Below are 118,669 nucleotides of genomic sequence, written 5' to 3'. Positions count from 1 at the left end.
AAGGGGTACAAGTGTGGATGGGCTTTCCAACGTGGAGGGGACTGCACCCATTCAAGAACTGCTGTGCACATGGTGTGTACTGAGATCCCACCTGGGGAATCATGTGGGAGGGAGGAAGTCCCTTCCTCTAGGGACTCTAGGGCAGCTGGTTCCTGGCCTCTCAGATCCTGGCTCCTGTTTTCTATTCTCCCAGCCCCCTGTGGGTGAGTTTAAAGTCCCTGGCTCCTGAGATGGGTCCTCCACTCCTTTCTGAGGTGTGTCCCCCACCCCAATCCCTTCTCCTTTTCCCCCATCCCCAGCTGACCTCCCTAGAGAGAACACAGTCTCAGATGGGAGCTGCCTTCCACTGGGAGGGCCTTGGGGCAAAAATTGTAGCATCAGGTAGCGGTGAGGCTCCTGTCCCTATTCTAGAGACCCTTCCCCTCACCTCACTGTCCCCAAGGACGGAGAACACTGCTCCCTTTCTTTGTTCCAGGCGGGATGCTGGGGTTGATAACCAGGAAGCTCAGGCCTGAGCTGGGTATCAGGAGGGCAGAGAGGCCTGCGTTTTTGGGCGGGGCGTGGGGATGCAGAGGGAGAGAGATTAAGGCACGGAGCTAACTAGCTAGCTACGTGATCTACTATCATATTTCCCAAGGCCGTAGTTCCACTTGGGGTGCAGGGAGAGTGTACAAGTGTGTTTGTGAGTGCACACGTACATGTGTGTATATGCATCTTGGTGTGTACAAGAGTCAATCCTTGCATGCTTGTGTCTATCCCTGCACATGGGAGTGTCTATCTATAAATACGCAAAACTGTACGAGTCCGTGTGCCTCTGTGTGCTGAGCACACTTTAAATACCTCTGTAGGGGGTGCCTGGGTGGCTCAGTGGGTTAAAGCCTCTGCCTTCAGCTCAGGTCATGATCTCAGGGTCCTGGGATTGAGCCCTGCATTGGGGCTCTCTGCCTACTTGTGATCTCTGTCTGTCAAATGAATAAATAAAATCTTAAAAAAAAAAGTAGGGATTAAAAAAAAAACCAACCTCTGTATATTTATGGATACATAACATGTATCCATAAATATACTATTTATGGATACACCTGGGTGTTGTGTACGCCTGTATACCTTTGCCCCAACACTATTGGATCTGTGTGTGCCTGTATATGTGTGTACCAGTGGGTTTGTGAGTGTGCGTATGTGTGTGTGTGTGGAACACATGTGTACAGGTCTACATCTGTGTGTGCATGTGTGTATCGGTCCAGGCATGTGATGGTATGCAGAGTTTCAGGAACAAAAAGAACAATGTTCTCAGATGGACTTTGCTGCTAAAGGGGCCAGAGTCAATGGAACAGGATAGAAATGGGGCCCCCCAGGGGAAGAAGGTAGTAAAAAAGCAGGAGACGAGTCCCCTGAACATCCTGGCAGCAGAATGACAGGCGTGGGTACTGCAGTGACTGTCACCAGTGCCGGGCCCAAGGACTGCCTCTAGGTACAGAGGCCTCTCCTCAGGGGAGGGGTCTGTCCATCTGCCTTGGTTGGACACTGAGCCAGGAAGCCCCTCATCACAGCATGTTGGTCTTCCCAGGGACAAAGAAAGAGGGCTGACAAAAGTCAGACCCCCCACCCCATCCCTTCCTTGCATACTTTAGCAAGCTAATTCTTGATGTTCTGCTTCTAGAAGAACAGTGGAATGGGCTGTGGGTAGGGGGAGGAGGGTCGGTAAGGGAAGATCCAAAGAGGGAGCTCTGAGACCAGTATTTTGGCTTTTATCAGCTTCCCCTTCTCTCCTGGATGGGGAAGGAGCTGCAGCCGACACCAGTAGCCCATCTGGCTCTAGGCAGTATAGACAGTAGCCCAGTATCTAGCCAGCCAACACAGGAGATGGGGGGGGGGGGCTCGCTGGAGGCAAGGCGAGGGAGATAAGCTATCTCTCAAGTGTGCAGCACATCGGTGACTGCGCCTGAACTTCAACCATTAGGCATTTATATCTTTGGCTATTTAAGGCCTTTCAGTGTTGAATAGCCCTTGATTAAAAGGCGATCCTCTTGGGAGAAGAAACTCCTGAGGGTGTTATCTATTCAAACCTCTGGGAGGTTGATGGGTCGTTTGTGGAGAATAAGGATTTTGGAGAAGGAACACGCAAGGGAAGGGTGTGTGTAACTATCCGTGGCTGTGGGCTGGATGGGTTGTGGGCAAGGTGGGGATAATTGGGGCAGAGGGTGCTGTGTGTACCGTTTCCTCTTCCTGAGGACCCAGGAAGACTGTTTCCCAGTCTTCCTTGTGGCTGCAGCCTGGCCGGTGCGGTGGGGTTGGACAAGCCATAAGCTCTTCAGGGCCTGAACTTCCCGGGGTCTGCAAGCCTCACGTCCCCCTTTCCCTGCCCGTGACCTGGCCTCCATGTGTCTCGGATGGCATAGCCACCCGGTGGAGGGAGGGGGCTGTCTGACCCACTCTATGATATGAAACCTTGAGGTTCTGCAGATTTCTTGGTACTGCTGCCTAAACACTTGGTTTAGCTCAACACATACAGAAAAGAAGGGGCCCACGGGTGTCCTGCTTTTTCTCAGACAGCCGTGGCCTAGAAGTCAAGATAGTAGACTCTGGAGCCATAAAGCTTGGGGCTGGGGGCCCAGCTCTGCCGGCTCAGTCTCTTCCCCTTACCAAGCCACAGTCCCCTGCTGTTAAAAGAGGGTCCCAGTAGGTGACCCCTGTCGCGCACCCAGCCCAATGCTCAGCCGTGGTGAGTTATCTCTAAGTGTTAGCTTTTATGCTGAGTGATTACAGACACAATGACTGCTAGGAGTGAGTATGCGCTCAGGTTCAAACTTCCACGGATTCCAGATATCTTTTTCTATCCAGCAGGATTAGTGACAAGCCCCGGCAACCCCAGCAGGATTGGCATGTGGTTGCGTTGGGGACGGTGCCAAGTCCACCACGATGCAGCAGGGCCCAGACAATCTGGCCCCCGGAGGCTGTGGCTCGGGTTCCCGTGGCTCGCACGGCAGGCTCGCTGTCCGGAGTTCACACTCCTGCAGGGGGGGCCTGGCGGAGTGGCTGCCGCAGGTGCGGGAGGACCACACCCGTCTGGAGGAAGAGGACACGGTTGCCTCGGTCTCCTCTGCAGGGAACATCTCTGCGACTCCTGCTGGGATGCCTGTGGGTCTCCTGGGTGCAGAACAAGGCCTCTACGGACGTCTCTGCTGGTCAGATCTCCGGACATTGCCTGATGCCCGAGGCCACTCCTGGGGAAGTGCGATCCCACCAGCCTGAGGATGCGGTGGGGGTGAAGGCCGAGCAGGGAAGGGGTGACGGGCCTCCCGTGATGGGATCTGACCCCTTCTTCCCCAGAGGGGGGAATCACTGGGGTCAGCCCACTGCTCCCGACGTAGTCCCTTCCAAATGACTCCCAAAGCCGCCCCTGCCCCTCCCCGCCATCTCCCTGCACCTTCTGCAGAGGGAGCAGCCCTCCATCTCCTAGCACCTCCTTGCAGCTCAGGGCACATGGTCATGCCTGCACTCCAACTTTTCCAGAGGTGATGGACTGTGGGGCTAATGAAACTCGTCCTTCAGGGCCGCCCTCATGCCCGAGCCCCTTCTAATCCCTAATTTTGTATTATTTTGAGATGATGCCCCAGACTGTATATGCTTCAGGCTTCCGAAGACCTGGGTCTGCTCCAGCTCTGCCTCTCACAGGGGGAGAGCCCAGCAAGGGGAGGAGGCGCCGGGCTGACAGAGGTGTGAGTGGACTAGAGGATCCCCCAGTGGCCTCTCTGGCCCCTTGTTCTTGCCAAGACACCTGGGTTCTCATTTGGCCACTAACTGTGTGACCCGACATTTCCCCTCTCTGGCCTCAGTCTGCTTATCTGTAAACAGGGGAGGGGGACAAGAGAGGTTCTAGCCTTTGAAGGCTGACCGCCCATTAGGATCCAGTTAGGGGGGGCGGCCTCGCTGGCCGCTGCTCCCAGGGCCTCGGGCCTCCCTGGAGCCTGTTCACCAGCATCATAAAGGAGCATGGCCCGCTGAGACAAGGGACTGGGTCTGGGAATCATGCCCCACCCTGGGGGGTACCTAATTCCACTGCTGGCGGGGGGGAGTCCTGATGTGTGGGATTATGGGGGTCCCAGAGAGAGACCCCTGGCTGGGTACAGAGCGAAGTCGTGCCTCCTGTTTCCTTCTGAACTGGGGATCCACCCAAGCCAGGTCCACCCGCATCTCTGTCTAACTGGTCTTCCCTACACCGGGGCCTGAGTTCCTGCTGAAACATGGGGCTCACTCTTCATTAAGCAAAACCTAATCCTGATCACCATGGGGGAGGCTGAAGCAGCAGAGGCCGCCACCCCCTGGGAGTTCACCCTTCTCTTGTGGGGTGTGGGTGATGGAGTTCGATCTGGGTTCGACTCCCAATCCTCTTGCTTCTTGGCTCTGTGGCCTTGGGCAAATGACTCAGTCTCTCGGGGCCTCAGTGTACCTTCAAAACAGGGAAACTAATAACTACCTCATAGGATGACTCTAAGTGTTAAATGAGATAATGTGTGTGACCCTGCCCGGCATTTGGCAATGCCTTGTGGCCACTTGCTATTACTATTATGCTCTCTACTCTTCAGAAGGGGGACAACTCAGGGGCCGCTGCCCTGGGGGTTCTGGGAGGCGGACAGGGGCAAGGCAAGGGGTGAAGGGAGATGGAGGTCTTAGCAGGGGGTACTACCTGTCTGCCAGAACACTGGGAGGCCCAGACACCTGGGTCCAGCATGGCTTCCTGGGGTGAGCAGCAGAAATGAAAGCCCCTCCCCTTTCCGTCCCTCCTGGCCCAGGTGCGGTGCCCTATTGGCAGGCCTGGAGCCCATGGATGAGCTTGGGGCCCTGGGAGAGGCCTTAGTGGCCAATGGAGTAGGCCCCCGAATCTGTGGACTGCTTCTCCTCGGGGGTCTGGTCGCTGGAGCACTCTGGGTTGGCCGAGGCAGTGACCTTCAGTGTCGTCTCGTCCACCTGCAGGCGGAAGGGCTCGTGTTATCGTGCTCTAGCTGTGGGCAAGACCCCCCCTGCCATGGGACTCTGCTTGGCAGATGCAGCAGTGGAGGCTCGGGGCCCCGTTCTCAGGGAGCTCCAGCAAGACTGTGTGATCCCAACAGTCTGAACAACCACGAACCTCACAGGCCAACTGAAACCTGAGCTAACCCATGGCAGAATTTGTCCTGCCCCAGCAATGGAGAGGGGACAGTGAGTGGATCAGGCCGTCAGCAGTGATGACCCACAGACCGCCCTGCATTCTTGGCCAACACCCTCTCTTCGGGACCCCCAATTTGCGCTGAGGCCTCGTGAATCCCCTTAAGAAGCCCCCAGAAGGGGGAGCCACTGAGAGTCCCTGGGGTCTAGGGGTGCCCAGCTAGTCCCTGCCCTGTCTCTCTACCTCTCATGCCTCCCCACCTCTCCCCTCCAGCTCACCTCCTCAAACTTCTTGGCTTTGTACTGGTCGGCCCCCTTGAGGAAGTTGAGCAGGATGATGTCACAGAGGACAGTCCCCTGGAGGAGAGGCAGGGCGGGCTCAGTGTAGCAGGAAGCAGCAGGCTGGGCAGTGCGGAGGACCGCCCTCAGGCAGACGGCAGGCCAAGGGTTGGGCGAGTCCTCCAAAGACACCTGAGACTGATGTTTCCATTTGGAAAAACAGTCCCGGGGCTTTGCAGGATGCCTTCATCACCCACCTCTCAGCTCTTGGCAGTGACCACAGACCAAGATGCAGACAGAGGACTTGGTGGGAGAAGCAGAGGGTGAGGGGGTGGAAGTCCCCCGGAGCAGGGCTCGGTTCCTTTGGTCTGTGGAACCCTGGAGTCCTCTCCCTCACCTTCATGGTGGGGGAGCAGGAACTTGGTACCAGGTGGAAACTCCCGCCGCCGGGGAGGCTGCTGCGGGAGGTAGGGAGCTCTCTGTGACTGGAGGTGTTCCAGCAGGGAGGCGGTGAGGGAGACTGAGGCACCTGGCCAGAGGTTGGACTTTCCATTCTAGGCAGAAGCAGGGCATCATACCTGGGCCGCTCCCCCACCCCGACCCCCAGCTGGAGCCCCACCTTGACGGGCCTCCTGTCTGAGGCGGAAAGGGCTGAACTCACCACTCCCACGGAGGTGAAGGCGGCCACAGAGCTGATGATGGTGGGGATGATGTTAAACTTGCCAGCCTGCAAGCGAAAAGACCAAGGCGGGTGGGCAGAGAGCCCAGCACGAGGTCCTGAGGCTTGAGGCTGAAGGAGGACCCCCAGCCAGAGAGATGGTGGAGCGGAGGGCTCTGGGTCGACCAGGAGGCCCCAACCCTTGACCGTAGCAGTGAAGAAGACTACACATGTGACTCACGGAGGCTCTCAGAGCTGGTCAGTGGCAGGACCTTGCCCCCTCCCACCCCCCGGGAGGCTCTTGAGGGCCCAAGACTGGTCTAGGTTTCCTTCCCTGCCCTCCCCCCATCTGCCCGGCGCAAGGACTCACATTCCCGTACACCAGCACGTCAAAGCGGATGCCGAAAGCCTTGAGGAGTGTGCGGTACTCACTGCCATTCTCCATCTTGTAGTACTTGGCAAACCTGGAAACCAGAGGTAGAAAGTGGGTCCCACTGTGGGCTCCTCCCTGAAGTGTCGGGGTCCTCTGGAGCCTACAGCTCTCACTGACTGAGCATCTCACCACTGGTTTGCTGGACACCAGCCGCCGTCCTCCCTGTGTGGTTAGCTGACCCTCTGCGCAGTCATCCTGGGGCCTTGATACCAAGGCAGCTTCCCAGCCCCACCTGCATCTCTGCGCCTGGAGCCCAGGACTCTGCCTTTTAAGCAATTTCCCTAGATGATTCTAGTTGTACAAAAGTCTGAGTCTTGCTGGACTCCAGGCTTCTTTGGTTTTATTTGTTTGGGTATCCCTGGGCTTAAGTTCCTGCAGATGGTCCCCCCCCCCCCCCGCCACAGGCTTTTCAGCGTACTTGGGTTCAAAGCCTGGCTCTGCCACTTACCAGTTGTGCAACCTTGGGCCAGTAACTAAACCTCTCTGAGATTCAGTTTCCGCTTTTATGACTGGGAATAATATGGAAGTCCTGCTTCACAGGGGTGCTGTGAGAATTGAGGGAAAGCACACAACCCAGGGGTCTAGAACAGTGCCTGGAACACAGTAAGCACCCAGGGAAAGATTGCTGCTGTTGGCTGTTACTATTGTTGAAGAAATACATTTATAGAGCAGTTTTTAAAAGCCTTGCGGGATAGGGATGTGTTTGCTCTATTTTTCAAGCAAGGCTCTGAGGAGGTTAAGAGACTAGTCCAGGGTCACCAAGGGGCTGAGACTAATGCTAGAGTTGCCCGAGATTATATCCTCTACCCCTTCTCTGCCTGGGCTGCTGGGTGCCAGGAACCGTGTGGGGGACAGGTAAGAATGATCATCTTCAAAGTGGGGGCATGAGCACCTCACTGTGAAGATGTCTGGGGAAGGGGTGGGGAAGGGACTGCCTGTGGCTTCACAAGCACTAAGAGTGCAAATGGTGTCTGTCTGAAGCCAGTGCATGGCCCCTACTGCCCTGCCCATCATAGGCAAAACTCTAGACTAATCAGCGAAGTGTAATGTCTTGAGACCACATTGGACCTGCAGCGGTGACACGGGCTCCTGACGCCAGGATCCCAGAGCATGGCAAGGGTTAAGTGAGATGATGGGGTGAAAGGGCTCAGAAAGCCCCATAACTCTGTGGGGTTGACGTGGCTCTTATTTGGTGTCAGCTGTCTCCCCTTCAGTGTTTCCGATGCCCGGATTCCCAGGCCTCTCCCACAGAGAGAGGCATCTCCTTCCCCGCAGGTGTCCGTGACTGTGACAGCCCTCCCAGGGCTATTTGCATTCGGGCAGGGAGAGGGAAATGCTCGGCTCAAGGGCACAGACAGCAGAGGGGTCACAGGCATGGGAGCAAGGTCATTTTGGAGAAGAGTCATCGAAACTCATACAATGTCAGCCACTGTCTGCTCTTGCTGAGCAGAACTCTGCAGCCAGGAAGAAAGGAGTCTGAATCCTGGTTCTACCCTTTTCATGTGACTCAGAACAGCATCTCTGTTCATGTCTATGACATGGGGGTGCTCATGCACCCCTCCGTGGGTCTGTTAGTGAGAGGGGTAAACACCAAGACCCACCCTTTAAGACAGACACTGTCGCAATCCTAGTGTTCTGGCTGTTCCTCCACACCTATTCTCTGCAGGGCCTGGGAGCCTGGTCTGCAGACCCTGCCTCCATCAAGCTCCCTGCCCTCCGGTTCCCGGTGGGCTCCGCAGTGGGAGGCATCCACAGGCCATCGGAGGGTCGGAACAGAAGAAGAGTTTAACAGGGTCAGGAAGGAGTCCAGGCTGCATGTTTTCCTGCCTGCCTGTGCCTGGGCATGGCTGGAGCATGTGTGCCCACACGGTGCACCTGCTGTCCCAGGCTGAAGAGTAAGCCTGAAAGCTAGTCAGTGAGGGAAAGTGTCCCCCCAGGGAGCCTGACCTGGGAAGGTGCGTCTTACAGACTTTGCAGCCAAAGAGGGAGGCAGAGAAGGCAGGATGATCTTCTTGAGACTGAGTCCCAGAGTAAAAATGGGCCCCAGGAAGAAGACTGAAGGAAGCCCAGCTACTTAAGCCAAAGAACCGAAGAGCTGGAGGATAAGGGGAGAGGTGAGGGGCTGGGCCAACTTTAAAGCTGTGGTAGGTTATGGTCTGGGGGGCAGCAGCAGAGGGCTTCCCAGACCCAGCAGAATGGAGTGGGTTGGCCTGCACCAGCAGGGGACCCATTCTACAGGTGGGGAGAGGGAGGAGAAGGTAACTGGCCAGAGCTGGATTCCAGGCTCTGCTCTTAACCCTGAACTCGTTGCCTCTGAGCTCCGGGTGGCTGGAAAGGAGACAGATCTCCAAGTCCTTCTGTATTCTGCGTTCTGTTCACGTCACTGGAGAGCTCAGGTTCCCTGTCTGGGAGATGTGGTACCCTATGTCCTCGGGGACCGGGAGGGTCGGGGGGTGGTGGTGAGACTGTCACAGGTGTTTGGGGCAGGGTAGGGGCTAGGGCTGTGCTCCCAAAGTCTGCATTCCAGCCTGGGGCTGCAGCCATGAAGAATACTCTCACATCGACTCAGAGAACAAAAAGTCAGCACCCTGGGCACCGTGTTCAAAGCGAAGGCTGGCTAAATTTATCTTGGGGAAGAATGTGAAGGAACAGGGAGAAAAACCAAAGCGGACTTGGTTTTTCTCCAGCACCTGCCTTCCAAGAGGCAATAAGTATGATAAGATCATTATCTCACCAACCACCCACCCTCACAGGAGGGTTGGCAGGGACTGGTTCTCCTCCTGGGAGGGAGGGAGGAGGAAGAACAGTGCTCAGGGAGGGAAGGCACACACTGAGCACCTACTATGTGCTCAGCACTGTACCACGTGCTTTTTACACTTACCATCTCTTTTAAGACCCAGCTCCACGGAGTTGCTTTCTGTTGTTCTTCCCCTTCTACAGATGAGGAACCAGGATAACACAGCTTAAGCAATTTGTCTAAGGTCTGCAAACCCAACAGTCAGTTCCAAACTTGGGATTCAAATTCAGGGAGTCCAGTGCCAGAGTTCACACTGTGAGCCAGCATTCTAGACTGTTTTTTTGTTGCCTGATTTCTGTTAGGTCGTGGCTGATTCCTTTCAGTTCTCCAGCTGGGATCCCTTTTGGATTGGCAAGGCGGGTCTCGACACCTAGTGTCCTTGGCTCAGAGGAGAACATTAGAGCCATGGAGTGTGGGAAGGATCCCCCAGCCTCCTCCTCTGAAAAGGGCATGCGTGGAAGGACATCCTGGCCAGCCCTGACTTCTCCCAAATCCCCCGATTCCTACCTCTCCAGCTTTGGTTTTCTTGGCTGAGAAACGTGGTTGGTGAGAACACCACCACCGACACCCAGCCCGGCCCAGTCCCCCTTCCTTGCCTGTTGGCAAGAAGTGCCAGCCACACCACACCGCCTGCTTTCTCGGGTTTCCTGAACACACCCTGCAGACATGGACTTCTTGCCTGGGCCCATGCTGTTCCCTCTCTCCTTCCCTTCCTGCCTTGAAAACTCCTACTCATCCACCAGGGCCCAGCAGCTACTCAGAGCACACCTACCCTACGCCAGGCACTGTGCTAGGCCCCACTGACACCTTGGCAAGGTCTGCTCTCACCTGAGGGAGAGAAATATTAATAACAACACACCCCCATACTAGCTAAAGTCTGATGTCAGGGCGGGAGAGGACAGAGCACCGTTCGAAGAGCATAAGTACTGAAGACCGTCTGACCGAGGCTGTGAGCCAAGGAAGGCTTCCTGTAAAGCGCCTTTGGAACTGAGGCCTGAGGGATGGAGGGTTGAAAGGTGCGAAGGCCAGAGGTGGGGGCCGCTTTCCAGGCTGTGGGGCCCATGAGCCCTGTGCTGGGGAAGGACATGGTGTCCCTGAAGAAGCTGCAGGAGCTTGGTGGGCTGGAGGACAGGGACGGGTGGAGAAGGCTGGGTCCACTGCTCGGGGCAGGAGAGACGCTGCCTGCATTGCGTCCAAGCTCCACATTCTGCGACCTCACGCCTGTAGCTTGAAATTGACCTGGGGCTGTATTTACACCACAGAAATGGGCAAACATGGTGAATCAGGTGTTTCCTTTTTCTCCAGAGCCCTTTATCAGTGTGGGCGGAGGCTGTGGAATCCCGTGTTACCTTTCTGGCCCCTGCAGGACCCAGGCCTCTCGCCCGGTACCTGCAGCAGACCGCACTCTACAGTTTGCACCACTGACCGTGCTCCAGATCTCACTGCCTTTGCCCGAGGGCCTCCCTGGGGCAGTCACGGGCAGGGTAACTGCTTTCTGAAGGCAGCAGTGGATTCCTGACATCTCCCAGAATGAGTTTAGCACCAACATTGGCCTCTGGATTTCCTCCTTCTCTAAATTCTCCCATTCTTCAGGCGGAGCCAGTGTAAGGTGGAAGCATCAGGCGGAAAACATTCCAGGTGGCTGGGTGGGATCTGGGGAGGGGAATCGGGGCTCGCAGAGCAGAGAGAGAATCTGTGGGCCGCGCTTACCCCATGCTGAGCGCTAGGCTGGAGGCTCGAACACCTGTTCCTTCATTCAGGCCTCACATCGACCGCTCGTGGAGCTGCTGTTGGTGGAGGGGCTTTGGAATGAGACAGTCTAGGGCTTGAACCGTGGCTCCGAATGAGCTCATGTAAGCCGAGGGAAAGTCCTTCGTCTGCCTCGGTCTCCCCGGATGTGAAACGAGGGTACTAGCCAGAGTGGTGGGCTTGTGACGGAGGATTCCGTGAGCTGCTGGCTGTGAAGCTCAGAGTTTTCAGTGCACGTCGTATGGTGTTCCTCAGGCTGGAGAGAAGCCTGGCTGGTGGCTCTAAAAGCTCCTGGGCCTGCCAGGGGCCTAGCTGGGATCTGAACACCAATGCCCACCCCTGCCACTCCCCCCAGAGACGAGCCAGAAGCAGACTCAAGGGAGGCCTCGGTGAGCAGGCAAGAGCTGATGCCTGGGAAAACAGCTGAGCTGCCGCGGGCTTGGCTGACAGCAGCGGTGGAAGGAAGCCAGACAGTCCCTGGTGTGCCCACCACTCTCCACGGCTGACCTGCCTCCCTTCCTCTCTGGTTAATGGGGGGCCTTGGGGAATGGGGGCACTGGAGGAGCCCGAGGGCGGGAAGATGGTGGGTATGTGGCCCACTGTGTCTCCTGTCAGGGATCCCAGCTCTCGGCCGGGCTCCCGTTCCTCCTGCTGGGGCTGCAGGGCTGGGGGTGGCTTCCTGCTCCGTTAGGCTCTGAGTGTCTCAGCTCCCTTTTTGGGCGAGTTTCTTCAAAACCCCCGCGGAGAGAGGGGCGCGCCCATGGGGACCCTCCCAGAGATACCTGTGCGGAGACCAGACAGGACAAGCCCAGCACAGCCCAGAATCCAACAAGCGGAGACCTGACAAGGCTGAGACACTTGTGTGTGTGTGTTTGTGTGTGTGTGTGTCTGCGTGCACGTGCACGTGATCTCTTGGGCCCCGAGCAGCAAAAGATAAAGAATGGGGAAGTACAAACATCAATTACCGTAATAAATCACTTGTCAGGTGTGCTTGCGCCAGGCAGTGTGCAAGCTTTGTTCGGACGTGACGGGTCTGTAAATAAGAGCGCACACCTCAACGGCCCCTGCCAGCACCTTCCCCAGGCACCTGCCTGCACTCATTCAGACTTTCAGCGCTTGAAGCGAACTTAGCACCTCGAAACAGCCCATTTCACAGAGGAGGAAACTGAGGCCCACGGAGGGGCTGAGAGCTGCTGAAAATCACACTGAGCATGTGCGGCGAGGCCTGAGACACAGCTTCCTGCCCCGCACGCAGCCCGGGCTCTCTCCGCTTCACTTTTGCTTCATCTTAAGATGAATAATTATTTTTTCTCGGCTTGCTCCAGCACGAAATATTTTTCGCATAAATATTTTGTTCTTGGGTTCAGGTTTATCATTTCCACGTGATCACAGGAACTAGTCTCCCTCGTGTTTGTCTCAGCCACAAAGCCTGACGGAATCTGGCATCGGAAGGCGTCTTCAGAGCCCTCCCCTCGTTAGCCACAAGAGTTTCGCTGCCACTGCCTGGACCCCCCCAGAGAGAGGAAACTCGCTGCCTGTCGGAGCAGCCCAGTTTCAGCCTTGGGTGGCTCTGGCCCGCAGGAGCGCTTCCCCGTGCTGGGCTGACATTTGCAGGAGTCGGCAGTCGATAAACGTTTGCTGAAGGGAGAAGGTTTTTATCACGATGTACGAACCCCTTGGAAGCTCTCAGACATCTGTTTAGAAACGATCCCATAGAGTGATGGAAATTCCTTCCTAAAGCAAGGACACGTAACTGTTACAGGAAAAATAGCAACAAACTTGCAGGATCTGGGTCGGACTCGTGAGGGAAAACTTGGGCCTGGAATCTGAGTCGTCTGAGTGAAGGAAGTGGTGTTCTCTGCGAAGCTTTTGCCTGGTGAGAAGTGATTTTGCCAGCTGAAATAGACTTTTACAGTTGATTTTATACTGATAGGAAAATATCTCCTGGCAGACTCACTGTGTGGGGGTGGGGCAACATCCTTGGAGCAGGCTGGGACGCCTTCGCTTAGACAAGACCCCGAGCCATATTTACTTACGCACGTTCTGGGAACCTCTTCAGCTCCAGGGGCAGGCACTTAAGCAATGACTGGTGGTTGATCTTTTTATAAATATTGCTATTAGTTCATCTTGAATGAGGCAGGGAAGGATCAATGGACATGGAGCTGAAAGAGGTAGCTGAGCGCCAGAGGGCTAGCTGTTTGCTCCTGGGAGTAACCTTTTTGGCCTCAGTTTCCTTGTCTGTAAAATGGGGATAACACGACTGGTCCTACAGGATACCCGTGGTTACCAGCACATGCTTGGAGGTTGCGGGAATTGGAAATTCCAGGCCAGCACTATTTGCTATGTGGTCTTGGACAGATAATGAAACCTCTGAATGTTAGGTTTCCAGCTATAAAATTCTCTCTCTTTGGAGTCGATGAGATAATCTGCAAAGAGCACCTGCCTGGCTCACTGGGACGTGTTCATTGAGGGTTAGCTGCTGTTTCCTACCAACAGAATTGGTTGTCGTGGGGCCAGGCTAGACCTGAAAATTATAAAAGTCTGTATAAATTCGGGATCGCTCTGATGGCCTCTCCTCCCACTTGAACCTAAACAAAGAGGAAAACGGATCATGGCGAAGGCAGGCAAAATCTACCCCCATCACAGGGGCCTTCGAGTGTCTCTGTGGAGATGATGGAAAGTGGCTGCTTTTAAAAACACATATTCTATGGCTTTTGGAAGGAGAAAAACCCAGATTGCAGAAAGAATGCTCAAAGCCAAGGGCGCACTTTCGATTCCGTCTCATTCAATTGGCCTAAGATCTTGCTGATCTGCACGTTTCTGCATGGAAGCAGGGAAGACGCCAAATTTCCGAGCTCCAGGAAAGCTGCTGTGGGTACATTTCCAACACGAAATCGTCACTAGAAACACCTCCAGCATGAGGAACATCTAGCAGCTGAACGAGTGTTTTTTGTCCCAGACACCAAGACAGGAAATCCAAAGCTGCCTTGCCTTTTCGTAGCGAAGCTGCCTTGGGCTTGGTTCAGAGGGCTCGGAGGAGAAACACGGATCTGATGTCGCTAAATGCACCGGTTTTGCTTCTGCCCCGTCGTTCCCGCCATCACGGCTGGGCCTGTCTCTCCCGCTTGCTTGCAAACGATGTGGTTGCAAACGATGTGACGGTGGAAGGTATGCCGGAAGCAATGGCTACAGATGGATCGGGTCCCTGGGTTTGAGTCCCCGTGTCCCTCTTACTTAAGCTGTGTAATCCTGGGCACGTCTCTGTCTTCCCGAGCCTACTACGGGGGCGTGGGCGTGAGCTGTGAATCCTGTCAAAATAGGCGCGAAAGGCTTTGCAAACCTAACTCCATGGGCTCTCAACCTGAGGTCTGGGGATGGGCTTTTAAAGATCTTCAGAGCCCCGGAGTTTTATGCCTCATAAATGCAGAGAAAAAAAGCACTGGAGGGAAGCCCGCCACTGTCCAAGATGCTAACTTCCTGGAAGGGGAGAGAGACTGGAGGAAGGAGAGGGCGTCTCCACATCATCCCTCCTATGTTTCAGGATCGCTTGGATTTATTACTCGGAGGATGTTTTTATATCTTACTTGTAGAAATAAGTTGGCTTTTTTAAAGCAAAGAAAAATGCCTGCGAAACCGCTCATGTGGATGGATATCTGCACCTTAGTGGGCATTTGGTCCGTGAATTCACCCAGGGGATACAAGGGTTAGAGACCTCTGAGTGTTCATGGAGGAGATTCCTGGGTTCACGTGTCTGCCTTCCCCACCCTGCCCCAGGCTGCCTCCGCTGGTGGCTTGGCCGAGTCACAGCTCCTGTCCCCACAGCGTGTCTTTGGGTTCTAGGAATTGCTTCCTGACCTCTGCCCTTCAGACCTGGGCAGTCACCTGGGTCCCGTTGTGGTCCCGGGCCCTGCGCTATCCTTCATGGTTTCCTTACACCCTGCCCACACCTTTGAAACAGTCCCCTTATTAAACTCTCCTCACATTACCCATTCTGCATGTGCCATCTGTTTCCTGCTGGGACCCTGACTGCTACAGTATTTTTAATCTTTGTACCATCTCCCCCCATATACGCAAACGCTCTCAAATACATTCACCAACACCCTCACACACACACACACACACACACTCACACACTCCCCACTCAGGCACACGCCACACTTACACACTCTCCCACAGATTCACATTCTTCCCCTAACAAACACACCTGCTCGCTCAAAGACACAATACTTGTGTTCACAGGCACCACTGCCTGATCCCTGCGCCTTGGGGGAGGTCGGTCCCTGGTTAAAATCCTGCTCCAGCGAACGGAGGGCCTCCCTGTGAGGCGAGAACCTGGCCCTTGTCTACACCCCCTGCTCCTGGGGTCCTGCTGACTCTCGCCAGTTCTTATTTTAATCTGGACAGACCCACCCATACCACACTCTCAATGGGCTTGGAAGGAGGCCCACTGAGAAAAGTACCGGATTAAAGTGGCTCCTGGAGGGTTAGCCATACGGAATAGATAGAGGAGTAAAACCAAAACGTTTCCACCAAGTTTCAGGGAGGGACAGATGGCAGTTTCAGGAGATCACACAAATAAAGATTAATTTAGGTGGACGGCATTAGGTAATCTGGGTAAAAGTTGAAGGGACTCACATTCTGACTCAACACAAGGTCACCTTTCCAATCACTGGAGCTGTCAATGAGAGACCGACCATCTTGCGAAGGCGAGACTGATGTAGCTAGAGCTGTAGCTACATGTACAGGTAGCTGACCTTGAAGGCTCCTCATGATACCCTTGTAACCCTGGGCAAGTCACATCCCCTCTGAACTTTCTGCTTCCTCAGTGGTGAAACAGTCACCTCAGCCTAGGGGTACCCCAGGGGTCCTCAGTGGCTGCAAATTCTCTAAATCTCTGATCCTCCGGGCCAAGAGCTGTAAGAAGCAAGGGGAGGGGCATTTGGAAAGGAGCTGCAGAAGTAATTAGTGATGGAAATGAGAATCTCTACTGCCTCTTGCCTGAATGTGCAGATTAAAACAAGGCTGACTCTTGGCTGAATGACTGCATCTCCTCCAGAGCAAATGGCAACAGTAGGACATTTGAAAAACTCTGGCCTCTGTTAGAGAGGGAGCAGCAGACAATTTTGTTTGGGGGACAGAAAGCCAGACCCTGAGTTGTGCCTCCAGCTGCTGCTAGTCCTCTAACCTCTGTGGACCGCAGGTCCTTCGTTTTTAAGCAATGAAAGTGTCAACCAAATGGGCTTTTTTTTTTTTTTTTTTTTTTTCTTGAGGATTCATAAATGTGAATGTCCCTAGCCTTCCTGGCTGCATGGAAATCATCCAGGAAAATGTGTTTGTGTCCAGGCTCCCACGCCTACTGGCCGTGTGACTTGGGGAAACTTGTTTGATTCCGCCAAGTCTTTGTTCTCTCGTCTGTGAAATGGGGGGATTGTGGCATCTGCTTCACAGAGCGGGTAAGGAACAACACGCCAAAGCACACGAAACCCTCAGCGCCCAGGGTGATGAGTACGGTGCCCACAGATCAGGAGATTTGTAGGATCCGAAGTTCTACCGTTATCAGACAGAGCAGTGCCAAACCTGGTTGTGACCTTTATTCTCTGTGGCCTCCCCAACGTGGGCACTTAGCTCAGCCTCGGGGCTCCATGTGGTGCCAGTAGCTTGAAGGCAATTCGAGGGTGGTGGGTGGGCACCCAGGGGAGGGACCTGAGGGGCCTTGGGAGGAGCCCTCTTCTCGTCACGGCTGCCAGATAGTTCCCCATGCCAGCGCTCTGGAAATTCTTTTAAACTACGGGGGGTTCAAAACGAGCAGGTTTGCCCCTTCCTGCTCTGGCCTGGGAGTCTTTGGTGAAGGGGTTAGTTATCTGGGTCCACACCTCTCGGACAGCTTCCCATGAGCCCCTGGGGGTTAGGCTCAGGGATCCTCGGACCTGTCTGCCCAAATACAGCCTAAGCTAGTTTATGACCAAGTCCACCTCGCATTTTGCTGTGTGGGGTGGGGGAGGAGGGACTTCGGGAAGGGGAGTCGGGGTGGAGGGGCAGCTGAAGCCCAAGATTGGGAACTGGAGGTGGAGGACCCCACACCGTAGCTTCTTTAGATCAAAGAGCCTCTTCTAAATCTGTGTGGCACCCCTAGTTGGGGGCTTCTTCGTAGCTAACATTCTTCCTACGCTCTCCTGCCAAGTAAGTTATTTGGGAAATTGAAGAATTCCCACTGGCCACAGGGAAGTTAAGAAGATGAAAACTTTGCATTTGAGATCCTGAGAATTTTATTAATATGTTGCTATTTTAAGACACCATACAAATATCCTTTGTATTGATTTCTCTGTGATGTACCCACTGAGTAAATATGCCGATTTCTGCCAGGGAGCCGAACAGTATTTTTAACCTACTTTAAAATATGTGTTGTTTCCTATGGTTTTTTAAAGTTTGGAGTTGATTATGAAAGCACTTTCAAATTTTAAAAAATTCTCCTCTCCGGAGACTATACATATATATTTTAAACTATTAAATATAAAGTTTTAGATGTACTTTTCGAACTACAAAGAAAGGTAAGAAAAAGGTGAAATGATTATTTTTTTTTGCTTACGTCTGCCGTTCTGTTGGAAACCACCACCACCACCTAGAAAGTTTGAGTAACAATTCTTTGAATGTGTCACTGAAACATATTCTTACGTGTACTTTTTCCCTGATCCCTGCCTATTTACCCAACATCCCCTGTTTAGTGTATAGCACCGTTGTACGTCCTCAAAGCCCTCCCAGAAATCTCAGGGTCTTGGAAAATCGAGGGCAAAACAGAACAGAGGGCTGAAGCTTTTCACACCTTGGCCAATAGGATCCTCAAGATAACGGTCCTATTGCCATTTCCTAGACGGGGGACATTAGGATAGGAGAAGGTCAAGGGCTGGTCAGCTTTAACTGGTTCCAGACAGTTAACCCTGGGTTTTCTCTTCCTTTTCTTCAAAACAAGGGTGATGGGAGGGGCTGTCAGGGGAAAGTCCTTATGGCTCAAGGCCAGTGGGGATCGAAACTAGATGATATTGAAAAATCAGCTCGAGCTCCTGCTTGGGCCGGTGCGGAAGCACTCGTGACCATGGTAGTTGTGATTTGTGACCTAGATGGAACTTCCTGGTTATGAACAGAAAGACAAACTTTCCATCTGGTAAACTGATCCCACTATAGCCCTTGCTTTGTGGATCAAGAAACCTTAGATAATGCAGGTACCCGAGAAGCGCTGCCAGGGCGTTTCTTGGGCACATGACAGCTTTCGAGCCCGAGCTAAGAAAGGCTCAGAATCACAGCCCACGCTCTACTGGGAGACCTTGGTCACGTGCCCTGCCTGCGGACCTGGCCTATCCGTCTCCTGGTGGTGACAGAAAGCGCTTCCTGACTTTGAGCCAACACCTGATGGGGGTGCGTGGGGCCTTTTCTTCCCCATGTGCTTGGCTGCTGGAGGGGTGACTTTTCAGGACAGCTCCTGCCTCCTCCTCCCAAGGCCCCAGGAAACCGGGGATTACCTGAAGTTGTAGCCTGGGGAGACGCTGCTCTTCTCGGAAACGCCGTCCAGCCGGGTGAAGGAGTATTTGGGGATGCACTGGTCCCAGGCCCTGTCCAGGTCGCACACCCAGCCGATCTTAATGCCGAGGACTCCACCCTGTGGGAAGGGTCCAGCTATGAGGAGGGCTGTCTCCACCGCCTGCCAGGGGCGGGGCTGCGGGTCGTGACACACAGACGCGTGGTTCTTCCCACTCTCTAGGTGGAGGGGAAGCGATCTGGCAGACAGACATTCCTTAGTAAACAACATACGGCAGTCAGGGGTGTGGACCTTTGGGGCTCTAGATCCTGCTTTTGTCCTGCGTCCCTTAGCAGCAATCTAGGATCCACTTTCCCATTGTACGGGCTTTTTCAGCGCTCTAAGGTCAAGTGTGACGGTGGGAACGGGAGACCAGGCTTGGCGGGAAGGGTGAGGGAGGCAGGCCCTCCCGAGGAGGGGCAGGGGTGGAGGAGCCCACGGTGAGGCCCAGAGCCAGTTGCAGGTCTGGAGTGCTTCCACTAGGTGGCGCTGCTGCCCAGCCCGGCTCTGCCCTCCGGGTATTTCCACCCTCCACCTGCCCAAGGGGTCCCCCGTCCTTCGTTAGGTCCTCACCGTGCTGGCCAGTTTGGCAAAATCCTGCCCTGCAAACTTGACCACATCTCCCACCCGCAAGATGGGGCAGAAGGGGTCCTTGTCGGGGTGGAAGCGGCATGTCTTCATGTCTCTGGCTGTCAGGTTGGGAAGGAGGTTTCCCCTGCGGAGGAGAGAAGCAAGGCCAGGGCTGGCGGGAAGACAGGCCCCGCAGGGGTCTCTAGCCTTCCCGGCCCGGGCAGCGCGCTCTGGGACCCGACGTCTGGGACGCTCGCGGGCTCTGTCACCTCTGTTCTTGCATCTTCCCTGCGACTTCTATGCCGCTCTCTCCATATCAGGGTTGAGTGTGTTGGTATCTAATACCCCCAGCTCCTAGGCTGGGGGTCTCAGGGGGGAAGAGTCGCGCCCAAGTTCTCTCAGCACCTCCGTGGTGCCTGGCATTGTGCTTTGCTCATGCCTGATGCCCACCGAGGACTTGGCGTGTGAAGGAGTCAATGAACTCCTAACTAGTGGCAAAGGGACACCCCTGCTTGGGCTTGACGTGGGAGGTAAAAAGAACGCTCTTGGGCCTTGACCTTTGGAGGTATCAGGGTTCCAGGCCCAGGCTGAACTTGTGCCTCACCTGCCTCCAGCAGAACTCCCATCTGTGGGTTCTGAGCCCCAAGGCGGGAGGCTGGCTGAGAGGTTGGCCCCAGAGCCCACCCAATACTTGGTGGTCAAGGCCAGGTGGGAGATTGGGAATGGGAGCCCCAGGGAGATGGGCAGAGGGTGAGCAAGTGTGGGGAACCATGTGGACAGGATTCTCCACCCTCTGAAACTGAGCTGGCAGGGTAGGATGGGTGCCCCGCTTTCTTCTTTAGGGAGGGAGCTGGGACTCACTTCTCAAAGTTGAAGAGGGGGAAGCGAATGCTGTTCTTGATGAAAATAGTGAAGTTCTCGGCTTCCATCATGACAGGCCTGTGGAGGGAGAACAAGAAAGTCTTAGCTTTTGGGGACGAGGAATGGGAGACACATAGGGCTTTTGCCCCAGGGACCACCTTTTCTGGTGGATGTTTCCCACCAGGCAGCTGGTCACGGCCTCTCTGGGGCCTGAGGGCCAGGGGAGGAGAGTGGCCGGTGAGGTAGGGAAAGGTGCCATCCTGAGGCCACTTCCCAGGCCAGGAGTGGACACTACTAGGGGTACCTCTGAGACCCTCTGCAGGCTCAGAGATGCAGAGCTCTCCCTATTGGCAAAGGAGAGCTGGGGCAGGGTCCTCACATTTCCACTGTGTCCACCTCGGTGGGGCACCAGCCCTGGATCTCACAGGTCCGGAGCACAGAGCTGTAGTTCACACAGCGGCCCGTAAGGATACCTGAGACGGGGAGCCACATGTGTTGGGTGCCTGCCTGGACCTTGGCTTCTCCCTCATCCCCACCCCACGCCTCCTCAGAGACCACCCCCTGTTTAGGGATCCCGCAGGGGAGGGGACGAACAGGGAGGGCAGGGGAGGTGGACCCGCGGTACAGGAACCCTGCTGAGCTCTCGCCTTTTGCTCCTCCCAATCCCTAGACCAAGCCAAGGGGAGGTGACAGCCTCCAGGCCCAGCCACCCCAAAGGCCCTGTTCTTGTTCCCGGGGCACAGTGTACTCCTCCTGGTCTCCAAGTCTTTCCTGTAGCTATTCTTTCTGTCTAGAATGTCCTTTGAAAAGCCCTTCTATCCTGACAACTTCTTGTCATCCTTTAGGGCCCATCTAGAACATCGCTGACTCTAGGAAGCCATGTGGGGTCCCCTACCTAGAACCAATCCCTCTCCCTTCCCCAGTGCCCGTGGTTCCCCCATGACAGCACTTGCTCCCTCATGCACGCCTGTCTGTCACCACGTCCCTGGGCTGTGAGCTTCTCCAGGGGCAGCCCCCCGCCATGTCTGGCACACAGGGAGGGCCTTAAGTGCTGGAAGAATGACAAGGAACAGGCCAGCTCCCACTCTGTCCGCCATGGGGGCTGTGCTACCTTCCAGGGTCCCACTAACACCCTGGGGCTGTGAGGGGGTGGAGAAGGGCTGCACTCACCCCCGCCCGGGAACCGCTGAGGCCCACACTGGCTGTCTGATACACAGCGGTACTTCTCCTCGCTCTGTGGGGAGACAGGACTGCAGGTGGGTGTGGGACCCTGCGCTGGCCCTGGATGGGCCCTCTGGCTCCCAGTGCTTCCCCGTAACCAGGGGCCTTTGGAAGGCGGAGGTCTTGAGACACAGCTCCAAGGCTGGAGCTCCAGCCTCTGTGTGCACCCACGCCCCTCCCTACCATCGGTCCTCACCCCGAGTGGTTTCTTTTTGCCCTGCTTCATCCAGCCTCCCTCCCTCCCCTCACCTCTGGGCAGAATCCTTGCATCTGGTTTTCAGTGACTATCATCTTGGTGATGATGACAAAGACAGAGGTGCCCTTGGTAGGAGAAGGGAGAGAAAAAAATGCACCAGTACCAATCTGTGAGGTGGGCATTGCTATTATCCCCATTCTACAGGTGGGGAAACTAAGGTGGGGGGTAAGAGATCTGGCCAAGGTCACAGGGCTAATAAAGGGCAGAGGTGGGCTCAAGTCAAGTCCAACCACCCACGTAGCTTCTCCTGCTCCTCTGTGTGTTGTGTTGATCACAGGATGAGTGTGGCAGAGCCTGAGAAGGATCCTGATGCCTAGTGCTGCACTCTGGAGGGCAGCCCTCCTCCCGGCCGCTGGGGAGGGGTTTCACTGATCATTGATACCACTGGTTTGGGGATCCCATCAACACCCTCCTTGCATTGCCCCATCACTGGACATCCACACGTAGCCCTGGGATAGGGGGACCATACCTGGGGTGGGGTTACATAATCAGACACGTCCATGACTCTGTTGGCATAGCGTCCAAAGCCCTTCACCTTGGTGACGACTGAGGACTCAATGGCCGTGTCCCGCACTTGGTAAGCCTTCTCGTGCAAGAAAACCCACCTGGGCAGGAGAACAGGGGGAGAGCAAGAGAGGGGGTCTAGGCCCATCAGACAGAGGCTGGGAAAGTTTCCTTCCCCAACTCTAGACCGCATGGGGTGTCTGGCCTGGGGAAGGCCTGTGCTGGAGGTGAGAGGGCTTGCCCTGGGTTGGCTTAGAGTGGTATGTTCCCATCTTTCCCTTTTCCTGCTTCAGGACCATTTGTAGACTTTTTCCCCTACCTCCCCCCGCCCCCAACCTGAAATTTTAACACTATAGATATCAGCTTATGTACTGTATGTGTATTTATTTGTGTTTTACACATAAGAAGAGTACGATTTTTTTTCATCTCCCAAGAACAAATTTTCACCCCCTTGAGGGCGACATCACCCCTTTGCCAATGCATCATCATTCCCGCAGACTGGGAGGCCACCTCTTTGGCAGACAACTGGGAAGAGAAGGAGCAGAGGGTCTTAAACCTCTGACCCAGAGCATCCCAGGCTTTGCTCATGGGTATATCCTAAGTGCCGGCACATAGTAGGTGCTCAGTAAACAAGTCGGTGAAGGCATTTGGGAGCTGGGTGCTTGGAGAAGTCTCCCTCTGTGCAGGTGCCGGATGAGAAGGATGGAGGAGGAAGGGAGGGGCTGAGCCTTTCCCCGGCAGGTAGGAGGCAAAGGCTGAAAATCTTATTCCTTGGAGCGTGCTGCCACCCAGTGGACATTTACCTGTACTGCGGCCAGAATCTGGGAGGGCCTCTTTTCTTCCTTTCACCCCCACCTCCCTCCCTGGACTAGGGCAGCCTCCCGCAGCAGCAAGAAGAGCCTGCAGGCAACTCTTCCCTTTGCAGTTCTGTGAGGCGCCTGCCTTTCTCATCACAGTCCTCAAGGCTCCATCCACTCCCCGCCTCCATAGCAGGCTTCCAGCCTGTGACCAGCCCTATCCGTTCCAGACAGCACGCAGGTGGGCAGATGCTGTTGCTGTCCCCATCGTACAGACGAGAAAAGGTCATCAGATGAGTTCAGAACATGCTGCACACACTCTTAGTTTTGGAAAAACACTGGTGACCTCTTCTAGAATTGGGGAGTGTGCTTTTGGAAATGCTGGACAAGGGTCACTTTCTGCCTGCTAACCGGGAGGGCACAAGGTTGAGGATGAGTGGAAGGAAGGAACCGGAGACTGTGTAGTGCAGAGAACACAAAGCTGGGCACGTGCTGTGCAGGGAAGCTGACCTGAGGACTTTATAAGGAGGGAGTTGGGACTTCAGGCCCAGGAGTTTTCCAACCACAGAAGTTGTCCAAGAGCAGACTGCTGTGGGAGGTGGTGAGTTCCACATGCCTGGGAAGACTCAAGGAGATGCATTCAGTTGGGAGATGTTTGGATTGGATGACCTCTGAGGTCCCCATAGAGGGGAACAGCTCCTGGGTCATGTGTGACAGTCACACAGGTCACAGTGACCTATGGGATGGGGGCACATGCCCATCATGTTCACGTGCACACGGGCTGGTATTTGCAAGAGACTCTTTGTTCAGTTTTCAGTGAGAGGGCTGGGAGTTATCCCCATCGTGGGGCTGCCCTCCTGCGCTTGAATTCCAAAAGCTCCCTTGAGTAGGACTGAAAGGGTGGAGTCACAGCCGGTGGTGGCGGACAGACAGCTCCTAACCTGTCCCCTGTTTTATTGTTGCTGCCCTATAGCAGGCAGTGTCCTGAGGAATGCACCATTCGGAGTGGGGCACAGGCTTGTAGAAGGCTCTTAGGAACACCCTGCCTGTGGGGGATGCGTGGACGTTTGTGATCCTGTGTGCTTTCCTTTCCCAGCACTTTTCTTCTTTCTTTTTTAGAAGGGGAGAGGTTTCATCAAGTCTCCTAAGGAAGTTTGGGTCACATAGAAATCTCATCCACCACCTTATGTCCAAATGAGTATTTCCAGCTCACGGCCAGGGGCCCTGCACCGTGGAGGGAGTGAGGTTGAGGACCCAGATCTCCCTGCTCCCAGCTCAGTGCACCTCTGTCCAGAGTGGGAGTTGAAACATGCCCTCTGGAGCCTCAGGGTGCCTGGCCACAGAATGGACACATCTCTGAGTGGTGACTTAATGACACGGTTTCTTAAGGCCCCTTACCCTATCCTTAAAGTCCAGGAACATTTGCCGATGAGAAGCAGGGTTCAGATGATTATCATCTAACCCACACATCCCACTTGAGTGCTCTGTGTGGTAAGGGTTCATTGGGTCCTTATCCCGACCCAGTGAGACTCCTTTGTTGTTCTCCTTATATTACAGATAAGGAAACAGAGGTGCAGAGTGCTGTGCTAACTTGCCAAGCCGGTAGATGGGTTCCCACCCAGGCAGACTGCTCAGAACCACCTCACATCCTGAACGGAATCCTGGTCCCTGTGCGTCTGGCCCTGCCGGTCCCAAGGGGAACATCTGCAGCCTTGGGAAAGTCTTAGGAGGAAAGGCCCTAGGGCTCAAAGAACAATTAACCTATCTATTTCCTCCCATTTCTCCTCCTTCAAGGCTCTTTCTTACGCCAGGGGGTAGGAGAGGCCACATCAGAGTTCTCTCTCTGAGTTAAATAATAACTGGAAGAATTTCTGTGGCCCCCCTGGGGCCCAAGGACGTCATCAGTGCGGCTCAAAATAAGGGGATGCTTCATTTCCAGAACAGAGGGGCTGAGTCTGTCTCTAGAGGCCAGGGCTGAGGAGATGGGGCAGGACTAAGCCTTCAATTCTTGGCATTTTCTCGGCTGCTCTGACTTATTTTTTTTCTCATGTTCCTGGTTTATTATTTATAGAGCGGAAGGCGGGTGGCAGCTCCTTGGCAGGTGGGATGTGCAGGAAGGAGGCCAGAGCAGCGTCCTGCCACCCTTCTGTCCACCCCCATGGAGTCAGGGAGGAGCCCGGGGAGTGGGCGTGGGGAGTCTGTGCTGTGCGAGCCAGGAGGAGAGGGGTCTCTTGGGAAGGTGTGAGCTGGTTGGTGGGGAAGGGGGAGGTGTGCTGGGGAATCTAGGATATGGTAATAGTTGCCGTCTATTAGTGAGTCTCCCATTTCAGGCAAGGCACTTGACACCTTCTCCTTGCCGTAACTCCCTGGGGTAGGCATTCCTAAACTCATTTTCCAGATACTTAGAGATTAGAGATGAATGGTGACCTGTCCAAGCCCCACTCCTATTTGGGTCACAGCGAGGTTTCTAACCAGAGGGTCCTGTTCCACGGTCTCCCCATCATGGGGTTGCAGAGAGGCGTGGTGGGGGAGACAAGAGTGGCGCTCCTCTCTGCTCCTAGAAGACGGGGGTTCCAACAGGTCTTCCCGCCATCCTCTCGTCACCTGGTGTCCCGCGGGGTGCCTCAGGGTGCCACCCGGGGCTGAAACGATGGGGTGGTGGGCCAAGAAGGTGGAATTCCGGGCCCTTCTCTTTCAACTAGAGCAGCTCTCGTGTTTAAGCCAGTAGGTGTATTGTATTTGTTGAGCTTCTTCCTAAGAGTCAAAGTGAGGCTTGAGGCACTGAGGTGGCTCTGTCAGTTGGGCACCTGACTCTAGATTTCTGCTCAGGTTGTGCTCTCAGGGTCGGGGAACTGAGCCCCGGAGCAGGCTGCGCACTCAGCATGGAGTCTGCTTGTCCCTCTCCCTCTAGTCCTCTCCCTGACCCCCACTCTCAAATAAATAAATAAAACCTTACAAAAAAGAACCAAAAGGAGGCTGACTATTATGAACCACACGGGCCAGCTGTGCAGATAGTGAGTTTGTGGATCAGGCCTTGCAGGGGGAGGAAGGGATGGGGAGAGCAGGGCTGTGAGGGGTCTGAGGCACCATCAGCTGCCACCGGTGCTTCTGATGACGGAGCATCAGACCGGTGGGAATGCCCCTCTGCCGGTTCGCAGCGAGGTGGCTTCCTTCCAGGAGGCTCTGCAAACTAGCTCAGGCCGTGCAACAGCCAGCACTTCGGGGAGACGCAGTCCCCAGGATCTGTGTCCTCTGCAGCTCCCCATAGGACCCCCTAAAGAGACTGGCTCTTAGGAGGTTCCATCGCACAGAGGAGACTGGGGATTGCCACTGGGCCCTGGGAAAGCCACGGGAGAAACACCACTGGCCTCTCATTGCACCTGGGTGGGTAGGGGACACCAGGCATGAAGTGGTGTCAACTCCAGACAGGCAGCAGAGGCTGGCGCAGAGGTGAGAGCACATGTGGAGACAATGAGCGGCCGTGTTGCGGTAAACGCATGAGAGAAACAGTTGGTTCCTGTTACATGTGGCCTTCTAAGACTGCATCTGGTCTACCTCGCAGGGATACTACGGAAGAGATTCAACCATTCGTTAGTTGTTAATATCACAGCATTAAAAATCCTCCAAATTCTACTGAGTCCAGGCCACCATTGTCTCTCTCAACAGGACTGCACTGCGCCATTAACAGGTTACCCTCCTGCCTGCTCCGGTCCCTTGGTGAATTAGCCAGAGTGATTTTCCCAACTCAGATCTCATGGTCTGTCTCCCCCTGCCCCTGCCCCCAGACACACACACACACACACACACACTTCCCATCCATTGGCCCTGTGTGTAAAAACAAAAGCTCTGAGGGTGTCTGAGGTCTGGCTGGGTGTGACCGACCCCATTTTACAACCACTCTTGCCTTTGCTCCCTCTGCTCTAGCCATAGGGACCTTCTTTTCTTGTCCCCATTTGCCTGGCTCTTTCCCTTTGCAGAGCTGGCTTGAAGCCTCTTCCTTCCCTTTTTTCTCCTGGGTTGCCCTCACTCAACCTTCAGATCTTGGCTTGGGCATCTTATCTCCGGAAAACCTTCTCTTGGCTCCCGGACCAGGTCAGGAATCTCCATACTAGCCGCTCTCCCAGCACTGTGCACCTCTTCTTCAAGTCTTGAGCCTCAGTTGAAATTCTACATTTGTTTGTGGAGATTGATTAACGTCCGTCTCTTGCATCGTAAGCTCCATGAGGTTGAGGGCCCTCTCTGCTTTGCCCATGTTCTATGCCTGACATGAAGAAATGCTTTATAAATTTCTGCTAAATTAAAGACAATGGATTCATGGAGTCCTAATGGTGCATGGGCTCATGTGCTCACAGATGGGGCTCGGGCCGGGGGGCTGGGCCACAGACTGCATGGATGTAACTGGAAGCTGCTGCTCCGTGGGGAGCTGTCAGGCTGAGAGATGGATGGGGTTGGATATCAAGACGCCAAAGAGCCTCTCATGCTTGTTTCTGCAGGCCAGGCTCCAGCACTGGGGGTCAGAGCATCAGATCAAATCACGATGAGGGAGAGACAGGGGCAGTGGGAGAGTAGAGCAGGCTGGTCCAGGAGCTGTCTACCAGAAGGCTGCCTGGAGCCAGCAGAGGCAGGAATGTGCTGAGGCAGCTTTTGGACTCACCTGGACCACCATACTGTCTAGCGGCTATAAACAGCGACGGCATCGCATACACACGTGAACGTGGAATATTTAAAAACCAGCTTTGAGCCAGCCTCTGCCGATGCGGACGTGGAGCATGTGCAAACATCGTAGCTCACAAAACCTCGAAGAAGTTGGAAGGAAGCTTCAAGGCCGGTTTTCCTACCCCAAAGCGGGAATGCTTTCTCTAATATCCCTGAGAGGAGCCCTGGACGGATAGCCTTGCCGACAGCGGCCACAGAAATGAGTCCTTCTGGCTCCCACAAAGCACGCAAAGCAAAAAATCCCTTAATCCACACGCCTGCCCACTCTTCCGCACACTCCTCTGACCTTTCAGGCAAGGAGGCCTGCGCTCGTGCAGCTCCAGCCCACATGCACACCGGATGGCTTCTCTGACTGACTCAATTAACTCAGGACTGTTGTCAGTGGCTTGCTGTTTCTCGTACACAGAGCCATCGTCTCAGGCAAGACGGAGACTGCACACCGGGAAAGAAAACCTCTAGGGGTTGCTGCCTGTCCTTTCTGGTACCCACCGGTGTCTGTAAATGACCACAAGAAGGATGGAACCTGTGTTTTCTCCCCGGCCATTGTCTGTTCCCTGGCCCTTGGTGCATACACGTGTGTGTGCGTGTGTGTGTGTGGGGGGGGGTGGTGGTGGATGCCTCTAAAGGTGGGAGCTGAGAGGAGGTGTTCGGACCACTGGCTCTTAAGCAGCTCCCAGGATGGGTTATATGGTATAAAGTCGGGTAGCAGTAGAGAATTTATGCTTTCTGGCAAAGGGGAATGCTTCTGGATTCATGAAGAGGGACCCTGGGTCAAGTCAGAAAACCCACCTGCCCCTAAGCACCTCTTCCCTCGAGTTGTTTGTGCCCGTGTGTCTCCCCGCCCCCTCCCAAGGAGCAGACACCTTGCTTTGTCCTACCCTCCGAGAGCAAGGGCTTCTCCCCTCGCCCCATTCTCTCATCATCTCCGCAAGCCAGGAGGGGAATCCCTCGTTCCGAAGCAGTCCAGTTCTCTCCTTCCCACCCCGCCGTGCCCTGATCGACCCATGCTCTCTCCCTCAGGTTGGTGCCTTCCCTTCCCCTTTCCTGGGCTCCCTCATCTTTGTGAGACCCCAAAGCTTTGGCTGAGGAGACTGGGAAGATGTGAGGGTGGTTTGTTCTCTGGGGGAGCAGGACAGAAGGGAGAGGGGGGATGGTCACTTGGGACCTCTCCTGGTGGAGGCTGGCACCAGGGCAAGGATTCCAGTCCTTGGGGTGTGTGCCTAGAAACCACTCTCTGACTCCAGAGGATTTACTGGGGAAAGGAACTAATGTGGGGACCAGATCCCTGATGCGGGTGGCAGAATCCAGTCCTTGGACTCCAGGGTAGAGACTGTTTCTCCTCGAAGAGAGGAGAAGGTCAGGCAGTTGGACAGCAACCCTAACGGGACACCCCGCAGCCCTCCCCTGCTAGGACCCAAAGGGCCCCAGGACTCACCCCACGAAGTAGGAGATGATCAAAAGCTGGACTGCCCGGTTGATGACCCCAATGGTCCAGCTCTTCACAACCACTGACTTGGTGGTCTCGTAGGTGAAGAAATCTGACACGCAGTTCATGCTGAAAGAGCACTCAGGGGTCACTCAGAAGGGACCCAGTGGTGGCCTCAGGAGGGACAGGGAGACAGAGATCAAAGCCTGGAGGGGACAGCTTGGAGGAGGCTTGAGGAATGGGGAGCCTGTTCTTTTAAGTCAGGCAACCCTTGCTCAGTGCCCAGGCTCTCTCTACCCTTGGCACTCTGGGCTGTCAAGAGTCCAAGGCCAGGGGGGGGGACCCCCTTTTTGTTCGTCTCCACCCCACTTCCCTGTGATGTCACGGCAGGGGTGGGGTCTCCAATCCCCGGCTCCTGATTGCCTGGGATGCAACCGGCTGGGGCCCCCTGGGAGTCATGTTTTATCTGCACTCTGTCTACCCTTTCTGTTCCGTTCTCTGATGCTGCATCTCCATCCCGGCTCTCCAGCTGCTTTCATGCTCTCCTTCAAACCCCTTGCAGTGCCCCAGCTTTGTTTTCCTGGGAGTTTACTTCTCGGAATCTTTCGTTTGAGAACATGCTCCTGGAAGGCTGGGGCTGTTTCTGTCTTTCGTTTCCTCCAATCCTAGAATTGAGTGGGAGCTCAATCAATCCCTGGTTACTGAATCCGGGTGAATGCATGTTACCGGGCGGTGCTAGAATAGCCAGCTCCCAGAGGTTGAAGTGCTGAGGTCAGGGAGCAGCACAGCAATCCGGCCGGCCGCCTCTTATCCCAGGGCTCAGTTAGCAAGCGGGCATAACTAAGTCAGATGGTCAGGGAAGTCTTGAATTTAAATATTCTGTCCTAGGGGCGCCTGGGTGGCTCAGTCAGTTAAGAATCTGCCTTTGGCTGGGGTCGTGACCTGCAGAGTCCTGGGCTGGAGCCCCGCCTGGGGCTCTCCGCTCTGTGGGAAGCCTGCGTCTCCCCCTGCCTCTGCCTGCTGCTCCCCCTGCTTGGGCTCTCTGTCAAATAAAGAAATAAACTCTTAAAAAAAAAAAAAAAAGTTCGGTTCTAATGTCTTCACGCAGGACAGCTACCATCCATCGCTCTGGATGCGGACCGCCGTGGTTAGGACAGAGGAGAACTGGGGGAGGGCAGGCGGCAAGGAGACTTGGGGCCCTGGGCACATCCTCTCTGGGCCTCTGTTTTCCCATCTGCAAAGGCAGGTTGGGGCGGACACCCTCAAACACCTCTCCCGGGCGGGCCTCCAGGTTTCGAATCCGGGCGGGCTCGGAGGGCACCGCCTGGAGCGCGGGAACCTGACCCCGCCATCCGCCAGCTTCCTCCAGGCCTCCCCGACCCCGCGGTTGGTTTCCGAAGTGAAGGGTCTGGGCGCCGCGGCGACTAGGGCAGTCACCGGGACGCCGGCACCCCGCGTGCGGGCGGCTCGCGTCTCTCCGCAGCGCGCGATGTTGGTCTTCTCGCCCCACAGACTCCTTTCTACTAACCCCACAGGGGCCACCCCGGTGCAGGGCGGCCTGGGAGAGACACGCGCACGCGTCCGGGGGAAGCCCGACAAGAGAGAACTACAGCATTTCTCTCCAGAACCTAGTCCTCCACTGGAGAGGGGTAATTTTTGAAGCAGCCGTCCACCCTCCCATCTTCTCCTCAGGTGCCACGCGGTGCCAGTTGAATCACAGCTCGGCTTCCCTCAGGTCCTCCTGAGCGGTTGACGCTCTAGGAGGCCGCCTCGTAGGCGGGCCGGGCTCGTGTCTCTCTAGCCGGCTCACCGTCTCTGTGGTCCGTGCACGGCTTCCGGTGGCGGGACGCGGGGCCGCGCACGCGGGAAAAGCTTCCCCAGCGTCCCCCCCCATCCCCCTTGTCCCCGCCCCCCCTCCCGCGTCCCCCAGCGCGCCCACCGCCCGCACCTGGGCCGTCGCGAGGCTGCAGCTTGAGGAGGTGGGTGGTCGCCGGCCCTGTGCCCCGAGAGGGCGCGAGCCCTGCTCCCCCCGCGGGATCCTCAAGATGGACCGTTCCGCGTTCGAATCCACGGGCAGCGGGCGAACCCATTTTAGGGGGCGGGGGAGCCGCGGGTCCAGGGCCGCGGCGCGGTGGGAGTGCTGGGAGGGAAGGCTTGCACTCGGAGCTGGGTCGGGGCGCGGCTGAGGGTCAGGCCCCGGGGTTCTGCTGCCCGTTGCCATGGCGCCCGGTGGAGCGCCCCGAGCCGGTGTCGGGTCTCGCTGTAAGCGCTCCTCCAAGCCGGGTTCTCCAGCCCCTGCTGGGCCTGACTTCTTGAGGTCTGCGGGGCCCGCTGTAGGTTCCCAGGCAGAGGAGATTCTGAGACATCCCAGGCTCCGCCAGGGCTTGCCCCCTGGCTCCATCCGTGGGCCGAGTGAGATGTTCTCTCTGATGTTTGTCTAGCCCCCTCTTAAATTCAGATTCCCAACGTGCTGAGTGCCCGCACACCCACCCACCCAGGAGTTGGGGCCCTGCTCCCAATCGAGGTCAACAGGGGCAGATCAGTATGGCGGAAACACTGGAGTTCAACGACGTCTATCAGGAGGTGAAAGGCTCCATGGTAAGAAGGACCTGGGCTTTTAGTAAAGGCTGAGAGAGGGAAGGCGGAGCGGACCATTCGCCCATTAGGAAGAGCTTGCTTTGATGATGTTGCTATTTTAGAAAAGGAGCGGGAGGGTAATGTGTAGTTGGTGTTTCCCCCAACAAAGGGCAGTGCATACAGATCTTCCTGCCCCTCCAACGGGGTTACATCACCAAAACCTCATCGTGAATTGAAAATACTGTTTAAGTCGAAAACGTATTTTAAAACATCTAACCCGATGAGCATCGTAGGTTAGCTTAGCCTTAAACAGGTTCAGAATGTTTTCATCGGTGTACAGTTGGGCAACACCATCAAACACAAAGTCTACTTTATAACAAAGTTTGAACATCTCCTGTAATTTGTTAAATAGTGTCCTGAAACAGTGAAACAGAACGGGTAGAGAAGGGTGGTATGCGTATTGGTTGTTGACTCTGGTGATCAGCCCTGGTGATTGTGTGGCCGACTCGGAGCTTGTGGCTCTGTGCCACCGCCCAGCATCAGGGGACGATTGTACCACCTGTTGCTAGCTTGGGAAAAGATAACAGATTCAAAACTCAAATTATGGTTTCTGTTAAATGTGTATCATTTTCACACCTTCATAGAATTGAAAAATTCTAAGTTGAGCCATGGTAACTCAAAAAGCATCTGTATAGGCATTCTAGGATTGCAGTTTGAAAGGGACTTTTCGTGGGGCTCTGTCCCAAGGGCAGACTAGGACCTGCAGGGGTTTTGGATGCCCGGGGGTTTGGTTTTAGGATCCAGATTTCCTGGTAGCTTGTCTCTTCTTCCTAACCCTCCCCCCTGCATCTGTTGGTCCTGCATCAGGGTCTGGCCAGCCCAGTTGTAGGCGTTGTGCCCTGGACACAGTGTGTATTGTAACCTTGCATCTGGGCCTGTTTTCCCAACAGAACGATGGCCGGCTGAGGTTGAGCCGCCAGGGTATCATTTTCAAGAATAGTAAGACGGGCAAAGTGGACAATATCCAGGCCGGCGAGTTGACTGAAGGCATCTGGCGCCGTGTCGCCCTGGGCCACGGACTTAAACTGCTTACGAAGAATGGCCATGTCTACAAGTATGACGGCTTCCGAGAATCGGTGAGGTGTCCTGTGGCCATAAACCTCCTTTTACTGTGCCACCTGGTGTCGTATTCTAGAAAGAGTTGGGGCTTTTTTGATAAGCATGTAATGGCTAGTTTTGGCCCCTCAGAGCAGGGCCATTATGGCCATTGTAAGCAGTGTTCAGCCTTGGGTGTCTTGTGCTTTGACTCCAGAAGGTTTCCTACCATTGTGAATTTTGGGGTGGTTTCTGCTCATTGCCTTTGTCCAGATTCAGAATCTTAGTGCTTTAGTTTGAGGTTTGTTTTTCTGTTTTGAACTGTTTGAGTTAAATGCTTTACTGCATGTTACTTTCCCTTTCATTAAAGCGCTGGCTGTATAAAGTCAGAGAGCATGGGGAGACCCATGATCAGGAGATGACCATACTTTATGCCTCCCCTACTCTGAGATCCAGCCCCTGGCCATAGCTTCTTTCAACAGCTGGGTTTCTGATAGAAGGTAGATTGAGGGCAGTTTCTCAGAGAGAATCCCAGAATGTTTGTGTTAAGGCCACAAGGATTTGTAGGGACTTCTGTCTCCTCTCTGCCCACAGGAATTTGAGAAACTCTCGGATTTCTTCAAAACTCACTATCGCCTTGAGCTGATGGAGAAGGACCTCTGTGTGAAGGGCTGGAACTGGGGGACAGTGAAGTTTGGTGGTGAGTCTGGGGAAGACTGAGGTTTGGAGCAGAAGGTAGGATGCCGGGTTGCAGCCTTTACCTTGTTTTGCTCTTTTTCTGCTACTTTTTCTACTACCTATCAGTTTGTAATTCATCATAAATTTATTGAGGACCAATAGTGTAAGAGGCACTGTACCTGGTCTTGAGGGTATAGTGAGGCCAAAGAGTCCAGCGCTCTGTCCCTGGGATGGACAGTCTGGCAGGACTGTTGTTTATACAGACATAAATTATGAGGGGAGGAGCTTGTGGTTGATAAGCCCTTTCCTCTCAGGGCAGCTGCTTTCCTTTGACATTGGTGACCAGCCTGTCTTTGAGATACCCCTCAGCAATGTGTCCCAGTGTACCACCGGCAAGAACGAGGTGACACTGGAATTCCACCAGAACGATGACGCAGAGGTGTCCCTCATGGAGGTGCGCTTCTATGTGCCGCCCACTCAGGAGGATGGTGTGGACCCAGTTGAGGTGAGGCCTCCCCTGGTCTCCTTGAGAGCAGATGGTGCTGAGCAGGCCCTGGCTCGCCTGGAAGCAGGATCCCCTGCTACCTGATCACCAGCTTGTACTTTTGCAGGCCTTTGCCCAGAATGTGCTGTCTAAGGCGGATGTGATCCAGGCTACTGGAGACGCCATCTGCATCTTCCGGGAGCTGCAGTGTCTGACTCCCCGAGGCCGTTACGACATTCGGATCTACCCCACCTTTCTGCACCTTCACGGCAAGACCTTCGACTACAAGATCCCCTATACCACAGTGCTGCGTCTCTTTCTGCTGCCCCACAAAGACCAGCGCCAGATGTTCTTTGTGGTAAGCAGAAACCATGGGGGCTGGATCTTGTCCTGGTGTTTGCCCAATAGATCGGTCTTGCTGGTGTTTGGTTAATGAGCAATTCTTGTGGAACCCTGACCGCTGTGGAACCTTGTCGGCTCTTCCTTACCAGATCAGTCTAGATCCCCCCATCAAGCAGGGCCAAACCCGTTACCACTTCCTGATCCTCCTCTTCTCCAAGGATGAGGACATCTCGTTGACTCTCAACATGAATGAGTGAGTATGTCCTTGAGTTCATGTCCTCCCACTGTCCAGGCAGGAGACTGGTATGCCATTAGAAGGCAGCAGCACCGGTGACCTCACCTTCCTCTCTTTGTAGGGAAGAGGTAGAGAAGCGCTTTGAGGGCCGGCTCACTAAGAACATGTCAGGATCCCTGTACGAGATGGTCAGCCGGGTCATGAAAGCGCTGGTCAACCGCAAGATCACAGTGCCAGGCAACTTCCAAGGGTGAGAGTGCCGGCCTGGCGTTCTGGCCTGACCAGGGGGCGGGGTGGGGGGCGAGGCGGGCGCCATGCTGGGTCTTCTTGGTAAGCCCCTCCTGGGCCGGGAACACGATCTCCTCGGGGTCTGGTTGGGTCAGAGCATGACCGGTGTCCGTGGTCTCCATCAGAGCAGCGTAGTGGGTTTTACCCTCAGGGCCTGAGCACATGTGTGTCCCTGCTGGGAGATGTGCTGTTGGCTCCGTGCCTCCTGCTCCTGGGGAGACACTGACTGGGCTCCCCGCCGCCCCCACCAGGCACTCAGGAGCCCAGTGCATCACCTGCTCCTACAAGGCGAGCTCAGGACTGCTTTACCCCCTGGAGCGGGGCTTCATCTACGTCCACAAGCCACCTGTGCACATCCGCTTTGATGAGATCTCCTTTGTCAACTTTGCCCGTGGTACCACCACCACGCGTTCCTTTGACTTTGAAATTGAGACCAAGCAGGGCACCCAGTATACCTTCAGTAGCATTGAGAGGTGAGAGCTTCCGCCAGTCACTTCCTGGGAATCCTGGTCTGGACCGAGCCTCTATGGGGAAGCCGGGCATGGCATGGGGGCCTTTTTGAGCCTGTGACTCTTCCCCAGTTTTTCAGGCCTTGAGCAGAAGTTTTCTTTCTCTTCCCTGGGATTTGGTCCTTCTTGGAGTGGTCAGCCTTTGAAAGCCTCTCCCTGGCTTGCTTTCTGTATTTAAATTGTTTCCCATATAATGTGTTCAGTTAGCCCTTCTTCACTCCCCCCATGATGGAAATGCTATCTCTCCCTTTCCTGGAATGAGCTCTGTGCCTGAGAAAACAGCAGCTAATGTTTATTGAGTGCTCACTGTGGGCCAAAAGTCTTCAAACGTCTTCCCACTTCATCCTCACGACAACGCTGTGAAGTACAAAATTCAGACTAGCACAGAGGTGTAAATGTTCCCAGGGGAACATCTCCCCCCTGCTCTGGGCGTATCTGGTGGATGCATACACACCCTCCCCACCTTTTCTTTCCCAGACGCTTGAGACTCTGCATGTTCCTTTTGCGACTAGTGTCTGACCCTTCTTTACCACAGTCCTCCGGGGGCTCTCCGAGCTGTTAGCTTGGGTAACGTGGTCAGCACCTCCCGACCCCAAAACCTGTCCCGGCCTGTGGGTATTAGGATAGCGTGCAGCCCACCCTGGGCATGGGCCCCGCCTGTCTAGTAACCTGGTGCATCTCGCCTCACAGGGAGGAGTATGGGAAGCTGTTTGATTTTGTCAATGCCAAAAAACTCAACATCAAAAACCGAGGACTCAAAGAGGTACCTGTGTGTGAGGGAAGAATGAGCCTCCTCTGATCTGTCGGGGGTGTGGAGGGAGTGGGGATTCTTCTGCCTTCTTTTTCACTCTGTCTTTTCTTCTTACCCTTATAGAAAAAAGAGGTGCGTGTGACCCTCCCCCCTTCCCGGTGCAGGTTTCCTCAGCATGACCTTAGATCAGTCTCGCTGCCTCAGGAGCCCCCAGTGGGGCTGGGAGAGGGAGGGGCTTGGACTAACCCGGTTGGCAGGAGGTTCTCGGGCATAGGCCCTGCACGGCGCTGTGTGTGGACCATGCAGGGTCTTCTGGGAGCTGATCCTACTCACAGGCATGGGTTGGGGGGTGCTTTTGAGTGTGCAGGGTTCTGGCGCCAGGGTGACTTGGCCCTCACTCGCATCTCTTCCCTGGCTAGGGCATGAACCCAAGCTACGATGAGTACGCCGACTCTGATGAGGACCAGCACGATGCTTACTTGGAGCGGATGAAGGAAGAGGGCAAGATCCGGGAAGAGAATGCCAACGACAGCAGCGATGACTCAGGAGAAGAAACCGGTGGGCTCGCCTCAGCAGTGCTGGGGCACGAGGGCGGTTAAGCTCTTGCCTGGGGCCAGAGCTGGGCATCTGGGGAGGGGGGCAGGGTCTCTGGGGCAAAGCTGATGCATCCTGTTCTTTTTCAGATGAGTCATTCAATCCAGGTGAAGAGGAGGAAGACGTGGCAGAGGAGTGAGTTTTGGTTCCACTCACAGGGGTGAGGTGGAGGCCTATAAGCTTAAGGGGCCAGAAGACGTCTGAACATTTCTCATGTCTTAATGTTAGCTAGTGACCCAGGGTGGAAGAGCGACCTCTTCTGAGGTATTACTGGAAATACTTCGGAAGTTGTCAAGGGCTTTGCAAGTGTAAGGCACATAGTAAAACCAAAAAAACAAGTGGGGAGACAATAGGAATAAGAGCTAGCACCTGCCCACTTCCTTGCTGTGATTTTTGGGGTGAGTTGTTGAGTCTCTGTGTCCTCACCTAGGACCTCAGGTGGTCCCCCCCCTGCTGTATTGATCAAGGTTCCTAATGGCCAAGTCAGAAATGTGACTCAAACTGACTTTAGCATAAAAGGGAGTTTTGTAAGTTCACCTAACTGGAGAGTCCAGGGATGTAGTGGGCTTCGGGTACCTGGATCCAGATGCTCAAAAGTTGTGGGGATTCTGTTTTACTTCCTCTGATTTTTTTATTTTTAGGTAAGTTTGGCCCATGCAGTGTCACATGACCCTCAGAAGCTCTGGGCAGGCTTAATGCTATTGGTTTAACACCCAGAAGTGCCTCTTCTCTCAGGGCAGCAGTGAACAGCATGGTCACTGCCCCTTCCTGAGTTACCAGGATGTGTGCTGATGTGCTAGAACTAGGCATGTACCCACCCTTAAATTCTGGGGGTGGACTGAGCCCCTGCTGAGTGGGGGCAAGGTGGTTCCCACAGAAAATTAGGAAGAATTTCTTTCTTTATCCAGAAGAATTGGAAATGAATGTTGGGCAGCCAAAAAACCCAACTTACCTCCCTCAAACCCAAATAGATATGTAGAGCTATATATGTAGATACATGGTATATATACGTACATATACATATATATATAGGTTTAGCATATGTATAGAGGAGTTTGCTAGTTCTGGTTGCCACATATTTATGAAGGTCAGTGAGCAGATGTTTGCAAAAATCCGTTAAAAATCATCCAGCACCATACAGGTGTAATGTAGGTCTGTCTGTCTTCTGAGGAGTTCCATGCCTATCCGATAGAACTTAATTATATGGGTATGGACGGACTTGGACTGAGGTCGGTTTCCCGTTTTATATGTATTTATATATATATATGTGTATATATATATATTTTAAAGTAATATCTATACCCAAGGGGTCTTGAACTCACAATCCTGAGGTCAAGAGCTGAATGATCTTCCAATTGCTAGTTAGGTGCCCCTAGATTTTATTATATTATTTATCTTTAAAACGTCTCCTCCTTCCTTTTTTTGATGATTTTATTTATTTATTTGACAGATAGCTCACAATAGGCAGAGAGGCAGGCAGAGAGAGGGGGGGGAATCAGGCACCCTGCCAAGCAGAAAGCCCAATGCGGGGCTTGATCTCAGTACCCTGGGATCATGACCTGAGCTGAAGGCAGAGGCTTACCCCACTGAGCCACCCAGGCCACCCTTCCCTTTTCTTTTTTCTTTCTTTTTTTTTTTTTTTCCACCCTTCCCTTTTCTATAGTAATTATCTCTTTATCAAAAAAGACTCTGGGGTGGATTAAGACAGCTAACTCAAAGGAAGTGGTGAAGAGAACTTGGGTCGTGTTCTAGGCAAGATAAGACCCAAGTGCCTGTCCCCAAGAGTATGGGGATGGTGTGGGTCAGCCCATGAGCAAAGAGAGCAGCTGAAGCCCACTCGTTATTTTGTCTTCTATTGGCTGACTGATGCCACAGCTGGGTGTGGAGAAGGGGCTAGGTGTGGGGAGGGGACAGCTGAAGCCACTTTAGCTGTGAGGAGGAAGCAGGATGGGGACCAGTGGCCAGGAGGCTGTCCTGTGGTCCCACCTCCCCTTTTTTGGGCAGGTAGCTTTAGACTTGTTTCCCTCCTGCCCTGTGGCCATGGGTGCTCTCCTTCCTGGGTCTAAGCCCCCTCTCCTTGGCAGGTTTGACAGCAACGCCTCAGCTAGCTCCTCTAGTAATGAGGGTGACAGTGACCGGGATGAAAAGAAACGGAAGCAGCTTAAAAAGGCCAAGATGGCCAAGGACCGAAAAAGCCGCAAGAAGCCTGTGGAGGTGCACACTCAGAATGGAAGGGTGGTGGGGAACCATTCCCTTTACCTTTTCCTGTCTACCACCAGTAGGGCCTGTCAGGTGGTCCTTCTGGGGCTGCTTTGTGTAGCCAGTGAATATGACCTTGAGGAGTATCTTGGAAATTTTTCTCTCTGGCCTTTGGACTAATTAGCTTCTGGGAGATCTGAATTAGGAGACCAGCTTCTGTCCCAGGAGCCTGAGGCAAGGGGTCCCTAGTGAGTGAGGCAGTGGGTGCCGGGGGAGGAGACAGGGTTCCTGGCCTTGGGAGCTCTCAGTCTAGCTTTATGCCTCTTCAGTCCTCTCATTTTTTTTTCTTTTTCCCCTCAGCAGGTGATCTAAATAATTTGTTTTGGAGAGGGTGGATGTCTGAGAAATAGATGGCTCAAGGCATTTGGATTTTTATGTAGGTGAAGAAGGGCAAAGACCCCAATGCCCCTAAGAGGCCGATGTCTGCCTACATGCTGTGGCTCAATGCCAGCCGAGAGAAGATCAAGTCAGACCATCCTGGCATCAGTATCACGGATCTTTCCAAGAAGGCAGGCGAGATCTGGAAGGGAATGTCTAAAGAGAAGAAAGAGGTGAATGGCAGCAGAGATGAGGGGTGGCAACTGAGTAACCGATGGGGGGGGGCAGGGACGGGCCATCGGTACACCTTCTCTGTCTAGGTGTTGCCTGCATCAGGAAGAGGGCTCATTCTTCTCTTTTTTTCGTGGATATGTGTGTGTGTGTGTGACAGGAGTGGGATCGGAAGGCTGAGGATGCCAGGAGGGAATATGAAAAAGCCATGAAAGAATATGAAGGGGGCCGGGGTGAGTCTTCTAAGAGGTGAGTGTTGGGAACAAAATAGCCCAGTAAGTGCTTTTCGGCATCAATTTATGTGGGTCGAGAATTGACGTGTTAAAGATAATGCCTCTGACTGCTGTCGGGCAGTGCTTCTCAAGTCTGGGTAGGCAGTTGCCCAAGTATGGGTAATGTGCTAGAGAATTCCTGAGGTCACTGGATAAATGGGGCCCTTTTCCTGGAGAGTTAGTTTTATTTGAAGGTGTGGAGGAATTAACAAAAAATTATGATGGAATTAACAAAAAATTAACAAAAAATTCATAATTCACATGAAACTTTAGAGATGAAGCAAGGGGTGGATTGATTTTGGTGGTGAACTTGAAGGTCCAGGCTCTTTTCCCTCTTGCTGCTTTAGGGACAAGTCAAAGAAGAAGAAGAAGGTAAAGGTGAAGGTGGAAAAGAAATCAACACCCTCAAGGGGCTCATCATCCAAGTCCTCATCAAGGCAGCTAAGTGAGAGCTTCAAGAGCAAGGAGTTTGTGTCCAGTGATGAGAGCTCTTCCGGAGAGAACAAGAGCAAAAAGAAGAGAAGGCGGAGTGAGGTGTGGCAGGTTTGGGGCTGAGGGGTACCTGAGGCAGAGGGGTGCATATCTAGGGTCGGGTTGTGGTTGGTAGGTCTGTAAGAGTAACAAGGTGGAATAGAAGGGTGCACATGGGAGGTGCTGAAGGCCAGTGCTGCATTTGGGGTGGGTGGGTATGGGATTAGGGGTCCTTCACCACTGAAAAGTGGTTCCCTGGGAGGGCCCTTAAGAGACCTTTGATTTTCAGGACTCTGAAGAAGAGGAGCTGGCCAGTACCCCCCCCAGCTCAGAAGACTCGGCATCAGGATCTGATGAGTAGAGAGGAGGAAAATTCTTTCTCCTTGGGCTTGCTCTGTGACACCTGCGGTCTCCCCACCCATATTTGGTACCAGTTTCTCCTATGAAATGTAGTCCTTGGGTTTTGTGCCATCTTGACAGGCTCTCCTGGTGGAATGCACTTCGCTGAGGCAGCAGGGGAGATGTCCTCCTCTGCTTCCCAAGGGTGGCTCTTTATCATTCGGGCAGAGATTGGGTGGGGCAGTGCGGTTCAGGGTGGAATCCTGGGCCTGTTCTCTCTCCACCTTAGGGCTGCTGCTTCTCCTGTTCAAGTTGCTGCAGCAGGGGTCATGTGAGGTCAGGCCTATAGCTCCTAACGGGGGCCTATTTCTACTTTTATTTTGTATTTCTGGTCTGTGAAAAATCAACATTTAATAAAGGGAACTGACTTTGGAAACCATGTCCTAATGCCTTCTCTCTAGCCCTGTTGTATCACCCCATTTTCGGGGGGTGGTGCGTACCATACTGCTGTGACGGGGCAGGGCCCTGCCGGCCAGCCGGGAAGCCAGCCTCCAGGTACATCCTGTTCTGTTCCCGGTTGGATGGGCATTGGTTTTCACAGTTCTCTGCCGGGATGGGCCACCTGAGAGGCTAGAAATGAGAGCTGATCTGATTAGGAAGTCACTCTCACAATTCCACTCCATTAGCCAAGCTGAGGGGAGGCCGCTTCTGGCCCAGCCCTTAATCACCTGTGAGTCCAGGGTCTCGCATGAATTGAGATAATGGAATCAGGATTGACCAGCCTCCTTGCGGCGTGGGGCAATGGAAACCCGAGCCTGGAGAGGGGGGCCGGATGGGGGTGCAGGAAAGGTGTGGAGTGTGGACGAAGCTTTTGTTGTGGGGGATTGGGAGGAATTTACGTCCAGGAAGGGGACATAACAAATAAGTGAGGACCAGCTAGCGAAGCAGAGCTTCCAGTCGCCCTCACGGTGGCTCCACGTCGGAACTCATACACGTGGAGCGGCCACGTCGCGTGCGTTCTCAGGTGTTTGCCACAGGAAACCTTCCAGTCCGCCCACGGTGACCTTCTTTCTCTCCGTGACTCTATGGTGCTGCAATCAGTGCCGGCCGCCGAGCCCGAGCGGGCTGGCCTCAGGCAGCCTCTCTAGGCAGTCGTCTCGGTGGCCATCTTGCCCGAGCGTTCTGAGCCGCGGAGTTGCGTCAGTTTCGCCTGGGTCCGAGCCCGGGACAGGCCCTTATTTGCAAGACTCATAAATAATTGAGTACCGGGGCTGCGCCTATTTGCATACGACTCAGCTTCTTCTGCCTGGACTTCCCACTCCCGTTTTCCACCGGCTCATGGATATTCATAAGGAGCTCTGGGGGCGTGGTCATGGGCGGAGTCATGGGCGGGGCCCCGCCGGGACTCGCAGTGGCTTGGTCCCGCGGTGACGGCGGCGGCGGCAGCGGCTGTAGCGGCAGCGGCGGGGACTGGCGTCGGGGCGCAGAGCCCGAGCCGAGCGGAGCCGGATCCCGGGGGAGCGCGTGAGTGCGCGGGGGCGGACAGGAGGGCGAAGGAGGGGGCGGGGTCCGGGATGGGGGCGGGGGAGAGGCATGGAAGGAGTGGGAGCTATCCTGCCCGGACCTCGGGTTGAGGTGGAGGTGGGGGTCACCAGGAAAGTTTGCAGGGGCCGGGGGCGCGGAGGGAGCTGGGGTCGCGGGGGAGCTGGCGCGTGTGCGCGGGGGCGGAGGGTGCACGGTCTGGAGCTCGTGCTGGCCGAGCTAGAAGAAAGGGGGGAGGGGGCGAGGGCTTGAGGCGGGGCCGGGGGCGGGCGGAGCTGCTGGAGGGACCCCCGCCTCCCCCTCCCCGGGCCCGCGCTTGCCCCCTCCCCCGGGTCCCTCGGCACGCCCCCAACCACCCCAGTCCGCCCCCACCGGGTCCGCGTCCCCAGTCCCTCGTCGGCTCGCCGGCTGCTTCACAGCCACCGCACAGGTCCTCCGCTTCTGCCGCCGCCGCCCCCTCCTCCTCCTCTTCCACCCTTTTCTCCTCCTCTTCGGCTGCCGGCGTCCCCTCTGTGTCCAGAGCTCCCCACTGGGCCCCTCCAGACGGCCCCTAGCCTCGGGCTGTTCCGTCTTCCCGTTGGCTCTCCCTCCTCTAGCAGTTTACGTGCTGCCCCCGCCGACCTCTCTGGCCCCGATACGGCCGGAGATCTAAGGGTCCATAGGGGCGACTCCGTTTGCGCCGATGGCGCTCAGAGCCCCTGCCCCCCCCACCCCTGCTTGCTGCTGCCCAGCCTCTCCCCAGCTCCTCTGGCCGCCTTTGCTCCCGGGGGGTCAGCTAGTCTCCCCCTGACTGTTCGGGGTCAGGAGTGCTCAGTGCTGCTGCGATTTTACAGCTTTTGGCTACCGCCTTGGTCACCTGGGTTTCCCGGCTGGGGCTTCTGAGCTTCTGCAGCCCCTCTCACCTGGAGAAACTGAGCCCCCCACTTCATTGCTGCAGCCCCTCATACTGCAGAGGTGCCCAGCAGGCCTCCAGGTGAAAGGGTTTTCCGGTTCTGGACCAATTTGTCCCCATTTCTAACCACCCACACCATGTCCCTTGAAATAATGTTCAAGGACAAGGAAACAATCTTGTGTTTTTTTAAATTTTTTTTTTCCCCTGGCGTGTGCCCCTCCCCCATGCACGCTCGGACTGGCTCTGCACAGTTATCACCCACCCACAGCCAGCAGTGCTCCCTTGTAGTTGGCTGACCAAGGAATTGACGGTCCTGGGTTTCTCTTTATCCTCTTCCCGGTTTCTCTTGTCTGAGAAGCAAGCTGGGGCAGGGTCAAACGTGAGGGGTGGGTGGGTTTTCCAGGGCTGGGCCCCAGGGGTCCTGTCTCAGGATTTGGCACAGTCTCCCCAGGCCAGCAGGAGTGGGTGCTGAGGAAGGCACACTTCCCTTGCAGGTGGAGAGGCTTGGGTTGTCCTTAGGGCTGTGTACATACCAGGTGATGGGAAACCTCCTCCTGGCTTTGGAATGAGAGGGGCAGGTCTCTGGAGCCTGGGGGTTGGGGGGGGGGTCTTGTGGGTGGGATGGAGCCAGAATGGGAACTGAGGAGGTGGTGGAGTATCTGAGGAGCAGGTGACCAGACTGGGGCCCGCAGGAGTGAAGGAATGGTGTGGAATGCTGGCAGCCTGTGGCCTGGGGAGAGGAGGAGGTAGGTAGTTACCAAGGATCTTAGCTCATTGGTGACACTGAATGGAATCATGCTAACACTGGCCAGCATTTGCTGGCTACTTTTTACGGGTTAGGCGCGTTGTGCTGTTTGTATGCACTGTCTCACAGAGGCCTCCCACTAGCCTCAGGGACACCGTTTCTCACGTAAGGAAACTGAGGCTTAGAGAAGTAAGCAGTGTGCCTAAGGTCACCAGGTGGAAAGTGGTAGGGCCACTCAGCATTTGAATCCTGGTGTATGAGACCACAGAGCCCCTGCTACATACAGATTTAGAGAAGGGGCACCGTCGGGTCCCTGCCATAGGGCTGTGTTGCTTGGTTTAAAATTTCTTTTTCTGTCCCCCTTCAAATCCCTCAGGCCAACCCTGAGCTGGCAAGTGATGCCCAGTATCCCCATTTTGTAGGCTGTGGCTATCCCACCCCGGCTGCCTAGAAGGGGGAACCCCAGGGAGCTTTCCCCCCAAGCCACCCCACCCCCCGGATGTTCTCAAGTCCTGTCCCATTCTCCCAGCCCAGGCCTGGGCCGGCTCCTCCTTCCTCTTGGCGAGGCTCTGGAAATCCAGTGGGAGGCCATTGCTATGGCAACAGGACTAGGCCCTGGCTTTACCTCATCAAATTCCAAGCTGAAGCCAAAGCGATTGAGAAATTAAAGAAAAAAAAAATGTATTCCAGATGTTTACTTTTTATTCCTTATTTTTCCGTGTTTGGATGAGACAGCTTGGAGGGAAGGCGGGAGTGGGGCAGGGATGTGGAAGGAGGAGGGGAAAGAGGGGGAGAGGGAACCACTCCCAGCTGCAGGAGGGGGGAGGAGGGTGAGCGGGGAATGGGGAGGCAGGCGGTGGGGCGGAGCCCCAGGTTGGGGAGGAGCGGGTTTTTCCCGTCTCCCATGAGGTGATTCACGGAGAGACCTCAGACTTCATGGCCCTCTTGCTCTGCCCCTGAGTAGATACCTCAGGCAGGGCTGCCGGCTCCTTGGGTAAGTGGGGTGCCTTAGCTTGCCAGAGGGAGCAGCAGGCGGGTCCCTGGAGCTCCAGGACTTTGGGGTTAGGAGCCTGGAGTTTAGAGAGGAGTCTGGGAAGAGTGGAGGATACAGCTGCTGGGGACCTCCCTTGACCTTCCCCAACCCCCTCTGAAGTTCCCGCTTCCTGTCCCACACTCTGTCTCTGCTAGAAGTCAGAGACTTCTCTCAGCTAAGCCGACTGCCAGTGCCCAGCCCAGTCTCTCTTTGCCTTCTCAGTCTCTCTCTCTCCTCCTGGGTCTCCAGCCACCCTGCTCACAACCTCTCTGCTCCCCAATTCTCATGCAGGTTCTGCCGCATGTGATGAAAGTGTCCGCTCTCAGGGAAGGCACAGCCATGGCTTCCCCACCGGCCCGGGAGATGGAGGAGGAGCTGGTATCTGCTGGCTCGGAGCCAGGTGCCTATGGGTGCAGGGTGGAGCGGGGTGGCTGGGCGGAGTGTGGGAGGGGCAGCAGCTGAACCCCAGCTCTGTCTTGGAGGGGGTGGGGGAGTGAGGGCAGGAGGCACGCTGAGGATATGCAGGATGAGTTATGAAGGTTGTCCGCTCCTCATGAGACCTTTCGGAAGTGTTTGCGACCCTAGGTCCCCAGCAGAGGAGAGCAGACTGACCTTTGAGGTCAGGTGGGTTAAACCATGTATTTAGCGGGGGAGGACAGTGAGGTCTTGGGGAGAAATGGCCTGCATCTAGGGGAGGGTTTGAACCCAGGCCTCCTGGCTCTGTCTAGACTCCTTGGGCTGAACCCAGTGAGTGGGTGATACAGGATTCTATGAGAAAGGCCGTGGACATGAGTAATTCCATGTCTTTTACTTGGCATTGAAATGCCTTATGTAGAAGGTAGGTCTCTGGTCTTGTTTTTTTTCCTGTAGCAGATTTACTTCTGTTTGGCTTAGGTCAATAGTAAGTTTGCATTCCTGATCACACACCAGATGACAGCAGGGAGGTGGCCTGGGTGTGCACTCTGGTGAGGGGGGTGGTGGGGAGACAGAGTGGGGAAGCTGAGTGTCGTTTACTATGGGTGGTGGCAGAGTAGAGTATTTGTCAGAGGAGAGCACTGGACTGGGGACATGGTGGCCTGGCTGCTTGATGTGGGCAGGCTGGCATCTGTTTATTGGCTCTTGTTCATTCATTTGTTTATTTGAGAACACGTGCGAGGGTGCAAAATGGGGAACAAGGAGAAAAAACATGCCAGCTGGGCCCTTAGGTAGCTGTAGCTTGTAAGGGAATTGACTAACATTTTTGAAATTTGGAGTCGGGAGTAAATGCTTCTGAGATGTGTATGGAAAATCAGGGAAGGCTTCCTGGAGTAAGTGACATTTGACTTACACCTAGAAGGTTGTGAACTTTCTGAGTTCTTAGGGTGGGAGATGAAGTTCTGCTTCCTGGTTCTTCTAACAGCTCCCCAACCAACCCTTTCCTTTTGGTAGGTGATCCTCGGGCTAAACCTCCTGTCAAGCCCAAACCCCGGGCCCTGCCTGCTAAGCCAGCCCTGCCTGCCAAGCCTAGCCTGCTGGTTCCTGTTGGGCCTCGGCCTCCCCGGGGTCCGCTGGCTGAGCTGCCATCTGCCCGGAAGATGAACATGCTGGCAGGACCCCAGCCCTATGGTGGCAGCAAGCGTCCCCTTCCCTTTGCACCAAGGCCTACAACCGAGGCCTCCACTGGAGGAGAAGCCACTCGGGAGACCGGAAAAGAGGAGGCTGCGAAAGAAGAGGTGCCCCCTTTGACACCCCCAGCCCGATGTGCTGCCCCAGGAGGTGTGCGGAAGGCCCCTGCCCCCTTCCGTCCAGCCTCGGAGCGCTTTGCAGCCACCACAGTGGAAGAGATCCTGGCCAAGATGGAACAGCCTCGGAAGGAGGTCCCTGCCAGTCCTGATCGCCTTTGGGGCTCCCGCCTCACCTTTAACCATGATGGCAGCTCGAGATACGGCTCCAGGACCTATAGTGTGGCCACAGGTCCCAGGGATGAGGACGGTGGGACCCTCTCCAGGGGATGGTCCCAGGAGGGGCCAGCAAAGTCTCCCAGCGAGTGCCAGGAAGAGCACCACAAGACCCCTGAGGAGAGGTAAGGGGTGGGAGGCAGCCTGGAGGGACACGAGGGACACGTGGGTAGCCTTATCTGGGGCTGTGACCTTCACGTGTAGGTTAGGTTAGTGTTCTATGAGCACAGACGGGACCCTGGTCTCAGTCACAAAACATTCCCCCTGTAGATGGCCTCATCGTTAAAGATGTTCCTTTTATGACTTTAATGCTTTTTACAGAGTGGATGAATGTTCACGGCGGAGTTCAAGTGTAGTACAGGGCAGTTTATTTTGGGTCTTTTTATACTGAGAGTTGAACTTTGCCTCATTTCATCGCCAGCCACGCTAGTTAGCAAAGAGAACATTAGACCTGTTTTAGAGATGTGGAAACTGAGTCTCTAAAGTGACTTTTCAGGGTTCCTCAGCACGTACAAGACAGAACTGGATTTGAATTTAGGTCTCTTTGAGACCACAGCGTGTTGTCTTAAGTGTGGCTCCCGCCGTGGGTGGAATGGCATGCAGGTGCTGGTGTGTGTGTTGTGGGGGAAGCAGGGGCCAGTCTGCCCGCGAGCAGGAGTCAGACGGAACAGATAAGACGTGAGCACACCGTGATGCCTGGCCAGCGAGCGGCAAGGCGCAGAGGTCACGGCCGGGTTATAGACTGTTGTGTAGGCTTCCCTTTTCTGGAGTTGGTGCCAGTGTAAAGGGAAGGCTGGCCGGGAGGTGCCCCTTGGGGTGGTGGGCACTGGGCATTGGAGGAAGAGGCTCCCCTCCGCCTCTTGCTGCTCTGAAGGGCAGGGCTGCTGTGTTGTGGGCTGAGCCCCAAGCTGAAGGCCTCTGGCCCTACCCTGCCCCCCAGCCTTGCCCTTCTCTCACCAGAGCCTGCCTGGACGGTCGGGGCCCCAATTCCCCCTTCTTTGTTCCAGGCTTCTGGGAGGTCACACCCCTGTCCCCGGTCTGCTCTCTGGCTTTCTCCCCTTCCTTGCTTTAAGCAGAACTTAAGAGGAACAACTTCAGCTTTGGAAAATCACCCCCCCACTCCCCGGCCTCCCCCTGCAATCCTTCAAGAAGTATTGGCAGGGTGGCTGGGACCAGCTGCACTCTCCCTGGCTGGAGGAGGGCGTTAACCCCTTAGGGGCTAGGGGCAGGAGGAGTTATCTTTCGGGGAACCAGTGAGGCTTCTGGGTATGCAGGGTGCTTCTCCTGAAGGAGCGGGTTGTGGGGGTCATTTAACCCTTGACGTGCGGGAAGGGAATGGGGACTGTCTCTCTGGGCACTTTCTCTGGGGAAACTGCACAGCATTTCAGTCTTCAATGATTCCAGGTAGGGCTCACTAATAAACGGCCTGGGGCAGGGGGCTAACTTTGGGTGGTGGTAAAGTCATTTACGCAGATTCTCGATCCACGCTCCCCTTGTCCTCAGTGAGGGGCTGCTCCATTCTGTGCCTTCACTTCCTGTCTTGTTCCCTCACAGGAATGCCCCTTTGGATGTGGCCTTCAACGGTGACGTAGTTCAGCCAGCCAGCTCGGACCCACCTGCTGATGTGAGTTAGCCTCCTGTTACCAATCAGAATCTTAGTATTGTTTTGTGTTTTTTAAAGATTTTATTTATTTATCTGACGGAGAGAGACAGCTAGAAAGGGAATACAAGAAGGGGAAGGAAAGCGAGAGGGAGAAGCAGGCTCTCAGGGGGCTGATGCAGGATTCGATCCCAGGACCCTGGAATCGTGACCTGAGCTGAAGGCAGAGGCTTGATGACTGAGCCACCCAGGTGCCCCAGAATCCTAGTATTTTAGAGCTAGAAGCGTCACCTGAGATCATTTGTGTAAGCTCATTGTAGTTTAGATGGGGACACTGAGGCCTATGGAGGAGGTGGCTTGCCCCAGGTCTGGCCCTGGGACTCCGATTTCTTGACTCCCAGGCCAGCGTTCTCGATTACTGCAGTGGTTAAGTATGGTTCAGGCCGTAAGACAGGTTGTTACGAACAGTTACAGTATCCATAAGTAATGAGCTGTCTACCCGGATGTGTCGCGGGATCGGTGACTTAGTTGTTGTGATGACTCCGGCTAGTGGGCGCTCCTGGTCCCGTGTGAGGTGTGCCAATGCCACAGCTCACCAAGGTTAGGTGCCCGTGGGCTGAAGCAGCCTCTGAGGTCCCTGATTCCACTGTTCTCCCTGGCTGGGCTGCCTTCTTGGGGTTTAGAAGAGGAGGGTTTCTTGTTTCATCCCCGCTGTTCCCCACAGCGTGCTGAGAGGGTGGTTGGGTTCACCCTACTTTACTTTTTTTTTTTCCTTTAAAAGATTTGATTTGTTTATTTGAGAGAGAGGAGGAGGGAGAGAGCAAGCATGAGAAGGGCAGAGGGAGAGAGAGAAATAGACTGACTCTTCACTGAACAGGGAGCCAGATGCAGGGCTTGATCCCTGGACCCCAGGGTCATGACCTGAGCCAAAGGCAGATGCTTAACTGACTGAGCCACCCAGATGCCCCACAGCCTGGTTTCCTAAGTAACTGATATCTCTTCTTGCTCACAGAGCCCTTGCTTGTCAAAGGCTGTTTCGTCTCCCCCACAATGGAAACCTGACCACATTCCCTTGTCCATCCAACAAATGTTTGCTGAGCACCTGCCATGAGCTGGGTGCCCGGCACATAGCAGAGAACAAGGATCACACTGTCCTGCTCTCAGGGAGCTCACCTTGTAGTGCAGGGAAGCAGACATGAGCACAGGCCTTCCTGGGAACCTGCAGATGTTGTGTGTCAGACAAGTGTGGGAGACCTGTAGAGGCAGAGAGCTCTGGGCTGAGGGTAACCGGGGAGGCCTTGCCGCGAAGGTAAGGGAGTGAGCTGCCTGGGTGCTTGGGCAGAGGGAACTGCAGGTTCAAGGGACTTGGCACCTTCCTGGCTGGGAAGCCAGGACTCCTGGATCATAGTCAGAGAGGAAGCGGTGGTGTGCTAGCCAGGTGTGACAGGTGATAGGTTAGATGGATTGGAACCTCACAAGACACTGGAAGGGCGTGGGCTCTGGGGAGAGGAAGAAGCCATTGAGGGCTGTGGAGGAGAGCAGTGACGTGCTGCTGGCTTGGTTGTAAAGAGTCGCGTTGGTAGTAGGGAGTTAAGAGCAACAGCAAGGGCCAGTTGGGGCATAATCCAGGTGGGAGATGATGTGGCTGGACCCTGGGGGCCGACTCTGGTGGGGTTGGGAGGTGTGATGTGGACGGGGTTTCAGGTGGCTTGCTAGGAGAGCGAGCTGGCGTGGGGTCCCAGATGACGGCAGGGCGTTTGCCCTGTGCAGTGGAAGGGTCGGGTTACCATTCCCTGAGACGGGGACTGGGAAGGGTGAAGCAGGATGGGGGGACATGAGGAGTTGGCTTCTGGATTTGCTGATTTGAGATCCCTCTAGACATCCAAATGGAAATGTGGAGGCGGGGACAGCTGGGTAGTTGTTGGCATACCGGTGGCAGTTAAGATGCCTAAGGTCACCAGGAAGGTTAAGGTCACCAGGGGCGCAGGAGAGGTAGAGAGGGCAGAGGGCCCTGGTCCCTGGCGTAGCAAGGGAGACCTGGAGGGGATCGGGGATGGTGGAGCCCTAGAGGTCACATGGAGCCAGCACCCAGCTTTGGGGCTGGACAAGGGTGTGATCCACTTTTGGATGCTGCTGCCAGGTCAAGGCAGGTGAGCCCCAGGAATGGGATTTAGCTACAGGGAGGTCACTGGTGACCTTGATAAGAGCGTGAGCGGGCATGGTGAAGGGAAAAGGCTGTTGGGAGTGGGTTCCAGAGAGAATGGGACGAGAGGAGCTCTCTGGATAGATTAATGCATGTAGGCAGCACATTCAGGAAACTGGGTGGTAGCTTCACAGAGAGGTAAAGTCAAGACTGTTTGTGTTTTTTAAGACAGAAGAAATGAGAGCAGCTTGTGTGCTGATGGAAATGAGTCGGTAGAGAAGGAAAGATCTGTGACGCAGGAGGGAGAGCTCTGAGCAGGGACAGCTCACGAGCATAGACAGGGACCAAAGTGCTTGTGCTCACGTGCAGGTGGTGAGGTGTGGGGGCTGCCAGCTGAGGGGGGACGGCAGAAGCATTGCTTGGGAGTGTGGGCAGGGGAGGGGAAGTGTTGGGGGACCGCTGGGCATTCGAGACCCATCTGAGGTCCTGGAGGTTCGAGTGAGGGTCAGGCTGTGGTGAGACCCAGCCTTCTGCTTGCTCAGCCTCCTCCAGGCCCGTCCAGCCCCAGGTGTGGCTGCAGGGCTGGGAGGTGGAGATCTCGGATGGCTGGGTCACAAAGTCAAGAAGAGATCTAGGAACAGAGAGCCCGGATGCCGAAGGGTTGCCTGGGTGGCCATTCAAGCCACTCGGGATTATGATGGGTGGCTAGTGCGGGGGAGGGGGGCTGTGATCTGGGACCGAGGGCTCTGCAAGAGGCACTGCGCAGGGGAGTGTGGGTGGTAGGGTTTAGGAGCACGCGGTTGAACACTGGAGGTGTTTTTTTGTTGTCTTGTTTTACTTTAAGATCTTTTTATTTTAGAGAAGGGAGAGAGCATGGCGGGGAGGGGCAGAAGGAGAGGGAGAGAGAGAACCCCAAGCGGACTCCCCACTGAACGCACTGAATGTGCCAGGCTCATTCCCAGGACCCTGAGATCGTGACCTGAGCCGATATCAACAGTCGGACACTCAATCTGCTGAGCCACCAGATAGATGTCTCCCTATCCAGAGTTTTGTAGAGAGGAGAGGGGGGAGGGACTGGAAGGGGCCTTGAGAAGAAAGCAGGACCTTCCCCTGCCCAGGCGGAGTCAGGGATGTGAGAGGAAACAGTGCATTGGAGAGTGTGGAAGGAGAAGTGTGAGCCCCGGGGAGAGCCAAGGTCAAAAGCAGCACAGCTTCCTTCCTTGTCTAGGGACAGGCCAGGTGGAGTGCTGGGATGCAGGAATGCCAGGTGCTTGGGGCTCCCTCTGCCTCTTCCTCCTCTTCCGACCTCTGTCCTGTAGCTTCTGTTATTTCTGTAACTTTTATCCCAAGAGGCCATGTGTACAGATCTTATTTAATTCTGACCTAATTCTTTGAGATGGATGTTGTAGCCCCAACGTACAGAGGGCAGAGCTGAGGCTCTGAGATCCCAGTGACCACCGTGGGCAGGGCGTACGGCTTAGGAGATGCAGTGCCCGCGACTCCAAGGCCTGTGCTTTCATGTCCCTTGGTGCCTTTTCCTGAATCCCGAGTGAAGGCCTGCCTGCCCCCTGGGGTAGTGGATACTTCTGGGACCTGTGGACACGCCTCCCTGTAGCTGCTCCCCCTGCTGGTGGTCTAGCCTTGCCCTGGGCTGGCAGACCTGCTCGAGCAAACCCCCGCCCGCCCAGATGGCAGATTCCCCATTTTCCCTCTCCCTTTGTCAGGCCAGGGGACCACAGACCTTGGACCCGTGGACCACAGACCTTTGATCCTGAGATGAGCTCTCGGGTGGGTTGGGAGGAAAGATAGGAACCACTTGGAATATGGTAGGAGTGAGGCTATGCATGTTTTCTGGCGAGAGGGCCTGGGGTAGGTTTGTGAATCTTAGAAGCACAAGATACTGTAAATCATTTTTGGCATCTTGCCTAGCTGTCCTGAGAAGCCCGCCTTCCTTCTCTGGTCTGTGGAGTGAGAGTGCGAGAAAGCAGCTGACCTGGGGTCTTTGTGGGGCTGGCAGGGGCCTCCTCCCCAGCTGGGCAGTGAGTAATGGCTCTTGACCTTTCTCTTGCAGATCTCCAAGTCCTGGGATCCCTCGAGTCCAGGTCCTGCCTCAGAGAAAGGAGGTTCCACCAGCTCAGGCCTCCCCGCTGAAGTCTCAGGCCTAGCCCCTGGGTCTCCCCAACCTCGCTCACCTGATGAGGGGTCTCCCCGACCTCACTCACCCAAGGAGGGGTCTCCCCAACTTCACTCACCCAAGGAGGGGTCTCCCCGACTTCACTCACCCCAGGAGGGGTCTCCCCAACTTCACTCACCTGATGAGAGCTTGCCCTGCCACTCTCAGCTTCCAGAAGCCCAGAGACCTGTGGTTTCTGGGCCCTCCCCCTGCCTCCCTGTGACCCCAGCATCCCCAACTGTAACCCTGTCCGATGAGGGTCAGAGCTCCTGCTGCCCCCCAAGCTCAGGGCTCCCTGTAGTGAAAGCCCCAGAGGCCCCCACACCTGGCAGTCCAGCCTTTGAGAAGGTCTCGGGCCCGGAGCAGCCCCCAGCTACCTCTGCCCAGCCCCTGATGGAGGGGGGTGAGTTGCTAGATCTTCCTCGGACGTTTCCATCTGGGGATGTGGTGGCCCAGGGTGACCTAGACCGTCCCATCGGCCTGGCCCAGCGCCGATTTTCTGAAGGCGTGCTCCGGCCTCCCGGCCCAGATCAGGAGAAGCTGGGGGGCTCACTGGCTGCCCTGCCCCAATCCCAGGGGAGCCAGTCTGCCCTGGATCGTCCCTTTGGGAGTGGGACAGAGTCCAACTGGAGCTTGTCACAGTCCTTTGAATGGACCTTCCCTACGCGGCCTTCAGGGCTAGGGGTGTGGCGTCTGGACTCCCCACCTCCCTCCCCCATCACTGAAGCCACTGAGGCCGCCGAGGCTGCCGAGGCTGGTGACTGGGCTGCATCCAGCAGAGAGGAAGGGGTGTCCCAGCAGGGGCGAGGGGCCCAGTCAGCTCCAGAGGGGCCAGGAAGGCCTGGTTCCTGGGTGCAGCTGGATGATCCGGGCATCTCCCCAACCCAGAAGGCGGATGGGGAGAGTCAGCCACAGTCCCCAGTTCCCCTCAAGCCCTTGCCAACACCAGGGGGCACACCTGGAGTGGCCTTGTTGCAGGCAGAGGAAAGGTATGAGGAGCGGGAGCCCCTGGCTGGACAGGAGTCTGTGCTCCCTCTGGCCACCAGGGGGGCCGCTCTGCCCGTCCTGGAGCCGGTCCTGGGGCAACAGCAGCCAGCACCCCCCGACCAGCCCTGTGTCCTCTTTGTTGACACCCCGGACCCCCAGCAGGCATTGCCTGCTGAGGAGGAGGCCATGACCTTGGTCCAGGCTGAAGCCACCCAATCTAGGACAGAAGGTCGAGACCCCTGTAGTGTGTCCCCCGAGCCTGCAGGCCCTGACAGCAGCTCCCGCTGGCTGGATGAGCTCCTGGCCTCGCCACCACCTAGTGCGGGCAGCGCAAGGCGGGGAGCTGGATCTGAGACCCCGGCAACCTGCGCCGAGGTGAGGACGGGGGCACAGGGAGGGCGGGGGGCCTTGGGGTGGAAGCCAGGGCTTGGGTGGGCTTTCTTCCAGTGTGTGGATTTTGTGAGTCAAGAGCTGGGATATGACCATGAGGCAGGCCCCTAGGGCTGTGTCCCTCCCAGCCTCACTGGCGGAGCCGGGGGGACCAGAGGCTGTGGGCCCGTGGGAGCTGTCCTGCTAACGTGCCTTAACCTCTGAGCTTCAGAGACCTTTTATGATAAGAGCATTTGCTTTTTAGGATTGGACCACAGGTAGAACAAGATGTGGAAAGCGCCCAGTGCTTGACCCACACTGAGTGTTCAGTCTGGCTTTACCGATGGGACTGTGGAAGGCAACCTAGCACAGACCTTTAGTGCGCGGGCTCTGGAACCAGACTGCCTGGGTTCCCTGCTCTTTGCCCACATGTGACCTTGAATGAGTTACTTTTCTGTGCTTTGGTTTCTGTGTCCGTAAAATGGGGGTGATGACGATGAACTCTCCCTCACGTGGCAAAGACTAGAGAAGCCGTAAACTCTAAGGACGGCACAGAGTCATGAGTGTCTAGGAAGTGTTGGCTTTAAGAATGCCCCTATCCTTGAGCTCAAGACTGGCCTAATAGGCAGGAAGTGCAGGCCCAGAGGAGGCGGAACCTCGTGCGGGATTACCCAGTGAGTTGGTGGCTGGGCGGCGGTTAGAGGGCCAGTTCCCTGGCCACTGCCCTTTCCCCTGCCAGGCTGCTGTGAATTCAAGGGCTAGGGTCCAGGTGGTTTTTTGAAATGTCTTTTTCAAGGCCAGCCAGGGCCAGTAGGGGCGGGGCTGGAAGCAAGGCGGAGCCAGGCTGCCTCTAGGGGTAGGGGCGGAGAGGTGGAGGAGGAGGAGGAGCAGGAAGGAGTTAAGACCCGGCTGGCTCCCGGGAGGTGTGTCCGTCCCGGGCTCTGGGTGACTCAACTAGCTTTTGGGCGGGGCTGCCAGAGCAGCAGCTGCCGTGGAGGGAGCGGGGCCCGCGCCAGCGGGAGCCAGAGTCGTTGGACAGGTCCGGGCGAGGGGAGCGGCCCAGCCCTGTCCCTGCACCCAGCCGCACCCAGCAGCCCGGGGCGGGCTGGGGGTAGGGGCCATGGCCGGGATTGGGGAGCGGGAGCCCAGCATGTCTGTGTTGGAGAGGCTGTTAGCCAATGCGGCGCTGAGGGATGAGGCTGGCCGGCTCCGTGGTCCGGAGCCCAGGGCTCCCCCACCTGAAGGAGTGAGTCGGGGTAGGGGGTGCGGGGGCGTGCAGGGAGCCCTGGGCTGGCTCTTCTCCCATGGCAGAGGCTGTCCCTCCTGTCTTCTCCAGGGATGAGGCAAAGGTTAGGAGGTCTTTCTGGGAAGGGCTAGGCAGAAGGGCGCTTTTCATAGGGAGGAAGGGGTGAGTAGGGCCAGGGGCGGAGTCAGACTGTTCCATGGAAAGGAGGTTGTGGAGGGCCTTTGAGTCTTGATTGCTTCTAATAGAAAGCGACGCCTTTCACAGCCCCGTGAAGACCACTCTAAGCTGCCTTTCTCTTGGCAGTTAGCTGAGTGTTGCCCAAGGGCTGTAAACATGACCATGGGATCATTGATTGTTCTTATTGGGTGCCCCTTTCAAGCCTGGCACTATGCAGAGGTTTGATTGAAACCATCTTGTTTAATTCTCCCAAACCACTCCATGCAGTAGGAATTCTTCCCATTCAAGGGTGAGGACCCTGAGGCCCAGAGTGGTGAAGTGTTTTGCCCAAGGTCACACAGCTGGGATCAAACCCAGGCTTTCTGTTGCCAGAGTGGGGCTTTCAGACACTGGGCAGTGAGGAGTCTCATTCTGGACTCCCACTATGATGGACTCTAAGCATCGTTTTGTGTCTTTTTTTCCCCCTGATTCCTAGGGACTTCTTGGCTGGGCCCAGAAGGATCTGCAGAGTGAATTTGGGATTGCGGCAGACCCACCTCCGAGCAGTTTTAGTCCTTCCAGCTGGTCCCAGGACACTTCTCAGAACTACGGCCTTGGGAGTTCAAGCCCTCGAGGGGACCCAGGCCTTGGAGAGGGAGACTGGACTAGCAAGGGTGGGCAAGCAGCAGGGGAAGGGAGTGCCAGGGAGTGGGCCAACAGGTGTGGCCTTGGCCAGGAGGACGTTGAGGTTGCCAGCCAGGATGGGAGTGGAGTGTCTGCCCCGGGGGGCCTTTCCGTCCAGGACCGGGTGATCGGAACACCAGCCCAGCTTGGTACTCAGCAGAGTCAGGAGGCAGACGTTCAGGACTGGGAGTTCAGAAAGCGGGATTCCCAGGGCACTTACTCCAGCCGGGATGCGGAGCTCCAAGACCAGGAATTTGGGAAGAGAGACTCACTGGGTGCTTACAGCAGTCGGGATGGATGCCTTCAGGACTGGGAATTTGGGAAGAGAGACTCTCTGGGTGCTTATGGCAGCCAGGATGTAGATGAGCAGAGCCAGAAGTTGGGGAAGAAGGACCTTGTCGGCAGGTACGGCAGCCAGGATGCAGACGGGCAGGACCACGTTGGCAGGTACAGCAGCCGGGATGCAGACGGGCAGGACCAGGAGTTTGGGAAGAGAAATTCTTCACTCGGCACCTTTAGCAGCCGGGGTGCAGAGCAGCCGGATCAGGATTTCGGGAAGAGCGCCTGGATGAGGGACTATAGCAGCGGCAGCGCCCAGGACCGAGACTTCGGGATGAGAGCCCTGAGTGCCGGCTTCAGCCCCGAAGAAGCCCAGCAGCAGGACGAGGAGTTTGAGAAGAAGGTCCCGAGTGGTGGAGACGGTCCGGGCGAGAGCAGCAGGGAGGCAAGCCAGCCTGAAGAGAGAGAGTCAGGGAGCCTCTTTGGCCCCAGCACCTCCCAGTCCCAGGACGGGGCACGGGGACAGAGAGACCAGAGCAGCTGGCATGGTGGCGGTGCCGGCCAGGAGGCAGGGGGCCAGAGGCCGGCCGATGCCGGCCAGGAAGACAGGGAGGTGGGCCAGCGAGGCTGGGCAGACAACTTCAGCTGTGGCGTGGTCCCCCAGCCGGAGGCCACCTTCAGCCCGGGGCAGCGCGATTGGAGCGGCGACTTCTGCGTGGAGGCCTCTGAGAGAGGCCTCCAGTTCGGCATCATCGGTGATGACCGGGCGGGCGGTGCTGTCCTCAGCCCTTCTGGCCAGATTGCAGGTGGCCCCTTTGTACCTCCGGAGAAGACCCCGGCCGGGCCTGTGGACTGGACCGACCAGCTGGGCCTCAGGAACTTGGAAGTGTCCAGCTGCGTGGCCTCTGGGGGCTCGAGTGAGGTCAGGGAGGAAGCTGTGGGACACATGGGCTGGTCAGACAAGCTGGGCCTGAGAGATGTGGACCTGGCTGGCCATTTGGAGTCTGGAGGGTCTGAGGAGCCCAGAGTGATTGGGGTCGGGGAGAAGAAGGACTGGACCTCCAATGTCGGGGGGAGGGGCAGAGATCTGGCTGGTGTCGGGGAGGTAGGGAGCCCCAGCCAGGCCAGAGAGAGCGGCGTGGGACAGACCGACTGGTCGGGCGTGGAGGCTGAAGAGTTCCTTAAATCAAGGGAGCGTGGAGTGGGACAGGCAGACTGGACACCAGACCTCAGCCTGAGGAGCATGGCCCCGGGGGCAGGCTGTAGCCCCAGAGAGCTTGGGGCAGGCCAGGTGGACTGGGGCAGCAGTCTGGGCCTAAGGAATTTGGAGGTGCCATGTGACCTAGAGTCTGGAGGTTCTCGGGACCTGCGGGGATGTGGCGTGGGCCAGAGGGACTGGACCCAGGACTTGGGTCTCCGGGACGTGGAGCTTTCGGGGGCCCCAAGTGAAGCCAGGGAGCATGGGGTAGGAGAGGTCAGCCAGTGCCCAGAGCCAGGGCTCAGGGACCACAGCACCTTGTCCCCGGGCCTGGAGGCCAGAGAGCTGGGGCCTGCAGGAATAAGTGGGCCAGAGACCCAGGGTGAAGGCCGCTCCACTCCTTCCCTGGAGACCTGCCCTGAAGATCCTGGGATGGAGACGGGAGAAGCCCCTGGCTTTGGAACCAGGTAAGGGAGCCCCATCCCTGGGGTGGGGGGTGGGGGGAGGTGTGGCGGCTCTCTGAAACAGTGCAGCCTTTTTCAGGAGGGAAGAAACTGCTTTCCCCCAAGGACTTGTAGGGCTTGGAAAATTAAGATGGGTTGGACTGTGGATTACTAATTGTATGTTTTTTAAGCGGAGTGTGATACACATACAGGTGGATTCTTGTTTTGAAGGTGGTGATGTTTGAGGTGTTGTTTGTTGCCCGTGCTTTAGGCTTTCTTGGTGGCTGTGTATCACGACTGTGCTGGAAGGGTGTGGGTCCCATCTTCGGGGTCGATCACTGTGCACAGCATCTGTCCTGCAGGTCTCTTGGCCCAAAGCCGAGGGGTTTCCTGGGCCAGGAACATGGATGCTTTCACAGGCGTCGGCAGGAGGACTGGGCTCTGTCCACTTGGCCTGGGCCGCTCCAGGTTAGGAGTGGAGGACAGTGGCGCTTGTTGTTTCTTGCAGAGATTAGGAACTTAGTGCTTCTTGCCTGCCCTGTCTTCAGGCCCAGAAGAGCAACAGTTTAAAAACCTGAAGGTCATAGGGCTCCCCACCCCGTGATCTTGGCCTCCGTGCACAGAGTGACTGAAAGGGAACTTTCCAGAGGAACAGACTAGTGGTTTTATGAGCCAACCATGGCCTGTCTCAGGGATTTTTATGTTCTGGAACCAGCTGAGGTGATCTCACACCTGGAAAGGGGGCTAGAAAGACGTTGCGTCTGTTCTGTTAATATTTCCTGTTGGTTGAGATTTGGTGTTATTCTCCTGACTGGGTAGAAAGTTAAAACTTTCAGAAGAAGCTAGAGCGGGTGCCTGGGTGGCTCAGTGTGTTAAAGCCTCTGCCTTCAGCTCAGGTCATGATCTCAGGGTCCTGGGATTGAGCCCCACATCGGGGCGCTCTGCTCAGCAGGGAGCCTGCTTCCCCCACTCTCTCTCTGCCTGCCTTTCTGACTACTTGTGATCTCTGTTTGTCAAATAAATAAAATTAAAAAAAAGAAGAAAAAGAAGAAGAAACAGCTAGAGCTTCTCACTGGGCAGTTGAGGGAGAGGGGAAAGGGAGGCGTTGAGTGGGGCCGTGTGGTGAGTGGAAGGAGCTGATGGTAGTGGCAGGGGGGTGGAAGGGACCCGGAAGGGTCTAGAGGGAATGGTGGGGGGTGTCAGCCAATGGGTTGGGAGAGGCTTTGGGCGAGGAGAAGGAGCGAGAGAGAGGAAGGCGGGCAGAGTGCAGGGACATGCCGAAGGCTGCGGGTTCACAGGATGGGGAGCCCGGAGGCTCCTGGGATCTTGGACGAGTTCCTGGACGTCTCTGAGCCTCACTTTGTGACGTTAGCCTCAGGAAGCTTTCCCAATCCTAGCGCCCGGGACCCTGCTCTGCTGGGCCCACTGCTCTGCTGCCTCCCTTACCTCGTTGGCCTTCTTAGCTGCCCTGTGCTGTGGAAAGGGATTTTTACCATCTCCAGTCTGCACTTAGACAAGGGGTGTGACCTGCTTAAGGTCACAGAGCCTGCTTTCTGGCTGCAGCGTCCTAAACGCTGTCCGGTGTGGTCACAGTGCTCGAGAGTCTTAGACTGCCAAGGAGTGGGACCCCTTGGTCTGCCTTTTCCCTCTGCTTGGGTGGCCCTTGAGAACAAGAGAGCAGGAGTATCTTTCCCTTTGTTCAGGACCGGGGTGGGGGCTTCCAGGAGGCCGCTGGACCAGCTTGGGGAAGAGCAAGAAGTTAGGAGTGGAGAAGGAGTCCTCAGCGCTCAGCCTACAGAGCTTGTCTCCAGCCTGCCTTTAAGACGCTCTTGGTTTCTGTGTGGTCAGTCTGGGGAAGGCTCCGGACTCTGGCCACGTAGGAGACCTCGAGTGTTTGTGCATGAGCACGTGCTGGCAGGTGAAAGCACAGGACTAAGGAAACCTGTTGACCTTTCTCTAGGGCAAGGTTTACCAGATTTATTTGACTAATATCCAAGGAGCTGGTGTTCTGGGCATCTGACTTAGGGAAATTCTACACCCTGGAAAATTGCTCTTGATAGGAAATTTTGGAGGTTCCCCTGGGGAGGTCCTTGAGGATAGCTCAGAGTAGTCTGGGTTTAGGTCCATCTGCCAGGTTTGGGTCCTGATTCAGCCACCACTTCTGTGACCTTGCGCAAGTTCCTTCTCTTTCTCAGGGACTCCTATTTCTTGTCTGTATCTCGGGAGTAATTTACTACCCCTACTCACAGGGTTAAGAGTTGCAGACACACATAAAGCATTAGAAACCTGCCTGGCATGTGGTGATCGCCCAAAAGAAAAAAAATCCTTGCTACTTGTAATTGTATATGTTTGGCCAATTTGCATGGATCCGAGCTGTCCATAAAGTGAAGCCCATGGGGACATTTTGGTCACATCTCTGTAGGACAAAGGTATCCCTGATGGCAGGCGGTCCTTGGCTGGAATGCTGTCCAGCATAGTTGTGATAAGGACAGCATAGGGGTGGGTGGGTCCTGGGGAGAGCTCAGGCTCCTTCTTTGTGTCTAGGGCCACCTTTTCCTCGTGGGAGTTGCTCTCTTCGTTCACCCGAGAGCTCATGGACTGACCTCTCCTCTCTGTGGCCTCCTGGTCATCTTCTACCCCCTCCTCTGGGCCCGCGTGATGTGGGGACCTCTCAGTCATTTTGGGGTCTTTGTGGAATTTCCACAGAGGTTGAGGCCAGCCCCCTTATTTCATGGGTGGGGAAACTGAGGCTCAGGGAGGCAGTGTGTCTTGCACAAGGTCCGCAGCTGGGGATTACAGGCTCCTTCATGTTCCCTCGGGCCTCAGCTTTGCTGTCATCTCTCCGGGCACATTTCCTGTGTCTCTTGGTCCAGGCCAGCTGCTGCCCCTTCAGGCACATCATTCCAGCCGTAGGCCTAAGCCTCCCTCATTTTGGGTCTTGGAGCCTTGAGTATCGGCAAGCTGATTGTGTGCACATCTGCTTCACACCCTTCCCCAGCTCTGTCCCTGGAATGGCAGTGGGGTGGGGTGGGCTTGGCTCCAGTCCTGACCCTCAGGAGACCCTAAGTCCAGATGGGTGAGGGGTGTAGATGGTGCAAGACAGGGCAAGTCCCCAGGCCAGGAACCTGTGGTGGGGATGATGATGATGATGATGATGATTTTTAAGGTTTTTATTTATTTACTTGACAGACAGAGATCACAAGTAGGCAGAGAGAGCGGGGAGGCAGGCTCCCTGCCCAGCATAGAGCCCGATGCGGGGCTCAATCCCAGGACCCTGGGATCACGACCTGAGCTGAAGGCAGAGGCTTAACCCACTGAGCCACCCAGGCGCCCAATGACTATTTTTTTAAAAACAGATTAGAGCGAGGAAAAAAAAGATTTACTTATTTAGAGAAAGAGTGTATGTGGGCACGAGTGGGGGAGGGGCAGAGGGAGAGAGAAAATCCTCAAGCACACTCCCTGCTGAGTGTGGAACTGGACGTGGGGCTCCATCCTAGGACCCCCAAGATCCTGACCTGAGCCAAAATTAAGAGTCGGACTCCACTGACTGAGCCACCCAGGTGCCCCGATTATCCTGAAAACTTACGAAAAATGTAGCACGGTGCTAATGGGTGTGCTGGGCACACATTTCCAGCTTGTTGCCAACAGACTCAGTGAAGAATGAGTCTTTTGTGGTCCCCGTTTTGCCAGGGAAGTTGCTGAGGCTCGGAGTGGACAAGTACACGGAGCCCACATCGGTGCCCGTGGCCGCACCCAGCACAGGTTCCTGACGGTGCTGCTCTCCTGCCTCCCTGCCGGGGAGGAGTTCAGCTTATAGGTGTTCTGGGAGCTCAGAGGCCGGCAAGCTCTCCCGAGCTGGGGTTGAGCCCCACCAGCAGGGGCGATGCACGCCACATTCGCCAGTGCTCTTCCCACCCTCCCCCCTTCATTGTGGCCACCCCCCGGGGCCCACTGAGCTCATCGGTTGCCCTCTGCCCACGTGGCTGGGAGCCCAGCTTGCTCCGGGTGTGGATCTTTCCATCCACCCATCCGCCGTTTCACATCCCCTTAAACTCTGCAGGCCAGCCCTCGGCATTGTGTCTGCCCCACCCCAGGGAGAGGCCGTGGGCTGGGTGGGGGTGCCGCCCCTGCCCCCTCCCTCCGGTCTCCCTGATTTTAAGCTGCAGGGTGAGCTGGCGTTGGCCCCTGTCCAGGGCTGCTCCGTACGGCTGCCTTGCTGCCACCTCCGCCTCCTCCCTCCCTCCCTACCCAGAGCGCTTTCATTTCCATCTGTCAGCAGCTTGTGGAAGGACAGACTGACACATGTTCTCTCCTGCCCTCCCCCCCTTCCGCCCGCTACTGACTCACCTGCCCGACTCCCCTCCCCTTCCAGTCCCTTTGGCAACTCTCGAAGGCCTGGCTTCCGGGCCCTGGCCCTGCCAGCCTTTCCCACGCCCGCCCACCCGCTGCCCTGCGCGGCATCAGTGTGTGGCGGGGTGGGGTGGGGGTGGGGGGGCTCTGCTCTGCTGTGGGAGCAGGGTCCTACTGGGTCCGTGAGGGAGGTGTATGGTGAGTGTGTGCAGGGTGTGTCCCTACTTCAGGGGTGGTGGCCCGCCAGCGCACCAGCTCGCGGTGTGAGGCGTGCGAGTAGTGTGTGTGCTGTGCCGTGTGTGTTCGTGTCGTGTTTGAGGGACCAGCGGGCAGGAGATGCACAGGCTGTGTTGAGGTGCATGGTGGCCCAGCCTCTCAGTGTGCAAACATTTGCTTAGTCTCGCTCCTCCTGGCCAGGCCCCGGGTGCAGGTGCTGGGGGCACAAAGGCAGAAGGGGCCTGTCTTTGCCCTTGAGCTACTCACAGACAGGCTCTGAGGAAGGGGCTGGTCCAGGTGGGAGCGGAGGGCATGCAGGGCTGCAGAGGGGAGTGGGCCAGAGGGGGGCGGGCCAGCTTCCGAAGAGGAACTGAGCTGCAGGGAGAGTGAGTGGAGGGGCAGTGTGGGAGCTTGCCAGGCGCAGGAACAGTTTGTCCACACACACGGCGGTCTGTGAAGGCCCGGCGTGTCTCTTTCATGAGCTTGGGGCATGGGGAGGGCTGCTGTGGGGGCCGAAGGCCCAAGAGCTTGCGTGGCCAGATGGGCCAATATCTGGCTCATCCCGGGGAGGGTGAGCACCCGGGGAAGGTGCCCCTAGAAGGGGACCATCGATGGCAGCCCCCAGCAGCCCCGTAACAGTGTAGCAGTGGTAACAGTTGCTGTCAGTGATGGGTACGCGCTGCGGGGCTGGACACTGGGCTTAGCGCTTTGGTTCCCATTCCATTTCCCAGCGACTCTAGAGTTAGAGGACCCCAAGGCTTTGGTAGGTGAAGGGACTCATCCAAAGCCTCAGTAAGTGGCGGACCTGGGATTTCAACCTGCCAGGCTGCCTACCTTGTTCCCTCCGTGCTGTGCTGTACTGGGCCCTGACTATGTCCTTCAGGAAGGAGTTTGGGAAAGCCTGGAAATGCGGGAGAGGGAAAGTGTGGGGAAAGCGGTGGGTGGGGGGGGAGCACGGATATGGTGGAGTGGACTTTGCGGGAGAGAGATGGGGCTTCACGGGTGACCTTGTGCTCTGGTCGGTCTCCTTTGCAGTCCTGGCGGGTGCCCGGCCCGCTCCCCACCCTCTGGCTCCCAGGGCCTGCTGGAAGAGATGCTGGCTGCCAGCAGCTCCAGGGCAGCAGCCCGTAGGGAGTCAGCAGCCTCGGGCCTCAGGGGCCTGTTGGAAGAAGAAGGAGCCACAGCAGGTGCTGACCAAGGGGAGCCCCCGGAGCCTAGTGGGGACCCACTGCCTTCCTGGAGGCCGCAGCCGGATGGTGAAGCCAGCCAGACAGAAGAGGTGGATGGCACCTGGAGTCCTTCAGGGGTCGGGCAGGGCGAGCAGGGTCCGACACGGCCCCCTCGGCGGCCCCCCCAAGGCCCTCCTCCTCGCTCTCCGAGTCAGGACTTCTCCTTCATTGAGGTCAGTGCAGGGAGAGCCCAGGCCAGTCGTTGGGCTGTTGGGGCTCCTGTGGGTGATGTAGCGGGAGCCTCGGCCCTTGGCCCTGCCGTGTCCATCGGGGGGCAGGAAGTAAGTCCTGTGAACAGGGCGCTCCAGGCAGCCTGCTGCTGTTGAGGGCTCCTGCGGGATGGGGCAGGGCCACAAGACGGCAATGGCGGTGATGTTGCTGTTGTCCCGAGCAGGACACCGAGATCCTTGACAGTGCCATGTACCGGAGCCGCGCCAACCTGGGGCGCAAGCGAGGACACCGGGCCCCGGCCATCCGGCCCGGGGGCACCCTGGGCCTGTCCGAGGCAGCAGACTCAGATGCACGCCTGTTCCAGGACTCTACGGGTAGGGCCCCTGTGCTGTTGGGTGATGTCCATGGTGCTGTCTGGGGGCCGTGCAGGGGAGGGCTGGTAGGGCTTGCTTTCTGTGCTGAGCCTCCTCTCTGGGCCCTTGCAGAGCCACGAGCTACCCGGGTGCCGTCTTCAGACGAGGAGGTGGTGGAGGAGCCTCAGAACCGCCGGACGCGGATGTCCTTGGGCACCAAGGGGCTGAAAGTCAACCTCTTCCCTGGCCTGAGTCCATCAGCCCTAAAGGTAGCATCTGGTCCTTCAGCCACCACATCAGCCGCCAGCCACCTTGCGTCCAGCATTTTTTTCTGTCTGTCCATTTCTCCACCCATCCCTCCATCGCGTGGGCCCCTCTTCCCATTCCTCCTGTCATTTTGCTCTCACTGAGGGGCCTGCTGGCCTGTGCTGTGTGCTTAGTGGGATGGAAGGAGTAACAAAGCCTTGTGTCTTAGAGCTTCATGTGGGGCGGAGGGCAGCCGGGGGTGGGGAAGCCATGTCTCTGATTAGCTGGGGTGGGGGTGGGGGAGGTGCTTAGGTATCACTGGGGAGGTACAGATAAGGGCCAGGCCTGTTGGCGGAGAAGGGGAGATTATTTCCTAATGGTCCTATGGCGTGGGAGGGGAGGGTATATTGGGGAAGGCCTCATGGAACTATTGGATCTTGGCTTTGAGGCATATGTAGGAGTTGGCTGTGGATGGCGGGGTGATGACAGGGAGGTGTTTCCGGCAGAGGGAACAGAGTGAACAGACACAGGGCTGGGAATTCACCACTGGCTTTGTCCAGCTTAGGTAGTCTTAATTCAGTGTAGCAGAATCAACCTGAGCACCTGCTCTGTGCCGAGTGTGGCTCAACTCTTGGAGGCTTATTTTCAAGTGACTTCCCATCCATCTGGGTAAAAGGACTCCAGAGGGGTCTCTGCTGGATTCTGGGGATGGTGTGCTCTTGGGAGAAGGCCTTGCCCTCTGGGAATCTTCCTGCTTGTTCCTCTGATGTCTCTCTGTGCTTGGGTTCGTCTCCCAGGCTAAGCTGCGCCCCCGGAACCGCTCGGCTGAGGAGGGGGAGCCTGCAGAGAGCAAGCCGAGCCAGAAGGAGCCCGCGGTGCAGCGTTCCAAGTCCTGCAAGGTCCCTGGGCTGGGGAAGCCCCTTGCGTTACCTCCTAAGCCAGAGAAATCCTCAGGGTAGGTGACCTCGACTGGCCTCTGTGGGTGGGCCTCAGTTAACTGTGTGAAGTTGGCGCTTCTTCCGGTTGGAGGGCGGGTTTCCCTCCCCACCACTTCCCCACTTTGTTCACCTTTCCTGAGGTTTGCCTTGTGACCTTTGCTCTTTGTCATCTAGGTCAGAAGGATCATCACCCAACTGGCTACAAGCCCTGAAGCTGAAGAAGAAGAAGGTCTGAGAAGTCCTCCAGGTAAGAGCGGGTTCCTGGGCTGGGGCTCTGTGTGGGGCTCACAGGAGAGCAGGGCCTGACCTGGAAGGTTCAGGAGACCCCGTACCACCTTCTAGGCCTTTTCTGTTCCCCTTTCTCTCTGAGGCGGGCCAGTAGAGCTAAGCGCTAGGAACTGGTGGGTCCCTTGGCTCCCCTTAGGTTTTGTCCACAGAACAAGGTGTTGTCTGGGCTGGGCTGGGCGAGGGGGAGGGGGGGCTTCCATCTTGCCTTCCTCCCTGGGCTCAAGGACGGTCCCCATGTGCTCTTGGCTTCATGGCTGGCCCGAGTGGGGTCAGCCATCCTTCTGGTCTGGGACCCCTTGAGGTACTAACCAGGCTCAAGGGCCCCACGCGGGACCCTCCTACCCCTCAGCTCAGCTGGGGGAGCCGGCCTGGGAAGCCGAAGCTGAGGCGGGTCCTCTGTGCGCCATGGTGTCCCCTCCTGACCTCTCCCCCCCCCCCCCTTGCAGGTCCTTCCCATCTGGCAGTCTCAGGCAGTGCCCATTCCTGTGGGGTCCCCGGCGAGGAGATGGCTGGAGCCCCACCAGGCCCCAGGCTGCAGCCTCTGTCCCCTTCCGCGTCTGAGGAGCGTCTGGGGAGGCACATTTATGCACTTTGTACCCCCCCCCTTCCCAACGTTCCCCCCGCCCCCACCCCCTTCCCTCCTGACCAGATTCAGGCATTCGTGGTTGAAGGTTTTGGTCCCTCCTGCCTCGCTCTCTTCCCACCTCCCTCTCTGCTTCCTCCTCCAGCCTCCCTCGGGTTTTCTTTTGATACCAATTTATAGCATTTTTTATAAAAGCCTTTGATTTTTGTAATGGGCGGAGCCCAGCCCCAGCCCCAGCCCCAGCCCAGGCCTCCCTCCGTCTTGCCAGGTGCCCCACAGAGACCAATTACATTTTGTCACTTGAATCAATAAAGTTTTTTGGGAATTGGTGCTGCCCAGGCTGTGGTGTGTGGTTCTGGCGCCCCGTCCCCCGTGCAAGGCCATCGGCGGGGGGAAGTGCTGGTGTCAGCGCTGGCCCAGCAGGAGCGCACTCTGACGCCGAACACTTGCCTCCTTTGCACCGGGGGCTGATTCAGACCAGCCCCAGATCCCACTAACTGAACACACAAAGGGTTATTTTCCATTCACAGTGCGGTCCGGGGCGGGTGGCTGGTGGGCCCGCTCCATGCCTCGCAGTCCTCGGAACCCAGCTTCTTCCCTGCGGAGGCTCGGCTCTCTGCAAGGGCCTTAGAGTCCTCCGAGGACCCATGGGACACCCTTCCCACAGGGACCGCGGGACGGGAGACTCTTCCTGGGCCAGGGTTCAACAGCCCCCGCCAACTGCAGGGGGGATGCATTGGGAAGTGCTGTTTAACTGTGTGGCCCAGGAGTCCCAGGTGCTGGTGGAGAGTCAGCTCTTCCTGCCGGGGAGTTGGGCTTCTGTGATCTCTAAGGGTCCTTTCCTCATGAATTCTGGAATGTCCACTGGGCCCTGACATCCTCCCCGGCCTTCTCTGTCATCCTTGGTTTCCCAGGCCCACCAACCTCTTTCCCTGATGCTGAGAAGAGAGGCCCCTGCGGGCCTGTCCTTGGTGGGGCCTGAGCCGAGTCACAGATGAGAGCTACACCTGAATTGGGAAATCATCCCATCCCCTAGCGTTTCTTAGCTTGCTAAGTTATGTTACATTATGTTATATTATTTTAGGGGGCATTTATTGACCTAATTTGAACATTTGACCAAAGCTGTGGACTCCCTAGAAAAATGCATATATACACAGCAGCCTGAAATTTCCCATCACAGACTCCCTAGAGCAGTGGTTCTTAACTCTCACCAGGCATCACAGTCTCCTGGGGTGCTTACTGAAATGCACATTCCTGGGCCTACCCCCAGGCCTTCAATCCAGTGGTTGTGCCCAGGAATCTGCATTTTGAGAAGCTCTCTGAAGTAGAGGGGGCAGAAAGGTGGAGGGGCCCCAAGTCAGCGCCCGGGTGCACCCCTGGTGGGATGGTGCCGGGCAACCCCTGTGCCAGCCCTCCCGGGGCGCAGCAGAGCCAAGCTGGTGTGAGCTTTTTCCTGTTCTCTCCCGTTCTCTTTCCCTTGTAGCAGCAGGACTGGCAGGAGCCCAAGCCAAACACTTAAGACTCATTAGTGGCACAAATGGAGCCTGAGGCTGTCCCAGTGCCCGGGCTCTGCTGGGAGGGAGACGAGATGGGCCCGCTCCCAGGGAAGGCAGAGGCAGATCTGCTGTGTGGGTCGGGGTGTTCCACACTCCCCTGCTGCCTGAGGAATGGTTCAGGGCCTTTGTCGGGAGCTCCGGAGAGAGGACAACCCACTCCAGCTTTGAGTGTGAAGGCAGGTGTGTGACAAATACCACTACGGACATTGTAACATTCTCGTGGCGGTGCCATTTCTCAGGTCGTGCCTGGGGTTCTCGGGAGTGGCCTCGGAAGGGCAGGTGGTGGTGGTCTTTTGCCTGGATTTGGATTTTGGAAACAGCTGAAAGTCACTTGAATGCTTGCATTGGGGAATACTTTGGGCAATCAAGGAAGCTGATCAATTTTGGTCAAAGGTGGCCCTGAAGGCATTTTCTGAAGAGTTGAATGAGCTCTGGAAGAGTAACCAGAATAAATGTGCAGCCTTGTGGGCCGAAGGCAATAGCTCAGTGTGTTTATAAAGGAGTCAAGCCTCTTTCTCAACCCTTTTCCTACATGTTAGGAAAGCTGAGCTGTCCCTTCTCAGAGAACCTTGTCCCTCTCTCATCACCATTAGAAATGTCTCAACACCATCCCTCCCCTATTCCGTGCTCCTGAGGCTGTCACCAAGAGCCTGGCCGTGTATGAACTGGATACCAGAGTACGGAGGAAGCCTTTGGGAACCGAACAGGAGTGGATCCGAGGGAGTGGCCCCATATTTCCTGTGATCCAGGAGCTGGAATTGGTGTTTGGGGATTGGGCTGAGCCTGAGAACAAGCTGGCCTTTGCCCATGGTGCCCTTGGGGTCTGGGTGGTATGGCCCGTGTTGGGGGGAGTCTTCTGAAGGGTTGCTGCCCACTTAGCAATTCCTCCTTCCAGTGTCCTGTCCTCAAATGGGGTCCAGCCATCTACCATGGTCACTGCCTGTCTTGAGGGGACTGGAGGGAAACAGGCCAGTCTGATGGAGCAGTCATTCCTTGGCCGATGGCCGAGAGCAGGCCGAAGCTGCTCTACCTCTAGCGTCTCACTGAGCCAGAAGCTTCAGCTCACCTGGGACGAGACCTTTGACCTTTGCACCAGCTGCCTGGCCCCTTCTCTTCCTCTGCCAGTAAGCGCTGATTGATCACAGACAGAAAAGTGCTGGCAGGGCTCAGAGGAACCCACCCTGCCCTGCAGAGGGCACTGGGCCAGGCCCTCGTGGCTAGAGCCTCCTGGGCACAGAATGATAAAGTGGGTTTTAATCGCTGCCGGAGAAACGACTCTAATTATACTTTTATTTATGTAGCACTCTGTCTCCAAAGGGCCAAACACCCGTTCATTCATTTTTTTGAAACAAAGGTTACTGAATTTTCTTCTGATGGCAAAAGCAGAATGTTCCTGGTGGGCCACCGAGAAAACATGGAGAAGTAAGACTCAGAAATCTGCCTGTAACATCGCCGCCCAGATGTAGCACTAACATTTTTTTCAAAAGAGTTCTTTTTATTTTAGGACAGATTCTGATTTACAGACATGTTGCTGAAATAGTACAGAGCGTTGCTCTAAGCCCACACCCAGTTTGCCCTAATTTTAATAGTTTACATCCGTGTGTACATTTGCTACAACTAACGAAGCAATATTGATGCATTCTTATTTATTCAAGTCCACACTTCATTCACAGTCCTTAGCTTTTACCAAGCATCCCCTTTTCTGTTCCAGGATCCCACCCCAGACACCCCATTAACATGTAGCTGTCACGTCTCCGGAGGCTCCCCTAGCCTTGGCACTGTTTCTCAGACCTTCCTTATATTTGATGACCTTGACGGTGTAGTTTGGTGACCTGGACCTGGTCTGGTATCATTTGTAGCATGTCCTTCAATGGGAGAGTATCTGATGTTTTTCTGTGATTAGAAAGGGATTTTAGGTTTTCGGGCTGGAGAAGTCAAGGGCCATTCCCATTCTATCGAAGGTGTGTGCTCTCAGTATGACCTATTATTTGGTCATTTTTAAAAAAAGATTTTATATTAGAGTGAGAGCAGGGGAGGAGTAGACACAGGGGAGAGAGTGAGAGGGAAGCAGTCTCCCTGCTGGGCGTGGAGCCCCATGAGGGGCCTGATCCCACAGTCTGAGCAGAAATCAAGAGTAGGACCCTCCGACTGAGCTGCCAGCCAGGTGCCCCTATCATTTGTTCATTTTAGCCATGCCCCGCTGGCCGAGGCAGTGTCTGTCAGCGTTCTCTGCTATCAAGTTGTTCTGTTTCCCCTTCCATACTGTGCTCTTTGGAAGGAAGACCGTAGCTCTGGCATGTTCGCAGACGTGCTTGCCGTCTCAACCTTTCCCCTCGCCCCCAAAACAAAAGCACAGTCCCAATGGGCACTTAGTTTCTCCATGAGGACTGAGCTGTTGAGCACTTACTGTGCACCAGTCCCTGTGCTAAGTGCATTCCATGCCTTGTGAGTCCACAGATGACCCAGTGATGGAGATGATGTAACTGTCTTTATGTTATGGATGAGAAAAATGTTTGTGGAAGTGAGTTGCCCAGAGTCATGCAGGTTTGCAAGGGGCAGAGCTGGAATTGAGACCTTGGTCTCTGACTCCAGAGCTCAGCCCTAAACCGTGATTATCTGGCCTGGTAGTCACAGAGCCGGGAGGTTCAGAGTGTGGACTCGCGGTTTCAACTCTGGCTCTTCCATTTGCTAACGGAGTGGCCTTGGGTAAGTCACATCTTTATGCCTCAGTTTTCTTATCTGTGCACTGGGGACATAACATCTTCCAGATAGGGCTGTTATGAGGCTTAGTTTTTTTTTAAAGATTTATTTATTTTGGGAGAGAGAGAGAGAGAGAATGTGAGCCATGGGGAGTGGCAGAAGTAGAGGGAGAGAGAGAATCGTAAGCAGGTTCCCCACCCAGTGTGGAACCCAATGTGGAGATTGATCTCATGTCCCTGACATCATGACTTGAGGCAAAATCAAGTCTTCTGATCAGCTGAGTCACCCAGGCGCCCCGAGGCTTAAATTACTTTAAAAATGTGCTTGGGGGCACCTGGTTGGCTCAGTGGGTTGAAGCCTCTGCCTTTGGCTCCGGTCATGATCCCAGGGTCCTGGGATTGAGCTCCGCCTCCGGCTCTCTGCTCAGTGGGGAGCCTGCTTCCTTTCCTCTCTCTGCCTACTTGTGATTTCTGTCTGTCAAATAAATAAATTAAAATAAATAAATAAAAATGTGCTTGGCTCAGGGTGGGCAGGCAGTGAGGGTTATTACTATTGTTATTACAATGATATTTTTATCATTTGTCCATCCACACATCCATCCATCCATCCATCCATCCAGGAAAGCACTGCCTGCTCTGGGCCCCGGTTCCCATCTATGGTGGGTATGGAATAAAAGTAGGAGTTCTTAGCCCTTTTTGTGCCATGGACCCTTCTGGTGGGCCGGTAAAATAAAATACACAAGATCCCAAAGGAAACTAATGATACTGAAATAAAGCTATCAAAATATTAAAAAACAAATTTGTGGTATCTATATTCATTTAGTAACACAAAACAAGACCTGGTGGGAGATCCAATCGCTACTACAATTTTGAGGTGGTAATATTAACAACGTTTTAAGAATACTGCCATGACTAATGAGCTATGAAAAAAAAACCTGTCATTATTCTTAGTGACAAAGCCCTAGGTACTCCAGATTCTACTGTGGTTTGATGCTTGGGTTCACAATAGGAAAAAAATGCTAATTTTCGGTTATAGGCGTGTGACCATTTTTCCCCTCAGTCCAAGTTCACAGATGGCTGAATTGTGAACCAGGGACCCCAGATTAAGAACTGAGGTGGAGGACGCCTGGGGTTTCTTCCATTCTGATCCCGGGGGTCCTCTGGGTGGGGAGAGGGAGCCCGGGGCTCTGAGGATGTTGGCCTCGGGACAGACAGACCACAGGGCCTCTCCAGCCTCAGCCTGGATTTCCCGAATTGCTCTGTTCTAGGCGATTCAGAGATACTGGCTGGCAGCTGTATGCCCCTGGAGCCTTTGCCCTCATCGATCAAAGACTGCAACTGCAGGTCTATTGACCCAGGCTTTTGTTTTCAAGAAGCAACCTGCCCTTTTTTGTTAACCCCTGACAGTCTGGCCCCAAACGGGATCCTTCTGTGTTCTGGGCTCAGCACCGGGTCCAGCCAGACGTCCGCTTGGCTGGCTCACTGAATCAGCAAAGACGTCCAGCCCCAGGCCTGTCTGAGCTTCAGATGCTCTTTTCTCCAGTGTAGCAGAAGCCTCTATCCCTGCTTCCCCATGCACTGGAGTTTGGGGTCCTTTTCACCGCAGGATCCACACAGAACCTTCCCCAACCCCCCAACCCCCCCCCCCCTCCACCATCTCTCTTTCTCTCTCACACACACACCCCTTCAGATTTACATATAGGTTAGGGTTGGTCTGACTCAGGAAGGAACAACAGACTCAAGTTTTGGGGTACTTGGAAAGTGGGAAGGGTCTTCCCTCCTCTCAAGTCTGCAGTGGGCAGCCCCTGGTAGCCTGTGCTGTCCTCACTAATGACCCGTATCTGGGGGTTACACTGCAGCTCCCACCCCCACCCTGTCCCACCCTGCCCCCAGATCTCTTGTTTTAGCATGCACATCTCTAAGGTGGTGCTAATTCCTACTGACCTTAGAGGCCTCCTTTGAGTTTGTGCAGCAGTGAGCAGGGCAGAGGGGGCCTGCAGCAGAGACCCCGTCAGAGCTGTGCTACGGCCCTCAGTAAATTCCTCCATTCAGTTTAGTCCAACAGACATTTTATCAGGCCATCTGTTCATGCTGGGCATGTGGCGAAAAGGCAGGTACAGCCCCGGTCGCGGGGTAAAAGTCTGGCAATAACTCCCAGGATGGTGTCATCGAGTTTATAATGGCGACATGTGGACAGAGCTGGACTGGGCAGAGCAGTTTGCTGACTCAGGGGGATCTTGAAGGGAGATGCACTGAGCAGGTAGCCAGACCCAGAAACTGTGGTTGGTCAGAGCCTGGGAGGAAGAGAGAAGGGACCGCACCCCGGCGGCGGCGGTGGGGAGGTCAGCCTGGGCAAAGGCCGTCAGCGAGCATGTGATACTCACGACGGTGAGCGTGGACTTGGTCTGCTTGGGCGCCATGACAAGATACGACTTGTCTTAAACTACAACGTTGGCTACAATGTTAAACTACAGCGGTGGCTTAAACTGCAATGTCTCGCCATTCTGGAGGCTGGAAGTCTGAGATCAAGGAGCTGGCGGGTCGGTTTCCCTTCCGGCCTCTGTCCTTGGCTTGCAGACAGTCGCGCCCTCTCCCTGTGTCTTCACGTGGTCTTTCCTCTGTGAGAGTCTGTGTCCTAAACTCTTTGTATAATGACATTGGTCTTATTGGATCAGGGCCCACCCATAGGACCTTGTTTTTTCAACTTAGTTACCTCTTTAAAGACCCTATCTCCAAACATAGGTATCTGTATGTGCAGTACAGAGATGAGGACGTCAACGTATGAATTTTGGCAGGGAACACAGTTTAGCCGGTAACAGGAGTTGACTGTGGAACACGCGGAAATGGGCCTGGGTGGGTAGACGGGCTGGGGAAGGGCTGAGTCAGCTCAGGAAAGGCCTTGACTGTCCGGGTTGAGGCTTGCATTTCAGTCCTTAAAGATGCCGGCACCTGCTCTGGCCTCCGCAGTCCTGGTGGAAAGCAAAAGCATCTCCTCTTCTTGTTCCCAAAGCCCTAGAAATTCTGGGAGTGGTGAGCTGAGGGCCTGGTCATCCGGGAGAACCCCCGAGGAGGGGCCAGTGGGGCTGTCTGCCCTACCCCGTTGGAGCCCTGCCCAGCTGGGTGTGTCCCAGCATCATATCTAGTAATAAACCTTCCTGCTTTCCAGAAACTCCCATCTAGGGGGGCGGGCAGGGCTGTACAAAGACCTCACTAATCTGCAGCTGGCTGACGGGTCACAGAGAGCTCAGCTTCCCAGGGAGGGGAGGGAGCGGGGTTCTGTGTCTGGGGTGGTGAGACGCCCTGGGCTGGGAGTTATGGGAGGTCTGTCCTCCTAGGCTGCCCGCCTCTGTCAGTGCACATGCCAAGCCTGGCCACCCTCCTGCCTCCTGCTTTCCTCTTCCATAAAAGGAGGGCAAATAAACTCCCTAAGGTCCTGGCCCTTCCAGCACTGACTTTGGGGTCCTGAAACTGGGAAGGAAGTAGGGGCAGATGGGTGAGAGCAGGGGCTGGAACCGACTGGCCCCTGGGGAGAGCCTCCCCGACTCCACCCCCCAGATGGAAGGGGAGGCCTGGGAAATGGTCTTTCTTTCTTTCTTCCTTTCTCTCTCTCTCTCTCCCTCCCTCCCTCCATTCCTTCCTTCCTTCCTTTCTTTTTAAAGATTTTATTTATTGATTTGACAGAGAGAGAGAGAGAGAGAGAGAGAGATACAAGTAGGCAAAGAGGCAGGCAGAGAGAGAGGGGGAAGCAGGCACCCGCCGAGCAGAGAGCCCGATGCGGGGCTCGATCCGCATGATCCTGAGATCATGACCTGAGCCAAAGGCAGAGGCCTAACCCACTGAGCCACCCAGGCGCCCCAGAAACTGCTTATCTACAACACTTAAAGCTGGCGGGGACAGGGATGGAGGGCAGGTGCTCCTGCCTCATAATTCTTTTCAAGATTTTTTATTGACCTAGTGTGTCGGGTGCACGAGTTTTAAGTGTAGAGCTTGATGGTTTTTTAGGTATGAACACATTTGTGTAACCACCACTCAGATCAAGATAGAGAACATACCAGCGTTCAGAAGGCTTCCTTCCTTGGACCCCTTTGCACCCCACCCCCAGACAACCACTGTTCTGACCATCAGTTAGTTTTGTCCTTGAGTGTCGCATACATAGAATCATACAGGATGCACCTTCTTAAAAAGATGTTAAATTTAAGTATGACCTACTAGTTTCAGGGGTATAGTATCATGATTCAACAATTATATACATGGTGAAATGTTCACCACGATAAGTGAGTCACCATCTGCCCCCCCACAATGGTATTACAGTATTACGGACTATATTTCTTATGCTATGTTTTTCATCCTCGTGACTTCTTTATTTTATAATTGGAAGGTACAATTATTTTATAATTGTACCTCTTAGTTCTCTCCCCCTTCACCAATTTCAGCCACCTTCCCTCCCCTCTGGTAACCACCAATTTGTTCTCCATATGTATGAGTCTGTTTCTATTTAAAAAAAAAAAAAATATATATATATATATATATATATACTTTATTTGACAGACAGAGATCACAAGTAGGCAGAGAGGCAGGCAGAGAGAGAGGGAGAGACAAGCAGGCTCCCTGCTGAGCTGAGAGCCTGACTCAGGACTCCATCCCAAGACCCTGAGATCATGATCCGAGCCAAAGGCAGTGGCTTAACCCACTGCGCCACCCAGGCGCTCCCGAGTCTGTTTCTATTTTGGTGTTGTTGTTTTGTTTATTTGATTTTTCAGATTCCATGTAGAGGTGAAATCATATGGTATTTGTCTTTCTCTGTCTGACTTATGTCACTTAGCGTAACACCCACTAGGTCCATTTATGTTGTTGTAAATGGCAAGATTTGATTCTTTTTTGTGACCGAGTTGTATTCCATTGTGGAATACAACATCTTTTTCCTTCCTTCCTTCCTTCCTTTTTTTTTTTTTTTTTAAAGTAAGCTTTATGCCCAGTGTGGGACTTGAACTCATGACCTTGAGATCAAGAGTGGAATGCTCTACTGAGTGAGCCAGCCAGACGCCCCTAGACCACGTCTTCTTTATCCATTCATCTATAGATGGACACTTGAGTTGCTCCCATATTTTTGGCTATTATGACGAATGCTGCTATAAACATAGGCATGCATATATGTTTTCAGATTACTGTTTTTGTTTTCTTCAGGTAAATACCCAGGAGTGGAATTACTGGATTATATGGCAATTCTATTTTCTTTTTTGAAGATTTTGTTTATTTATTTAGGGAGAGAGTGCATGAGCAGGGGGAGGGGCAGAGGGAGAGGGAGAGAAAGGGAGAATCTCAAGCAGACTCCAAGCTGAGTGTGGAGCCCGATGCGGGGCTTGATCTCATGACCCTGAGATTGTGACCTGAGCTGAAATCAAGAGTCAGACGTTTAACCAACTGAACCACCCAGGTGTCCTGGTCTTTCTGGTTGCATTCCCACCAACAGCACAAGAGCGTTCCTCTTTTCTTACATCCTTATCAACACATGTTGTTTCCTGTGTTTTTTTATTTGACAGGTGTGAGGTGATATATCATTGTAGTTTTGATTTGTGTTTCCCTGATGATGAGTTGAGCATCTTTTCATAGGTCTGCTGGCCATCTGGATGTTGTCTTTGGAGAAATGTCTATTCAGGTCCTGGAATGCACTCTTTTGTGTCTGGCTTCTTTTGTTCGGTATTATACCTGAGAGGTTCTCTCCCTGGATTCTTCTGGAAACAGGAAAGATCCTCTGCAAAGAGTCTGTTAATGTATACTTCTGAGCTCGCCTTCTCCTTGACACAAGCCTCCAAATTTCTTGACTTTTCTCCTGCCGGGACATCTGTGCCCATTAATCTGGGTGGGCTTGTGACCATCTTTATCAGTAGAGCAGGTGGGGAGGTTGCTTTGGACTTCCCAGGCTGAGGCATAAATGGTGAGGCAGCTTCTGCCTGATGTGTGAGAGCACTGATGCTTGAAGCACTGGGCCTCCTCAGAAGACTGCTTCCTACCCTGAGGCCGTGTTCCAAGGAAACCAAGATGCATGGGGAGGCCAACACGTAGGCACTCTGTTGTCAGTCCATCTTGAGTCTATCCAGGCAAGGCATTTGACATGCAAGGGAATGGACGCTAGAAGATTCCAGCCTCCAGCTGTCAAATCTGCCCTGCGTCTCTACCTCGACCCAGTTGAGGCCTCAGGCATCATGGAATAGAAACGAGTCATCCCTCAGGTCACCTGTTTACCCTGTGCCCTGTCCAAATCCCCGATCCATAGAATTCAGGTGCCTAATAAAATGGCTGTTGCAAACTGCTAAGTTTGGGGATAATTTGTTCCCCCAATAATAACTAAAACATGGGGTGAGAAGCAGCTGGACCTGGGAAGGTAGAGTTAAGCCTTCTCACTGGTTGGGAACTGGCAAGAGAATCTGCTTTCCTGAGCCTACCATGCTCCCCAGCCCTGCCATGACCTCATCCTTGCTCTTTTCTTCAGACCTGGCCTGATCTGTTTTAGGCTGGTTGTCAACTAATTCTCTGCCTCTTCTATCCCCCAAATGAAAAAGGCATCTTCTGTAAGGGTATGATTCCTCCCACACACATTTGCCTCCCTATCAGAGCCTCCTGAAGCAGGGAGCATAAGAATATCTGTGAGTATGGTCTCTGGATGTGCGAGGGAAGGGTGTAATCCAGCCCCCAGCACATTCAAGAGATGTTCGTAGGAAAAGCACTTCCATTCTCAGTCTCTTCAAAAAACGGTGCTGGGAAAACTGGACAGCTGCATCAAAAAAATAAAACTGGACCACTTTCTTACATTGAGCACAAAAATGATTAAAGACCTACATGTGAGACCTAAAACCATAAAGATCTTAGAAGAGAACACAGGCAGTAATTTCTCTGACATCAGCCATAGCAACATTTTTCTAGATAGGTCTCCTGAGGCAAGGGAAACAAAAGCAAAACCAAACTATTCGGACATCAAAATGAAGAGCTTCTGCACGGCGAAGGAAACGGTCAACACATCTAAAAGGCAACCTACTGAATCGTAGAAGGTATTTGCAAATGACATATTCAATAAAAGGTTAGTATCCATAATATATAAAGAACTGACACAACTCAACATCCCCAAACCAAATAATCCAATGAAAAAATGGGCAGAAGACATGAACAGACATTTCCTCAAAGAAGACATTCAGTTGGCCAGCTGACATAAGAAAAGATGCTCAACAACACTCATCATCAGGGAAATGAAAATCAAAACTACAATGAGGTATCACCTCACACCTGTCAGAACGGCCAGGATGAAAAAGACAAGAGATAACAGTGTTATGAGGCTGTGGAGAAAGGGGAATGCTCTTGCGCCATTGGTGGGAATGCAAACTGGTGCAGCCACTCTTGGAGAATGGTACCAGGAGTCCTTAAGAAGTTAAAAATAGAACTACCTTATGACCTAGTAATCACACTATTGAGTATTTACCCAAAGGATACAAACACTAATTCGAAGGGATACATGTTCCCTGATGTTTATTGCATTATTTACAATAGTCAAACTGTGGAAGCAGCCCAACTGTCCATGGAAAGATGAATGGATAAAGATGTGGTATAGATGTGGTGTACACACACACACACACACACACACACACACACACACAGGAATATAACTCAGCTATATAAAAGTGGGAAATCTTGCCATTTTCAACAATAGGGTTGGAGCTAGAAAGTAGAATGCTAAGTCAGCCAGGGAAAGACAAATACCATGTGATCTCACGCATGTGGAATTTAAGAAAGGAAGCAAATGAGAAAAGGAAAAAAGAAAGAAAGAAGGACAAACAAGGTACTAGCTTCTTCCACTTAGCGTAATGTCTTCAAGATTCATTCGTGTAATAGCATATATCAATCCCCCATTCCTTTTTAGTGTCAAGTAACACTCGTGTATGGCGATACCACATTATTTTTGATAGGCACCGGGACTGCCTTCACTTTTTGGTTGTTACCAGGAATGCTCATGAACATATGCGTGTATGCTTTTCTGTGGACATAGGGTTCATTTCTGCTGGGTCTCTGTCAAGGAGTGGAATTGCTGGGTCATAGGTGAACTCGATATTTAACCTTTTGGGAAACTTCCAGATTGTTTCCTGGGCGATTGCATCATGTTTCAGTGTTGTGAGGGTTTTGGTTTCTCTGCATCCTCGCCTACACCTGTCTTCTTGATTCTAGCTGTCCTAGTGGGTCCGAAGTGGTGTGTCTTTGTGGTTTTGCTTGGCATTTCCCTGATGGCTGATGATGTTGAACATCCTTTTTTTTTTAATAAAGATTTTATTTATTTGACAGATAGAGATCACAAGTAGGCAGAGAGGCAGGCAGAGAGAGAGGAGGAAGCAGGCTCCCTGCTGAGCAGAGAGCCCGATGTGGGGCTCAATCCAAGGACCCTGCGATCATGACCTGAGCCGAAGGCAGAGGCTTAACCCATTGAGCCACCGTTGAGCATCTTTTTATTTGCACATTGGCCTTCTCCAACTTCTTTGGAGAAATGTCTGCTCAGACCCTTTTCTGATTTGTCTTTTATTACTGCATTTTCAGAGTTCTTTATATATATTTGATACAAGTCCCTCCTCATGGTTTTCTGTATGAATTTTTAGGCAAGGCCATTTCTTAACTTCCCTGTTCCTGGCTTTACTGGCTGGAGAATTGTGTCAGAAACAAAACATTGGCTCATCCACAAGGCGGAGCAGAAACCCTTTGGAAGGAACAGCTCACATGCATTCTTGGTGCTGGTGAAAACAGGATTGTCCTAGTTCCCGCCCCCCACCCCCACCCTGCCGCCTTTCTTGTTTCTGGAGCTTTGCCTCAGTCCCTGGGTCCCTGACAGCACAGGGTGGAGGCACACATGTCAGAATCACCTGTGGGACTTTTGCAACTCATAGTCTCCTGGCTCCCCGACCATATCCTTAGATACCCTTTCCTCTTCCCTCCACGCCCACTTTCTTTTCAAGAACCACTGTCCTAAAAGGGATTCTTGGAGACAACCCTGCATGGCGTGAAATGACCCCTGGGTGGCAGCAAAACTGAGATGAAGGGCCAGGGGTTGGCATCAGTGGCCAGGGCAGATCCCCAAAGAAAACGGTATGAGGTTCCTCAAAAAGTTAGAAAGAGTGAAAAAGAGAACTATTATAGGATTCTGCAATCCCACTTCTGGGTATGCAGCTAAAGGAACTGAAATCAGAATCTCAGAGAGTTCTGTGAACCTCTATGTTCCCAGCAGCCTTATTCGCAATAGCCAAGACACCGAAACAACTGAAATTTCCATTGATGGACGAATGGATAAAGAAAATATGATATATGGGTCACCTGGATGGCCTAGACTGTTAAGCGTCTGACTCTTGATTTTGTGTTTTTGTTTTGCTGTTTTTCTGTTTCTGTTTTTTTGTTTTTCTGACTCTTGATTTTTGGCTCGGGGTGTGGTCTCAGGGTGGTGAGATCGAGCCCTGTGTTGGGCTTGGTGCTCAGAGGGGAGTCTGCTTAAGATGCTTTCCCTCTTCCTCTTCCTCTGCCTCTCCCCTCACTCTCTCTCTCAAATAAATAAATAAATAAATAAATCTGTAAAAACACAGAAAATTTGGCATATATGTACAATGGAATATTATTCAGCCTTGAAAAAGAAGGAGATCCTGCCGTTTGCATCAACATGGAGGAACCTGGAGGACGTTATACTAGGTGAGTACGTTAGACATGGAAGGTCAATACTACATGGTATCCCTTACATGAGGAATCTCAAGTAGTCAGACTCAGAGAAGAAGAGAGGCAAATGGTGTGTACCAGCGGCTAAGGGGCTGGAGGGAAGGATAAATGGGGAAGTGTTAATTAAGGGGTACAGAGTTTAGATTAATACCAGATTAGTAAGTCCTAGCCATCTACTGTATGGCGTGATGCTTATAACTAGTAACACTCTGCTATATACTTAAAAATTTGCTAAGAGATCTAGTGTTAAGTGTTCTCATCTCTCTCTCTCTTTCTCCCCCCCCCCCACACACACGTGCACGTACACGCACACACACATACACACACCACACACACACACACACACTGAGGGCAGGAGGATGCTTTTGGAGGAGATGAAGGTATTTATGGCTTATGTAGGTTGTGGTGATGGTCTCATGGGTGTATACTTATTTCCAGACTCATCAAGTTGTATAGTCTGAAACAGGTATGGCATTTTGTATGCCAATCATACCTAAATAAAGTGGTTTTTAAAAAAGAATTATTTCTTTATTTTAGGGGGGATGGAGGAAGGGACAGAGAGAGGGAGGGAGAGAATCACAAGCAGATTCTCTGCTGAGCATGGAAACCCATACATGGCTCGACCTTACCACCCTGAGATCAGGACCTGAGCGGAAATCAAGAGTCCAAGGCTTAACCGACTGATCCCCTGTTTGTTTGTTTGTTTGTTTTTGAAGAATGTTCTCTTCTCTCTTTTTTTTTTTTAATATTTTGTTTATTTATTTGACAGAGAGAAATCATAAGTAGATGGAGAGGCAGGCAAAGAGAGAGAGAGGGAAGCAGGCTCCCTGCTGAGCAGAGAGCCCGATGCGGGACTCGATCCCAGGACCCTGAGATCATGACCTGAGCCGAAGGCAGCGGCTTAACCCACTGAGCCACCCAGGCGCCCCCAAGAATGTTCTCTTCTTACAGGAAGCGCACGTGCAGCTCGGTTATGGGGCTCTCTGGCAGAAGCCAAGTGTAACATAGTGACACGTGATCGTGCCCCAGGGAGGAAGGAAGGGGTACTGACATCGTTTACTCTCTAAGAAGGATCGTCAGCATCATTCAGCTTTTATTCAGTGTTTCTGAAGTTCTGACGATGAGCAAGGCATTGTGCTAAGCATTCGACATTCCTTATTTTGTTAACTCTCCACCATAACCTTAAGGGTTAGGTACTGTTCCTCTTTGTTTTCCAGGGGAGGACAGTGAACCCCGAGGAATCGACGTGCCACCTCTCACCCAGCTAGCAGGTGGCAGAGCTGGGATCCGTGCCAGGCTGTCTGCCTCCAACACCTGCACTTCCTCATGGTGCCCAGAGCACCCACGCTCTTGAGTCCAAACCCCGTTGATGTTCATTTTCATGGGGTCAATTTCCATTGAAATTTGCATGGGAGGCAGTGGAGCTGCGGAAGAGCCCTAAGCATGGACCCAGAAAGCTGGCACGGAGGACTCTAGCACGCACGGGCTTTGTGCCACTTGGGTCTGTTACCTCTTTTCTCTCTGTGTTTCCTTACCAGACAATGCAGATAACACACCCACGTCACAAGGTTATTGTGAAGGTCAAATGAGATTTTGGCTGTGAGTCTGACTTGTAAACTCTAAAGTCTGGAAGGTCAGGAATTGTTATTCTTACTACATTGTTCCCTTGGCTCAGGTCAAATCCTGTCATTAGCAGTTCCAGACCCAGAGAGGAGTCTCAGCCAAGCTCAGTGGTGGCTGACTTCTCAGCACGAGTAAGCTGACTTCTGAGCAGGATGGTAGAAATGTCGCACCACCTGGAGCTGGGGGTCTGGACTGGGTGATACATGCTTAGTCCCCAGATCCTACTCACCTTTCCCCACTTCCTCACCACCAACCTGGACCCAGGCCCTTTGGCCTTCACTCCTGTTCCCGTCTGCACTGTCTTTACCCTTTGCTTGCCCCCTGGCAGGAGCTGTGTGGTAAATTTGTGCCAAAGACAGGATGTGTTCACAAAACGTCCACAGGCTCTTGGTTGGGGTCAGGGCAATGTTGGCGGAAATGATATGTATCTCTTCTGGCAGAGGCAGTTAAGAGCTAGTGCTCCCCTTCTGTGTCTCCTGTCCCACTGGAGGCCATCTAGAAGGTCGAGGTAGGCCACCTGACCCACAGCAGTGTGTGGCATGAACGAGAAATGGATCTTTGTTGGAATAAAGCCCCTGAGATTTGGGGGGTAATTGGTGAAGCAATGTAGCCTAGCAGTGCCCCCACCAATATATTTCCTGCCTTTGGTCTACACAGAGGGGAGGAGGGAGGACCCTATTCCAGGCAGAGCAACATGAGTAAAGATGGGTCACGCTATGGGAGAAGGAGAACATAGGTGTGGATGGGGCTGAGGGTGCTTGCCCATAGGACCCTATCACATAGCGGTTAGAGTCACACCCTTGGAGCTCCGACTCTAATATGGATGGGCTGTGTGGTTTGGGCACATGACTACCAAGACTTGGTGTGCTTAACTAAAGTTGCTGGTGATCATAGTGCCCAGACTAGCCCATGGGGTCGAGTGAGTGCTTAGCTCAGTGCCTGAGTTAGGGTAAGTGTCTGATAAAATGTAGCTATGTTCAATCTCAGTTGTTGTTGTGCTAAGGGAGGACTGGGTGGCCGATTTCAAGGTAACGAGAAGTGCTTCCCATTCTCACAATCATCTGGAGCCCAAGATGGTAAAATGTAGGAGACAAGGACACAGGGAGTCCTGAGGGCACGTAGGATGGATTCCTCCACTCATCCAACAAACTAAAAAAAAAAAAAAAAAAAAAATCATTCTTTGAATGTGAGGGAGTCTATAACCAACAGAGCAAGAGAGCCTGAAAGGCTTGGGCTATTGGAGAAGGCCTTCCCAGCCTTGCTGCCTCCTTCATAGGAGCTAGAAAAAAAATAGCAAATTCAGGAAGGGAGCCAAGGCCAGTGACGTCTTGGTAGGAAGGGCAGCAACAGGAAACCACATCAAGGCTAAGTGCCTCTCCTTGGGGCCCTGTTCTCCCCTGTGTGAGGAGCTTGGTGGGGAGGGGTGGTGGGCTCTTTATCCCAGGCACTGTGGTCTGGTGGGGAGGGAGTGGACTCTGGCTTGTAGTCCACCAGGTCTGGGGGGCCGAGCAGTGATTTACTGAAATCTCAGAGCCACAGGCCCAGAAGCAGCATCGAAGAGTCTGTAGCAACATTTCCGGAAGCCTCCTGGGCTCATAGGTGAATGGTGTCGGAAAGCCTGGTCAGAGGGAACGTGTTGGGTCTTGTCTATCCAGCTTCCTTTTCCCTGTCTCCTGGTTACTGGGCTAGCTCTAAATCTGTCCATTCAGCAGGGGTGACTCCATGTCCGGCTCTGCGGCCTGACCACTTACAATATCAATTCTTCCAGGCTGCTGTGACTGGTTCAGGCGTAGGTCCAGTGGGATTCCATTTGTGAACCTTTATTTGAACCTTTGTGTTAAGATCCGCTCTTTTCACAGGACTCACAGCGAGGAGGATATGGGTCTGGATCTTCTGGAAGCTAGTGAGTCCAAGGAGAAAATCTGCCCAAGACTAATATAGCAAAACACAGTACTGATAGAACAGAGGCTGCAGCCTGATGCCATTGTGTGTGGGCCCCTGGATCCGACCATGCCTGAAGGCCGCCTGAACGGTTCAATTATTTGAGAGTCCTGATTGTTATACCAGTTCTCCAAAAAGCATCTTTGGTTGTCTGAACACTGTTGGATGGTGGGGGATCTCACTGCCAGGAGGCATTTCCATTCTCAGTTCACAGTGGGTTGCTTACTCTGTACCAGCTTATGAGCTGGGCTCCTGGGATGGAAACATGAATAGGACTCTAGCCTTAGCTCCAAAGACTCGTAGTCAAGAGAGGGAGACCGATATAACTGGAACGTTCAGTGTAAGACGTGCTGAGATGAAATGAAAACTGTCATGGGAACTAAGAGGAGAAAGGAAGCCTGGATCTCAGCGGGAAAGGCGTGTTAAGTAAGGCCGTTGAGAGGAGATAATATTCATTCCTTTCAACAGGTATTTACGGGGCTCTATGCCATATACTTTGCTGGGCACTGGGGTTGTAAGGACATGGGACCTGACCTCAAGGTGCTGGCTCTCTGATGGGAGCAGGTGACCCAACTTCTCAGAATAACCTGTGGGTCCCGGGCAGGATCAGGGTGCTGTTAGAAGAAATAACCAAGGAACTAACCAAGGAATAACCAAGGAATTGGCTTTGGAATGTAGGAGGGGTTTCTCCGAAGAGGAAGGAGGAGCAGGAATTAAGCAGGATGAGTGGGGATGGGGAGGCATCCTCGGCAGAAGGGAACAGCATCTACGACCGTTCTGTGGTGGGAAGGGGCAAGACAACCAAACGCACGTAACAGATTATTGGGCTGTTTAATTGAGGAGGGAAAACCCATGATCCTTAACTCCAAAGGCTTTCTCACACCAGGTGGGGTTTTTTTTTTTTTTTAAAGATTTTATTTATTTCACAGGGTGGGGGAGAGAGATGGGGGTAGGGGGAGAGAGAGGGAGCACACGCAGGGGGAGCAGCAGAGAGAGAAGCTGGCTCCGCTGAGCAGGGAGCCCGATATGGGGCTTGATCCCCGGACCGCGGGATCATGACCTGAGCAGAGGGCAGACATTTCACCAACTGAGCCACCCAGCTCAGTGGTTTTTAAACCCAGCAGAGTATCACTTTTCCCACCTGTGAAATGGGGTAACAACACCCACTTTGCAGGCTTGTCGAGGGGTTCACTGAGGCGAAGTGTGGAAGGGCCTGGCAGAGAGAAGGCAGTCAGCGAACGGGGATGATAACCAACGTCCTCCTCCTGCTCAGGTCCGACCCCAATCACCCCTGGTGCTTTCAGTTATCATTTGGTTCCCAGACTTTTCTCTTTCCTTCTGGGAACCTTCTCCCCACTCACCTGCTCCCTGCAGCTCTGCCCCCAGAACCTGCTCCCATGGGCTCAGCTCTGCCCCCAGAACCTGCTCCCATGGGCTCCTCCAGGGGGCGAGAACCTTTGGGGTTGGTTCGGGCAGCATGGAGCAAGACAGGGTGTGTCATGGGCTGAATTGTGTCCCCCCACCCCCGCCACCCCCAAATCCACGCTGAAGCCCTGATGGCCTGGATCTCAGAATGTGGGGAGATGGGGGTCTTGAAAGGGGTTACTAAGTTAAAACGAGGTCATTGGGGGTGGGAGGTCTCTAACCCGATATGACTCTCCTTACGAGCAGAAGACGTTTGGACACAGACAGGCACAGAGGGAAGATGCAGGGTGACAGTCACCTGCAAACCAAGGACAGGAGCCTCAGAAAGAGCCGAGCCTGCTGACCCCTCGGCTTCCACCGACTTCTAGCCTTTCAAGCTGAGAAAATAAACGTCTGTTGTTTGAGTCCCCCAGTCCATGGTATTTGTCCCGGCCGCCTGAGCAGATTGAGACAAGGGCACAGTGAGAGTCACAGAAAGAAAGTCAGAAAGAAAGGCACCTGGGCTCACGCATCACAGCCATATACCTCGAGGCAGGCTCCTGTATTCTCCACCTCCCGTCTCCCACCCGCGGCCCCTGAGGCTTCGAGAGCAGCTTGCATTCTTCTCCCCTGGGACACAGGTGATAGAGCTGGAGAGGGACACAGGCTTTGGGAACAAAGGGGCTTTGTCCTCTACCCACTTCCTTCACCTGTGCTGGGATGTGGGTGAGTGAAGTGGGACCTCTCTCCACTTAGGCTGGAGTCAGACTTTCTGGGTTCTCATGTCCTGACTCCACCACTTGCTGGCTGTGTGACTTTGGGAAAGTTGCCGACCCTCTCTGTTCTTCACCTTTCTCATCACCGAAATGGGACTAATAAGCATAACTCCTCCATTGGGTTGTTGTGGAGATTAAATGAATGTTTAGAGCAGAGCCTCTTACTCATGAGAGGTTCTAAGGAAAGTTCTAAGGAATGTTCCTGGCCTGATGAGATGAGGCTAAGGCTGAAACAGGACGTGGCAAGATGTTTCAGGATATTGGACATGAAAGAATCCACACTTGTTTGCTTTTGAGTTATTCACTTAGGTTAAGTCCTGGTTCTGGCATCTGTTGGAGAAGTCATGTCACCTCTGTGTCTGTTGGCCTTTGTAAAACGGCTCCGCTGACTCCTCATCTCCCTGACTGCCTCCGACTCATCGTAAAATTCTAGTAAAGTAGCATTTGTGAAATCACTTTGTAAGACCGAAGCCTTGTATCAGTGTAATAAGAGCCAACAATGGGGTTTTTACCATTATTTGGCATTCTTCTCTGTGTCTCCTATATATTTCTCATCTACTCTTTACAACAGCTCTGTGAGCTTGACCCTGTAATTCCCCATCTTATAGATGGGAAAACTAAGGATAAGGAGATTAAGCAATTTGCCCAAGACTCCCAGTAAGCTGTGGTGCTGAGGTTTGCTTCCGTGCGTCAAACATGGGCACTCACACCCTTCTCACCAGGCAGGGCTGTCCAGTAGAACTTTCTGTGGTGACGGAGGTGTTCTACAGGTGCCTATATGATACAGTACCCCGAAAGCTCTCGTATGTGGCCAGTGTGACAGAGGAACTGAATTTGTAATGTAATTACATTTTACCTAATTGAAATTAAAATCTAGATAGGGCCACATGGCTCCTGGCTACCATATTAGACGAGCACAGCACTAGGCTACCGTCTCCTGCTTGAGATGCTTGGGAGACATATCACATGGCATCAAGTGAGTGAAGAGGGGATTCTCCAACCCCCCATAGCTACTAAGCCAGACTGCAATGCATTGCTCCTGGCCTTAAACCCAGGCTTCAAGCCAGTCCAGGCTCTTCCCTGCTGGACCTGGAGAGAACAGGCTGCCCACTCCTGAGAAAAGGGCATTTTTCTGCGGTGGACACCAGACCTCCTGCTCCCCCGGATGGGTGGTGGCAGGGCAGGTTGAGCGCCCTCCCTTGTTCCCCTGACCCCGTACCGGGCAGCCCCTGAGCTCTCCTGCCCCAGCAAGAGAGAGAGAAAAGCTGGAGGGGAAGCCGACCACAAGCTTCTGCACTTCCTCTCTGAGCTGGAAGCTGAGCTGGCCAGCATTCAAGGCTTAATTAGCTGAAATAACTGAATAATAATCTTTAAAATGATAGTGGTAAAGCGGAGGCCATGCCGTTTCGGATAATTCAGCTGTGCGACGCGCGCATCACATTGCCAGCTCGGCTGTGCCAAGTTGGCCAGGCTGAGCGGGATGACTCCAGGGTGCCCTGTTGGAGTGATTCTCTTGCTTGTTGGGAGAAGTGAAGTTCAACGTCTTTGGGGGCCTGGCTCGGCATCTGCGGGACGGAGACCGTACCCACTGAGCGGGACGGCTGTGAGCAGTCAGTGAGAGGCCTTGCAGAGCAGAAAGTGCTCCCAAAGAACTACAGTTGGGCAGGCCACATGGATGTCCCAGACAAAGGGATACTGGTGCTTGCTGCTGAGTGACCTTGGGCATGGCACTTCATGTCTTGCAAGCTGGCTTCCTTCTCTAGAAAACGGAGGACACCCAACCTCTGAAGGCTGTCGGGAGGATCGAGTGAGCATGTGTACAAGCTACTCTTGGCCCAAGTGCCCAGCACACAGAGGACGCTCCCCAAATACCCCTTTTTGGGTTTCTCTTGTTTTTCTGCTGGATCACTGGAGACATTCCTAGTTTGGGATGAGAGGGAAAGGCTTTGTTGGAAGGTTGGAAGGTGCTGATGTTCCAGAACAGTTCTCTCCCCTAATACCTACCAACACTCTTCTGTGTGATGTAGACATTCAGGGTGCTGGGGCCTTTGAGGTTTAGGACAAGAGCAGAAGAGGTAGGGAGCAGTCCCTTTTCCAGAACCCATTGCGTGCATTCTTCCCTGGAACCCAAGCAAGAGAAAGGCTTCCAAAGCCAACAAGGTTACTTTCCATAGAACTGTTAGGTTGGAGGATGCCATTTTTCTAGGTCAAAAGTTGGCCAAATATAAGCAAGACATGTGAAATAAATAAGGCCACTTGACTCGACTTTAATTAATTAAGTCTGCATTAAGCAATGTGCTGCTTCTATGCATCTATTTAAGGACGTGAGAAAAGAAAAGTATAAATGTTTTAATAATGAGATTTAAATAGCCCTTCAAAGAACAAGAAAAGAGAGGCCATTAGGCAGGATCTAACTGATTGCCAAGTAATTTATAAGAAAATGATGAGTGCAGGATTTGAGAAGAGGGAGAGGCTGTTCCTGAGTAAAGGGGGTGATGGGTAGGCTAGCAGATGGAGGTGGGGTTTCCATTTGTGTCTGGAAGGAGGGTCTGCAGCTTCAAAAGGCAGAGAGAGGGGTCAGAATGATGCTTCTGGCAGAGAGAATCAGCATGGCCAAGGTCTGGGGACTCAATCCCCGGTGCAGGGAGACCCCGTCTGGTAAACATTTTTGCATCTAACACAGTCCCTGTGACAAAGTGGGTAACAGTATACATTGGAGAAAAGAATGAACGAATGAGCAGATGGAAAGGTGTGTGAGCAGATCCGTCGTTGTGGGGGGGTGTCTGTGGGTTGGAGGGGATGGTTCGTGGGAGATGAAGATGTTCAGCTTGGTTCTGGGGAGTTCTGAACACAAAGGAGTTTGGATAGCACTCAGAGACAGGAGTTTCTCAGTGTGAATGCAACAAATATATACAATGTGTCACGTTCTAGAGGTGAAAGCAAGCTCTGGAGCATCTCCTAATATGCTGCTTTTGAGCTGACGTGGTCCTGAAAAACAGAGGCCACTCTGAATGGTCTAGATAAGCCGGGTGACATTGCAATCACAAATAACTCTAGAATCCCAAGGGCTTAAGGCAATGGAGATCTATCTCTTGCATACGCTGTAGTTCTAGCTCAGTTGGAACATTGCCCCATGGTATCTTCATCCCAGGATCTGGCCGACAGGGCAGTCCATTATCTGGGGCATTTCTGCTTTAATAACAGGAAAATAAGCCCTGGTAAGCCATGTGCTGGGTCTCAGCTTCTGCTTAGAAGTGACACATTTCCTGGCTGAAGTAAGTCATGTGGCCAAGCCAGACGTCAGTGGGGTGGGGAAGCCTCATTCCTCCTTCCCAGGAAATTGATTTGAACAGTAAAACAACCTCAGTTTCTCACTGAAATTCTGCATAAAGTAAGAGCAAGCAGGCCAGGGAGATAGATAGTAGTAGGGAGAGAGATGATCTGGGGATTCATTCTGAGTCTGAGCTTTGTAATTTCCCCTCTGACTCAGCTGAATAGAAGCCACTTTTACGCATGTAGCCATTCTGGACTGGGTTCTGGGTAGTTCTTTATAGGGTGGGACATGTTACCTGATTTGTGGGACAAGTGCCCCGTGAAAACATGGAGCCCCTTGTTCAAAAATCACGAAGAATTTCAAGACACTGACAGCAAAGCAGAAAACCACACACGGAGCATTTTTAAGTGCAGGGACTGTGCAGTTGTACAGGTTGCGCACCTGTGAAGCCGGGCTTGCTTATAGGTAACCTTTCCATGGCAACTGTTCAGAGATACCACATGTCAAACCTCCATTCCCTTCAAACCTCTGACCTGCTTCCCTTCAGTCTTCCTGTTTATCCATCAGATAGGAGACATATTCTCAAACCCAGGTCTTCAGACCTCCCAACAGCGGCACTGCTCCCAAACCCCAGGGAGGGGGGCTGCTGTCCTGCTGCTAAAAGTGAATCCTTCCAACTCTGCCTTGCTTGCTCCCTCACCTAGACTGTCCTTTAGCCCTTTCTGCCTTCATCTGGTTCACTCCTTTCATTTGACTTTTATTTTTTAAATAACTGCTTTCTGTTTTCTGTTGACTTTTATTTTTTAAATAACTGCTCTATTGAGATGCACTTCTCATGCCATACATATAATCTGCCTATGTAAGTGTAACAATGTAATGGTTCTTAATGTACTCAGAGTTATGCAGTCATCACTACAATCAATTTTGGAACATATTTATAACTCCTCCCTGCCCCCCTTTAGCAATTATTCCCTTTCCCACCTCCTCTCCCCACCCAGCCCTAGACAGCCACTAATACACTTTCTGTCTCTGTAGATTTGCCTATTCTAGATGCTTTACAATAAATGGAGTCATACAATGTATGATTCTTTGTTACTGACTTTTTTCACTTAACATAATGCTTTCAAGAATTATCCAGATTGTAGCATATATCAGTACTTTTTTTTTTTTTAAACTGTCAAATAATATACCATGTGTGGCTGTACTACATTTTATTCGATGGGCATTTGGGTTTGTTTCCACTTTTTGGCTATTAGGAATAATGTTTGTATGAATGTTTGTATGTTTTCACATGGGCACGTTTTCATTTCTGTTGGGTATATACCTAGGAGTAGGATTGCTGGGTTAGACGGTAAGTCTATTTTAAAACTTTTGAGGAACCACCAGACTGTTTTCCAAAGTGGCTGCACCGTTTTCCATTCCTACAAGCAGTGTGTGAGAGTTCCAATTTCTCCACATCCTTGCCAACAATTGTTATGTCTTTTTTTTTTTTTTAAGATTTTATTTATTTGACAGAGAGCGAGAAAGGGAGAGAGAGAGAGCGACCATAAGCAGAGAGAGCAACAGGCAGAGGGAGAAGCAGGCTCCCAGCTGAGCAAGAAGCCTGATGCGGGACTCGGTTCCAGGACCCCTGGATCATGACCTGAGCTGAAGGCAGATGCTTAATGACTGAGCCACCCAGGTGCCCCTCTTGTCTGTGTTTTTATTTCAGCCCTCCCTGTGGTTGTGAAATGGCATCCCACTGTGATTTTGCTTTGCATTTCCCTGTAGCTAATGATGTTAATCATCTTTTTACATGCTTATTAGCTATTTGTATATCTTCTTTGGAAAAATGTCCATTAAAATCCTTGGCCAATTTTTTTTTAAAAGATTTTATTTTTAAGTAATCTCTACACCCAACATGGGACTTAAACTCATAGCCCTGAGATCAAGAGTTGAACCAACTGAGCCAGCCAGGCACCCCTTCCTTTGCCAATTTTTAAGTGGGTTATTTGTCTTTTTATTATTGAGTCATAATAATTATTTATATATTGTAGACACCGTAAGTTCCTTATCAGGTATATGGTTGCAAACATTTTCTCCTATTCTGTGGGTTGTCTTCTCACTTTCTTGATTGTCTTCTTTGGAGCACAGTTTTCAATTTCAATAAAGTCCAATATATCTGTTTTTTGTCGTTGCTGCTTGTGATTTTTGGTGTTGTATTTAAGAAATTGTTGCTTAGTCCAAGGTCATGAAGACTTATGGCTATGTTTTCTTTGGAGGTTTCATAGTTTTAGTTCTGACATTTAAGTCTTGGTCCGCTGTGAGTTAATTTTTCTCTGTGGTGTGAGATAGGGATTCAACATACTTTCTTTGCGTGTGGATATTCAGTTGTCCTCACATTTGTTGAAAAGATTTTTCTTTTCCCATTGAACTGTCTTGGCACTCTTGCCAAAAGTTTTCAGCCATTATTTCTTTGCATCATTTTCCCCTTCTCCTTTATCTCCCTTTCTAGTAATCCCATTTTGTCTATTTTAGCGTGCCTAATGGTGTCCCACATTTCTCTGAGGTTCTGTTCATTTACTTCATTGTTTTTTCTCTCTGTTCTTTGGATTATATAGTTTCTATCAACATATCTTCAAATTTATGGATTCTTTCTTCTGTCAGTTCAGATCTATTGTTGGATCCCTCTAGTGCATTTTTTCATATCAGCTATTACACCTTTCAACCTCAGATTTTCCATTTGGTTCTTTTAAAACAATATGTATAATCTCTATCACTTTATTGATAATCTTTTGATGGAACGCTGTATCACCATCTTTTACTTCTTTAAGCATGATTCCCTTTACTTCTCTGAACATACTTATAAGGGCTGTTTTGAAGTCTGTTACATCTGACATCTGGGCTATCTCACAGATGGCTTCTGCTGCTGCTTTCCCTCCCCCCGACCCAACCCCTTTGCATGGGCTATACTTTTTAGTTTCTTTGCCTGTCTTGTAATTTTTTTCTTGAAATCTGGACATTTTAGGTGATGATATATTGTAGAAATTCTGGAGACGGATATTCTCTTCCTCCTTGATTTGTTTCTGTTGTTGCACATGTGTTTGTTTAGTGACTCGGCTGAACTATTTTAGCAAATTATATTTCCACCTTAATATGAAGCCTCTGATGTTACTTCTCCCAGAGTGATACATGCACACAGTCACCCTAGGATGGTGGGTCTTAGCAGGGCTCTCTTTGATGGTCTCTTTCTCCAAAATCTCGATTAACCTCCTTGCCTATGCTATTATCACATATAGCCCTTAGACTCCACTCGTTTTCTTCTGATTGCTCTATTATTGTTGTCAATATTCTGGGGCTGTACACTGTTCTGCATTCCGACCCAATTAGATTTGGGCACCTTTGCAGAAGGAGCTTTAAAGGCAAGTCTTTGAGGTGTGTTCTGACCCAGGATGGCTTTTCTTTGCTGTCTCTTAACTGGATTCTTTCTGGTAAGCTAGCTGGACTGGGATTTAGCTTGCTGCTCTAATGGATCTACTCACTTCCTCTTCATTGCTTACCAACGAAATCTTCATTGCTTTTGTGAGCACTCTTAGGCTTGAAATTCCCCACACTGCATTTCAAATAAATTCAGCCCCTCTGGCAAGAGCTTTGGAGCTCTCCAGTTGTATTAACTGCCTCTTTTCCTAGGTGAAGATTTCTGAACCATTTCTTCAGAGGTGAAGCCTGGGACAGTCACTGCTCTTGGATTGACCACCCTGATTTAGGAGCAGGGCACTGAGTGACGATGGCAGTCTCTAGTCTTCTCGGCTTGCTTCTCCTGGTGTAGAACCTCCATTCTACACCTGAGCTGGGGTGAGGGCAATTAGGACCCCCATATTCTTATCTTGCTGTGCCTGCAGTTATATCTCTGATCTGTGAGTGAGCACCAAGTGGAGGGAATGAGCCACTGATAGTTTGGCCACCTCTGCCAGGAGGTTAGCTTTTGCAACTTGGAGTTTGGGTAAACGAGTAATGCTAGTAGCCTGCCTTTTCCTGTGAACAACTCTAGCCTTTGACAGGGAACATAGAGAAGAGGGAGGCCCACTTTATTCACACAACCCACTCTGATTAGAGCTTCCATTGTCTTGTTGAGATGAACGGGGGAAGGAAGCTCAAATTACATCGAGTCTCCCTATACTTACTGAGATTTAGTTCTTAAATAAACGTTTCTTTGTGTGCTAGCCTTTCTTATGACAATTTCCAGAGACTTCTAGCGGTTGGGTATAATGATTTTCCCCAGTGATGGTTCTTTCCTGAGGAGCGGGTTCCTGGCTCTCCAAACCCTGCCATCCCGGAAGCCCTCCTTGGCTCTTCGGCAAGCTCACGTCTTGGCCATGAAAAAAATTCCGTCCTCCTCTATTTTTGCTTTCTCTTTCAAAGTTCGAGGAAAAGTTCTGTAGTTCCTCTTTACCAGCTTTCTCCTCAATCATTCGGAACAGATTTTCCAGGCCCACTGGTCCTGACGGAGCAGCTTGGATCCTGAGGTCACCGGTGCCTCCTCATCTTGATGTTCGTCCAGTATTTGTCTCTCGTCTAACTTCCTCTCCCAGCAGCATCTCAAACTGCTGACTCTTCCCTCCTGTCTTCTCCTGGGTTCTGTGACTCGGCTCCCACTTGGATTGCCGTCTATGCCCATGGCTTCCTGTATTGGCTTGTTCTTCACTCCCAGCCATTAAAGGGGGTAAAGATCCTCAAGATTCCGGCATCGGCTCTGTCTTAGTTACTGATTGCTGGGAAACAGATCACCCCCAAATCTGGTAGCTTAGAAAACAAACATTTATTATCCCATGGTTTCTCTGGGTCAGGAATCTGGCTGCGGCTTTCCTAGATGTCTCTGGAGTAAAGTCTCCCCAAGGCTGCAGTTAAGGTGTTGGCCAGAGCTGAAGAGCATTCTGAAAGCTTGACCAGGACTGTAGAATCTGCTTTCAATCTCCCTCATGTGCTTATTGGCAGGATTCATTTTTTTCACAGGTTGGATGTTGGATTAAGGGTCTTAGCCCCTCCCCAGCTATTGGCCAGAGGCCTCCTTCAGGTCTTTGCCATGTGGATCTATACATAAGTGTCGCTCTCGACCCGCAAGAACGACCCGCAGACGAGGTGGGTGGCAAACTTCTTTATTCAATCTTCAGTCCCGGGACCCCGAACACCGATTACAGCCCCAAGTTATAGGATACAGTGGATAGAAAGTAACCAATCACCACATAACACAACTACTATAACATCCAATCAGAAGGGATACAGATGACTTCAATCCAGATCATGCGGGGAGCTCATGCCTACTGACGTGAGCCCCCGAAACTTATTGTTCACTCTGTTTTTGTGCCGTTCCCATGGTCCCTGGTTAATCTTATACTAGTCCCGATACTTCAGTACAGGTTGTGCGTTGCCTGGAGCGCTCCCACATAAACATTCACCTGCCCTTCTCCTCAAGCCTCGCCTAGTACGTGACTCCCAGCTTCTGCTGCATGGCTCTCCACACATAAGGAAGCTTACAACATGGTGGTTGACTTCCCTCGGAGCAAGTGATTGAGAGGACATCCAAGATGGAAACAGTCTTTTGATGACCTGATTTGGAAGTGACATCCCATCCCTTTCCCCATATTCTATTTTTTAGAAGCAATTCACTAGGTCTAGCTCACGTTCAAGGGGAGTTGCACAAGGGCATAGATCCAGGAGGTGGGGATGACTGGGCCCCCTAAGAAGATCCCTCCCTCAGGCTTCATTCTCTTCTCACTCTCTCCCCCTTTTATAGACCACTTCAGACACAATGAGACTTTCATTACCAACCACAAAGAAGAGGGAGATGATTTTCAGTCCACGCCTTCCCTCTGACTTCCAGGCTCATGTCTCGTTTTCCATTTCACTCAGATCTCTGAAAGGCTGCTCAAAAACAAAATGTCCAACACCGGACTCAAGGGTTTCCCCCAACCTGGTCTTCCTATATGTCAGTTATGGCACAGTGAGGCTGTGAGACGAGAGGGTGTGTGGCTCAGCTCTCGTCCACGAGGTGGCCAGCTCTTCTGCCATTCCGCCACATCCTGTCTTCATGCACATATTCAGTGCTGGCTCACTAGCCCCCTGCTCCTGTTCCGGGAAGTGAAGCGTAAGCAATGTCCCCTTTGAAGGCTGTGACCCAGGGAAAGTACACATCACTTCTACCCATACCCTGTGGACAGTTAGAGAGTCAACTGGAGAGAGGGAGGCTGGACATGCCAGTCTCTGGTCATGCATCTGTGACCCCAGTTAATACATGGGGGGTGTGTGTCATATTACTGCCTAGATTGGGTTCTCCTCGGGGTGACATCTGAGGCAGGGGGGTTTCTATGCTCTTATTTTATTAGGGAACCAATTCCCAGGGGAGTAAGTTGCAAGGGGAGTGGCATAGGAAGGAGGGAGAGATAAGATAAGTTTGCATATTATGGACTGGCCAATGGATAGGATGACTGCAGTAAATTGTATAAACGGCCCCTGAGGGTCAGCCGTCTGGGAGAGAATGCAGGATGGATTTCTCCACTGGCTTGTTTTCCATTGGTCAGTAGTTCATCCCCTGGGGTGCTAACGCTCTTGTTTTTCTGAGCTGGCATGTCTGCAAGGACATGGGCACCAGAAGCTCCAGAGGGGGGGTGGTCAGTAGGCACAGCATGGGCCAGAGACGAGGATCCACCAGATTACCTGCTTCAGGTTCCTCAGTGCCTTTGCAGATCGGGGACAAGGACAGAGGAGCCTGAGAGGATCTGACCCTGACAGGACTCTCGTGCCATCTCTAAATAGAGAAGGAGAAAATAGATATCAGGGTTCACTTACCACTTCCTACCACACCCTATTTCTATGAGTGGCGCCCTATTCATTTAGTTCCAGCAAGCGAGAAACCCAAGACACACCCTGACATCTCCTTTCTCCTTATACCTAGATCCAATCCAAAATATCTCTGAAATCTGGTCACTTCTCTCCATTTTGACTACCACATCTTAATCAAAGCTTCTATCATCTCTTGAGGGAACAAATGTCTTCTAACTAAACGCTTATCCTTCTTCATATCCATTCTCCACACACAGCCAGAATAGCTTTTCTGTAACACCAACTGGATATTGTCACCATGGCCTACTAATTAAAATCTTTCACTGCTCTCCATTTCTTGAAGGATAAAGGCAAAACTCCTCAAGGTGGCCCACAAAGCCTCATGTGGCCTGGCCCTTTGCCTCCTCTTGCAACAGAGACTCCATTGTCCTCACCCACCTACTTTTGGCCTTAGCTTTCCCAAGCTCTAGCTGCCTCAGGACCTTTGTACATGCTCTGCCCAAGGTTTGCTGTAATTGTTCATCATCCTTTTCTCCTACCTGCCTTCTCATCTTGAAGCTCTCAGGGCAGTGATCATTTCTTCAAGGGGAGTATTTCTTGATTTTCCTAACTAGGTCAAAACCTTGTGTACATGTCCACGTCTGGATTCTTCAATAGGCAGACTAGGTATGTATTTTGTATTTCAGGCACTAATGAAACACTGTTACTCCCAATTTTTCTCAACATGTTATTTGACTTTTCACAAATAAAATAACATCAAGGAAGTCTTCGTGGGCAAGACAAGACTTTTTGGGGATTTCATTATACTTGTCTTTTTGTTGTTTGTTTTAATTTTAAATTGGTTGTGGGGGAGGTCATAGTCTTTTTAATACTTGGAGCCTCTAAGCGTCAGACCCTAAAGCTCTGGCTGTGGATATGACTTTCTTTCATTGCTTTCTACTGCTAACGCTTAACTTTTCATCATGTCAGTTAGCAGATGCTGGTCTTCCCCATTACTTTTTGTTTTTCAAAGGTAGAGGGCTAGGTAGGGTTTGGGCTCACCACTGAGCTTAGCACGGGGTCCCTACCCAGGAAAAATCACTCTTGAAGTGAGTGAGTCTCAGGAGCCTGGAGCTCTCATGCTGGTGTGGCCACTGAATGGCTCTGTCCCCTCCTCTCTGTGTCCAAGTTCATCTGTCTTATCACAGCAGCTCCTGCCTGAGATATAGGAAAATCTTTCCCAGAAAGAGAAAGAGGAAAAGAGAAAAAGCACACATACACATTAAAAAAAAATTATATTCAGTTAAATTCCTATGAAGCCCCCAGGGTCCCAGGGCTAAGATTGCCAAGATAGCTTGGCAGGGTTCTGAATGAGGAGTATTTGTGTATTCACACTTCTTGCTCAAGCCCTCAATTTGTGTGTCTATCTTTCGTCCATGCTAAAATCGGTGGGGGTAGCGGGACACATTTCAGTGCAAAGTCCATTGAGTTAAAGGCTCAGACAAGAAATTCTCAACCAGTCTTAAGCGGACGGCTAAGTGAGCGAAGTGGAGGTTGCGGTTGTTGTCATGCAAGTGACCACAAGGTGGCGCTGGGTGCTCAGCAATGAGAGTCCTGTCTCCAGGGACTTCAGGACCAACTTTTCCCCTATCAGTTGTCAGTTTATTTTAAAAAAGTTTCCTTAGTCTTTTTCTAGTCCATAATTTTCTTTAATAAAAGAGTTACACTTTCCCCTTTTATGTGTCTTTGCACAGTGACGTGCTTGAGGAAGTCATGAATAACCCTGAGGATGATTCAGTGTGTCTGGTTTTCACCCAAAGTGGAAATGACAAGAACATCTCTTTTCCTACGTGAGGGTCATAATGTGATATGGGGTGATTACAGCTCAGTGTAACTACACTTCAGGAAATAACATGTAGCTCAAAACACTGTGGTGGGTGTAAAGATCTAGTGCTTGATTCTCCAGGACACTGGGCTCCTGAGCTAGCTGGGTGCTAGGATCCGCTCAGCCTCAGAATCACCAGCTGGTTGGACTGTGGGTAAGTCCCCTGTGCTAAAGATTCTTAGCACAGCCCCACAGCTGGAAGAATCTGGGGTTGGCAATTCCAGATGCCATGGGAACCCAGGAGAAGGAGAGGTCTGGCTACCTTAGCCACCCGGGGGACTCTGCTCACGGGGTCTTTGCCCCCAAGGGAGGGCCCAGAAGCCAGTGCTGAGAATCAGGCTCAGGGGAGGTCAAGACCGAGTACCAGCTCGTCCCCACCAGATGTCAGCATCTCCCAGGTCAGAAGCACACAGCGGATCCCAGCCTGGCCAGGGTGTAGCTTGGGAGGCAGCTCTGTGCTCTGGTCTGGTAGTGACACTGATGTCCAGTGCTTATTTCCATCTCCCCGACCACTCCTAGTCCCTGAGCAGTCCTAGGGGCAAGAGATGCTGTAGTAACTGCCTCATGTCTCCTTGGCAAAGGCCCATGGCCATCGGACACCTGTGGTACTCGGGGCGTCCTCGGGGTCCTGGGTAACCCCTCCACTGAGCTCCGCGGCACACAGCGGCAGCCTCTCCGCACTCACACCAAGCTGGGGACTGTCCCACTGGCTGCAATCAAAATGTTAGGCAGGCAGAGCAGACAATGTTCATACCTCAAGAAACTAAAATAGAACGTTTTAAAGAACAAGAAAAAAATATGACTTCACAGATTGTTCAGGATGATGAACTATATACCAGGGGAGCCAGCCATCCTGGGTTTGAAGTCTCCTTCCAAGACTTAGAAATCAGGGGACTTGGCCAAGATTCTCCATATCTTTGTGCCTCAATTTCTGCATTTGTAAGCTGGGAATACTATCGTTCCTATTTATTTTCATGGACCCTTCCAGTCCCGTCAGGTGATTGCGAGAATAAGATCACTGTAATCAGCAATGTTTGCTGAGCAATTCTCTCTGCCAGGCATGGACCTGGTCTTTTTCTCTAGTATCTCATAGTTCTGACCACTGCAAGTGTGTTGTTACCCCACTGTATAGTTAATGAAACCAAGGCTCAGAGAGCTAGAGTAGCAGAATGAGGATTTGAAAGCAGGCACTTTGCCCTCAGGGTTAACTCATGTAATCAGCGCAAAGCACGTTTGCAGGTCTTGCAAATTATTTTGTTGCTGTCATGACCTTGTGGACTCCCATGAGCCCTGATGGCAGCCCTCTGTCTCCTCTCTGTTGCTTGTAAGCCAAATGCTCCTGAGCTAGTGAGGTAAGTTTCCGAACCTTGATTTACTGACCTGTAAAATGGAAATCGTGATAGAAGTTACCTGATGAATTTTTAATGAAATTAAAAAATTTTTCTTAATGAAAATCACATTGAGGAAAGTGTTTAGAAGCGGTTCTGTGGTGCCTGACAACGTCACCCATCAGGATGTGAAAAGAGTTCACCTAGTCCTAGAAGTCATGTTAGCTTGGCATCCTAGCTCAGGAAGAAGAGAAATCACATCCCTCTTGGATGGTGCCATTTGACGAAAAAAAAAAAAAAAAATCCCAGCCTTCCCCTTAATACAGAACTTCAGTCTGGACAACGGCATTTACTTCCCCTTCCTAAACCACCCCCGAGGTGCCTCTGGAGTGGGCGTCTTAAAGGGTAGAGCTGGTCCTTTAGCGCTGTCCAACAGGAACATAATCCCAATAGCCACATTAATAAAGCAAAAGAAACAGGTAAAATTCATTTGAGTCATGTATTTCATTTACCCCAATGTATTCAAAACATTATCATTTGGACGGGTAATCAATATAAAGAATTACGAATGAGATGTCTTCCGTCTTCTGTCTGTGTGGAGTCTTTGCAGCCGGCATGTTATTTTATACCCGGAGCTCTTCTTCTCTGGCCCTGACCACGTTTCAAGGGCTCGGGGGCACCTTTGCTGAGTGGCCAATACACGGGACAGTGCAGGTCGAGCTTCTCTGTGTCACTTTATTTATTTATTTTAAAGATTTAATTAATTAATGTGTCAGAGAGAGAGCACACAAGCAGCAGGAGCAGCAGAGGGAGAGGGAGAAGCAGGCTCCCCGCTGAACAGGGAGCCTGATGTGGGATTTGATCCCAGGACCCTGGGATCATGACCTGAGCCAAAGGCAGATGCTTAACTGACTGAGGCCCCCAGGTGTCCCTCTGTGTCACTTTAACGGCAACAAGATGGAGCTTGGCTTTTCTGGCTCTATCTAACTGTAGCCCCCAGAGGTTTTGCAGAGACGCAAAATGAAAGGAAACAAACAAACCAAAACAACTTTGTTTTGCCTCTGCATCTTTGCTGCGTCTTTCTGCCTGCGTGGCAACCCCCTACCCCTACCACTTTACCTCGTGTTGAAGCCTCACAGCAACCCCATAAGGTAGATACTATAACAACGTCCATTTTATAGATGAGAAAAGCGAGGCTTGAAATGGCTCCTTTACCCATGGCAACGTGACTGGTAGGCAGCAGTACTGTGGTCTGAACACCTGTGCTCTGTTGGCACATGGCGCTGTTGGAATGAGCAGTGTTGTACCCATGTGGAGCGGGCATGGGCTCCCCAGGGCAGGAGTGAGTGTCTGGTCAGCAGAGGTGTTCAAGAAGCCGTGGTGGACCCTTAGACTGGGGTGTAATCGAGGAGATTCCCGGGCTGGATTGGAGCCGGGAGGCAGGTGGGTTGCTCTTTGCAGTCCTGGGGGTCCAGGAGGTCTTCCTTTTCCCCGGGAGGCTGTGTTCTGGGCAGCCAGGATGGGGAGCCATTGTCTGCAGTGCCCACTCTGGCCCCAGGGCGGAGGGCTTGACTTCCTCCTCCAGTGCAGTCGGGGTGGGTCGCGGGGGGCCTTCCCCAAGCTCCAGAGCCCTGGTGCAGCCGATGGGCTGTTTGGCGTTGGTCTTCTCCCCTGGAGGGCCTGGCTCCACATCCTCCCATTGTCCGTCCTGATACAGGACCTCATTAATTTAGACTCACTGTAAATATTTTTGGAAACACCCTGTTGCTCTCCTGAAGACTGGAGAGGCCTTGGTGTGAGCGGGGGCCCGGGGCCTGTCCACCTCTTCCTGAACTCCTTCCGGCCTCCACTCTGTTTCCTGTCCTAGCTGCCTCCTGCCCAGGCCCTCCTGTCAGGCTAACAAAGGCGAGTGAGTTCCAAGGAGACAGGCGTCCTTGGGTCTTGATCTTTAGGGATGGGAGGGGAAGACTGAGTGGCACGGGGGACCGTGGGTCTGACCCAGTGGGGACACCTGGAGGAGCTCCCTTGTCACCCTCAGGCCTCCCTTTGCTCATCAGCAAAGCCGAGTGTATGGGACGGAGGACTGGCCGCACAGCAGAGCCCACTGGCCAAGCTCTCCCTTCTCCCTGAGCAGTGCGTGGTCATTTTGGAAGGATTCTGTTTATCTAGTCCTCCCTGTGAAATAATCATTAATTCATATTCTCAGTTCTTATTCATCAAAGACCTCCTGAGTACCAGGGAGGAGGAACCAGAGCCACCAAAGTGGGTGGTGAAAATCCAAGCTCGGGGGAGCCTTGACATTTAAGGAGGGTTGTTTGATAACGGGCCACGGGGGGGGGGGTGCGCCATTTCCAAAAGGTTTCATGAAATGCTGAGGCTGCCCCCATGAGACCCCCTTGCCCCCCACCCCACTACTGTCTTCTAGGGCTTCAGCTTGGGTGAGGCGGGTCAATGGCTTGAGAAAGGGTCCCCACACATTTACTAGAGGCCCAACTTTGTGTTAAATAATGGGGGGGGGTAATGTCAGGTGGAGGGTGAGGGGGTGGCTGAGGGGAATCACAGCCTAATAAATGACCCATTTATTTATGGGGGGGGGGACTTGGTGCCACAGCCGGGAGAACGGATTCTGATCTCATTTCGCCTCCCTGTTCTGACCCTGTTAGCAAGAAATCCACTTTTCCAACCACCTCTGGGAGCCACGGCCACAGGTCCCAGAATCTCCAGGTGGACCCGTGCCCTCCTGTACGGACAGGGACCCTGAGGCTCAGAGAGGGCAGAGCCTGGTGCTGGGTCACAGGCAAGGTGGTCATTCAGATTTTAGCTAGAAGGTCAGCCGCACCAAGAAGGCCCTCTTCTGGAGGCTCACCCTGCCGGTCACTCTCCACTCCATGCAGCTCTCCTCATTATTGGAGTTCCTCAAGTCTGTTTTGCAATCGGCTCTTTGGGCTCTTCTCCGCCTCTAGAAGGCCTGTGCTGGAGATCAGGGATGTGGTCTGAGCTGCCCGCACAATTCAGCGTGCGCCACGTGCCTCGGCGGGAGTCTGGCTGATACTAGCTGCTCATTAAATATTTGCTGAGTGAATGAATTAGTAGCCAAGATGGGACTGGAACTTATATGGTCTGGTGCTTGGGCCAGCAGGCTTTCCTGCATTTGCTGTCCCCGGAGCCCCGGGTGTCCTCTGTGTTTGGAGAGCGCCTGGGAGTTTGAAGTGGCACCAAATGGCCAGGGGAAAAGGAAGGGGCTGCTGAGGGGCTGAGGGGTGGGGGGTCTGCTTTAATTGTCAGAGGCAGCTGGCCATTTGGTTTTGCTCAGATAAACTGCTAAGATAGGGCTTGTGAGTGAGTGTGTGTGTGTGTGTGTGTGTGTGAGTGTGTGTGTGTGAGTGTGCACAGGGCTGGGATGGGGAAGGGGTTGTTGTGTGGCTGAAGAAAGGGGAGAGGAATCCCTGAGTGGGCTGAGCAGCTCAGCTTCATCCCCATCCCGGGCCTCCCCCTCCTTCCCCACAGATAACACCACCAGCTGTTCAGGACACAGCTGTGCTTTCTCTGGGGAAGGGGAGAAAAGGGCCCCGTGGCCCTGGGTGAGTTCAAAGCAGAGCTGTGAAGTGAGGGGGCTGGAGGGGGTGCTGGAGGAGGAGGTGAGAAGTCAGCAAGAGGCAGAGAAAGACAGCTTGCGCTTTGATGTCCCCCACCCAGAGCCTGGGGCAAGGTCCGGGCAGGTCTCGGCAGACTTTGGGCTTTCTCCCTCACCCCAAGCCCTTCGAGAGATCCAATTAACCCCTCTTGCCTGTCCCTCCAAGGAGGAGGCCCATCCAGTCCCTGAGCCCAGCACACAGCAGCTCGCGGAAGCACACTCGCACCCCACAGCCTACGCTAGCCTGGCCGTGAGCTCACACAGCCACACACACAGCCCCGGGCCTCGCTTTCTAGGCCAGGAGCCAGCCCAGGGCTGGGGTGGGTGACGGCGACTGATTCACTGGCTGCAGAGGTCCCCATCAGTCTGGGCTGTCCCCAGAGGGACCCGCAGCTGGTCTGGGGCGCTGATCTGACAGGAGCTGTTCACGCCAGACTCCTCACAATATCCTGAAGAAATGACTGGGGAGAGCGCGGAGTCCCTGGGGCAACTGGGTTGGCCTCTCCAGGGCAGGCCAGCCTGGGGGACACTGGCCAACAGCCCTGCCCCAGCTGCCGGCTTGCCAGATGGCTCAGGGCCGATTATCCTGGATCAATGCAGCAAAGGAGCGCAGAAGGAGTGGCCCTGGAGTGAAGACCCGGCCTTTCCCGTCTTCTCCTGAGTGTGTTTCCTACAGTTTTAATTCAACAGGCCTTTGCCAGGCTCCGGCTTGAGTGGGGGAGGGGTGGTGCCCAAATGAAAACAGGTGTCTGCCCTGGTGTGCTCTGTCTGGTGAGGAATTCCTTCAGAGCCCTGGAGGCACATAACATCAGGCTTTAGCTATGGCTCCTCTTGACTAAGCTTATCTTCTGTGTGGGATGGACAGGGGTCTTGGGTGCCAGGCCAGGAGGCGAGGCTGGCTGATTCTGTGATTTCTGGCTACCACGGGGCAGGAGGTCAGATCTTATCTGCGCTTCACCCAGTCCAGCCCTAACCAGTAGCCCTCTCCGAGGCTTGGCCCCCAGTTCCCTTCCATTTCAACAAGTCTGGTTCCCCTGGTGAGATGAACCACTTCTTACCCCCTCAGAGACAGAGAGCCTAGTGGCCAGAGGACTAAAGAGATGGGCCCATAAAGGGACTCTCTACATGGCTCAGGATCCAAGTGGGAATGGCTATGGGGGGGGGGGTGCGGGGGAGACCTGATTTTGGGAATGCTCCAAGCTCACTGGCTTCCCTTCTATGTTTCTAGCTGCAAAGGGCCCTGTTTCCTGCATCTTTCTGGGAGAATGAGAGAAGATCTGGATTACCCGGGTGTCTGGCACTTGGCCTTTATCCTGCAATGTTTCAAGCAAGCAATTTAATACATAATAGCTACCATCAATTATGACCTGACCGAGACGAACTCGTTCCTACACACCTCTCAGGTCCCTTTTGATAGGTCAAGGTTGAGGTAATCCGACAAGGGTAATCACTTTCACCCAAGTTTACGGACGGATTAATGAAAGGCATTCTGCCACCTGCCTAGACTTCTATTAGACAAACATGCCGGAGCAAGCATGTCCCAGACTGTCTACTGGGTCCTGTTAGCTTTCTGGAATCCTCTTTGGGAATGGCTGGCCACAGGGCAGTTTCTGGATCGAGTTATGGTGCCAACCCTAAGGGCACAGACATTCCTAGCCAGAGTTCTCATAACCTGTTCCATCAGGGACAGGGGTGGGGTGGGGTAGGGAGGATCTATAAAATATTTTAGTCCATCTTTTATAAAAATTTCGCTCAAGAGAGCTTATTTTAGAATAAATTACAGGTATCTTAGTGCTATCCTACATTTCTGTAACACTCAGAAGGTGAAAAACCCTCAACCTAAAAAAGGTTGGGGGAGAGGAGAAGTTTGAGGGTGAGCTCATGTGCTCAAATTCTGGCTCTGACAATGACTGGCTGAGTGACCTTGGCCAAGTTATTTCACTTCCCCGTGTCTTCATTTCCTTATCCGTAAGTGGAGATTAGTAAGAGTGCAAGTCATTGTGCCAACTGAAAGGGATAGTAAGGATATACGGAATGTAGAACACTCTCAACCAGGTCCTTGTGGGTATTTGAGTCTGGGGCCCTGGCTTAAAAACCCCTGCAGAAGGTTTTCTGAACAACCCTCCTTGGAGACCAGGAATTCTGATTTTAGAAGCCCTTTGCTTTGGATGGGGCCATGATTTATCTGCTGATTTTGTCCCGTCGTATCCCTGCTCAACTTTAGACGGACTTCTCCACTCTTGGGGGTTATATTTAAAAATCATGTCTTGTGTACCTTCCCTCTTTCCTGCCCAGAGCTCCTGGAAAAGTGCAAAGTGAGTGTGTGGGCGACTGTACCCACAGCAGTCCCTCAGTGACCACCCCTTTCTCTGCCCCCTCCCCTGGCTGCATGGTCTCCTAGAGACGTGGTCCCCAAAGACTGAAATGCACCTAGGTCCTTAGCGCATATGACCCCTTCTTTTCAGTCACCCCCCAGTTCACCCATCTATTTTACTCACTCAATCATTTAGTGATCACCTATCATCCGGCAAGCCCTGTTAGGTGCTTGGAGAAGAAGAAAAACAAACAAGAGAATTGTAACGAGATCCATCCTGTGACTTTAAGCAGGACATTTACCTCCTTAGGCCTCAGTTTCCCCACAGACTTAATGACTTTTGTCTGGGCTTTCTTTCTCCTGGGACTCTGTCCTCAACCCTCTAAAACTTCGTAGGCTGTCTGCAAACCGCAGTCGGCCAACAGCTTATGAATTGTAGAGAAATCCCCTTAACTGTGTCTGTAAACCATAAATGTTCCCAAAGGGGGGGGGTCAAAGTGGAGGAGTCAAGGATGATGACTGTGAGGGGAAGAGTGAAGTCTGGTCTGGGTGGGGGGGGACTGGGAGGGCAGGAGGAGGGGGGTGGGGGCCAGACGTGAGGGGCCAGACCTGCTGGCCAGGAGGGCTTGCCAGGTGCTGGGAGCATCCTGCGAAATCTCACACCCTCCCTGCCCCCCCCAACCGTCCTGGCTCCAGCTCAGGCTGGATTCCAATCTGCATAATTTGCCCCATTTAGAGTGGATGGGAGGGGGTGAGAGTGGGAGGGTAGGGAGGATTGGGGAGGGGGTGCTCCAGAGGCCAGAGGAAGCCAGGCCTAGAGGCTGGGGAATGGGTGGGTGGTAGCCAGAGGGTGAAGGCGGGGCCAGGAGGAGAGCAGGCTGCTGCGAACCCCAGATAATCTTCTGCCCAGCACGGCAGGGCTCAGTGTGGTCCACTTGCCCAGGGAGAAGAAGGAGGGAAAAAAAAAAAAAAGTGGGCTGTAACTTAAAGATCTTAAGACTTCCAAGTGAGGGGTTGGTCTGGAGGTGGGAGGGGGGAGTGACCAGACAAGGAGGAGACAGAGACTCAGGAGGGTGCAAGGAAGTGTCCTAGCTGAGGCCAGGACAAGGCAGGAGAGGGTGGAGGGAAGTCTGCGGGAGCAGGCATCCTCCAGAATCCGGTCGCAGCTCCTGCCGCTCGCTGGCCGGGAAGGGCGCTGGACACCCTCAGCCCTTCTCGCCTGCCCTCGGAGGCTCAGGCCAGGCCAGCCGCTCGGGGCCCTTGCTGAGTTGGTGCCACAGCCACGGAGCTGGGACCCCAAGGACCCCCTGCCCGTCTTCTCTCCAATGCCCAGCATGGAGGAGGCTGGCGATTTCGACAACTACTACGGGGCAGACAACCAGTCTGAGTGCGAGTACTCGGACTGGAAGTCCTCGGGGGCCCTCATCCCCGCCATCTACTTGCTGGTCTTCCTCCTGGGCACCACGGGCAACGGGCTGGTGCTCTGGACCGTGTTCCGCAGCAGCCGCGAGAAGAGACGCTCGGCCGACATCTTCATCGCCAGCCTGGCCGTGGCGGACCTGACTTTCGTGGTGACCCTGCCGCTGTGGGCCACGTACACGTACCGGGACTACGACTGGCCCTTCGGCACCTTCGCGTGCAAGCTCAGCAGCTACGTGATCTTCGTCAACATGTACGCCAGCGTCTTCTGCCTCACCGGGCTCAGCTTCGACCGCTACCTGGCCATCGTGAGGCCCGTGGCCAACGCTCGGCTGAGGCTGCGGGTCAGCGGGGCGGCGGCCACGGCGGGCCTGTGGGTGCTGGCCGCGCTCCTGGCCGTGCCGGTCATGGTGTTCCGCTCCACCGGGGACCTGGAGAACACCACGAGGGTGCAGTGCTACATGGACTACTCCATGGTGGCCGCCTCCAGCTCGGAGTGGGCCTGGGAGGTGGGCCTGGGGGTCTCGTCCACCGCCGTGGGCTTCGTGGTCCCCTTCACCATCATGCTGACCTGCTACTTCTTCATCGCGCAAACCATCGCCGGCCACTTCCGCAAGGAGCGCATCGAGGGCCTGCGGAAGCGGCGCCGGCTGCTCAGCATCATCGTGGTGCTGGTGGTGACCTTCGCGCTCTGCTGGATGCCCTACCACCTGGTGAAGACGCTCTACATGCTGGGCAGCCTGCTGCACTGGCCCTGCGACTTCGACATCTTCCTCATGAACGTCTTCCCCTACTGCACCTGCATCAGCTACGTCAACAGTTGCCTCAACCCCTTCCTCTACGCCTTCTTCGACCCGCGCTTCCGCCAAGCCTGCACCTCCATGCTGTGCTGCGGCCGGAGCAGGTGCCGGGGCGCCTCGCACAGCAGCAGCGGCGAGAAGTCGGCCAGCTACTCTTCCGGCCACAGCCAGGGGCCCGGCCCCAATTCCGGAAAGGGTGGAGAGCAGATGAACGAGAAGTCCATCCCCTACAGCCAAGAGACACTCGTGGTTGACTAGGGCTGGGGGGATCAGAGAGGAGCCCGGTGCCCTCCGCCCCACCCTGGCCTCTGCCCTTGCTCTCTGAAAGTCAGGTAGCATGATAGCACCTTCTCCCTTGCATTTGACCCTTTTCCTCGCTCCCTGCCTCCCTGCCCCCCTGGTCCTCCTTCCTCCTTGAGTTTTGTGGTTTAGTGGAAGGAGACTGAGTCCGGCGGACTCGCGCTGGCGCTGGGCCACTCGGTATCTGTGAGAGGGACTTTGCTCCAGTCTCTTAACCCCCTGGAGCCTCAGTTTCCCCATTTGTATAAAACAGGGGAGGTCAACCTGGCTCAACTGAAATGTGTTGCCCCCACTCTTTTTCTTGGATCTCCAGCATTTTCTTTTCCCTCCTTTCTTCTAATGTTCTCTCCCCTCTCCCTGCCCCTGCTTTGCCCTCTTAGCTGCACTTTCTGCTCCGAATCCTTACCTACTGGCTCCAACCCCCTCTCCTGGAGCACATCCCCTCCCTCAGTCCCTTCTTTCTCCCCTGTTCGCTTCCTGGTTGTGTAGGGCTCCTAAGGGTTAAGAATCCTGAAGCTTGCACACATGGCCCTGGCCCCAGCTCTGTTGGGCTCCCTGGAGTGCAGCGGGGGACCTCGGTGGGGCGGGCAGCTGGCGAGGGAGGGCTGGTGTCAGCCAAGTTAGCTCCAGGCTCTGCAGCTGGGAGCTGCGGAACTTTCCTGCAAACTGGATCAGTTCACTTTCAGGCACTAAGGATTCCAGAAGGGGTCTCCCCTCTTGCAGCCCCTCCCAGATGCCAACTAGATGAGCTTTTTGCAGATTTCCTCAGACCCTCTCTTCAGCCTCTGTTCCCTGCGTCCATCGGAAGGCTGTGGGGTTGGTGCAGGGACGGCTGGCTCCTTGGAGTCATAGAGGAGTGGGGAGTTGGGAAGGGAACGCCGGGGAAGAAAGGAGTCTGTATTTAGTCTACATGCTGCTTGGCTTCCCTCTCCGATTCCTCATCCCTCTAGCCCCTACAGGCCTCCACACCACGCCTGGCATCCCCAGCCAGGACACTTTTCTTGAGCACTGGTGCATCTGGGTGCCAAGATTTATGTGTGTGTGCATGCATGTGTGTGTGTGTGTGTGTGTGTACATGGAAGAGCGTCACGCGTCATTTGGGTGAACTACCCCCCTACTGTCTACCGCTTCACCACTCTTCACACAATATCCTTGGGGGGAGGGAGACATATTGAGGCAATAGAGAATAAAATGAGAATAAAATGAGTCCACCCCGCCCCCACTGGATTTGGGGGCCCTGACGGCAGGTCCGTGCTTTAAGAGAGAAGTCTATGCTAGTGCTGGGGGCCAGCCCCTCTGGGGAGATCTGTCCCCAAGGCCTGGGGACACTCAGTGTGCTGGGTCGCATCCTTCCTAGTTCCCTGAGGGAAGTAGGAGGTGGGTTAGAGCTTCCCTTGGCCCCTTCTCCACGCCTCCCCACCCTGCTCTGACTTGATGAGTGTGTTCCTTGCCATTCTCACTTTTCCAGGGTCTGTGGCATTCTTGCCTGGGGTGAAAAGCGCTGGGTGGGTTTTTTCTCACCTCACCCTCAGGATCACCGTTGGCCTCTCCTGCTGGGCTGGGGGGCTGGGCACGGTGACCCGAGCAGCTGCAGCAAGGCTGAGGGCCTGACGTCATGCCACCAGCGAGGCCTCAAGGACCAAATTGACGGCAGGCCTTTGTGAGCTGGGGGCAGGGTGTGTATATTCCAGGTTTTGTTCTTGGAGGACTCCGGACAGGACGTGAAGGACAAGATTTGCGCCACGGAGGCAGGAAGAGCCCGGCTTGGTGTCAATGCAGAGCTTGACCATCCCTGGGATGGCGCCAGCTCTGGGAGCAGAGGAAGGAGGAGAAAGGAAGAGGCCCCTTGCAGCTTAGTCTCCCTTTCACAGGCCAGAATCTTCCGTAGACTCCCTTTCTCAGCCCAGGGCTCTCCTCAAAGTATGCGGTTAAGGCTGGAGGAAACATCTAGAAGATCTAGAAGGGACGAGGGTGCCCTTCTGAGGCCCTCATGGTGACCCCAGAGACCTCTTGCCTGGAACTCATTGGTTGTCCTGGACAGAGTGGGGAGGCTCCCTCACCCCCGACCAGCCCCTTCTTTGGAATGTCTCTGCTATTTTTTTTCTGACCCTCTTAGTCACTGCGGTTCATTCAATAAATCTGTTTTGTGTAACTGTTGTGTCCAAAGCCTCTGCTCACACAGACGTCTTGGGATGAGTTAAGGTCCCCCATTTGCAAGTGTTCCAGTGGGAGGTGGTGTGGGCTGAGGGAGCACAGGAGGAAAGTAGGAGCTAAGGGAAGTCAAGTGGGAAACTGGAAAGGGAGTGGGGGAGGCGGGCAGAACCCAGAGCGACAGACACAGCGCAGGGCACAGGTGGGGACAGAGACCAGGGGAGGCACAGGAAGTAAAGGCGGGGAGCAGGGGGCAGCTCAGTTTTTGTGTTCTGAGAACCTGTGGGACAAATGGGCACACATTTTGGAGTCCAGAGCACAGGCATGTAGGAAAATGCTAGCATTCATTTATTCACCAATTCACTAATTCATTGTCCCTTGAGGAACCACTCAGTTTAGATAAGAAGTTCAGGTGCCTGGCCTTGGATCGGTGACCCTGAATGTCTGCAAACGCTCACTCTCGAGCGGTACCCCAGACCTAAGGAATCCGACTCTCCTGGGCTCACCCTGGGTGTTCTTAACTTCTAAAAGCTCCTCAGATGATTTCTGGGGGAGGCTAGGTTCGGGGATGTCCGCATCCACACAGATTCTGTGGGCAAATGAAGGTGGACACCAAGGAGGAGCGAGTCAGAGACAAGAGGAAACGGGGCTCTGGATGGTTGTTGATTTGGAGGAGGAAGAGTCTGAAACCATCCTTGGGGGGAAACACTCAGTCCAGAGGTGCTCATCATCTCCCAAGCAGATTTCGGGTATAGCCGTGTCAGTGGGTATCACCAAAGCAACCACCACAGTAGAACAGACAAGACCGAGAGAGCCCATGGTTACTGTGATTCAGCGTGGTGTGTGCTAAGCACTTCTAAGCACTATCTCATTGAATCCTTGCAATGCTCTGAGTGGGGTATGTTCACCTCAGTTTGCCGAGAAGGAAGCCAAGGCTCAGAGATGTTAGTCACCTACCTTGAGAAGGTTACACAGCCCGTACATGGAAGAACGAGGCCTGGGACAGCTGGGTCTGTCCACACCCTAAGCCTGAGCTCTTGGTCCCTGCCTTTCCCAAAGTACAAGAGAGGCGGTGCCGGGTACTGGGAGGAGAGTGAAGCCCCCGGTGTAAGGTACTGGCCCACAAGGGGGGTGCTCAGTGCTCAGGGACTGGGTCAGGATGGGGAGGGGAGAGAAATGGTGGGAAATGCATGAGAGAGAGAGAGACAGAGACAGAGAGATACATAGAGAGATACAGAGAAAGACACAGAGAGATAGAGAGACAGAGAGATAGACGGAGAGAGCAATGGAGACAAAGACAGAGAGAAAGAGAGAGAGAGAGAGACAGACAGAAAAAGAGACAGAGACAGAGAGAGACAGAGACAGAGAGAGAGTGAGGGGAGAGACAGAGAATGTGGAGAGAGAGAGAGATAAGGAGAGTGAGGGGCCCAGTGGGGGGGGGGGCGGCAGGGAGGAAGCTGGAGGACAGGGTGTCAGTACTTGTTTTCAGTCTTTGGAAGCCCACCAGGAAACCCAGCAGGAATTTACAACTGCAACAAGAGCTATTTGAGCCCCCCCTCCCCCTTTTTCACAGATGCTGTTAAAAAAAAAAATAGCAAAAAAAAAAAAAAAAAAAAACAAACAAAAAAAACCCTCCAAAACTTCACCAATCCTCCAGGGGAATTTGAGGTAAGTTATCCAAAAAGCTGTAATTTTGCAGAGCAGTTAATAACTCATCGTCCGCAATTTTCTTCAGGTCTTCACTCAGGCACCCAGCGTGCTTCCTCATCCCGTCCTTACTACTTCTGTGCCAGGCGGAGTGGTGGACGCAGGATCAGACGGTGAACAGGACCCAGCGGGGTGCGGGCTGGTGGAGACCGTGAGGGGGCGATTCTAAGCAGTAAGCTCTAAGAAGGGAGCATACCAGGTGTTCGGAGGGTTAATGGACACTGTGGAATGAGTCCAGGCAGGGTGTCAGGACAGACCTCAGAGAGTGTGCCTGTGGGGGGCTGGTGCTGCTGGTGGTGGAAGGCTCTGTGCAGAGGAATTACCCACAAAAGAGAAGGAGCACAGCCCCTGTGAGGAACCAGAACCCCCTCATCTGTGCTTTCTGCCACCTGCACCAGCTCTGGGACAGGAGCCAGGCAGAGGCACCGAGACAAACTTGTCCAGGTCCCAGAGACTGGATGACAGCAGATTGGGGCCTGGGACTATTGTCCAGGTCACTAGACACTGGGGCCAGGGATTTTTGGGGGAGGATGGCTTCCTGTCTCCCCCTGCCTGGGCTTGGACTGTTTCCTAAAGATATATGTTGGGGTCTCCTAGACAGAGGGTGGGAGTTCTGGTCCAATCACACTGCGCTTGTTGGAGGAAGCTACACGGGGCTGGTAGATCCCTTGGGAAGACTGTGCCAGGATGACATAGCATGACAGGACCCAGACGGGATGTCTGCCTTTCTCAGCTGATACCCCTCTGTCTGAACTCCAAGCCATTGGAAGCTTGTAGGGTCTGGTGCAGCTGGTGCAACTCTTGTGAATTATTGACCAAATGCTTCGGAGGTCCTTGAGAGCAATGCCAGAGACAGTTGTAAAATCAAGATGACAATAAAGGAGATTTAGAGACCCTGGGCTGACTGATTATAATGAGATTGCGAGAGTCTCAAGCAGTGGTCGGGGATTTATTCACTCAATAAACTTTTTGTTCAGTGCCTACTATGTGCCTGGATTGTCTTAGAAGCTGGAGATACTGAGATGAACCTGACATCATTCCTGTCTTCATGGAGCAACATGGAGAACCTTGCCTTCCGTTGAGTAGGTGGTAGGTGAGTAATAGACAGTGGGAAAATGGCAGAGGTGGGACTAAAACTCATGCTTCCCACTGCCAGGCAAGAGCATGTCTCAGGGCTCCATGATTAGAAAAGAGAGAATGTCCTTCATCCAGAATCACCCAGAGTCCTGGGATCGAGCCCCGTGTCAGGCTCCCTGCTCATGGACAACCTTTTTCTCTCTCTCCCTCTGCCCTCCCCTTTCCCCTGGCTTGTGTTCTCTATCTCAAATAAATAAATAAAATCTTTAAAAAAAAAATCTTAAAAAAAAAAAAAAGAATATGTAGAGCAACTAGTGAGGGTCAGAAAAATGATGGACAGAAAAATGATAGCCAGGTAGAGGGAGGACCCAAAGGTGCTTGAGGATAATTATCCCTATTTTTGTTACGACACCTTTTATTTTAGCTTTACAGAAGAATTGTTAATCTAATACAGAGAGTTCCCATATACTCCACATCCAGTTTCCTTTATTATTAGCATCTTACATTAGCACGACACTTTTGTCTCCATTCATGGACCATTCTTGATACATTATTCCTAACTAAATCTGAATTTTGTTTAGACTGCTTCATTTTTGACCTAATGTCCTTTTTCTGTTCTGAGGATCCCACTCAGGATACCTCGTGGCATGTAGCCATCATGTCTCCTGAGGCTCCTCTTGGCTGGGACAGTTCCTCAGACTTTGTTTTTGATAACCCTGATAGTTTTGAGGAATACTGATCCAGTATTTTGTTCCATGTACTTTTTAAATGAATATGTTTTTATTTCCCTATATCAGACCCATGCTAGGTGATAAGGACAGAGCAATAAATCATGTACGAGGGATTCCGGCTCTGTTGGAGTTTAATGGTGAATCATAGCATCATTGCAGGGGAAAGACAGGAGGCCGTGGAGGCACACAGCCGTCTTCTGGTGTGCACCATGGAGTGACCACGGGCAGGCTGAGGTACTGGTTGAAGTCACAGGTTCATCTCTGGGTCTGTTAGGCTTACAATGTCCGGCATTGACTCCCGCCTTCAAAGCTAAGCCAGGACTTATTTTCTTGTCTGAGTAACTGCAAACCTGGCCATTTGAGAGAGACAATATTCGTGTTCAGTGGATATCTTGGCCAGGGCCATTTCGTACTTTATCATTTAGCCATGTGACACCTGTTTTGCCTACTCAAGGCTGCCTCCTATATGGACAGAGGATAATCAGAAATGGATTCCCCAAACCTGCTTGAACTACCTTTCTTGGCCAGCGTGCTGTTCCTCCTCTTCATGTCCCTAGGGCACTGGGACTTGGCCTCATGATGCTAGCTCTGTGTGCTGGTCTGTCTCTGCCCTATGGGTAGCTGCTCTAAGGTAGGGGCTGTGTTTACACATCTCTGTAAGCCCGGTGCCTGGAATATGGCAGGTGCTCAAAGGGTACTTGTTGGAATGATCGAACCACTGGATAAAGAAAGGGCAGGAAGTAAGGCAGAAAAAAAAAAAAAAACCAAAACCCAAACCACTGATTTTTGGTTGATCAGTTGATCACTTTTAAAAGAGCTCGGTAAGATGAAGTCGAAGACTGGTGCCAGAAGAGATGAACTAGAATTGATGAGCACGAAGATTCCTAACCACTGACTCAGACCAAATAGCATCGTCCTCTTAGAGCTGTTGCTTGGGAACCGCAGAGTCAGAACCCAGGGGGCGCTTCTGAGATTCTTGTAAGTAGGACCCGTCATGTTATAGCACCGAAATGCTTTGTGCAGTGTTTGTGCTGGGAACTGTCTTCAAGTCTCTCTAGCTGGATGGTGTTGTGCAAGGCTGGTTGGCTTCCTGGGGAAGTTATCAGGGAGCCAACTGGAGCCGACACTGAGTCAAACAGTTTCTGGGAATCTATGCCTGGACATTCACTGCTCATGGAGGAAGGACTCATGATGGTGGGGATGTACCGATTCAATGAACAATCAAATCTCAGACTTCCCGCTTTATAAAAATACTCAGGGGAAACTTCTCTTCCGGTCTCTGAGAAAATCTGGGCCAGATTTAAGGGCATCAGAGATTTGGCAAATTTTCTTCTGGGTCTGGAATATGTCCATAAGTTCAAGAAATCTTCCTGTCTGATGGAGATGAAGTGGCCTCTGGTCAGAGGAGTGAGCCAGACTTCACTCTAGATGGGCTGGGTCCAGTCTCTTTGGCAGAGAAAGGACTTTGGTAGCAGGGACAACAGTGATCCAGAGCTTGGGGACTGTCATCGCAAGATGTCAGGATTGAAGAGCATGGATATAACCCCTGCCCTTAGGAAAAAGGATGAACCAATATGGTGATTAATTAGTTTCCGGGATGAAACCTGGAATCCCCTGTGTATACCATATACTTAGGATCCAGCTGGCTGCAAGCTCTGTGTTGGGGGTACTGTTAGGCTGTCAGTCCCCTGGAAGGTGGTGGTTATTTGATGTGCTAATAAGCTATTTTTATGTCTAGGAAAAGCAACACAGCAATTAGCAAAGGAGTGACTAAAGATAGATGTTGCAGGCTGGAGAAGGAAGTGGTTTCCACTCTGATTGTGGCAGGAGACCAGGCCGCTCAACCCGATGGCATGGAAAACAGGACATAATTGAGCTGGAGAAGAGTGCTCCTACCTTCTCACCTCACTAGCTAAGGGAGTGAGGCCTTGAGGGGGTGGGTGGGGAGTAAGTGACTTTCCTAATGTCATTGCTAAGTGGTGGCTGAGTTGGTTGTCTTCATTCTCTTGATTCCCAGACCTGCTTCCTTTCAGGTCACCAAATTGTCTCTTTTCTACACTGCGGATGACTTTGGAAGGGATACGTATCAGAGTAGGCAAAAAATTGAATGTAGTATTGACATGTCCAACCTGTGTTAGTGATAGCTTAACTTGATGTTTGTCTCTGCTGTCCATTCTGTTCAGATCATAGTTAGCCAGGTGTAGTCTGAACCCCAGCCCTTCTCTTGTTTGTGTCATCAAGACCAGGTGCTTCTCAAACTTCAGTGTGCAGAAGAATCACCTGGGGGAGGTTGTTAAAACACAGATCGATTCAGTAGGTTCAGGGTGGGTCGCAAGAATCTTGCTTCTGAAAGACCTCTGGCAAGATGCCGTTGGTCCAAGGAACAAACTCAGAAGAGCAAAGACCTGGGGCACCCCACACTCATCAGTGGACTGTTTCCTTATCTGTAAAATGGGGTAAGAGAAGCAGTTGCCTCAGGGGGTACGTGGGTGGCTCAGTCGGTTAAGCGTCTGCCTTTGGCTTGGGTCATGATCCCAGGGTCCTGGGATCGAGCCCCATATGGGCTCCCTGCTCAGCGGGGGGCCTGCTTCTCCCTCTCCAGCTCCCCTGTGCCTGTGTTCCCTCTCTCATTATCTCTCTGTCATAAATAAATGAAATCTTTAAAAAAAAAAAGTTTAAAGTTACCCCGTAGGTTTTTGATGGTTCCATGAGGTAATGTCTACAAGGGCTTTGCATGGTCTCTGGCACATAAAAGGCAGTTAATATTGTTTTAGTCCATTCAGTTTCCTGGAACAAAACAATCATACGCTGGATGGCCTGTAAACAACAAACATTTATTTCTGATGGTTCTGGAGGCTGGGAAGTCCCATATCATGGCCCTGGCAGAGTCAACGTCTGTTGAGAACCCACTTCCTCATCAACAGCCGTCTTCTCCCTGTGTCTTCACGTGGTGGAAAGGCACGGAGCTCTCTGAGGTCTCTTTGTAGCACCCTTATGACTGATCACCTCCCAGAACCTCACCTCCAGACACCATCTTGTTGGGGGATAGATTTCAATAGATGAATTTGGGGGGGGACACATTTAGTCTGTGGGAAATAGGTTTTAATTTTCTTCCATCTTCCCTTTTCACCCTTCTTATTACAAAAACCAAAGTGACTTGATGACTTTTCCACTACAGAAGGCTTAGAGGGTCTGTGCACTGAAAAACAGACCGTGGGCAAGAAGGGAGTGTTCTACTCCAGGACTGTGGTCATTGGCAATTCTTCTTCTTCTTCTTCTTTCTTAAAATTTTTATTCTTTTTCCTTATTTTTATTTTTAAAAATTCTTTTTATTAACATATAATGTATTTTTTGCCCCAGGGGTACAGGTCTGTGAATCGTCAAGTTTACACATTTCACAGCACTCACCATAACACATACCCTCCCCAATGTCCATAACCCAGCCACCCTCTCCTCACCCCACCACCCCCAGCAACCCTCAGCTGGTAATTCTTCTTCTTATATTTAAAATACTTTTAGCTTGGTGGTAAGCCACAAAATAAAACTTGGAGACTTTTGACAGAAGTTTGCATATAAAATTAATCTGGTCAGAAGTCTGTTGGAAAAGAAAGATTAAAAATAATACACTGAATATATATTTTTTAAATTCAAAATTCACAATCTCTATAGTCTTCTAAGTGGGTGTGAGCCCCAGCTTCTCTGTCTGGGGGGTGTTGAAAAGGCAGCCTGATATAATTTCACACCGTGGAATGAAAACACCATTCTGGTGGTCCAGAAACACTGTTCTGTTCTCAGTGCTGTTCCCTGAAAAGCCAACCCCCCCCCCCCCCAGGCCTCAATATCCGCCTCCCCTCATAACATGAGAAGACTAAATGAGATCAGGGCAGCCATCCCCTTCCCATCATCGTAAATGGCCTTTCTTGCTACGATTGTGGCCCTCGCCAGCACTCAGGGCAGCTGAAGCAGCAAATGGGATTTTGAATTATCACCTCCGAGAACTGACATTCAAGGATTCTAAGAATTGCTAATGATGGGAGGTTTCAGACATTAGGCTTGAAGGTGGCCCTTGATCCGGGTTTTAGCAACTTGAATGAGGAATGGGGTTGGTAGGAAGATATCCAGACTGATGGGATGGTGTGAGCAGAGGTAGGAGGGCAGAGAAAGGCAGGAGACATGTGAGGAACGGGTCGAGCCAGTTTGTGTGTAGGGCATACATACAAGGAAGTGTGAGATTCACTCATTCATTCATTCAAAAATGCTTATTGAATGCTTCTTGTATGCCAGGCACTTTGCTAGACACTGGGACTACAGGGGAGGATGAGATAGGCGTGTTTCTTCCTCTTGGTAAGTTACCATTTTTGGGGGGGAAGTTAGACAACAAACCTGTGCATAAGCAAAACATTAAATGGCAGATTATAAAACATGCTGTGAAAGATATAACATTTCAGATAGAGAATGATGTTGAGGACAATTTTAGACAGGGTGCTCAGGGAAGACCTTCTTGGAAAGTGACCTTTCTGTTGACACCTGACAGATGAGAGTGAGTCCGCCACGTGAAGGGCTGGTTGAGAGAGTTCCAGATGCGGGGACAGCGGGTGCAGACACTCTGAAGCAGGGAAGATCTCAGTGGTTCTCGGAGCATTGTCAGGGCTCCTGGAAGACTAGTGGGCAGGAAGCCAGGCAGAGGGTAGTATGAGAAAGTTAGAGAGACAGGCAGGGGGCAGCTGATGTAGGGCTTTAAAGGCCATGGCAAGGAGTATGCCTTTATTCTAAGTGCAGTGAGAAATCATCAGAAAAATGACATGATCCAATTTGCATAAAATTGCCCCTCAGGCTGCTGCACGGAGAATGAATTGAAGGGAGCAAGAGGGGGGCACAGAGAGGCCAGTTAAGAAACCACGTCAGAGGCCAAGGTGAGAGATGATGAGTTGCACAAAGGTGGGGTCCACGTAGCTTGGGAAGGGAGACACATTTGAGCCACATTTTGGATGCAGGATGAATAAGACTTCTGTTGGATGGTCTGGATGTGGGTAAGTGGATTAAGAGTAGAAAGGAGAGGGGGAGAGAGGGAGAGGGAGAGAGAAAGAAAGAGAATTATCCCAAATTTCTGACTTGAGTAACTTGGAAAAGGGTGCTGCCAGTAACTGAGATGAGGAAGGCTGGAGAAAGAATAGTTTAGTGTTTGGTGTGTATGTGTGTGAGAGAGACTGAGAGAGAGAGAGAGAGAGAGAGAGAGAGCTAGAGAGAAAGAGAATCAAGATTTCTGCTTTCACTGTGTCATACCTGAAATGCTAATA

At 53.2% G+C, this 118,669-nt stretch overlaps 4 protein-coding genes and 1 long non-coding RNA gene across 12 annotated transcripts; 3 read left to right on the top strand and 2 right to left on the bottom strand.

Annotated features, from left to right (window-relative positions):
- Positions 1-2,724: 2,724 nt before the first annotated feature.
- P2RX3 (purinergic receptor P2X 3) lies at positions 2,725-30,648 on the bottom strand. 2 transcript variants are annotated; one of them, XM_082747772.1, is made up of 12 exons: positions 28,989-30,648; positions 22,006-22,141; positions 21,530-21,601; positions 21,230-21,293; positions 20,439-20,532; positions 20,060-20,137; positions 19,202-19,343; positions 18,573-18,709; positions 6,450-6,543; positions 6,083-6,148; positions 5,422-5,499; positions 2,725-4,965 (listed from the first exon to the last, which is right to left on the bottom strand). In XM_082747772.1, exons 1-12 carry the CDS (start codon positions 29,105-29,107, stop codon positions 4,852-4,854), a joined length of 1,194 nt encoding a protein of 397 aa, XP_082603898.1. In that variant the 5' UTR covers positions 29,108-30,648; the 3' UTR covers positions 2,725-4,851. The 2 variants fall into 2 exon arrangements, with proteins under 2 accessions (XP_082603898.1, XP_082603899.1); XM_082747773.1 differs by lacking the exon at positions 21,530-21,601 and having other exon boundaries at positions 28,989-29,902.
- A 125-nt stretch (positions 30,649-30,773) lies between these two features.
- Positions 30,774-40,858, top strand: SSRP1 (structure specific recognition protein 1). Of its 2 annotated transcripts, none has more exons than XM_082747617.1 (17): positions 30,774-30,958; positions 31,438-31,577; positions 32,507-32,692; positions 33,246-33,351; positions 33,644-33,834; positions 33,941-34,171; positions 34,305-34,408; positions 34,512-34,640; positions 34,930-35,151; positions 35,878-35,950; positions 36,358-36,496; positions 36,622-36,667; positions 38,617-38,746; positions 39,172-39,342; positions 39,501-39,589; positions 39,960-40,146; positions 40,373-40,858. In XM_082747617.1, exons 2-17 carry the CDS (start codon positions 31,524-31,526, stop codon positions 40,442-40,444), a joined length of 2,130 nt encoding a protein of 709 aa, XP_082603743.1. In that variant the 5' UTR covers positions 30,774-30,958; positions 31,438-31,523; the 3' UTR covers positions 40,445-40,858. The 2 variants fall into 2 exon arrangements, with proteins under 2 accessions (XP_082603743.1, XP_082603744.1); XM_082747618.1 differs by having other exon boundaries at positions 30,793-30,958; positions 31,421-31,577.
- Positions 40,859-41,576: 718 nt separating this feature from the next.
- Positions 41,577-66,553, top strand: TNKS1BP1 (tankyrase 1 binding protein 1; the record flags this gene model as incomplete). Of its 6 annotated transcripts, none has more annotated exons than XM_082747455.1 (13): positions 41,791-41,946; positions 44,926-45,034; positions 46,063-46,696; positions 48,126-48,195; positions 52,386-53,849; positions 55,009-55,089; positions 55,742-57,873; positions 63,451-63,817; positions 64,039-64,189; positions 64,301-64,437; positions 65,212-65,369; positions 65,527-65,599; positions 66,087-66,553. In XM_082747455.1, the coding sequence occupies 11 exons, from the start codon at positions 44,941-44,943 to the stop codon at positions 65,585-65,587; spliced, it is 5,349 nt and encodes a 1,782-aa protein (XP_082603581.1). In that variant the 3' UTR covers positions 65,588-65,599; positions 66,087-66,553. The 6 variants fall into 6 exon arrangements, with proteins under 6 accessions (XP_082603584.1, XP_082603581.1, XP_082603585.1 ...); XM_082747456.1 differs by lacking the exon at positions 41,791-41,946 and adding an exon at positions 44,463-44,595; XM_082747458.1 differs by lacking the exon at positions 55,009-55,089 and having other exon boundaries at positions 41,577-41,946.
- Positions 57,954-63,441, bottom strand: LOC309873048. Its single transcript, XR_014316173.1, has 2 exons — positions 61,173-63,441; positions 57,954-58,691 (listed from the first exon to the last, which is right to left on the bottom strand). It is a non-coding gene; the product is annotated as an uncharacterized lncRNA (long non-coding RNA).
- Positions 66,554-105,483: 38,930 nt separating the features above from the next.
- APLNR (apelin receptor) lies at positions 105,484-109,858 on the top strand. Its single transcript, XM_082747774.1, has one exon. It carries the CDS (start codon positions 106,513-106,515, stop codon positions 107,662-107,664), a length of 1,152 nt encoding a protein of 383 aa, XP_082603900.1. The 5' UTR covers positions 105,484-106,512; the 3' UTR covers positions 107,665-109,858.
- Positions 109,859-118,669: the final 8,811 nt, after the last annotated feature.

This window comes from Mustela nivalis, assembly GCF_964662115.1.
Source record: "Mustela nivalis genome assembly, chromosome: 9".
Classification (NCBI taxonomy): Eukaryota; Metazoa; Chordata; class Mammalia; order Carnivora; family Mustelidae; genus Mustela; species Mustela nivalis.
Note: the sequence above shows the minus strand (reverse complement) of the source record. Positions and strands in the feature narration are given on the sequence as shown.

Excerpts from the sequence above, each read along its gene's own strand:
- P2RX3 (XM_082747772.1), bottom strand. The coding sequence starts at position 29,107 with ATGAACTGCGTGTCAGATTTCTTCACCTACGAGACCACCAAGTCAGTG. Across the intron at positions 20,138-20,438 it reads GAGGTGGACACAGTGGAAAT|GCCTGTCATGATGGAAGCCG; the intron begins GTGAGGACCCTG and ends CTCCCTCCACAG. Across the intron at positions 6,544-18,572 it reads TCCCCAGGCTACAACTTCAG|GTTTGCCAAGTACTACAAGA; the intron begins GTAATCCCCGGT and ends TCTGGTTTCCAG.
- SSRP1 (XM_082747617.1), top strand. The coding sequence starts at position 31,524 with ATGGCGGAAACACTGGAGTTCAACGACGTCTATCAGGAGGTGAAAGGC. Across the intron at positions 32,693-33,245 it reads ATGACGGCTTCCGAGAATCG|GAATTTGAGAAACTCTCGGA; the intron begins GTGAGGTGTCCT and ends CTCTGCCCACAG. Across the intron at positions 34,409-34,511 it reads TTGACTCTCAACATGAATGA|GGAAGAGGTAGAGAAGCGCT; the intron begins GTGAGTATGTCC and ends CTCTCTTTGTAG.
- APLNR (XM_082747774.1), top strand. The coding sequence starts at position 106,513 with ATGCCCAGCATGGAGGAGGCTGGCGATTTCGACAACTACTACGGGGCA.